The sequence below is a fragment of the Podarcis cretensis genome (assembly GCF_951804945.1).
Source record: "Podarcis cretensis genome assembly, chromosome: 8".
Taxonomy (NCBI): domain Eukaryota; kingdom Metazoa; phylum Chordata; class Lepidosauria; order Squamata; family Lacertidae; genus Podarcis; species Podarcis cretensis.
The window spans coordinates 54188714-54332176 of record NC_137177.1 but is presented as its reverse complement, the minus strand read 5'-3'; the positions used below and the strand labels follow the sequence as shown (position 1 = coordinate 54332176).

The following is a 143463-nucleotide window of genomic DNA, read 5'->3' as shown; positions in this document are numbered from 1 at the left end:
TTTTCCCTCAGCATTTTAGCACTCCTCAATTTTATAATAATTCTTAAGATACATCTTAAATTTCTTCCAATCTTCCTCCACAGTCTCTTTCTCTTGGTCGCGGATTCTGCCAGTCATTTCTGCCAGTCCCATAAAGTCAATCACTTTCGCCTGCCATTCCTCCAGCGTGGGTAGCTCTTGTGTCTTCCAATACTTTGCTAGAAGAATCCTTGCTGCCGCAGTAGCATACAAAAAGAAATTCTTATCCTTCTTCGGCACCAACTGGCCGACCATACCCAAGAGAAATGCCTCTGGTTTCTTGTTAAAGGTGCACTTAAGCACTTTCTTAATTTCATTATAAATCATTTCCCAGAAGGCCTTAATCTTTGGGCAGGTCCACCAAAGGTGGAAAAAGGTACCTTCAGTCTCTTTACATTTCCAACATTTGTTATTGGGCAGATGATAAATCTTCGCAAGCTTGACTGGGGTCATGTACCACCTGTAAATCATTTTCATAATGTTTTCTCGTAGGGCATTACATGCCGTAAATTTAATACCTGTGGTCCATAACTGCTCCCAGTCAGCAAACATAATGTCATGACCTATGTCCTGTGCCCATTTAACCATAGCAGACTTCACTGTCTCATCTAATGTATTCCACTTCAACAGCAAGTTATACATTCTTGATAGATTCTTAGTATTGGGTTCTAACAGTTCTGTTTCTAGTTTCGATTTCTCCACCTGGAAACCAATTTTCCTGTCTTGTTTATAGGCCTCCATTATTTGAAAATAATGGAGCCAATCTCGTACCTTGGACTTTATTTTCTCATAACTTTGTAATTTAAGTTCACCACCTTCTTGTTCTAAGATTTCAGAATATTTCGGCCAATTAGTTCTCGTATTAAGTTTCTTTATCTCCTTGGCCTCCATAGGTGAAAGCCACCTGGGAGTTTTATTTTCCAATAAATCTTTGTACCGTATCCAAACATTATATAGTGCTTTCCTGACAATGTGATTTTTAAAACCCTTATACACTTTAACCTTGTCATACCAGATATATGCATGCCAACCAAAATTATTGTCAAATCCTTCCAAATCTAAAATGTCTGCGTTTTCAAGAAGTAGCCAATCTTTTAACCAGCAGAAAGCTGCCGATTCATAGTAGAGTCTTAAGTCCGGCAGGGCAACCCCCCCTCTTTCTTTAGAATCGGTAAGTATCTTAAACTTAATTCTGGGCTTTTTGCCCTGCCAGACAAATTTAGATATATCTTTCTGCCACTTCTTGAAACAGTCCAGTTTGTCAACAATTTGTAATGTCTGAAACAAAAATAACATTCTAGGCAATACATTCATTTTGATTACTGCGATTCGACCTAACAAGGAAAGCTTCAGGTTTGACCATGTTTCTAAATCTTTCTTTATCTCAGTCCAGCACTTATCATAGTTATCCTTAAATAAATTTACATTCTTAGATGTCATGTTAATCCCCAGGTATTTTACACTCTTTGCCACCACTAACCCAGTATCCTCTTGGAATCTATCTCTTTCAACATTTGTTAAGTTTTTTTTCCAGTACCTTGGTTTTTTGTTTGTTCAACTTAAATCCTGCGACCTGGCCGAATGCTTGAATTAGTTCTAAAGCTCTTTTGGTACTAGTGTCTGGCTCTTGCAAGGTCAATACTAAGTCATCTGCAAAGGCCTTTAATTTGTAGTGTCTGGCTCCGACCTGAATCCCTTTTACCAGCTGGTCCCCCCTAATCATATTTAACAGAACCTCCAGGACCGATATAAAAAGTAATGGGGATATTGGGCACCCCTGACGTGTCCCTTTTTCTATAGGTAATTCATCCATAACCACGTTATTTACAATTAGCTTTGCCTTTTGCTCAGAATAAATTGCACTTATACCATTTTCAAACCTTTTGCCTACCCCCATCCCGTGGAGATTCTTTTTCATAAATTTCCAAGATATATTGTCAAAGGCTTTCTCCGCGTCCACAAAAATTAAAACGGCCTTCGTATTAATGTTCACTGTCAACATTTCTATAATGTCAATTATATTCCTTACATTGGTAGATATATGCCTACCCGGGAGAAAGCCTGCCTGATCTTTATGGATCTCCTCCACCAGCACCTTCTTTAATCTTTTTGCCAAAATGTCTGCAAAAATTTTATAATCCACATTAAGTAGTGATATAGGGCGGTAGTTCTTAATCTGTTTTTTATCAACTTCAGTCTTTGGTATAAGTGTGATGAAGGCTTCTTTCCACGTCTCTGGTGCCCTTTTCCCCTCTAATATCTCGTTACAAACCTCCTTAAGCGGCTGAATTATCCAGTCTTTCAAAGCTTTGTAGTATCTGGAGGTTAATCCATCTGGCCCTGGAGATTTTCCCAATTGCATATTTTGAATGGCACCCTCAATTTCTTGTTCAGTTATTTTCTCATTTAAAAACAACATACTTTGTTGCGAAATTTTTTGTAATCCATGTTTCTTAAGAAATTCTTCCATTTCTCTTTCGTTTTCTGGCCCTTGTGCGTACAGTCTTCTGAAATAACTCTGAAAGCAGTTACTGATCTCATTTGGTTTAGAAATGTTCTTTCCGTCTACCTCCAAACTTGTGACTGTGTTCAATTTCTGTCTCTTCTTCAATTGCCATGATAGGAGTTTTCCACATTTATCTGCCCATTCAAATGTCTTTTGTCTCATTCGTTTAATTTTCCATTCAATCTCCTGATTCGTCAATTCCATATATTGCTTCTGATACAGTTTAATTTCTCTCAAGATCTCATGTGACTTTGGGTTGGATCTCAATTTCTTTTCACTGTCTTTTATCTTTTCCAAAATTTTATCTTTCTTCTCCTGCTGCTTCCTCCTTTTCAAGGAATTCTGCTGTATCAAGAAACCCCTCATCACGGCCTTGCTTGCGTCCCAGATCACTCGTTTCTCCACTTCTGTCCTCAGATTTATCTCAAAGTAGTCCTTCAAAGTCTTTTGGGCCTTTTGGTACACCTCTGGATCTTTAAATAGGGTGTCATTCATTCTCCATCTGAAGGAGCCAGCTGTTGTTATTTTCAATTCCATCTTTACCGCATTATGGTCGGAGCATGTCTTTGGGCAGATTTCCACTTTCTTTATCTTTGGAGCCATTCCACTAGTAATCCATATTTGATCTATTCTTGTCCAGGTCATCTGTGATTCTGAAAAGAATGTTCCCTCCCTCTCGAGAGGATTTCTTGTTCTCCAAATGTCGATCAGGTCCAAGTTGTCAGTCATTTCAAACAAAGTCTTAGGTAGTCTCCCGTCCTTGGAGATCACCTGTCTTTGTGCTTTGTCCATATTTGTAGAGACGACACCATTCATATCGCCTAAAAGGATCACCTTATAATCCAGATAGTCCATTAATGTCTCGTGTAATTTCTTGTAAAATTCTGCCTTCCCTTCATTCGGTGCATAAATTCCAAATATCAGAATTTTTTCTCCTTGAATCTGTATCTCAATTGCCAAAATTCTACCCTGTTCATCTTTAAAAATCTGTCTTGGAGCCAATTTCTCTTTTGCATAAATCACCACTCCTCTTTTCTTAACTTTATCTGATGAGATAAATTCTTGTCCCAATCTTTTATTTATAAGTAGTCTTCTCTGTGCCCTTGTCACGTGGGTTTCTTGTAAGCAAATCAGATCCAATTGTTCTCTTTTCAAAATGTGAAAAACCTCACGCCTTTTTCTGGGAAGGTTCAGTCCATTACAATTCCAAGTTAAAAATCTCAGAGACATTGTTGGTTAGTTACCTCCAACTGCACCCTGCAGCTGTTCTTCGTCCGTTGGTGATTTGAGTCCAAATGTCAAGTTCCCCAAATCTGTATCTGCGGTTGAGTTCAAGACCCCTTTCACCAGGTCCTCTCCGTATTTGTGTAGAAATTGTTCTTTATCATGCACTGTTTTTATCTTGACTTTCTTTCCTCTGAAGTTAAAAGACAAACCCTGTGGAAATTCCCACCTGAAAGGTATGTTGTTATTCTTCAGCAGGTCCACCAAAGTCTTGAACTGAGTTCTCACCTCCAAAATATATTTTGGGATATCCCTGTAGATTTGCACAGAGACATTTTGGATCTGAAGTGTTTTCTGGTAATGCAAACTTAATATCTTGTCTCTTTCCTCTTTGGATCTCAGTGTTATCAGGCAGTCCCTTGGAATCTTCCTGCCTTGCCTTCTGCCCAATCTGAAGGCGGTTATTATCTCAAATTCTGTTCCCTCTAGGTTTTCCTGCCAAAAATCTGAAATTTCTTTTGTGAGAAAGTCCACTAGGTTGTCCCCTTCACTCTCTGGAACCAACCTGAGTCTTAAATTCTTCTCCTTCCGCTGCATGTCCCATAAAGACAGGGTCGCCTCATGTTGGTCAAGCCTCCTGCAAACAGGAACTAAATTTTCCTGTGTAGATTCCGCGGTGGATTTAGCTTCTTCTGCAATTTTCCTCATTGTGGCGTTCTCCTCGACCAATCTGTGTATAATCTGTGTATTAGACGTTACGCTCTTGGTATTTAAATCCAGCTTTGCCGTTAAATCTGCCAATTGCTTAGTATTTTCTGTACTCTGTTTGTTCAATTTTTCTAAAGATTCATTTATCTTCAATAATGCCTGCGTCACTGACTCCATGAATGCACTTATTCCCTTTTCCTGTCCACCTGGGCCTGTTGGCAATAGTCCTGATAAAGAGCCCCTTTTCTTTTGTGCTGCCTTAGACTTGGATCTTGTTGCTATCTCATCTACAGGGCCGCTCATGTCCCAAGGTCGTTCTCACAGGAACAGGTTTGAATGGAAAAATCCAGTGACTTTGTTGTTAGCAGTCGTGTTGCAACTGTTGCTTTCAGCCCTCTAGAGGGAGCTAATATATTCAATATAGCAGAGAGACAATGAATCCAAAGACCCTCAGAGGGAAAAGTTACTAAAAACTTCTCTCAGTTTTTTTTAGTTGCAACCGTATAATTTTTACAAAGTCTCAATAGGTTGTATCAAATAAAGTCCCCACTTTGCAACACATCTGACAGCTCCCTGTCAAAGTGCTTCACCCAGGCAGTCCGTTCCCAGAGTCAGAGTCTGCGGTAAATTGTCCCTTTAAAAGTTTCCCTGCAGGTTTCCTTTCTTTTTCACCCCCCCCCCCCCGTTCCTGCTCCCTAGGGGGGGGGGACTTGTGTCAATGCTAGGGTTAGTCCTTTTTTAAAAAAATTTATCCTTAAAGAATATCAATTGCGGCTTGCCAAATCCGTTGCTTTAGCAGTCATGCAATCTGGGGAAGGCAGACTTCCTTTGTTTACCGTCCCCACTTTCGGCCAAATTTTTAGAAATTTAATTTAAAGTCCCGAAAAGGTTGCCAATCCTACTCACGGGAGTCTCTTTCAGTCCGAATTTCAGGAAGAAGTCGGCGCTCTCCGCCAATGGCGATGCGGCTTCACTCCACGAGCTGGGTAACGACTCTCAGCTCTGCACACCCCCGATGCTACTCCGGAGCCTTTAAAAAGGCTCTTTTGCAGTAAAAGGGGGCGCAAACGATGCCCACCGAGTCTCCTTGTTCACAGGCTTCCGCGCCTGTGATTTTAGGGGTCCCCGCTTCGCCGTAGCGGTCAGACCCAAACTCGCGGAGCAGCTCCCTCTCCGGAGAACGGAGAGCGAGCCGCCATTAGCGCTGGCGCCAACCGGAAGTCCCCTGTGGAGACAACATTCTAATGCTTATTTGGGGGATATTGAGGGGCTGCTCTTGCAAAGAAAGCTAAGTCACTTAATTGCTGGTGTTAAATCATCAAAGAAAGGAATGTATCTTTTTCTGTATCTTCTCTACTGAATAGATTGGACATGCTGGAGATTGATGGGAATACAACAGCATCTGAAGGGCAACATTTTCCATATCCCTGCATTTATAAAACTATTCATGACTTTAAAAATATTATTACATGTATAGTGCATCTTTCCTTCAAGGAAATCACATTGGCTTGCATTTCCACCCCCCTCATTTCATCTTCACCATAACCCTGTGGAGTAGGTTAGGCTGAGAGATGGGGACTGGCCCAAAGTCATCTAGTGGGCTTCCTGACTGAGCGGAGATATGAACCCTGGTCTCCCAGACTCCAATTTGACACTCTAACCACCACATAGCAGGGGATAAGCTCATCTACAGTTAATTCATACTGTCAAGGTAACTGTCCACAGCTGTCACACCCTTTTTAAAAAAAGAATACTCATATTGTCACACATCATTTGCACTCATAACTGATACAGGAAGAGAGTTTTGCTTGTCTTTAGTTTTGATGGTGTGGAAGCTGAGTTTTCCACACTTTGTTTCCAGCTAGTGTATCATTAGGGAGACACAGAATAACTAATTGGCCAGTGTTGCTCAACAAACCTGCTTTCCCCAAAGACCAGATTTTTTTGAGATAAGGAAAGTGATGGGGAAATGCACAGGTCAGTGTGGGATAGCACTTGCTTTGACCCAACATCATCTAACTTCCCCACAAACAAAGCAGAACGTGTTCTCGTTAAATACCCAATGTCGTCTAATCTCCCTGAAAACAAATCAGCATGAAGGCTCAATAAATGAGCCACAGAATCATAAAATTGTAGAGTTGGAAGGGACCCTGAGGGTCATCTAGTCCAACCTCCTGCAATGCAAGAATCTCAACTAAAGGATCCATGACAGATGGCCTTCTAACCTCTGCTTTAAAATCTCCAATGAAGGACAGACCACCACCATCCGAGCGAGTCCGTTGCACCGTCAAACAGCTTTTACCGTCAGAAAGTTTTCCTGATGTTTAGTCAGAATCTCCTTCTGGAAGTGCCCTTATTTGACTCTATTGGCCACTCAAAATTGGGTGCCAAGATGTATATGTGACTATGTAAAATAAGTTTTATATGAAACCTCATGGGTTCAAATGAGTACATGAGACAATTCTTCTCAAGCAACACTGAATGCTGTTGCAATGGAATATATGTATATGTGTGTGTATATATATATATATATATATATATGCGCAAAGGGGAAAGGGATATTGCCTAAATAAGAAAAATAGCTTTCAACAAATAGAATAGTCAGCTTCTTAAAGTCTCAGTATTTTTATGATATGCTGTATTTAGATTTCATAATCAGTTCATCATGCATGACCTCACTCTAAACTGCCCAGAAGAATTAAGTCAGCCCAAGTCAACTGGTTTCAAACAATCTCCCAAAGTGAATCATTTGTCTTCCCTTAATGAGCAAGTCAGAGCTGATGAGGAGTTTGGGGAATCTTAAGTTTCTTAAAAGCACACAAAACGTTCCTCCTCAATTTGCTCTGCTGAGAGAAGTTTTATCGTGTGTTCGTTCCAGGCTGCTAATTCGAAAACTACTCATGTAATTTCCTTTCTGATTCCCTTTGCTAGACATCCAAGCGCTAATAAGGGGTCACGTAACATTCTTCAGGAAATATTCATAATTGCCTATACTGGCTGTAATTTGAATGCTAGAGAGATTTTTTTCATATATATTTTTTTTCCTTTTAATCATGCCACCATGAATAGTAAGTACTACATCAAGTCCCCCTTCATTCATTGTTGAGTAGAAGGCACTGCCCACTTTGTATACTATGACATCATAACAGTGACTAGGTGGAGCTTGGTAAGAAGTTGGTGCCTAGCAACCATGCATATGAAGCCCTAAACGACTCTGGGTCAAGTTACCCAAAAGACTTGCCTTCCCCTCCATTGCCTGGTAAGATCAACAAATGGAATCAAGTCACTTGCCATGGCCTGATTATCATTGGTTTGTGGTAATGCAGAGTTGGACTTTTTCATTGGTGGCACCAGTGCTGTGGGATGCTCTCCCTGCTGAAATATGAGAGGTCCCATCAGTATTGGCATACCGCCTGCTCTTGAAGACACACCTGTTTATAGACAAGTATTCCTCTGATCTCCTGACTTGAACCTCATGCTTACACACACACACCATATTTTTTTGTGTATAACACACACACCTCCGTGTATAAGACTCCCCTTATTTTGGGTACTCAAAATTAAGAAAATGGGGGGAGATTTCCACCGTGTATAAGACTACCCCCCTTTTAACATTATTCTTTAGTAAAAAAAAAAATAACCTAGTCTTATACACAGAAAAGTATGGTGTGGGTGGGTCTTTCTTTTTATTACTGTTCTGTTTCAATGGACTTGTTTTGTTGTACATTTTAATTGTGGGTGTCTAATGTTTTGATAAAATTGGTTTATGATGTATTTTAATTATAATTATGCATGTCTACATTGGTTTGTTGTTGAATTTTTGCCTGTAAACCATTTAGATGCCATTTTGGCCACTAAGAGGTATGTAAGTAAATAAATAATAAAAGAGAGATTAAAAAATAACAATGCAGTGTTGTGGCTAATGATTTGGGGAGGGGTCAGACTTGGCTCAGAATATGAATTAGGAATGAACTGAATGGAGCAGTTACACTGACCTAAGATGTCCTGCAATTGCAAAATGGTTTATTCATCATTTGGAATTCAGCTGTATGTGGATGTGATGGAGCTTCATTTGTGACTTGGGCTTTTCATGAAATCTCACAAGTTTGAAGCCACAGTTTCTTTTATGGTCCCTCTCCTTTTTGATATTTACTGAACAATTTATATAAATAAAAGGGGGGAACTGAATTGTTTACATCTTAAAAACCCATCTTTCATTAGCTGTTCTGTTTTCCCACAAGGGAAACACTTTCCAGACTCCATCCACTAAACTCCCATCTAGAAACCATTCTGCAAGTATCTGAAACTGCAAAAATGGGACAAAATCAAATTGACATGGGTTGTGTTACTATACCTGATATGACCTCTTTGACTCATAATGCTCACTTAAATACCAGGAGAAGATTGCATCCTGCAAGTACTTCAGCCAGCTTTGATTTTCATTCAAGCTGGAGAAAAACATAACTCCTTCTTCCCACCAACCCACAAACTTTGTCCCTTATACTTGCTTAACTGGTTGTTCCCCTGTCAGTGGCATGAGAGAGGAAGGGAGGTCTGAGTCCCCATTTTCCCCTCCAGCTCCTGCTGCTATGGCAGTGACCCGGGAGCACTGGGAACTGTACTTTTCCCAGGGCTACAGATGCTCTGTGTGTGTCCTATGTGACGTTCTCTTGTTATGATGATTTGAGCTTGCTAGTCCAACACAGCTCACGCCCATTCTATGGCAAGCAGATCTAACATCAGACAAGCAAGGATTACTGGAGAAGTGGACAGCGCACATAAAGATAATCAACTTTGGGGTTAGGATCAGGTGCATTTGTCGCAGATTAGGAGAAATGCATGTTCCTTCTAAAAGACTTTCTAAATCACTGCAGCAAATTAATCCAGTTAGAGTTTCTCCTTTGTTGTGGTGAAGAAAGTATTTTCCATAAGAAGGCATATTTTGTTATCTTGATTTTCCTAGTATGTAAAACTTATTGGTTGGGGCGCCAGCTGCAGTCCTTCATGGATCTGGCCACAGACAGTCATCCATGCCGTGATAAAATGCAGATTAGATTACTGCAACAGGATTTGTGTGGGACAGCCTTTGAAGACTGTCCAAAACCTTCAGTTACTTCAGATATAGCATCTGGGGGACACTTAGCATATTTCTTTACTTATTTATCAACAGAACTTTCCCGTGTTTCTTTTTAAGGGGATCTAGGTGGCATATATTGCCCTTTTTCTCTCTCCCTGCACTCACCCATGTTTATTTTCATAACAGCCCTGTGAAATATTTGAGATTTATTTATTAGTTTGTTTGTATTCTGATATTTTATTACCTGTCTCTCAGGAAATAAACCCCTTCAAGGCAGTTTGAAACATTTCTTTAAAAACCATAGAATTCATTCAGGGCATCAGTTGATGTCCTATTGTTGTAAACCACTTTGATTTTTTTTATGAAAGGTGGTATAGAATATTTTTATATGAATGAATAAGCTACAAATCATAAAAATACGCACTATAAAACACTATAAAACATTTTGAAAGTATATTATACTATAATTTCAGGATGCACAGTTATAGTTAATTGGGAGATCTTGCGCCACAAACCCAATTCCCCCAAAGCCTTGCCTTTTTGCAATAAGGATTGTGAGGGGGGAAATGCACTGAAAAATAAGTGTGAAATAGCACTTGCTTTCACTCAGCATCAGCCTGCAGACAAATCAGGATGAATGCTCCATAAACAGGTTGTCTGTGAGCTCCCAGAATCACAGATCCTCCTGCTCTTATCAATAACTTATCAAAGACCTTACCTAGATGGAACAGAGCTTAGCTCAATGGAACAATTATCTGACTTTTCACGGTAACAAAAAAAAACAAACTGTGGGATAACATGTGACTGACACAACCCCATTCAACCTCCCAACAAACAAATTGGGATGAAGGATCAATAAATGGTTCATGAAGAAGCTCCCAAAGTCTTTATGCGCAGCCAGACCCTTGGTTGCAGAGGGATGGACAAAAGGGCCAGGGTGGGGCACAAAGTGTCTAGTGACCTAATCCTCTGTGAAATGATCCAACCCCACTTTTAAAGCCATGTGAGCTAATGGCAAACACCATTTGTTTGTTTGTTTGTTTGTTTGTTTGTTTGTTTGTTTAATATATACAGCTTATTTTCTTTTTAATTTTTTATGCTGTATAAAAGATTCATTTAAAAGAATGGCACAGGCTTTAAAGACAGCAGACAATGAAATGGTCAAAACACCGGGGGGGGTGGGAATCAAGTGTTTTAACAAATAAATATACAGTGGTACCTCGGGTTACATATGCTTCAAGTTACATACGCTTCAGGTTACAGACCCTAACCCAGAAATAGTACTTCGGGTTAAGAACTTTGCTTCAGGATAAGAACAGAAATTGTGCTCCGGCAGCGCGGTGGCAGCAGGAGGCCCCATTAGCTAAAGTGGTGCTTCAGGTTAAGAACAGTTTCAGGTTAAGTACGGACCTCCGGAACAAATTAAGTACTTAACCCTAGGTACCACTGTATGTCACAAAGTTCATTTTGACACTAGGTTAAGGAGGCATCTTTGAGGACTAGCTTGCCTTACAGGGCTGTTGTGAGGATCGCTGAAGGAATGTTCACACTTCAGACTTTTGAAATTGAGCCCTGTTGTAAGTGCTGCTGGGTTTTACTTTAAAGACAAGACAGCTGTTTTCCGTGCAGCCAGGCTTATCAACTGCTTCTTAAGCCTCCTTTGCAAACAAGCTGACAGTGATGAGGAAGCCAACTCCTTTTGCTACAGCGCTTTGGCAGTCCTTTTGAGCTGGGAAAATGGGCATCCACACCCACTGCCCTTGTCAGAGTAATGGAGCAGCATCTGTCTTAAAGTTGTTTTGGGTGCCTGCCCTTGTTCTGGGAAGGGTGTTTGGATGTCTAATGCTTCTAAGCCCCAAGAACTCCATGCCTGTCTTCAGAAAGGCACACCCAAGCGATGACTCCTCATCCACAGGATGAGCCCAGTGACGTCTGTCACAAGGATGATTCAAATTTGCTCTGCCTCGTGGTTTGTTCCCCCTGCCATGCACAATTAAAAGGCTGCAGGCTTTGTTGGATATGCATGCGTGGGAAGGGAATTGCCCAATTCCAAACGATGCTTAGGTTTGTTATGGGGCCAGATTGTCTCCTGACTCTAGAGGTGCTGACAAAGCAGTGGGGATTAAGTTGGAGATGCAGCTCTGTTTGCTGGCAGCTGGACTGATCCTTTAGCAGCCTTTTCACTGGACTACTTGGACCTGTTGCATTTGCTGCACAGACTCACCATGAAGCCACGACAATGCTTCTGCAGATCTGGGGACCCTCCAGACTGGTGCTCTCTTTCCTGTGGGGGTGCATCCTGCAATACAATATTACTGATACAATAACTGCATTAGTGGTGGATTTATACCGGATTCATACGGGACCATTCACACATCATTCTGCTTGATTGGTGGTTCTGCAATGCTTTCCCAGGGCTACTGCATTACTGCCCTCTGAAGAGGGGCACTCTTGGGCTACAACAACTCAGAAGCAGGGCATTTGTGGAAATGTGCAGAACTGAATATAAGCCTGCAGAAATATAAACTGAGAGCAACCGAAATTGACACCTCCCATCCCTACCTGACCCTGTCTAATGGTAGGGCCAGAATTCTTCCTTCTTTGATCCTCAGCAATTAACCTGAAAGTGCAAACTTACCCGTAGAAAAGTGTCTGTGGAATTGTCATCCGCAACTGCTAAGATGTCCTGAGCTTTCCGTTGCACGAGGATGGGATTGTTCAGGTCTTTTTTTTTTTTTTTTCCAGATGACACAGCCTAACATACGTTTGCCAAATGGAGGATTGTATATAAACATAGAATGAAAAATATAAAATGAATGAAAAGTTAAGTGAAGAGGGCAACATGCTTTCCTTCAGTGTAGGATTTCCTCCACTGAGACATCATCAGAGCCTGTCAGAAGCCTGGCATGTCTCCAAAGGTTAGAGAAAGTAGGCCAAAAAAATGCATAATTTCTGTTTAACAGAGGACCATTTCTGCCTCTGCAATTTTAAACAGTGTCTCGCTGCAGCTGTGAAACAGACGTTTTCATCTTGTGGCTGGTCCTAGAGATTGAAGTGGCAACAAACACTGTCACTTTTTTCCTCTCCCCCCCCCTTTTTTTTTTGTAAGCCTGCTATATGTTTTTAAGGCACCCAAAAGGAAAACAGTGCTCAACCTATTGATAACAGAATAAGCGGTGCAAGGAGGGAGCTGCAGCCCAAGATAGGAAAAGAGCTGGTAAGGGAATACCTAGCTGTTTTAAATGAATTCAGCTCTCTAGGGCCTGATGAGCTGCACTCAAGGGTACTAAAGGAGCTTGTGGGTGTAATCTCAGAGCCTCTGTCTATAATTTTTGAGAATTATTGGAGAATGGGTGAGGTCCCTCTGAGCTGGAGGTGAGCAAATGTTGCCCCCGCCTTCAAAAGGGGGGGGGAGATCCAGTTAACTATGGACTGCACAGCTAGATGTTGGTACCAGGGAAGGTCCTAGAACAAATAATTACGGTAACTTAGAAAACACTTAGAAAAGGATGCTGTGATTACTAAGACCCAGCATGAATTTCTCAAAAACAAGCCATGCCAAATGAATCTTGTTTCTTTCTTTCTTTTTGATAAAGTTACAAGCTTGGTGGATTAGGGGAATGCTGTGGATGTAGCGTATCTTGATTTCAGTAAGACTTTTGACAAAGTCCCCCATGATATTCTTGAGGAGAAGCTGGTAACATCTTCACTGGATGAGGTAATTGTTAAGTGAATTTGTAGCTGGTTGACTGACCGAAACCAAAAAGTGCTTACTTGTGGTTCCTCATCATCCTGGGAAAAGGTGATGAATGGGGTGCTGCAGGGGTCTGTCCTGGGCCCATTGTTCTTAAGCATCTTGATAAACAAATGAAAGTATTGAGGGGATGCTCATCAAATTTGCAGATGACACCAAACTGCGAAGGGAAGTCATATCTCAGAATACAGACTCAAGATTCAAGATGGCCTTAACGGATTGGAGAACTGGGCCCAAACAAACAAAATGAATTTCAATAAGGACAAATGTAAGGTTCTACACTTTGGTGGGAAGAACCAACTGCACAAATATAAGATGGGGAACAGCTCGGTTGGCAGTAGTACGTGTGAAAAGGATCGAGGGGTCTTAACAGATGACAAGCTTAACATGAGTCAACAGTGTAATGCAGCAGCAACGAAAACTAATGCTATTCAACAGAAGTATAGTGTCCTGATCAAGGGAAGTAATAATGCTGCTCTATTCTGCCTTTGTCAGAGCACACCTGGAATACTGTGTCCAATTCTAGGCACCACAATTTAAGAAGGATATTGACAAGCTGAAAGGTGTGCAAAGGAAGGTGAGCAAGATGATCAAGGGTCTGGAAACCAAGCCATATGAGGGAAGGTTGAGTGAGTTGGGTCTGTTTAGCCTGGTCAAGAGGAGACTGAGAGAAGATATGATAGCCATCTCCAAACATCTAAAGGGATACCACGTGGAAAATGGAGCAAGTTTGTTTTTGCTTGGTTCCGGAGGCTAGGATATGAACCAACAGCTTCAAGTTACAAGTAAGGAGATTCTGACTATACATCTGGAAGAACTTTCTGACAGTAAGAGTTGTTCAACAGTGGAAGAGACTCCTTAGGGAGGTGGTGGATTCATTCACTGGAGGTTTTTAAGCAGAGGTTGGATTGCCATCTGTCAGGTATGCTTTAACTGAGATTCCTGCCTTGCAGGGGGTTGGGCTAGATGGCATTCGGGTTCCCTTCCAGCTCTACTATGATTCCATAAGGCAGGAAGCTTTGCCTGGGAAGTTTCTGCCTGTCCCACAGCTGTGGAAGGCACAGAAGCACATTTTTGCAAACCCATATTTGAGTACAGTGCTGGATTTCTGCCAGTGTAAATGTTAAAAAGATCGGTCTACTTTAGCAAATCAGTTAAGAACATGGTCCTCGAGCCAAACAGAGGTCCAGCATTTTTGGTATACATTTCCATACTTTTGGGCCTCAAACCTTCAAGTGACCTCCTGTATTTTTTCAGCTTTGCCCGGAGAATGTTTAGCTTGTGGTTTGATCGCCGGCAGAAAACAGCAGGTCCATTATGAAAATTTCATCTTAACCAGAGCTTATAGTAAAAAGACCCTGTCTTCTTTTCTTTTCTTTTCTTTTTCACATTTCAAAAGGTCAAGAATGTGACCAGTATTTTAGCTGGTTAGGCAAAAACTGGCTGAAAACAGTGAGTGACTTAGATGGTACCAGTCCTTGCAGCTGGAAACCTATGTCAGGGCTATACCACATTTCATAGAATCATCAACTTGTATTGTGCCATAGAGGTCGTCTAATCCATGCCTTGTTCAATGCAGAGAGTTCCAAGCTAGATCATCCCCAATAGATGTCTGCCCAGCTTCTGCTTGAAAACTTGCAGTGAGGCAAAACCCACCCACTGGGATAAAGGAGAACCTCAGGTCCAGGAGCTCAGTGTGGTCCTTCAATCCTCTATCTGGCCCTCAGAACTCTCTCTAGGCCACACATCTTCTCCCCAGGCCACACCACTTACTAACCCTGCTTCACAACCTCCTTGAATGTTTTTGCCCTGATGGACTGCGTCCTTGAGTGATCCAGAGGGGCATGTGTTGAAACTAGCCTACCTAAAAAAATTAGTACTATGTTCATTGCTCTGACATGTGTTGCCTCTGGCCTCACTCCCCAGGGGCATGTGGCCCTCTCCAGAAGGGAATGTAGCCCTCAAGTTTCCCTACTCCTGCTCTTGGTTTCACCATTGAGTTGCTCTTTGCAATCAAGAAGTGTTTCCTAATGTTTAACTAAAATATACCCTTCTTTAATTTAAGCCCATTAGATCGAATCCTGCCTTCTTGGGACAGCAGAAAACCATCTGGTATATCAAGGGGAAGTTAGTCAAAACCTTTCTCTTGATATCCAGGGAATTGTTTGTATGAAGGAGGAGGCAATCTAGAGAGCAACTACCTGCTAAAGCAACAACAGACAGGCTTTCTTCAGTTTTTTATCTACCTTGTTCTCAGTGAAGTGTCAGTCATCACTTCTTTATGCTTTTTTTCTTTTGAAAATTGCAAATTGCTGTGTTATTGATAGGGATGGGAGACAGGGGCACATTTGAATCACTTCACATTTAAAGATGAAGCTACCTAACTTTCACTTTCTGAAATGGTATGTGAACTAGAACACAGCCATCCTTTGAAATTTGTATTTCTTTGAATTTTGCAATGCAATTCTCCTATCAAATAATGTATACAAATATGCATGTGCTAGGCTAAAGTATTTGTAAAAATGCCTCTATTGGTGAAAATGACATATCGAAATGAATTGTATTAAGAAGGATTCCTTTGCAAGACTATGTACATTAGGCAACCATACATACATTAGCAGAAAACTACACTAAAATGCTGGTGCATTTTTATAAAGACTTAAGAAAAAAGTGATAATCACACACTGGTGTGGAAACGTGGAGAACTGGATGGACTGAAAAAAAGGAGAAACTAAAATTAACAGTATCACCCATGTCAGCAACTTCAAGTAGCCTCCCATCAAACTTTTCCCTATTGTAATATACAATTACTGACTCACACTTGTGTGCACGAAAGGGTTAAGAGGCTCCCAGTAACCTTTGCTCCCCTCAATTTTCTTGAGCCATGTGGAATGGCTCCCAGCCGAAGAAAAACCAAGTGAGCTGAATTTCCAAAAAGAAGATTTTACAGCCTATGACTTTACTAATGCAAAGACTGCATGATTATTTTGTAATGAAACAAACTTATTTCTTTTTAAGTCATTTGGAACCTTTTCTTCTTCCTTATTTTACTGCCAATGGATAGAGACTTGTTTGCTGTAACTCCTGAAATCCTGTGAGTAAAACCTTCACTTATTCAGAAAGCTAAGTGTATGTGATTTATTCTAGCCTAAGTATTTTTGTGGGGAACATTTACCGTATTTAAGGTGGATGAAGGCAAATGTAAAGCTAACCAAGTTTTAATGTGCTTGGAGTGATGGCCTTGAGCTAACTCTGTTACGAGAGAGTAAGAATCTCTCTGCAGTACCTCTCTGTCCAACATTCCTTTTGCTTTGATGTCCTTTCTTCCCACCTTTGGGAACTGCTTTTTCCAAGAATGACCAAGCAGACATGAGAAATGTGTGCAAGCATTTTTTATAAAAAAAACTCACCTAGAATGACATCAAATCACTAATCACAGGATCACTGAGAAGAGGATATGGAAACCTGGTGTATATGCTTCTAGTCATCATAATGGTAAATGATGGCTTTGGAATTGAAGTGTCATCTTCTTCAAAGACTTGGAAAGTGAGTCCCACTGATCTTAGTGAGAGCTTAACCCTGTGGAAGTGTGCATAGGATCGCAGCCCAAATTTCATGAAACAGCCAATTACCATACAGGTGTGCAGTAGGGAGAGGAAAATGCTTTGCATTATCTTTTAGTGGGGGGGGGGGGTTGATTTGAATTGCATTCATTTTTCATTGACCTGATTTTAGTGTTACATTATGCTGTTGTTTTCCTATATTTGTGAATCTCTTCCTCCAAGGAGCTTAGGGTGGTGTACCAGGTGATGAGTGGGTGGGGAATTGAGCATTATATGCACAGCTACCGTGTGAGCTGGGCTGGGCAGCAGAGAGAGCAGCACAGGAACATAGGAAGCTAAGTGTATGTGATTTATTCTAGCCTAAGTATTTTTGTGGGGAACATTTATTTATACCTTTTATCTAGTTAGATCATTGGTCCCATCTAGCTCAGTATTTTCTATACTGTCTGGTAGCAGCTCTCCAAGGTTTATGGGGTCTCTCTGCCAGCCCTACCTGGAGACACTGGGGATTGAACCTGGGACCTTCTGCATGTAAGGTGGATGCTCTACTGCTCTGCCACTGAGCTATGGACAGACTCAAGGCCCAGGGTTCACTTCTGAAAATGGCTGTATCTAGAAACATAGGAAAGCTGCCTTATACTGAGCCAGTCCATCTAGTCCAGTATTGCCTGCACTGATTGGCGGAGGTGTTCTCCAGGATTTTAGACCTACCTGGAGATCCTAGGGATTCATCCTTCTGGTTGCAAGGCAGATGCTCTGCCACTGAGCTACATATTAGCATATACACAACTGCAACTTAAAAGCAGCCTGCAGCAACAGACCTCATAGGACTGTGCCAAAGATGGGGGGATTTTTTTAATGTATCTCTTAGATCCCCAACTCCATTGCATCCATGAAATCCCAAGGAGGAATCTGAATCAACTTGAGGCCAGGCCAGTATAAATATAAACGGTTTAACGGTTTACTTTAACCCTCCAATGGGAATGGAGTTGCTTAACTCGATTCATATTGCCAACAATCTCCCACCACCCCCAGCACCATCCCGCCACCCCCATTTCTTTCTGGAAATCAGGATTTTCCTTAACAAAACGTCTTGTGGTCTCTTTCTAGCTTTTGTTCCTTCATGAGCTCGTCTCGATGTTAGTTTACTTTGGCTACCCCACAGAAGGCTAAGTGATTTCCTTTTGAAGTTTTTATTGATGAATGATCTCCTATAAATAACTCTCCAGAGTAGCGGCCTGATCTCCCCTCGTGTTCTGAAGCAATCGTAGTGACATGATTAAAACGGGGGGAGTGGGTTGAAATTTATGACCTCCTGATGTGGAATATTTCAGTGGGCTTCATACTCTTTTTAACTTAATCTCTGCAGATGTAAAAGTTGGAATGCTGGATCGCCAACAACTCTGATTACCCACGTCCCTGATGGGATGGAAGTAGTAACAAAGCACGCTGTCAAAGCTATGCTGCTAAGACTTTAATGTTGTGGATAAAATTCACGCCTTGGGATAGCAGAAAGAGTCAGGTGGAAGTCAGCCACTCTCCAATTCTGGGGTGGATGTAAACCAGCTGACCACATTCCACGCATGTGGACACCTGTATTCACCCAGTAGCAGGTAGAACATCCAGAATTTTATGTCAGAATTTGGTGCCTTGAAAAATCTCAGCATCCATATTTTTAAAAATGCAAGGCACATCTTCTCATTGAGGCAAAAATTATGCTTGCAAGTGTGAAGATTTCCTAGAGTGGGGCTCAATCTGAGCCAGAGACTTAGCCACCAGAATCTGATCTCGATGTCACTGAAAATATGGAATGTAGTTACAGTATTTGGTGGTATGATGCACTTAGCACATGCTCAGAGGGCACTATTCCCGGGCTGAACCCATACATTCTTTTGCCCCTTCAGGGAAGGATGAGAGGCCTTGTTTGAAGCTCCCTGATTCTTGGAAGTAAAATGAGCTGTGATACAGGGTGAGGACTTGTTTATCGTGGCAGAAATTCTTTCACTTAGTGCAAGAACTTCTTTCACTTAGTGCAATGCTGAATTATTGTGGCAGAAATTCTTTCGCTTAGTGAAATGCTGAATTCCACCCTATAGTCATTGCTCCACCCAGTTTTCCCTCTGGCCCCGCCTAATGCTGGTACGTGGCTCCCCAAAGGGCTGCCTGCAAGGGAGGGCTGGAAAATGTTTCCCATCCCTTGTGTACAGGTATATCATGCAGGCCTGAGATCAGCACCAGGCATCCCTGGTGATCCAGTAGGGCCACTTCTGATGCTTGTCCTGGGGCCCCATTTGTTTGTTTTTCCTGGCTTGGTGCTCCAACTGAACAGATGCAATTTTAATTTTCTGTCATGCAATCGGATGAAGTGTTTCCCTGGTGCATCATGGAGGATCAAAATGATCCTGATAAGCTGCCCACAGTTCTCTATCACCGTTACAAAAGCCCTCCAGGCCCCTAGTGATGGAGGAGGGGCCCCACGCAGGAGGGCAGTTTGTCCCTTAAACCTGTAACCAGCCCTGAGCTCATAGCAACATGTTACAAGGTTAATCGTGGCATCCTCCAGTTCTGGAACCGACACATGTTCCATTTAGCCTGAAATAGGAATCATGCTCTGTGTTTGCCGTGTGTTTTCCGGTGTACCAAAAAAAAAAAAAAGCAGCTCTCTTGTGCAAGAAACGGCAGGCATTTTTTCTTCTTCTTTGACCTGGTTTCCAGAAATGTGGGAAAGTTTATTTATTTCTCCATGCATTCCTGATTTGCAATGTGCTCTCTAAAAATGTCGCTCAGATTTAGGCTGAGTGAGCTCATGCTAAATTTAGCAATGATCTTTTAAACAAACATTCTTTATGCTTTGCTGAATGGGCACTGAAGCTGGATTAAAAGGCAATTGCGTTTGCATGGATGTTATTCACAATGTTTCATTCTTCTCTGAGCTCTTGTCTAAATTGCTTGTAATCTGATGGAGCGGAGGGGTGTGTGTCTAAAAACCTGTATGATTTCAATCTGACTGTGGAGTGTGGGAAAGAACCTCCAAATCAGAACCTGCTGTGAAGCTCAAAGGATCTTGGCTTTATTTTATTTCTCTCTTTGAAACACCAAGAACAAGGTTCTAAGCCTTAATGTTTGTAGGCAGTTTCTGTGCGCGCTCAGTGGTGGTTGGTGGCCATTGGGTTTGGTAGGGCAGAAGGCAGGGAGGCCAACAGTAGGTGGAGCCAGAGCCAATGACAGGCAGAGCCTACTAATTCTACTTTATTCCTCATCTTCCTCCCTTCTGAATTCTACAAGGACAATAGGAAGAACATAAGATGAGCCTGATGGATCAGGCCAATGGCCCATCTAGTCCAGCATCCTGTTCTCACAGCCAACCACATGCCTGTGGCAAACCCATAAGCTGGAACACAGCACAAGAGCACTCTCCCCTCCTGTGGTTTTGAGCCACTGGTATTCAGAAGCATTACTGCCTCCAGCATGGCTAGTATCTCTCAATCCATGGATTTGTCTAATCCTCTTTTAAAGCCATCCAACTTGGTGGTCATCACTGCCTCCTATGGAAGTGAGTTCCATAGTTTAACTCTGTGCTGAATGAATAAGTAATTATCAGTCCTTAACTTTCCAATATGCAGCTTCATTGGATGTCCCTGAGTTCTAGTGTTATGAGAAAGGGAGAAAAACTTCTTCATAGGGGAGAAGCTTAAAGGAGAAGGAAGCTGACAGCCAGTGTTGGAAGATGGCAGGCAGATGTAGGCTGGTTGAGATTGGTGGGGTGGTACCTCCTTAAACTTAATGGTTTAGTCTCTGCTACACACACACAAACCTAAATATCATAACCCATTGAACTGGGCTTCTTTCCCTATCCAATTATCTGTCTTCACCTTCCCATGGTGACTAGTGGCCGTGTGTCCAGCTTTACAGAGGAACGTTCTCTATTTGAAGAGCTAGCTGGTCCAAACCCAATGGAAACATAAGGAACACTAAGAAAGGAGATGGGCATTAAAGTCTCCCCATAACACTTAGCACCTGGTCAGCAGATGGAGGGCCCCTCCATGTGTCTTTTTGTGAGTGTATTCTGCAACATGTCATTGGCCACATTCACACCATACATTTAAAGCACTGTTGTTTCCCCCAAAGAGTCTTGGGAACTGTAGTTTGTTAAGGACACTGAGAGGAGACCCACTATTCCTCTCCCAGAGCTACATTTCCCAGAGCAGTTTAGACCTTCGGTATTTATTGCCTTTTTATCCTACCTTCCTTCCAAGAAGTTGAAGGTTGGCATGCATAGCTCCCCTCCCTCCCCATTTTGTCATGACAAATCCTGTGAGGTCATTTCTGTTGAGAGTTGAGGAGTGGCTCAACAAGATCAACAAGTGGCTAGCCATCTATCAGGAAGTCTGTAGTTCAGGCTCTGCAGATGTTACTGAACTACAACTCCCATCATCCTTAGCCATTGACCATTCTTGCTGGAGCTGACATACAGAGGGCCAGAAGTTCCCCACAGCTACTGTACCTGAACCCTGTGCTGAGTGGGAGTTGACCTCCAAGCTTTCTTCTAGTTCTAAACTCCTGTGATTCTATATCCATCCAGTGATGTAGTGCTTCTACTAGATACTTAAAACACCCATTTTGCAGTCCCAAGAAGGCAGCAGAAACAGCAGGTTTATAAAGACTCTTGTCAGCCACCACTGACTAGTTGTTGAGCTGCATTTGACTTGGTAGATCAAAGATTGTGCAGGTTTGAAACAGGCACTGGAATCCTGTGCTGAATATTAAAATGGGGCCCAGCCCTAATGTTGCAGACACATCTCATCTCCTATAACATCTCAAAGAATCATTGGTTGTGGACCTCTTTGAACACTGCAGCTTCTGCATTAATTTTGGGTGTTAGTCCCTATGGAAGGGCTGCACAACCAACTTCATGGTCTGTGAAGTCCGCAAACCAACCTTGGAAATATCCCTGACACTTCCATGCTCGGGCTATTGCTATTCCTATTTGAATATATATTCAATGAACTGTATTTGGTCTCCTGACTCATGTTCGCTATTTTTTACTAGCTCATGAGCCTAATTCCAAAAGCTCTTTTTCCTCCTACTGAACTTGCGCTGGAGACCATGAGAGGTCACTGTTTGAAGGATCTGGCCCGTTATAAAGCACTTAATGATATGTCTGGATGAAGCATTAAAAGAATCCTACAGGGAACAATTCAGGCTATGGCCAGACAGATGAATAACAGACCTTAATGGGCCTTTTCCCATCTGCAACATTTCTTACTCAGTGGCTCTCTCTTCTTGCTCCTTAGGCTGAAATCAAAAGGACTGCCTGTGTAACATCAAGTACTTTCTGTGGGTGGGGGGGGGGTATTGGGGGATGGAATTATGGTTTGCTTTTTGGTACTTGCAAAGATCTGGTAGTCTGGTGAAGTATTTCATGATAAAAACCCAGAGACTGATGTGGGCGGGCAGAAAATGCAACCTCAGAAGGAAAAAGGAAAGTCTACCCTTTCCACTGAAAAAGCATCATCTCATCACTAAGAGGCCACCTAGTCTGGCATCTTGTTCTTATAGTATTCAGTCAAATGCCCCACTGGGAAGCCCACAAGCAGACCCTGAGTGCAACAGCACTCACTCTCCCCACTTGTGATTCCCTGCAACTAGTATTCAGAAGAAGACAGACATCAACCTAGAGGGGGAACATAGTCATCATGGCTAGCAGCCACTGATACCCTGGCACTTGCCACTAGCTTAAAAGGAGTGTGCCAAGCTTGCCTCTGGTTGTTCAACAAAATATGTGTCGCAGAATTTTGCCATTTCAGAGAAGGGAAAGGATAGCTTTTGTGTTCTGATTTTTTTTCTCGCTGGAGTTAAAAAACTGTTGTGTGACTTTCTAGATCCTCAAAGGACTGGGGAGGCACACGCTGATAATGACACCTGTTTGAAGGTGCTAACTTTCAGAGGGAAAGGTGTCCTGTAAGGAAGGATAGCTTTCCAACTGAAATCTTGTCAGTTTTGATTTCTCATTTTTCCAGTCCTGTCAATCCAATTTCTGTCAGGTTTTCATTTTTCTGCACATTTCCACATGTTGTTGTTGTTAAAAAGTCCACATGAAAATTCACCAGGGAATTTATTCTAATGTACACATTTATGTATATGATTTGGCCAGCTGTACCCTCCTTTGCAAAACAATTTCCCCTAATATAATGCATTTTAATGTTATTCTAATATTCTGGTCACGAGCATGTGCCTTTTTATACACACTTGACCAAAATCTATGCATATTTGTACTCATTATTTCTCTAGAGAGCTTCATTGCAAAATGTGGAGATGTGAAAATTTTGAAGTTTGGCTGCTTTTCAGTTCATGCATTATTTTGAAAACAATTAGGTAGGTGTGCCTTTAAACGTGAACTGATTTGAACTTTTCCCTTCCACCATCTACAGTGTAAGCAAAGTTTTCTTTAAAGTTTGAGAAAAGGAAGGAAGGAGTCAAAAAATCTGGTGCCTGGTACAAAATAACACCAAGGAAACAAGGTGGCCAGCCTGTCTGTTAACTGTACCACTTTAGAATAAAGATGGACACTCAGCTGGTGGAATGTTCCTCTATGCCCTCGCCCACCAAAACAGCAACAAAAAAAACAAACAACCTGCATATAGAAAATTAGTATGTCAGGCAAAAGGAGTTCTAGCCTAGCCTTATCCCTGAGATGGTAGTTTTTTATGTGAAGCTAGGAGTTTATGGGGGAGGAGTTGTTATGGGGAATCATTCCACTGTGTAGGTCCTCGCCTACAGTCTGAAGGGGAAGAGCTCCACAGAGGTTTACTGCCCCATCTACTATGGGTGAAAACTCTGTGAATGTGAACATAGCAAAAACATCATATCTGGGGCAATGTTAAGCCATAAATATGCCAATGGAATTTTGTTTAATAAAATTCAACCATTCAGATATTCCCAGAAATACAATATTTCAACTCACCTGCAAAGTGGGGGTATGTGGTGAACACATTTGTGGGAGCTGGTTCTGACTGAGGATGGCAGAGGGCAAGAGAGGATGAGAGACAAATGTGTGTTAGTTATAGCTGCAGGAGCACTACAACACAAATTGCTGTGGTATGGAGATATGCCCATTGCATTGCACTGCATTCCATTGTACTGCATTGTTGAACATGGTGTGTGGGCACGACTTAGGCTTGAAATCTGACCAATTTACTTCTGTTTAAAATCCTCAGAGTGGAGATGTTGAATCTGATTGGCTGACTCCATGCAGGCATCTCAAGCAGCAAATGTGGAGACCTGTTAAAGGCTAACCAACACGCAATTATTTAATTGTACAACTGAGTCTGAGAACTGTTCGTCTGTTCTCATATATGTGCTTTCATCCTCATCCCATAATCCTATGCAAATGCAGCTGAAATCATAGCAAAGTCTCCCCCTGCTTAAACCAGCTCCATTTTCCTCTTTTCTTTTCTGTTGTGCAGCTGGTATCAAATGTTAGATTGTAAGCTTTTTAGAGCAGAGACCTATTCCCTTGTGCATTGTAAATAAAGGAGAAGAAGCAGGAAAAGAAAAGGGGGGAGGAGATTGAAGGAGGAGGATTTAAAAATGAGTTTTGAGTGTATTGGGGTGATAAAGACAGGGTATGCTATAAAACAATAATCTGCTTCATCATAGCCACCCTGACATGTGGATGTGTGTGTACCACTTGTGTATTTTTGAAGGGGAGGGGATCAAATGCAGACTATCGTATGAGAAAGGAACACTGTTTGGATTTTCTACCTCAAGTACCAAAGCATCTTTGGATGATGCTGCCCCAGATCAAGGGGGGGGGTAATATTTCCTACTTTACAGAGAGCAATCCTCTATTAGAAGACACCCTCTGTTCAAAGGGATGACCAGTCCAAATTCAGTTTTTAAGACTGTAGGGAAGCTAGTGTCACATCCCTCTACCTGGTCACACACAGATGCTCCAGAGCAGGTATGACAGGAAGTCCTCCCTGTCTGGAGCAACATTCCCCATCACCAGTGAGCACCCAAATAGCACGCTGAGCAGGAGCACAGCTCCCCTGGTCACCATCATCCCCAGTATGTTGACAATAGTGTATAAAATACCGAGTTGGATGGGCCAATGGTCTCACTCAGTATAAGGCAGTTTCCTATTTTCCTATGCTGGAATTAGGCTTAAAAGCCAATAGAAATCTGGAAAGCTTATAGCCAATAGAATAAGTTGCTATGGGAGCTAATATGCAACATGTGTGTGGTGTTCACAATGGTTTCCCCATTTTTTTGCCCAAGGGCCCAATAAGGTTAGGAACCCCATGGTTTATGTGGCAAGACTCAGACTTCTGGATTTTTCACTTCCTTTCCATTTTCCCCACCCCCTTCCTTTTTTTACAGATCCTTTCCTCCATATTATTCCCAGCCTTCCTGCACAAGCCTATAGTTGTGGTTTGGAACAAACAGCAGTTTCCTGTTACGTCCTAAAACTGTGGTTTGTTCAAACCATTGTTAGTTAACATGTTGAAAAGAATAGCATGCTACAGCTCTCCTGGGACCACACCACTTCAGAATGCAAGTAGGGGTGCCAAGTTCAAATTATTTAAAAAAAAAAAACATTTGAAGGTGAATGAAAACCTTGCAGTTAGTACTGTAGTGTATAAGAGAGAGTGTTAGGCTAGAACCCACTTTTATAGCAAGCAAGTTTTCCACATGCAAGGAGGGTTGTTGTTGTTTTAAGGTGGGGCATTATTCAAACAGGCAGTCCTGGATTCTGAAGTGGTACAGGTCCAACAGAGACCATGTGCTTTCCCTGCATGTGCAGATAAGCTCTGTCAGTCCCTGCAGCAACACTCTAGCCAGGAAAATTTGCGGAAGGAAGGAAGACTCCTTACTTGGAAGAGCTGTGTGTGTGTTTGGCTGACAGTCTCTGCCCTCTGAGCCAAAAGTCACCAACGTTGGATCAAGGAGAGGTTAATAAATCCATGATGTTGGGTTTCTCCAACATTTTGAGGAGATGCATTAGGACAGTCCTAAAGTTTAGGGTCTGGGCTGTGAGCCATGGAACTGTGGTGGATCAGGAGTTCTCAAGAGCCAACAGAAAAAAAGGCTGGAAGCCAAGTTGTGGGCAAAGCTGAGTGTGTATGTGTGTGTTTTGTTTAGCCAGGGATATCGAAATGGGGTGGGAGAGATTTATTTTTGTGTGTGCGGCTCTGACCCTGCACACAAAACCAAGCATTTCCCATTTGGGTAGGAATTTACAGGAACTTGGCAGCTGGAGAGTGAAGTGGTGTGGTTATGAAGAACCAGGATGTTGCAGTGGTATGTCAGGAGGGGAGGGGTGCAAGCCTGAACTTTGTAATAAGGACTTTCTTTCCTCCTTGAAGAGTGAAACAGGCCTGGGGAGAAAATGGGCACCCCATTCCATCTTGCCTCTGGAATACTAAGGTTCCTTCCATAAACTAGTATATTTTGCTGTATATTCCAGCTGCAACACTGAGATCATTTCCAGGAGTGTTGTTAGTCTTTCCCTGAGTTGGTGAGGACCGTTTGACAACAGCAAGAAACTTGTGGGTTTTGACTAACATGGTGTGTAAGAAGAAACACCAACAAGGAGGTTCTTATGAATTCTTCACTCCTGCAAAGACCCTGATAGGTAGCCAGCCAGCCTCTGTTAAGAAACCTCAAGAGAATCCACCATCCTCTGAGGAGTAGGATATTTCATGTAACCTTTAGACATTATTATTTTTATATTTTTGCCTGTTGGTTCAGGACCTACTTTCAGAAGCAATAGAAATTTGTTTCACCATCTATGTGGAAGCACTTCAGCTGTTTGATGATGGCTAGTCTAGTGCCTCTTCTTTACTCTAAACCTGCCCTTCTCCTTCAACCACTCCTCTGAGGGCTTGGTGTCCTGGCCTGCCGCCATATTGGTCACCCTCGTCTGGACAGCATCCTCAAAAGGTGTAGGAGATTTTTTTCCCCTTCAAATGGCTGGGGACAGTGGTCAGATGACTGATATTGTCATCATCTTCATCTGCGAATTTCTCCAGTTGTTTTTAAAGCCATCCAAGATACACACACAGAGAGAGAGCAATAAAACCCCATGTGTATATAGTGCTGGCAGATTACAAACATCAACAGTAAATATTACTATAACTACAGTGGCACTTTGGGTTACAAACACCTCGGGTTACAGACTCCGCTAACCCAGAAATAGTATCTCAGGTTAAGAACTTTACCTCAGGATGAGAACAGAAATTGTGCACCGGCGGCACGGCAGCACTGGGAAGCCCCATTAGCTAAAGTGCTACCTCAGGTTAAGAATAGTTTCAGGTTAAGAACAGACCTCCAGAATGAATTAGGTTCATAACCAGAGGTACCACTGTATAAACATTTGTTAATGCCATTAATAAACATCAATATATAATTATCAATCACAAATTATTTCATTAATATAGCCTATTATTCTACATCCAAGCACATTGTGGGCATGACTCCAACTTCCAATAGCTATTTTGTGGAGAAAAGAAGGAGAATTGCATTTCCCCAGCAATTATTCTATTTTAAGGTTGGTTTGTTGGGGAGATGTGTGATTGCCCTAACAGAACTCTTTTCTTTAGAAAACCAGAGGTGGGGTGCATCAGTTACACTGTGAAGTGGATGGGGGACCTGTGGCCCTCCCAAATGATTGTTGGGGTTCAATAACTGTCATCAGCCCCAGCTGGTATGGCTAATGGTCAGGGACAATGGAGCTTATAGCCATGCAAGGGATACAGGTTCATCTAACTTTGGTTTTCCTTCAGAAAGGTTCTTCTCCAGCAAGGCTGCCATTTATAGGCTCCAGAAGGGCATGAGAGAGGAACACAGGAAGCCACCTGACACTGAGTCAGACCAATTGGCCCATCGACTTCAGCATTGTCAACAATGACAGGCAGCAGCTTTCAAGCGTTTCAGACAGTCTTGCCTAGAGGTGTCAGGGACTGAGCCCAAAAGCTTCTGCCTGTGAAGCATAATTCAAAGCCAGACTTCCAGGCCAACTCTTGAATCTCTTTTTAATATGAAGCTTCTAACCTTGTACACATTTACTTGCTGTGACTAAGCCCATTGAACTTCATGTGGCTTACTCTTGAGTAAACATGCATAAGATTGTGCTATTGTGTTTTACTATAATTTCTTGAATTTACTTTTACCTCGTAATGAATAAAGATGCGTTCTCCTCAGAGCCGTCTTTACCCGGGGGTGCAAGGGGTGCGGTGCACCCGGACACCAAATTCTGGGGGGCACCAAATGTATTCCTACTGTATACCAGTCCCTCTCGATCGGCGGCAGTGAGAAGCAATGGAGTAGAAGTCCCCACCCACCCCCTCCTCCGTCGCTCTGTTAGAGGTGAGCAATTCCCCCCAAAAAACAACTTTGAGTCCCCCCCAAAAAAGGTCAACAACTTTGGCTTTCCCCCTTGGGGGCAGCTAAACTTAATTTGGGGGCGCATAAAACCTGTTGTTTGTGGTGGGCAGGATTCCCCACTTGGGTAGCATTGGGCAGTCTAGCTCAGTAATGTCTACACTGACTGGCAGAATCTCTCAAAGTTTCAGGCAGGAGACACTCTCAGCCCTACTTGGAGATGCCAGGGATTGAACCTGGGACCTTCTGCATGCAAAGCAGATGCTCTGCCACTGAGCTATGGTCCTCCCCAAAGCCTCTGCACATTTATTTGGGAATGAATCCTACTGAAAACAATGTGATACATTTACTTGTCAGCTGACATGCATAGGTTCTTGGCCTCCTGAGCATGTTGTCGTAATCAAATACACACACATCCCACCCTGCATAGGAGCCTGCATAGGCAGTAATGGTCAAAAACGACAAAATGAATAATTAAGCCTTGTTTTGACAAAATATTTTATTGAATATAGGTTTTTGTTTCATAATGAAAATTCAAAAAAATAGGCTTTTATGCAAAAAAATCATAAAGATATTTTATGACTAATATACAAAAGAGAGCCTTGTTTATTTATAGCAAGAATAAAATATTGTCTATGATGTAACCAGATTTTTTTTAAAAAAAAAATATTATTATTAAAAGCTAGGAGAAAGTGTTTATTCATATTTCTGGAGGGTTTCCCTAGCTTTCCTTTAAGCAGGGCTTCAGGTGGGGGTTCTTTAGAGTGGTCAGTTGTTTTGTTAGTGACTCTAACGAGGTCCAGTTTGAGATGCAGACAGCTCACCCCCCGCCCCCCAAAAAGCACCATGTGCGATGTTTTCTGTATAAACAGAGACACGCAATTGAAAAGCAAACCGTCTGAAATGACCCCCCACCTAGAGCTGCGCGCCTGTGTGCGTGTGTAGGGGGGAAAGTCAATTCAGCATGGATTATTATTGTTATTATTATTATTTAGAAAACAGCTGTATTCGTATTCATTCAGAATTCTACGGCACTTTCTTTCCCATTTTAGAAAACGTCGACGGTCACTTTGAACGAAACGATTAGGTGCCATTTTTTCGGACCCAGAGGCTATCAAATCAGACATGCAAAAACGACTGGAATCAAAGAATGAGAGAGGCTCAGAACCGGGGAGGGAAAGAGATGAAGAGAAAACTGAAATCCCGCTGCCCAGAACGTGCTTTGCATGTTCTGTTTACTCAGAAGTAAATCCCACGCAGCGTTTTCGTGAGATGGACTGCTGAGCCCAGTTTGCTTAAGGTCTCAGCCTCGCAACGCAATCCTAGGCACGCTTTAATCGAAAGGAAAGTTTCCCCAGGAAAGTGGGCACCGGGTCGTACCACCTAGCAAGTTATTGCGATGCTCGAGGGTTCATACATTATCAAGCAAGCAAGTGGGTGGGTGGGGGACTCCCCAAGTCCCTTTGGAGGCGCGATCCGCAAAGCAGTTAAGCAAGCCGCGGCGCTTCCCGAAGATCGTCTTCGAGCTCGAAAGTGAAAATGACTCGAAGTGAAAGCAATCAGCTGAGCTGACTTCGAAGTAAAGGAGTACCGTAACAGGCGTTTACATTCCAGAGATCAAGACAGACGATTTCCGCTGTTTTTTGGAGGGTGGGGAGGAAGACTTGAGAGGGCTGACCCGGGTTAGACACTGCATGTGAGAATCCAATCCCAGTCTCCCTCGGCAGGCATACTGAACCACCCACCTGTCCGACGTCTCCTTGGTTTCGTAGCGTCTTCGGAACCGACTCAGAAGCGAGCGGCCGTCGAGGGCGGGTTTACTGGAAGTGAAACACCGTCTCAGGGAAGCGGAGAGGCACGTAAGACAGGAAAGGGATTCCCAGCTGGTAAAATCTCCCTTGAATCTGGGAATCTAGCACCAGCGAAGCGTTGAAAGCCGTGCGCGTCTCGGCGCCGGCGAGGAGGCAATCGCCTGCGAGGCCGTCCAGTTTGGAGATGCCTTTGGCCGGCCTGTGAAGGGCTTTCTTGGAGAGGATGCTGTCTATGCTGAAGCTCTGAGGCTTAGCGGAACTCCTCGGCGCGTCGGGGTCCGCCGGGTTGGCTGCGGGTGCCCCTGAAGGTGCCGATTCCTGGGGGAGCCTCGCCCCAGCATGCCCCAAGGCGCCCTCTCCCTCGACGAGCGCGTGATCCTTCAGGGAAGACTCGGGGCGCGCCGAGTGGCTTCTAATAGTTGCGCATCCGGACGGGGTCACCTGGAGGTGATGGCAGAGTCCGCTTGGGCCTGATCCAGGGCCGTTCCCTCCTCCTTTCTCTCCTCCCTTCGCGAGGTCCAGCCTGACCCTGGAGTCTTCATCCTTGCCCAAAGTTGGCGCTAGGTCTTCCTCGACGGCGGAGCTAGTGGTGAGGAGATGGTGGTGGTGATGATGGTAATGGCGGTGGCTCTCCCGAGGCCTCTTGCCTTGCTCCTCAGGCGCCTCTGCACCACCACCAGAAGAGGCTTCTCCGTCCCTCTCCATCCCCTCGGCATCCTCTCCACCGACGGCGCTCCCCGCTGCTTTGGGCTTCCTCTTCCTCCGCCGGTAGTTCCCGTGCTCGAACATGTCGAGGCACCGGGGGTCCAGCGTCCAGTAGCTCCCTTTGCCCGGCCGCCCCTTCTCCCTGGGGACCTTGACGAAGCAGTCGTTGAGCGAGAGGTTGTGCCGGATGGAGTTCTGCCAGCCCTGCTTGTTGTCGTGGTAGAACGGGAATCTCTCCATGATGAACTGGTAGATCCCGTTGAGCGTCACCTTCTGCTCCGGCGCTTCCTTGATCGCCATGGCGATCAGCGCGATGTAGCTGTATGGAGGCTTCTGCGGAGGCTCCTGCCGCGACAGCACCCCCGCCGAGGCGAAGCCCAGAGCCCCGGGGAGCCCTCCCCGCTCTGTCCCGTACAGGTATACCATGGGGGAGCTGCCCAGGGCAGCGGGGAGGGAGCCTCTGTACAGCTGGCTCATGGCAGATCCGAAGTGAGTCGGGCTTGCCAGGGCTAAGGGAAAGTGGGGCTCCCTCTAGGACTCCCCCAGATCTGCCTGCGCTGCGAGGATCGTGGTGGCGCCCGTCCCTGCTCGCCTCGCTTTGGGCTCTTCCCCTCCTGTCGCTGCTTCATAGCGCTTTTTTTCCCCCAAGGGGGGTGGATGGGGGAGAGAGAGAAAGGAGAAGGAGAAGAAGAAGGGGGGGGCGGGAGGAAATGTGAAATAATTGTTGTAAGTTTGCGATTATATGTTGACTTAGCGCTGGAAAATAAATTGTCTCCGATAAACAGCCGTTTGTGCGCCCTCGGCCCACCCACATTAATTAGAACTCTGCGCGGCGACTGCAGCCGTTCCACGTGGCTCGGCCGTACCAGCCAATGGGTCTCCCTCGCGCTCCCTTCATTTGTTTATAGCATTAGTCTGTTGATAAGTCTGCCCACCCAAGACGAATCAAGCTGTGTTTATTTGGAAAAATTTCCGGGCACCCAATATATAAACGCACTGATCTGATGTTTGAAATCTCACGTCCACCCACCCCCCACCCCACCCCGCTCCTTCCTCCCACCCACCCCAACCCCTGGAAGCACACACAAAAGCAAGAGATCTTATTCGCTGCTGCAGCTTAGAAGGGAAAAGACGGGGAGCCAGCGGGGAGCTCGTTAGCCTGGCTTTCTGGCTCTCTTTCCATTCCGGGGATGGGGAAGGGCCGTGGCTCAGTGGCAGAGCATGTGCTCTGTATGCAGACGGTCCCTGGTTCAATCTGCGGCATCCCCAGGTAGGGCTGGGATATCCCCTGCCAGAATTGCTGGAGAACCGCTGCCAGTCAGTGTAGACAACACTGGGCTAGATGGACCAACAATTTGACTCTGTATATGGTAGCTTCCTATACCTTCTTGCTATATTTCAGTGGGAGAGCATCTGGTCTGCATGCAGAAGGTCCCAGGTTCAGGCCCCAGCATCTTCAGGGAGCTCAGTGTAGACAATACTGGACTCGGTGGACCAATGGACTGACTCAGTAGAAGGTCGCTTTCTCTATCCCTATACTAAACTCCTATCTGTGGCCCTTCAAATGTTGTTGGAACTCCAACTCCCATCAGCTCCAGCCAGCATGGCCAACAGTTAGAGATAATGGGAATTGTAATCAGCAGCATCTGGAGGGCCACAGATTCCCCATCCCTACCCTACTGCAAGGACAGGGCTATATGTGCTGTGGTCCTCCAGATGTTGGAAGATTTTAGGAAAGAAATAGTTGTGGAATTGGAGACTCCAAGGTAATGGTGGGAAGCTCCAGGGTGCTTTAAAAGAGAGAAAAATGCATGGGAGAAGCTATCAATGGCTACTAGTCATGGTGGCTGCATGTTGCATCTCGTGTACCTCTGAGCATCAGGTTCTGCAGATCAGGAGCAGAAGAAACCCATTGTGCTTGTCTACCACATCTGGGCTTTCCAGAGACATCTGCTATCACTGTTGGAGCAGCTTGCTGGACTGGATGGGCCTGGCAACTGATTCAGCAGGGCTCTTACTATCTTCTTATCTCACTGGACTCCCAGTGCCTTTTATTTTCAGCCAGCATGGTCAAAGATTGTAGGAACTGGCATCCATCAGTATCTGGAGAACCACAGGTTGCCCACCCCAGCCCATCTGGATCAGGCCAGAACAGCTTTCTGTTTCAGCAGTGGGTTGCCAGATGCGTTTTTGAGAAGAAACTCACAAGCAAGGTGTAAAGGCAACCCCCTCCCCCCACGCCAATTTATTATGAGTCATTGGAATATGGATTTCTTCCAATCCAATAATTGGTCTAATGAGATGTCCCATTGAAGAATCTATGCTGGTAGCCAGCAGCAGCACATCTTCTGAATGAATTCCATAGCTTAATTCTTCCTGGTTTGTGAAGATGGACTTTCTTTTGTCCTGTAGCCAGTGGCACTGAACAACCCCAGTTCTGGAGTTACTCTTTTTGTAAACTGCTTTGAGGTTTTACTACAATCAAGCAGTATATAAATCTTGTGAAATAAGAAAGGGAGAAAAACAATTCTATGGCCCTCTTTCCACACACCATGAATAATTATTTAAATGTTGTTTCATGTGCCTCCCTCCCTCTCTAAAACCCAACACTACACATATTTATTGGGGGGGGGGGGGTTCCACTGAATTCAGAGGGGCTTACTCCCAAATAACTGCATTGTATTGCAGCCTCGGGGCTCATTTACGCTTGCCCTGTATATCAATCAGATTGTATACCAATTAATTCTCCCAGGTCTGAGAGTGCTTGGAAAAACTTCCCAAAATTTATTTGGGAAGAAGAGAATGAGTATGTACACAAAGGACCAAAGCCTCTATCATGCCATATTCTTTCCCCTGCTATAAGTGACCCCAAGAAAGATGCTTGACAATGGATGCTGGTTCATTAGGGCACATGGGGCACTGCCCCACCAATCTTCGTCTGCCCTTAGCTACAACCTCACTTCCTGCTTCTTTACAACCAGTCTAGGCTGTCAGCTTCCTACTTACTCTCAGTGTTGTCCCTTATGGAGATCAGCAGCGATGATGGCAAAACTAAAATTAGTTGGCTCCACCTGTGATTGGCTCTGGCTCCACCTTCTGCTGGTCTCTTTGCCTTCTGCCCCACCAGTTGCAACAGACACCAGCCATCACTGATGTCTAAGCCCCTCTCCCACAACTTATCCTATGTGCAACTGCAGTTAATACAAGAGATGACATGTGATGGCATTGAACATTTTGGTGCCTGTGGCAGAAACCCAGCATGGGGACTGGAGAAAGTAAAGAACTTGACCATTTGCTGTCCTTTCATGATCCCCCCCCCCCCCAGACCAGCTGCCTCTTGGCAGGTCCATCCACCCCTGGAGAGAACTCAGCAGAACAATCTCATGTGTGTGTTGCATCTCAGCCAATAGGTTACATTGACATCCGGAGCTGATTTAAAACTAAGCCAATTGAAGCCTTGTAAAAAAGAAAAAAAGAAAGAAAAACCAGGCTGCCTCTTGTGTCTGCTTTTCCTTAAATCAGCCTGTCAGTACCAATGTAAAACCTGTATGGTGTACGGGTGCTTGTGAGTGTGCAAATTCTCTCCCATGTTCAACCTTGCACTGGCAGCATTCACACGTGTTGAAAAGAACACAAGAGAGAAAGGCACCACAACACTTCTCCCTTTTTTCTAGGGTTTCTTCTTCTTCTTTTACTTCCTAGTGTGAAAACAGGCTGGCATCTGGATTGTGTCAGCTGTAAACATTGCAAATGTAGGAAATAAAAGCATGAAAATAAACTTGTTTTAAACAAAATGTTCATTCTGGTAGCTCACAGATGGGGAACCTGCGGCCCTCCAGATGTTGCTGGACTCCTATCCTCCATGGCTCCCATCATAAAATATTGTGGGGGGGAGGTAAGCCCCCCCCCCTTAATGGATCACATGACGCAATGCGCACACACCATTTGAATGGGAATGTGCATCAACTTTGTGGGGGCTTGCCCTCTCAAATATTTTATTGTGGGGGTCAAAGCCCCCATGGCCCCTAGGAGTTGGCTCCTATGGCTCCCATCCTCCATTCGCCTTGCTGTCTGAGTCCAACAACACCTGGAAGGCCACAGTTCTGGGTGTTGGTTCTGCAACACTCCCTGTTGTCCATGTGGTCTGGTGACCAACCACCACAAACTGACAATAGAGAAACAAAATTTTTTTTAAAATCCTTCCAGTAGCACCTTAGAGACCAACTAAGTTTGTTATTGGTATGAGCTTTCGTGTGCATGCACACTTCTTCAGATAGTTTCTCCTGATTTGTCTTGAGATGTGAGCCTGCAATGCATTTGAACCCTCACATGAAGCAGCATGGGGAGGTGGCTCAAAAATCATGAGAAGAACAGGATTTTATGCATGTGGCATGGCTGGCTTGGGTAAGCATTGACAGCCTGCTAATGAAACCCCCACTCCAATAGAGTGGGGAGGGCACTGTCAATTCCCAGAGCTGCCTACTGTTTGCTGTTGCTAACCTATCCTTTCCTGGTGTGTGAGTAGTGACAGGAGCATGGAACAGCAGTCTTCAGCAGCCTTGCCCTCTCCCTCTGAGATAGTGATGTGCATTGGACCCAGAGACAGAGGCAGTGGAGAATGGACTGTTACAGTCAATGGGACACCGCTCCACCAACTTCCACCAGGTGTCACCTGTCTGCCTTCAAGCAACCAGCACTGGCTGTCAGCTTCTTCCTCAGTCTCTGCATTGCCCATGCAGAACTCAGCAGAGAGAAGAAGATGGTGGGGGGGACTAGAAAGAATTAGCTTCCCCTCTCATTGGCTCTGACTCTGCCTACTATGGACCTCCCCACCCTCTGCCCTATCAGTCCCAACGTCCAGCACCAACCACCACTGGACAGTGGGCAAGCAAGTTCAAGCCAAAGTGATTAGGAGGAGTTGGGGCCATTTGGGGTGGAACCCTTGCCACATCCAAGCCCCTGCCACACCCCACCACCACAAAAGCAAACCTAGAAAGAACCAGTACCATTTTGTTTGTGGGCAAAGAACATCAGTGCTGGAGCAATTCCATAAACATGGATTTCTGTTTGAATGCACAATTATAAATCTTTCAGCACAATTTGTTAAAACACACACCATCTCAAGAGTATCTTTTCAATATCCTTTATTTGCTCTGAAGAAGGAAAGCAGGCCAGTTTACATGGGTGCTCTGGAAAAGAACAATATAACCAATCAGAACATGTACAAGCTCAGGAACACAACCTTCCAATGTGCTAGTGTGCTTCAGGTTCTATAAAGAAAAGGATGTGTTAGGAAGCCATACTCTGGAGTTGACTAGCCCCCAATTTGAGAACCTGATCTCCCACCACCATCACCAATCAATTTTGTATTTCCCTACCCCCAAGACCCCACTGGGTTTGGCTTAGGTTATTATATTATGATTATGATTTTATGACCTCTGTTTTGAGGTCACACTGAAATGGCAATCCCCAAAACGTCATGAACAGGGGAATACTTGGCAAAGTCCCAGGGGAGCCTCAGTCTCCGTGTGCTCAGGCCTGTTGCTTTATATTATGTACTTTCCTGTTTATAACAAAGAAAGGGATTTATAACAACTTTAGAAGTGCACACAGCTGCTTGGTGCTTACATTAGGCATTTGGGATGCTTGGGTTTTGTGTAAACGTTCAGTGGGCTTGATATTTATCTCTATTTTTATTTACTGGCGTCATGGGTTGCATCGAAGGTGGTTGCAATTCAGAAAAAAAGGTATGTGTGGGGGCAGAGTAAGTACAGCAAAATAAAGGATCCCCCACACGCACGCACACACACACAAACTTTGCTTCCTTATGCCCTCCCCTTTTCTGTCCCACAAGCTCCACCCCCCCCTTTCCTGCAACTCAGATAAGGGCAAATTTTAGCACCCTGTGAACCTTCTGTTTCCATTTTCCAAAAAAAATCAAGTTACTAGTTCCTATCACTTAGGAAATCGGCTTGATTGAGAGTGCACATGCAAAATCACACAGCTAAATCACACAATCTGAGCTGTGTGAGAGGAGACTGGCTGAAGATATTTTCAGAGATGAGGGGCAGCACTTCAGTGTTGGGCAGAGGTCTTCACTCTTCGCCTTGAATCAAGACATGTTCATATGTTCTTATACATAAATCACTGCAAGTGGGGTTAAGCAAATCTAGGTGGTGGGGGGGATGTATCAGTGGCTTAGCCATGATATCAAAATGGAACCTCCATATAGAAGAGCAGCATGTGGCAACTATGAAAAGGCAAGTACCATGCTAGGGATTTATTACTGAAAATGAATCTCCCAGAAGTGTACTGCATTTTATATCAGGGTGGATGTGGGGGTATTTTTCAGCCTGTTCTGTGTGGGGTGGGGTGAGGGTGGGAAGCTATAGCTGAGGTGAATAGTGTGGAGAAAATGAATGCGGAAAGATTTTGTTTTTCCTTCTCAGTGCTAGAAATCAGGGTTATAGAATCATGGATGTCTACTTCCAGTGTGGGAGGCAGTGTGCTTCTGAATACCAGTTGCTAGAGAGTACTCTTGCACTCAGATCCTGTTTGTGGGCATCCCATAAACATTTGCTTGGCCTCTGTAAGAACAGGATGCTGGACTAGATGGGCCACTTGCCTGCTCCAACAAAGTTGGACTTCTTATGAGTTGGAGGGTTCCTTGTAGACTATTAATCTACTGGTCCAACGAAATTCTGGAACTGGTTGCTCCACAATGTGTGGATGGTCACTACCTTAGATGGCTTTCAACTGGAAGCGGATAAATTTGGAGAAGAGAGCTCTATCAATGACTGCTAGCTATGATGTAGATGGAGTGTTGGCCTAGGTCAGACCAGGGTTCAAATCCACACTCAGCCAAGGAGCTCACAGGGTGACATAACATTGATCCATCACTGTGCCTCTCAGCCTAACCTGCTGCACAGAGTTGTTTTGGGGACTGGTTGAGAAGGGGGAGGACCATGTATGCCACCTTGAGCTCCTTGGAAAAAAGGTGTGATATAAATGCAGTAAGTAAATTCAATGTGTGTGTGTAAAAAATATCAAAGTGCAGAACTTTATATGCCCAAATGGCACCATCCATAGAAAGGAAGTATCAGAAAGCTTGGAAGAACTCCAGCATTTGCAGAAATATTTACGGGGGCAAACCAAATAGGGGAGGGCAAAGGTAGAGGAAAGAAAAGGTCACAGATGAGAGCTGGGAGGGCCTGTCGTTTTCTTTGGAGGCCAGGATTAAGAGTTAGCTTTGGATAGGGAGGAGACTCTGTATCAGTTCACAGTTTTTGCATTTTAGATACTCTGCTGCTGATTTTTCCCTCTTTTATTTTTTATGCTACTGCTGCTGTTACAAGAATCTGCATTTTATTATACATTCCACATTATTATAATTGTATCTACATAACTGTTTTGATTTTTATCTTGTCTAGATGTTATGTTATGTTACGTTACGTTATGTTTCGCTTCTCTGTGTTATGTTATGTTATGTTTTATGTTACGTAATGTATTGACATTTGTATTCTATTTGTAAATCACCCTGTAGTTTTTTGACAAAGTATATAAAGTATTTAGTTTTCCTATCATTCGAGAAACAGAAAATGTGTGTTCATGAGATACACAAACACACACACACACGAGACTGTGTGTGCAGGCACTTAATGATATGTTTATCAGCCCAGTCCTATGCACATTTACTTAGAAGAAAACCCATTAATTTCAATGTGTTTTACTCCCCAGCTGATGTGCTATCAATGGGATTTACTCCCAAAGATCTGTGCATAGGATTGCAACTTGTATGTATGTGTTTACAGAGAGAGAGAGAGCAGCAGCACATTTAATATTTGAGTATTCATTATGGTTTAGGTATGATGCAAACTCTTATATTTGCTATTCCATTTACTTGCATCATTACTGAAATAGTTTTAAGGTTGAGAGGGCTGCTTTGAAAGCAGGGCCAAAGCTGTGAACATCAAAAGCTGAGTGCACGTCAAAACCCCTTGTGCTTTATTAAATATTTGAAGGATAAATAAAAACAGAATGCCTACTAGATGGGTATGAAATAAATAATACCTATTAAGAACACAGGTAAACATACATCCATAATGTAATGTGCCCATTGCAGAGGGGAAACACGTGGTTTTAAAATCCAAATTCATGGAAGAAAAAGGGAGAAGAAAAACATTCCATCCGCAGTGCCAAGCACACTTACCCGGAAATAAATTCTGTTAAAATAAATGGGATTACTTTTTGAGGAAAGAATGCCAAAATTAAAAACCAGGAGGGAAAGAGTGGATCGAATGGGTGCGGCTGCCTCCTCTTCAGTCTTCCTGAAGCCACCAGATCCCTACTCCTGAACATATTAAGCAATTAAGTCCACTTAATGATTTCGGTGGGGTTTCCATGACTGAGGACCGGAGAGCATCTGCTGTGTAAGGGCACTGGGTAGCCAGGGCGCGGGGCGAGGTTGATGAAAATAGAATCTTGACTCAGGAGCCAGTCGTTCGAAGTATCCCCGCCCGCTCCCCACTGAACATCAATTCGGATCATAAAAGTGAATGCGGATCAAAGTTCCGGGTGGTTCTGGCTCCGGAGCTCAGATCGCGGGGAAACCGAAGTGAAGTCCCATCTCTCCGTTTTTTCTCTGCCTAACCCTTTCGTGGGAAAGACGGCTGGAATATCGGCACTCTCTCCGCTACAAAAGGGTGGTGGGAGGATTCAAAAAGGACCATGATATATAATACTCCTTTAGAGCGCAGGGTAGTCGGATTTAGGAGCAGGTTTGCACGCGACTCCAGAGAGAAATGACGCTAGCCACGTTTGTAAGGGTGGGGTGGATGGGACACTTAAAAAGGAAAAAAAAATGCGGCAGTTCCCTAGAATGAGGAGAAATACGGTAACACACTAGAGACACTCAGGCCACCAATCAAAGGCCCCCGAGCTTGTGATTGGCTAATTTAATGTCTCTTCTCCATTGCCGAAAATGAATGAAATTGACTAGAACGTCTCGTGGCTGCAGAGAGAGGGAACTTACATTAAAAAAAAATAAGAAGAAAGGCGTGGATAAATGGTTTCTGAGCATATGCAAAGAGCTTTCCCTCTGAGCATCAGTAGCAGCCACCGCACTTAGGAGTACAGAGAGTTTCCAAAGCTTCCACTGAAGCCGGCTTCATTCCTTGGAAATGATCAGCGGCCAGAGAAATAGGAAAAGGTCGTCGCTCGACGGTCAGTCACTTGCTTTGCACGCAAAAGTTCCGCGGTTAAATCCCTGGTATAGCCAGTTAAGAAAGGATCAGGTAGACGCAGGGGCGTAGCCAGCCAAAGTTGTGAGCTTTTCTTGGGAAATCAGAGGTAATAGCCCATAAATGGGAGGGCTTCTGCTGATGTGGGGCAGAACCTGGGATAATTGAGTACTTTCAATGCTTTACAATAATATTTGTGGATCTAGGGGGCGGTTGTCCCCCCTTGGCTACACCCATGGGTAGACGACATATGGGAAATAGCTACGGGGGTGGGGGCTAGCCGGGTTTTTTGCTGCGGGCCTCCGGGGGGTCCCAATGCTTGTCATGGAGGCTCCCAGTCTGTGTGGGTATGCCCGCAGATGTGAGTGGAGGGATGCCAAGCTGAATCTTTGACCCGGGTGAAATAAAGCCTAGTTTTTCCCCTGCCCTCTGGCTGATACCTGGGAGAGGAGGGATTGTGAGTTGGATGGAGTTGGACATAAATATTTTTACTGAGTCAAAGCACTGGTCTATCTAGCTCACTTGCCTATACAGAGAGCCGCACTATTTGGATTCAAGCAGCGGGAGATTGAACCCCAAAACTAATACAATGCAAAGCAGATGCGCTACCACTGAACTACTGCCCTTCCACTTCACTTAATGAATAGAAATGTTTTGGAGAGCCCCATAGCAGCCAAGTCGCTGAGGGGTCTTCACCCCCCCTCCCCATAAAATATTTGAGAAAATCGGTCACCCCCTAAGTTGATGGGCATTGCCATTCAAATTGTGTTTGTACCATGTTATGTGGGGCGGGGCTTACCTGGGCCCCCCAATATTTCATTCAAGTTGCCATCCCTGGAGAGCCCAAAGAAACTTCCCCTAGACCAGCCTGCTGTCCTCTGCCAGGAATACAGCCTTACCACTTTCCATTCAGTTTCCATATCCTCCCAGAGAGGAGGATAATTCTATAGTGGGGGTGCACAGACAGGTAGTCTTAATTACAAAGAAGTGTATAATGAATTTCATTGCTCCAATACCTTTTATTTCCAGCTAGCAAGAGTTCGAGAAACACTGTGCTTCTCATGAACTGAATTAATTGAATTATTATTGCTGTTTAATTGAATTATTATTGCTGTTTAATATATTTTTTGATAGATTTTCCAATATCGTTCCAATAGCAGCCTCATTAATGACAATACCAATTGTGTCCAATTAATACAATTATTAATGCCAGTTATTCAAATGTCAAATCATACGATTTATTTAAACTGGCCCCCTTGCATGCTCGAGGGGGCCAGTTTAATCTAACTGAATTAATATTAGTACTAGTTTGGCACCACCCACACTTTGGAACTCTCTGCCTATTGACATCATGCAGATGCCTTCACTGTACTCTTTTCAGTCCCTAAAATATTTGAGGGGGCCATGCCCCCCAAAGTTGCTGGGCATTGCCATTCAAATGGTGTGACTGGACTGCATCATGTGATGGATTGTGTGGGGTGGGGCAAAGAAGAGGAGGAGGAGGAGGATTATTTTGGATTTGATATCCCGCTTTATCACTACCCGAAGGAGTCTCAAAGCGGCTAACATTCTCCTTTCCCTTCCTCCCCCACAACAAACACTCTGTGAGGTGAGTGGGGCTGAGAGACTTCAGAGAAGTGTGACTAACCCAAGGTCGCCCAGCAGCTGCATGTGGAGGAGTGGGGAATCGAACCCAGTTCACCAGATTATGAGTCCACCGCTCTTAAGTTGGCACTTCTGATACTGCCGGGGCCTGATAGCAATTGGAATCCAGCAAAATCTGGAGGACTACTAGCCCACACACACACACCTCACCCCCAGTATATTGCAGTCTTGACTTTACAGTCGTACCTTGGTTCTCAAACAGAATCCATTCTGGAAGTCCGTTTGACTTCTGAAAACTTTTGGAAACCAAGGTGCTGCTTCGGATTGGCTGCAGGAGCTTCCTGCACTCAATCAGAAGCTACGGAAGCCACGTCGGACATTTGGCTGCCCAATAAAGTTCGCAAACCGGAACACTTATTTCTGGGTTTGCGGCGTTCGGGAGCCAAAATTTTTGAGTCACAAGGCGTTTGAGAACCAAGGTACGATGGGACTTACATTTAGTGTTGAATAATGTATTTTCAAAGATGATGTATAGATTGTGTTTTGATGTCATTTCATCGCTCTGAACTCCCATGAGAGAAAGTGGAGGGTATAAAAATGAAACAAATAGATAACAATAGTAAGAACCTGGAGTGTATGAGCAGAATAAAATAGTATGGCATTTTGAGCCTTCCAAAAAATGCTCTAGAAATTATCTTGCCCATCATCTTTTTAATGCAGCTTTTAATAATCATCATAAAATTAACATGAAATTAGCACATATGTATTTGGCAGCTTTCCCTTCAAGGAACTCGAGGCAGCTGACATTTTTCTCCTCACATCAACCCTGTGAGGTAGGTGAAAGAAAAAGAGGGAGGGAGAGAGAAGAGGAAGTAACTGGTCCAATGTTGCCCAGTGGCTTTCATGGCTAAGTGAGGAGCTCAGCTGAACCTCCCTCAATGGGCATCCTTAACTGCTACACCACACTGCTTCTGTGAGAGAGCTGATATAGCTCGGTGGCTCAGAAACCTGAGCTATAAAATCCCTGGTTTAAAGGCTGCCTTAGCCACAAACTTACTAGGCAAACCACCTTCTCACAGCCTCAGTCCTCTCCCACATCTTCAATATGGGGGTGAATAGTAACATAGGACTTGCCAATCAGAAGGTCGGCGGTTCAAATCCCCGTGACGGGGTGAGCTCCCATTGCTCCTGCCAACCTAACAGTTTGAAAGCACACCAAAAAGTGCAAGTAGAGAAATAGGTACCGCTCCGGTGGGAAGGTAAACAGCATTTCCGTTCACTGCTCTGGTTCGCCAGAAGCGGCTTAGTCATGCTGGCCACATGACCCAGAAGCCAGTAAAGCAAGATGAGCGCCGCAACCCCAGAGTCAGCCACGACTGGACCTAATGGTCAGGGGTCCCTTTACCTTTACCTTTACATGCATGTGAAGAACTTTAGAGCAGAGGGTGGGCAGACATCAAGTTTATCTTATATGCTTTGGGGCTGGTTTGTTACTTAAAATCCAATATCTGCACACAGGAACCATGTGCAAAAGACATACCGGTATATTTAGATTTATTTTTTTTAAGGGAGGGTCCTTCTGAGCACATTCTGAACCCCAAGAATTTGTTTATCAGGACTGAGTTGAGTGCATGGCCTTTCACACACAAAATTACTGCTTTCTTCATTTCAGCAACCTTATTTAGGTAGGAAACATCCTCTCAGTGCTGCTATCCCTAGACAATTAAGAAACAGAAACGCTTGGTGATCTATTGCAAATTATTGGGATCGACCAGAAAATCCTTTCTGCTCAGCCTTGCTTTGAAATATTCTGAACTACTCTATAAATGTTTCTGTGGTTGTAACAACCGAAGAAGTTGCCATTAAATAATTGTTGCAGCTGTGGTAACAAGCACTGGATTTGCAGGACCTGGGTGCAAATCTCATAAACTGAGGCAAGGCATATGCCCCCAGCCTCGGTTTTCTACAGTTCGTAAAAATGCAAGCACTAGTGAAGCTTCTCACATGGTGGTTGTGAAGGAAAACTGTCAAAAGGCATTTTTTTCTGGCTACAATGCTGTGTAAATAGTCATGTTTATTATCAGTAGTAATAACAACAGTAATTGTGTTAATCGATTGCTGAATAAAGTACTGAATAAGAATAGCACCAACTACCCTAACTGGAGCTACAACCTGGTTAAAGCAATGTTAAATCTTATGATTTTTAGTCCGTTTATCTATTGATTAAATGTGCATTCAGTCTATACCCATCCAAGGAGCTTCCTTGCCAGAAAGAAGATTCTGCTCCAAATGTCACTCGCAAAAGCAAGGAAGAGAGAACACTGTACTCGCATCTATCAGCCAAAGGACCACTGATTGCTATTCAGGAAGAACACCAGCAAGGAAAGATCAGCCTGGCCTGAACTGCTTTTAGCATTCAAAGCCTTAAAGAACTTGGGATCTGGTTACCTAAAAGACTGCACTCCACAGATGGGTCTGACAGCACTGCATGTCCCGGAGGTGCACTTGGTTTGTACTAGAAACTGGGCTTTTAGTGCTACAGCTACAGCCCTCTGGAATAGGGTACCAGCTGAAATTAGACAAGTGTCCAGAGTCTTGTTATTTAGGCAGCTACTGAAGATGCTTTTAAGAAGTTAGTTAACAGACAGGATGTATGTTTATTTTGTTGCCTTTTTATGATGGGTGTTTTTTGTTCAGCAATGTCAGCACTGGATCTAAGGGAACTTCACATTTCCATGTTTTTGTTATTCTTCTAATTATTATTTTCCAGTACTTTTGTGCATAACAACATGTCCACCACATATGGTCATATGCTTCATTCTGCATTTTGTACTCCCAGAATATTTTTAAATAATTATAATCTGATCCTTTTTAACCAGAGATGCTGGGAACTGAAGCTGGGACATTCTGCACGACAAGCAAGTTTTCTGTCTCTGAGTTCCAGTCCGCCATAGGCTCAGTTTTTCAGCCAGGCAATTATGCTGAGGTGCAGAGTTCAAAAGTTCCCTGGTTCAATTCCCAGCATCTCAATATACGACTGAGAGAGATTCACTGTCGGAAACCCTGGAGAGCTGCTACCAGTCTGTGTAGCCAGTACTGATCAGGCTAGAGTCCAAGTATCTGACTCTAAGACAGCTTCTTATGCTCTTAAACTGGCTTGCAAAAAGGACCCAGCAATGCCCTGTAGCAGGTGACCTGTATGTTTCCCAAAGTGAGCAATCAAGGAACCCCCATTAGCTGTATCCCTTCCTTTAATTCACAGCAGGTGAATTTCTAAAATAATCAGTTAAAACCCTCTTCTGTCATGTAACAGGGAGGAAGCGCTGTTGTTTGTTGCTTTGGCTGACAGCACTGGAAAGAGACACATGATACAAAAAAGCTCCCATTGTTTGTCAGGACATACTTTGCCAGATTAAATTGGGATGGGGTGGCGCGGGGGGGGGGAGAGATAGACACTTCTTACGCCCCCTGCTCCTCGTGTCTAAAGTTCTAAGTGAGTTTGGCATTTGGATTTCTTGATATTCCCTTGCACAGGCTCTGCGAGGCCAAAATAAACTCAAAGTCCATGCAGGAGGCAGAGAGGCAGAGTCTTATAGACCCCGGAGTAACAAACAAGCCATTGTTCTTCAAGGAAGGCTTCGTCTCCCTACAGCCATTCCGCCAGTGTAAGGAGGGCAGGACCCACATCCTGTCATCTTAAGTAGGCAGACCCTGGTCAGGTTTTGAAAAAACTGCTTGGTCTGCAGAGATGTCAGGTAGCATCATAGGAGAATTAGAAGAGCCCTGTTGGATCAGCTCAAAGGTGCATCCATCCCAGCATCCTGCTCTCACAGTGGCCAACCTGGTGCTTATTGGAAGCTCTTGAGGAGGACCTGGGCAAGTGCAAGAGCACTTTCCCCACTTGCAATTCCCAGTGGTATATACTGCCTCTGACACTGGAGACAGAACATAACCATCAGGTACAGCCTTCTCCTCCACGAATCTGTCTAACCTCTTTTTAAAACCATCCAGCCCTGCATCTTGCTATAGCAAATTCCATAGTCTTAACTATGTTCTGTATGAAGAAACACCACGTTTTGCCTGTCCTGAATATTCAGATTTACTGCATGGCCCCACGTTCTAGTATTATATTGGGGGGAGAGAGTAGGGGAAGATCTCTTAATCCAAACCATGCATAAATTTATTCATCACTAGCAGGTCTCCTTACTTGCCTTTTGTCTAAACAAAAAAAGCTCCAGATGTTGTAAACTTTCCTTTGTTAGCAGTCAGAGCCTAACTGAAAGCAGGAGCTTGACCATCTGTGAAATGGACACAGCTTTGTACAAGAATCAGCTTCGTCCTATTATTGTACTCCCCCTACCCCCTGGGGCTACTTCCTGCACACTCACAATTCCAGCTATTTATCTAGAGGATGACTATGGGGTAGGTAGAGTGGAGTGGAAGGGCCTATTCTTTTACAATCTGAATTCTGCTGGATCTAACCCCAGGTCCCATCTAGTTAAAGCAGAAGTCTTCAGCTTTTTCACACTGTTGCTTAATTCTTTCCTATATATTTCTATTGTGGTTATATTGCTGTTGCAACCCATCTTACATCAGGCCACAACCTGGCAGTGGGTCTGGACTCCCAACCCATCCGTTGAAGGCTAAGGAGTTAATGCAATTTGTTTCCACCAGCAGCCAGTTCAACATCCCACTGATTGTGCACAGAATCTGATATTCAAATGTATGTTTCTTCTGCAAGCGGAGGTTTCATTTAGCTATCATAGTAGCAACTGTGCCTCTTCTCTAATTAAAAAAAAAAATTGTAGGAAGGGAGGTTATTGGTTTGTTTTTGTTTTATGTATTTGTGTTCTTATGTTGTATTTTTATGTTGTGAGTTGCCCTGTGATCTTAGGATGAAAGGCGGTATACAAATTTAAACAACAATAATGAACACCATCATTAATAACTACTGAACTATCTACGATATATGCATACTGTTGATAGAGCAGTTTGGGTGGTTTTATTATCTTTGTCTGCTCACCCCCAAGTTTCCCAGGATTTATTTTCTTTCTGAACAAAAATACAACCCAAATGCAGCTACAGCAATCAGCTTGGTCCAATAATACTACAGCTAGTGACTCACTTTTAAGCAGAAATTAAGGTTGACACGGAACATATCCAACATTTCCTCAGGCGTGGGGACCGTGTTTCCTTTTAAAACTTGGTTTTAGATTTTAAAACTTGGGGTTTACATTTAAAATTATTATTTGGCTTTCCTGTCACTGAAATCTAAATTTAGATTTAGTTGTCTCCTTCAAGGAGAAAAAAATAATAATAACTGGAAGTAAATGGTGAAAGCTTTTGTCACTCAGAGGCAGGGAGAGAAGAACTGGAGGACTGTTTTAAAAAAAGGAGGAAGGAAAAAGACTTCAGCAGTTTAGGCTTATATGGATGAAATCTCTTGTAGGCAGGGATAAAAGGAGGCTGTAATCTTAAGCATCCATCATGGGAAGCATATTGCATTGAAATCACTGGGATTTACCTCCAAGCAACAGAGTAATTAAGACTGAACTGAAACACCAAACCATTGCATTTTAAGTTGAATTGATTCTAGTTAAAACTTAAATCTAGGTATCAGCAACGGTAAAACAAAAGTAGGCCTTCTTTCATTAGAAATGAATTTGAATGTCCACTGGGAGTGTGTGTGTCCCCCCCCCCCAAAAAAAAAAATATCCTGAACTTTTTATACTTTTAGAAACCTGGTGCAGGAACACATCCAGTGCCACTGCCTCAAATAAGATTTCGGCAATAACAGTTCTGCATTTTTCAAAGAAACAAAGATGGTGTTGGGAAGAGGATAACAGTATGTTTAAGGGGAAAGAAAGGTAATTTGAAAAGGTATATAAGGTGGTAAAATATATTACAGTCGTCAGCACAAAAAGCCAGCCATTACAAGCATCAAATTGCATATAATTGAGCCAGCGTCACCGATCACATATAACAGATCAAACGTTCATGTCACCTCCAATATCACCTTTCTGAACAGAGTCTGTTCACACATGCAAATGTGAATCACCAAGGATTGAAAAATCAAGTGATTTTGACTCAGTTGCATGTGCAACATAGTATGTCCCATGATTACCCGAATTGTTGTACTGCTGAATGCCCCATTTGTGAGAAAGCTATAAAATCCTCCTTTGCTAGGAGTAGGAAAAAAATCCAGTCAAGTCCAGGGATCACCAGGTCACCCCTTGGATGCTCTATTGTAAAATCAACCATTATCAGGTCCTTCCTTTGGCAGGGGAAAATCAGCCCTAATGGATTCAACAGTTCCTCTAGAAAGAATTGTCTGACTTCAAGCAATATTCCAGGGCTATTTATTTCCTTTCTAATTGACTCACACTGTAATTTTCACATCTCATTGGCATTCAACTCCCACCTGACAATTCTATCCTTTATATATCCACCAACTAAGATGCATCTGACAAAGAGGGTTTGTGTACACAAACACACTTATTTTAAATTTCAGTCTTCAAGGTACAAGACTTTTGGGAGTGATGGATTGTGGAGCTTGCCTTAAATTCATGGAGTTGTCTCAGAGAATTTCCTCTGAATGACAGCTATCTAATACTCGAGGGAAGCAGTCTGCACATGCTTAGAGGTACCATGGGCTTTATTTCACCTCCTGCAGAGCGGGGGCCGCAAGCAGCATAACAGACAAGGATGGGGGGGATGGGCTGGAACTGTCCTACCACACACCAAGGATGGGGAATCTGTGGCTTCCTGTTTCTTGGCTGCAGTTCCCTCATCCCTAACCATTGAGTATGCTATCTGGGGCTGATGGGAGTTGTAGTCCATCAACATCTGGAGTGCCACAGGTTTTCCCATCCCTGACTGAAGCTAGGTCTGCTCAGTGGTTAATAATCATCGTAACTAATCATCTCACTTTTTTAAATTTAAATTGAAGGGTGGGCCTCCTTCCTCCACCACCATTGCCACTGGCCCACATCAAGCATGGGAAATCAGCCAAAGTTTCCAGCTGAACAACAAGAGCAAAATTCCTAGGCTAATGTTGGCTTTAAACCCAGAACCTCCATAACCCAATGTTTAAAACATGAAATTGAGCAGGGCAGAAGTAAACACATAGAAGAGGGTAGGATGAAAAGCAAGAAGTTGATTCCCATTGCTGCTGCAGTCAGTGGGACTTTGCAATCCAAGAACTATTCATTCTTTAATTGTAGCAGTTATTTGAGGCAGGGATAGTTGTATAACAGTATTTTTAAATATAAAAAAGTTCTGCTTTTTCAGGAGTTCCTGAAGAGAAGACTGAGAGGGGGACCCTCAAGAGAAAGCTGTGAGCAGCCTATTGCAATTATTACAATTCTTTATAATTTTGGGGTGTGACTTGCACCCAAAGTCCTGGTATCAGGAATATCAGTAGGTAGCTAATAGAGTATTCTCTCCTTCTTTTGCTATGATCCTAAAGGGCTCCATGAGAAATAAATGTGCTAATTATCCCCAAAATAGGAGCTACAACTAGATTGCTGTATTAGATAGTAAACATTTTGGATCCTATAATAAAGCAGGGAATTGTAATTGACTGGTTCCAAGTTCTTCAATTTAAACAAATGGGCATATAGACAAAACCTCTCTAAAATATTTTGAAAATAAGACAACAATTTAATAAACTGAAACATTCATGTTTATTAAAAGAAAAGGCCATGCTTGATTTTTTTACAATTCTCTAATTACAATACCTAGGCCAAAATAAATACCCTGAAAATATTAACAAATGTGTCCTAAATGTACATCTTTGATTATTATAAATTCCCTCCTCCCTAACAAACTGAGCTCCTCTCTGAACCAATTTAAGTTTACCGTCTCGATAAAATTGTGAGACCCACTATTCTGTGGCCATTTACTTGAGAGAAATTCTCCTTCAGTAAAAGTACGTCTGGGTATACACGCTTAGGCAGGTAGTAAATCGTGGATGGATAGGCAAATGAATAGACTAGATACAGGGATTTTAAGAACTTGGCAATTATATAGCACTTTCCCTTAAATGCTCCCCATGTATCAGGGACAGTCTACATTTAATCTTGAGGGGTCTGGATTTGTTATTTAAAAGAAACTCCAGGATCCACTACTGTGTTTTGTATTTTCAAAGTAAGAGTGACTATTCAGTACTCTCTTTGCTTGAACAGGATGTGTCACAGAACTGGGGAAAGCACAGAAGAAAGCAACCAAATGGGTTTCGGGCTTTCCCTAGAAGGAAAGGCAAAATGGTTTGGGGTTTGAGAGGAATTGACAACTAAACGAGGACATGGAACATGGTTATAAACATGGCAGAAGTAAACAGAGCACAGTTTTTATCTCTTATAATGCACAAATCTGGGGTCATCTAATTATGTCGATGTGGGATGCATAAAAGAAAATGCTCTTTTACAGACTGTGCTATGGAATTCACTACCACAAGATGTGGTGGCAGCTTTAAAAGCAGCATTGGCCAACTTCATGGAAGAGGAGAGTCTGCCAATAGCTTTCCTTCATGATAGCTAAATGGAGCCGTCACATATAAAGGAAGTATCCCTCTGTATAATACAAGTTGCAAACCACAGGGAAGGTCTGTTCCTTTCAGGTCCTGCTTGTGGGCTTTCCAGAGGCATCTGGGCAGCCACTGTGAAAACCATGCACTAGATCAAGAGTGTTGGACTCCAGCTCCCATCAGCCCTAGCTAGTGTGGCCAATGGTCAGGGATGATAGGAGTTGCAGTCCATAAATAACTGAGTCACTAAAGGCTCCTCAACACCTCACCAGAGGAACCTATGAAGCTCCTTTTATGCTTGAAACTCTAAAAAGGCACAACTAATCCATACTCTTATGATCCTAAACATACACTCTTGGTTAAGAGTATAACAGACACCTAGCTTGGCTGAGACAAGATTCTTCGCAAGAATTCTCGCAATCTGCAGGCACTGGGCTGCCCATCAAAAATCAGCTAGTGCCTTCCCCTACGCCTAGTTCTGCCATGCATTTCTTTCAGCCGTCCTCAACCCAGCCCTGCAAGGTAGACCAGTAGATTGTCCCCATTATTACAGGTAGAAGCAGAGAGGTTGCCATATCCCACCAAAAGAGGCTTTATAACTAGAGATGGAGAAACTGGCCCTTCAGAAGGTGTTTTTTGTTTGCTTGCTTGCTTGCTTGCTTGCTTGCTTGCTTGTTTTTTACTACAGTTCCCATCTTCCCTTTTTAGTCCGCTGGCTGGGGCTGATGGGAGTTGGAGTTCAACAACATCTAGAGGGCCACACATTCCTAAACCTGGGGTACACCCTGCCCCTCCCTCCCATACAGTACTTTTATTCTTTAGATGTATTTCTTTGCTATAGCTCTTCCCCACCTGCCCCAAACTGTCCACCTTTATTCTCTTCCACGGAAGTCTTGAAATCAATTAAAATCCATCCAAATATTGGATTTTGCGTGGAAAGGGGGTTACTAATAACTAGGGGAAACAGTTTTTAAAAAACAGATTTTTTTTATTTAAAAAAAAGGAAAGAGAAGAGAAAACAAGAGATTCCAGTATCTAGCACCCCACCCTAAACATCTTTTTAAACCCAACCCCCCCCCCCCCCCCTGATTTGAAATGTGGCCGGAGCGAGCGGCTGTACTTGATTCTTAATCCTGCAGGTTAAGAAATAACAATTTACCTTCTAAGCGGAGACCCACCGCAACTCAAATGTATGTTGCCTTTCTTCACTACCAGCCTATCCTTCACAAACACAGACACTTCGCCATTGTTGCAAAATGCTTGCAGGCTAGCGGAAAAGAGTAGCGCTTTATCCATGCTCAGAAACACATTATGTATGTATGTATTATCATCATGGGCGTAGCCAAGGAGGGGCACGGAGGGGCAGCTGCGTCCCCAATCAATGAAAATCAATAAAAATACATAGCTGAGGTTCTGCCCCCCCTAAAAATAGGCCTGCCCCGCCCGACAAAAGGCTTGCTTCCCTCCCCCCAACAAAAATCCTGGCTACGCCTATTATTATTATTATTATTATTATTATTATTAAACAGCAGTGGTGCTCAAGGCGGTATAAGGGAATGGGGATTCCAGGGCGAAGCTTACCGATCTAACCTCCTTTAAGATGTTCCTATTGAGCTGACAGAGATTTTGGTTAAGGACGCAATTCCTTGGACGCGGTAGGAAAGTCCTATGGAACTTCGTGGGATTCTCCCTTCGAGGCGGAAGCTACGGAGCTGCAGAGGGATTCGCTTGCACGACTGCAGTCCTTGATCCCATTTTTTGGGAAGCAGATCCCATTTAGTTTAGTGAGACTTGCTTCCCAGTAAGCGGTCTAGGGGATCCTATTCGAACAGCCTTTCCTTGGAAATCAGACCCAGGTATTAAATCCGTAGAGCTGTTTGCCAGCTGATAAATCGTATCGCAATCGGGACACTACTTCGAATCTATTAATTCGAATCGGGATGTTAATTCGAAACGTGTTGTAGCGCAGCTTTTTGGGGGGAGGCGGGATGTGGAAAACAAAACCCAGGTGACCTCCCTTGGGCATTCTCCTGTGTGTGACACATTTAAAACACAAGCAATGACAATGCTCGTTTATCTAAACACCGGGATTTAAAAGCTATTATTATTATTATTATTATTATTATTATTACTACTACATATAGACATCAAGATTTCGGAACCAACTTAGGAAACCAGCCTCTTTTCTTCTTTTTTTGTCTTCCAGCCCAAGCCGGAATAAAGGCGGGGGGGGGGATGAATAGAAAATAATCTACCCGAAAATAAAGTGGGGAAGGGGGACAAAGAGAATGAAAAAGGGTGTAGGACAGCATAATTAAACTGCTTCATTTAAAAAATAAGCGTTATATTGCCTGCTTTAAAAAAAAAAATCTATATTATTTTGCCTGGAAGCCGGTGGATTTAAGAATCGGGGTAAGTGAATGTTTTCATTCCTCTCTTTGGGGAATGGGTTTCACTCCGATTTACTACATCTGTGGCGGGAACTCCCCCCCCCCCCAGTGATTGCTAGGGGCTTTTTGTTCACTATTATTATTATTATTATTATTATTATTATTATTATTATTATTATATTGTTATTATTCCTCCTTATTAGGAGCTACAAAGCTTATTAGCTTATTAGGAGCTATTAAAGCTCTCCAACGGCGCGATCTTAACTACTCAAAAGGAAGTCCCATAAAATTCATTGGGGCTTACTCCCAGGTAAAGAGCGTTAGGATTGCTCCTAAGAGCGACAGCGATTTTCGTTCCGACCGCTTAGCAATTATTCACAAGTGACCCTAGCGCAACTCTGGACCGCGAGAGTCAAGGCATCCGTTGGGGATACTTTCCATGAAACATATTCAGAATTGCAGCTTTAAACCGGGTTTTGAACTTCCTTGTAGTTCTCAGGCTAACCCTACATTGCCTGGGGCCGTTCTTGTCCTGATCCCGTGTCAAGACCATTCACAAGTGACGCGCCTCTCAGAGACCTCCCTGGTCTCGATTTTTTTCCCCATCTCCTCAGCTGCCTTGCAGGCCTGCACTTCGTTTTTCTTATCATATTTTCGAAGGGTGGAGAGTGGAAGGGGAGGAGGGCTGTAAGCAGGAAAACTGCAGAAATTCACACAAACATGCGGCAGACTTTTTGAGGAGAAATAAACAGCACGGATTTATTTATTTTTTTCCAAGAATGAGTACAACAATTAAGACCACATAAGACAAAACAAACGTGACAGAGAATTCAAAGAGAATGTGTTTTTTCCCTAAATGCATTTTGTCGGTTTTTAAAGGATCAGTTCAGAGTGGGAAATCTATTTTACAATTTTTTTAAAAAATCACACACATGTTTTCTATCTCTCTGTTTTTCTACTGAAAGTATCAGATACTTTACTCTTTAAAAAAATGTGTGTGTTTTCCAATACTTCCCATCCACAACAGTTCATCAAGGGGAAACAACAATAAATTATTCATTTTTTGTAATTCACTTTTAAAAGGGAAAAGGGACTTTTGATGCGTATTTGTTTACAAAACCCGAAGAAAACAGGAGGACGTGTACTGATCATTAATTTGACAGTTGGAAAAAGATGGGCAACATGGGAAATTTTAAAAGGAATAATCCAGTGAACTCAACTTTAAATATTATATTAATAATGGCTCTCCACTTAAGCCTGATTTCCACACATATTTACAACGCAATAAACAGAAACTCCCCTCCAAAAAAACAAAATCCCCCCCAAAACCCCCAACACCAAAACGTATACTTTTATATAGCTGTATCTATAATTATTTCTTTCCCTTTCAAAAAAATCCTATAAATGGTCGTGGTGGAAATGGTGATTCTCTATAAGTTAACATTGTCCGAGATCACCGTCCTTTTTTTCTTTTCACAAAATAAGTTTTGCCACTGTCCTTTACTAATATATTTAACTTTCGTTAAAAAGATGCCTCCTCAACTCCCCCAAGTATAATTAACTTGAATTGAAAGAAGGCACTGAAAAACACCCCCCCCCCCGCGCACGTACGCACCCACGCGCGCACACCCCAAACAGGGATTTTTGGGTTCGTAAAGTTCTATTTTGTGGGGCGGGTCACTTTTTCGCCCCAGTCTTTCGTTTGAATAAGAGGTCGTTTAAAAACAAAGCACAGCGCTAATTTCCTTCTATGTAATCTGAAGGGTTGGCTTAAACCCCCTCCCTTGTTTGTTTGTTTGTTTGTTTGTTTGTTTGTTTGTTTGTGTTTCCCAGGAGTCGCTCAATCAATACTTAGTGCAGTCATAGGAATAAGGGGTGGTGGTGTGGCGGTATATGGAGGGCGCAGCTCTATAGGGGATCTGACAGGTGGAGTTGGTGCTCACCTGTTGCTCGCTCAGCGCTGTCGAGGTCTCTAGCCCCAGCCGGTGAGTGTTGAACATTTCCCGCACGTTGGAGAAGTTCTGCTGTTGCGCCCCGAAGGCGTGGCTGGGCAGGTGGTGGTTGATCTCCGACGTGTGGTTCAGGTACCAGGAGGCGGCGGCGGCCGTGGCTTGGCCGCCGGCTTGGTGGTGAGGGAGAGCGTGGTGGTGATGATGGTGATGGTGGTGGTGGTGGCTGGGGGTGAGGGTCCCCTCCTGCTGCTGCCCCCCGCCCGAGGCCAGATTCATGGAGGTGAGGGGCGAAGAGGCGCCGTTGCTTTGCTGCTGCTCCGAGATGGAGGCGGCGGCTTCCTCCAAGGTGGTGGGCACACACAGGTGAGCGTTCCTCTCGCCCGTGTAGAGGCTCATGGCGCGCATGCTGCATTGGTAGCTGCCCCCGGCCTCCCCCAAGCCCCCCTGGCTACAGGCCTGGCTGTAGATGGACGGGGCTTGCGCCTGGGCGTACCCGAGGGGCAAGGAGGACACCATCCCGGCCGTCCTGCTGACGGGGCTGAGCTCGCCCGGCGGCGAAGTCCGTAGAGTCATGATGTTCTCCACGCTGAACCCTGACAGCCCGTTGGTGCCGGCGCCCGGATGGTGGGGATCACCCGGCAGCGAGCTCTCTGTGGACACCGACGGCGTGGACGCCACGCTCCGCGGGCTGTCCTGCAGGGCGCTGCCGCTCTCCGGGCTGAGGGTCTCTACCTTGGTGATGATGGGCAGGTCCGGCGAGGAAGCCTCGCTCTTGATGACGATCTTCTTCTCAGACGGGGCGGCCGAGGAAGAAGGCGGCGGCGGGGCAGAGGCGGACAAGGAGGCGTTGCCGCCGGCGTTGTTGGACTGCGGCGTGTCCTTGGAGACGTCGGCGGCCTTCAGGGGCTCCTTGAGGTGCCTTTCCCGGAGCGTGTCGTCCTTCTCCTTGGAGACGTCTTTCTTCTTGAAGCGCCGGCGGCGTCGGAGGAAGCTGCCGTTCTCGAACATATTGTAAGAATCTGGATCGAGGGTCCAGTAGCTCCCTTTGCCCGGCTTCTTGTCGTCGCGAGGCACCTTCACGAAGCACTCGTTGAGCGAGAGGTTGTGCCGAATGGAGTTTTGCCAGCCCTGCTTGTTTTCCCGGTAGAAAGGGAAGCGGTCCATGATGAACTGGTAGATGCCGTTCAAGGTGATCTTCTTATCCGGCGCGTTCTGGATCGCCATGGTGATCAGGGCGATGTAGCTGTAGGGCGGCTTCACCAAGTCTTTGGGCGCCGTGGGCTGGTGAGGGTGGTAAGGCCCGTACGAGCGCCCCATACCGGCCGCGTACTGGTCGGGGTGACCCGGGTAGACCCCCATGGAGCCCGCCATGCTGCCGTAAGTCCCAGCCGTCCGGTAATAGTTCTGCTCGCTCAGATAAGGGACCACTCCCAAGGCGTTGGGGTCCGAGACGGAGTAGCGGGCCTGCATGGCGTCGGTTTTTTCAAAAAAAATCCCCTCCCTCCAAAAACGACAACAAAGTCAGATCTAGTAGAGGGAGGGCGAAGAAGGAAGGGGAAAATGTGTCCCCCTATGGCCTAGTCGCGTTGTTCTCGGGAGGCCAAATCGCTGCCCCCCCCCGCCCGCCCCCTCCAATCTCCTCCGCTGAGCGAGGCCTCCTCCTCCTCCTCCTCCTCCTCCTCCTCAGAGCCAAAACATTCTCCGAAGCTGCTTTGCAAAATGGTCGAAACTCTCAAGCTCTTGCGCGGCGATCTGTCGCTGGGATCTCCTCCCGCATGGTTGAAAAGCGACGACGATGCTCTGGGAAGGAGGAGCAGCGCAATCAATGCACCGGCGTAACAAGTTTTTTTTTTTTCTTTCTTTCTGAAAAGCAAAAGCAAAAAAAGCAAAAACAAAAAAGCGCGACGACAGGCCAAGCGGACGGATGGAGAGGCAGATTTTCGCAAAGGAGGGAGGGGAATGACAGCAAGAATCTTGCAAGAAGAAAGGGATGGAGGGAAGCTATCGCTCAGGGCTCTCGCTTGCTCCGCTGTCTCTGCCCGCAAAGGCTCGCGACCCGCCGGCTCCGTTTGTCCCGGGTGAAAGCGGAGCGCGTGTAAACAAAAACAAGCCGTCGGAATCCAAATAAACGGTTCCTGCGCCGGCGACGCGCGCGCCACTCTGGAGCACAGCGCGAGGGGAGCCTCCGGGAAGCCCCGCGCCAGGCGAACTCCCCATCGAGGGCTGGAGAAAAGTTTCCAAAACTTCCCTTGCGGAAGGCCCGTTTTTACTCCTCGCTGGCCACGCCTCCGCCCTGCGCTCTCCGCCAATGGCGGCCCGGCTCGGGCTCGGGAGGGCCAATGGGAGAGTCGGAGGAGAGCGCCGTCAGGACGCGGCGGGGCTCCGGGAAGCGCGGCGAAGTTCGGGGTGGCTTCTGGCGTCCGCCTTCGCGGGTGGAACAGGGGCGATTCTGGAGCGCGAGGAGTAGGGTGGGTGCCGGGTGGGAGAGGTGGGATCGGGGGGATCCGAGGTCGGATTCGGTTTAAAGCCGAATCCGAAGCCGTTGCGCAAAGGCATCCGCGTTCTTAATTTAATTCCATCTATTTAAAAGATTGGAGCCACCATCTCCGAAAAGGCTACTGTTCTAAAATATTTCCCCGCACTGGCAAATCTCCTATATGAAGCGAATTTTCCTTTTCAGGGTCGTTCGACTTTTTTTAAAAAAATGAAATCTCTCCTCATCCGACACCAACGATAACAATGCCTGAGCGCCAGTCTAGGCTCCTTTCTTAAATTTTAAAGGGCGCTTAAGACAGCGCAGGGGATTTGTTCGCTCCCCTGCACCCGATGCGCCAAATCGATTTGCACTGCAAAGGAAAAAGCAAAGTTGTTTTTTAAAAATAGAATTACTTGACACCTTCGTCCTAAACTCATTTAACACCTCGGTCCTAAATACCTGAGATTAAGTTCCAAGGAAAGTGCTTCCCCCGCTCTTTTCTTTTTCTTTTTCTTTTTCTTTTTCTTTTTACCACCGAGGCTCTTGCTTCGAATGAAATTGTGTAGATTTTAGTTGAGATTTCTCGCGCGTCGAGAGTGCCTAACGACTTCACAGCTAATGTGCTTCAATTTAGATATTCAGTTTCTTTAAAAAGATGGCTTGAAAGGGATTTTGTTAGACTGACGACGCCCCCCAATTCGACCCTCTAATTATTCCATTAGAGGCAATTAGGTTTGGTTAATTAGGGACGCGAGCCGGCAACCTAGGTGTGACCCCCCCCCCCCATTTCCCGGGTCGGGACGCTCCGCTGTGCAAAACAACTGCAAACGGGGTGGAGAGGAGAGGATAACAATTATATTTTATTCCTTCACTTCCAATTCCATTATTATTATTATTATTATTATTAAAAATATGACAGTCAATTTCGATGCTTAAACCATATCCAAACTCATTCAGGCTTGCTTCCTTCCTCCCCACCCCGGTTTAAATGTGCTTTTTCCACAAAGTTTCTGCTGCGATTTTTAAAATGAATGATATGACTCCGGGGACGGGTGAAGTGCTCACCGGAATGTTTTACGGTGCAATTCCTAGGCGGGTATTTTTTTAATCCCACTACGGTGGAGGGGGGCTTTATTCCTAGGTAAGTGTGAGGCTAGAAAGTGAGGCAGAACATTTCCAAACTGATAAAAGACCTGTAAGTGTCGACGGCTCCTTTTGCCGCCCCAAGCTTCTATTTGACTTGATGTGACTGATTTCAGTCCATTGATTTTCTGTGCTTCTAAAATAATAATGATGGCAAGCCTCTAGGATCTTGGGAGAAAGATTCCAAGGTATTGATAGCTAGTACAGGATCCTTTGCAAACTAGAAAGATCTGAGGCAGAGGAGGATTTTACTGTTAGGAGGCCCATTTGGGAATTTATTTATTTGAAAAGGAGAGAGGCTCAAAATACCGACCATGGTACTCTATCTTAAACAAAACAAAACAAAAAATACAAGAAAAAATCCATATCCTTTGAAGTATTTCTAGAAGTTCTGAATCTGTATTCTTTTTTTAGAGGGAGGGAGATATAAATACTCTCTTTTTTTGGAACACAGTAGTCTTGTAGCCAGCTGTTTTGTGAAAGGATGGATAAATGACTTGAGGTGGGGGGAATAGTACCATATATCAGTATTTGTTTGTTGTCGTGAGATTTCATGGTCCTGAGATTTCATGGAAGCCCTTCAAATAAGAACACGCAAAATACGCCTGGTAAGAAGAAAAGAAATAAAATTGCTAAGGAAATTTGAAATTAAGACATGATGAGGTTTCAAATATTCTTGAAATGCCCTCTTCCAAATTTTGTTCTGTTTAATCCATCACGCTGTTACAATTAAATCCAGTTTCCCAATTTCCCTAGGAATGTAACTGAATATGTGAAAAGCATGTCACGGATTTGACAGGCAATGCAGACAACTTGGATACACAGTAACGGGAAATCTCAACCTTCTTATTTCTGAAAAACAGACTCGCTAGCCAGTATTTTATAAGAAATTGAAATGAAAAGAGACGGGGAGATTTCCCATCTATTTTTGGAATGATTGGCCTGTTTTCCGTTCTTCTACCCTGTTTCTGAAGTTCCAAGACTATTTAAGTGAGTTACCAAAGAAAAAAAAGAAAAAAGAAAATTATTCATAGGTTCCCACAAGCAAGCAAACAAAAAGAGGGAAAGGGAAATAAATAAATCCCACGCACCTTTAAATAAACTATCCAAACAATGTTTTGTATCTCAGATTTACTCATTCGGAAATTAAGATAATCGCCTTATCGTAAAACAGGAGTGATTGCAACAGGAGGTATAAGCTTTACTGCTCCGATGCGTCTTTAAAATCCTCGAAGCAAGCTTCCCAAATACACAGAACGCTTCTTCGGACTTACTATTATTTATCTAATTTAAATAAATTTAAATAAATTCAACGGATGTTGCATGGGACGGGTAGAGTGCCATTTACCTTTACATAGATAGCTTCCTTCATCCCCTTTTAAACTTTCCCATTGCTGCAGTCTTCGGGGATATGTTTGTCGGAAAAGACAACAGTTATAACGCCTGTTGCTTTGGAGCATCATCTGAAGGCATTCGCGCCAAGCTCACGAGCTGGAGTTTGCTGCCCTCCATAGGTTAAAAGAGTGAATTGAACGTTGCCCTGGAAAAACCTCCCGCCTGTGGAATGGAGACAGCGACACCTTGTGGGTCAATAACAGCAGCGCACACATTGTAGAACGTATCTGCCCGTACAGTAACACCCATTGGACGGTGTAGGACTTACTCATAAGAACCAATTCCTAGGGGCCGAGGTCACTTCGCCCCCTCCGAAAAAAATATTTGAGGAGGCCAGCCTCCCACCCCAATTGATGAGCATTCCCGTTCAAATGGTGTGTGCGCGCCCCCAATATTTTATTCAAGTTAGCACCCCTGGACCTACTTCTGAGTAAGCATATATATGATTGCGCTATGCATCTTTTCTTTCACCTATCACTCGCTCTCTGTTCCTAGAAAATGTAACTTGAAAAAAGCGGCATTGCACATACTTTTGTTAAGAAAGAAAGAAAGAAATCATAGAGAGCAACATCTGAACTTTAAAGGCTGGAAGCGAGCATCATTCATCCTTGGCAAATGTATTTCCAAGTAAACGTGCGCGAACGAGATCAAGCTATAAATTCAAAGTAAACAAATAATTACCCTAAAGTACCCAGTTTATTTTTCCCAGTAGTGATGTATGGAAGTGAGAGCTGGACCATAAAGAAGGCTGATCGCCGAAGAATTGGTGCTTTTGAATTATGGTGTTGGAGGAGACTCTTGAGAGTCCCATGGACTGCAAGAAGATCAAACGCATTCATTCTTAAGGAAATCAGCCCTGAGTGCTCACTGGAAGGACAGATCCTGAAGCTGAGGCTCCAATACTTTGACCACCTCATGAGAAGAGAAGACTCCCTGGAAAAGACCCTGATGTTGGGAAAGATGGAGGGCACAAGGAGAAGGGGACGACAGAGGACGAGATGGTTGGAGAGTGTTCTCGAAGCTACCAGCATGAGTTTGACCAAACTGCGGGAGGCAGTGGAAGACAGGAGTGCCTGGCGTGCTCTGGTCCATGGGGTCACGAAGAGTCGGACACAACTAAACGACTAAACAACAACAACAACAACAACCCAGTTTATTGAAAATTCTTATAGGAGTAACCGTATTTAGTCTGTTGGAAAGAACATTAGTGAGTAACATAGGAAGGGGGGTTGTTTGTTTGCTTGCTTCAGGAGCATTGTGTTCACCTCTATGCACTTTTTAATCGACTAAAATCTATTTAACTGCAAATTTCTCATCCTTTATTGACTGCAGTACTTAGATGCCATTGCTGGACCTTTTAAAGTTTCTTTCATTTTCTCCCGGCGGTAGTGAGTGAAACATCCAGACTCTGCCGCTTGCAACGCACCCTTTGCGCTTGCCGAACTGCGCGCGGGTAAGCATGCAGCGGTCGCCGGAGGAGCTGCGCACTCCAGTTCCTTCTTCGGCGCTCAGTGCTGTCCCTCCTGGGCTGCCGTAGTCCGTGTCGGCACGTGGAGCGAACGGCAGCTGCAGGAGGAGCGACAATGTAACTGGCTGGGCTGACTCGGCCAGCTCCGGGGCAGGCATGGAGGTGGCGCAGCAAACGGGCAGCCCCGGTAATGAAGGGGAGGCTGGGGCAAGGACCTTCCTGGCAAAGCGCATGCTTTGCACGCAGAATGCCAATCCCTGGCACCTCCGATGTGCGAAAGGTGGCCGATTTGGGCATCAGCTGCTGAGGCAGCCCCGAAACAGAACCCGAGTGGTGCCGGTTAAGGAGCATTCTGATCCCTATGTGGCAAGTGGGGTACCTGGGACAGGACTGGAGCTCCAGGAGTTGGTTCTGCCAGGACCGACCCACCTATGAGGCCAAGGGAGCATAGCTGTCAACGTTTCCCTTTTTTAAAGGGAAATTCCCTTATTCCGAATAGGATTCCTCGCAAGAAAAGGGAAAAGTTGACAGCTATGCAAGGGAGGCAACTGCCTCAGGTGGCAGGATCCACAGGGGTGGCAAATCCCAGTGTCGATCTTTCTCCCCCCCCCCCCCACACACACACACCGTTCTTGATAATAGCTCTTCATTCACTCCTTCTTCCCTGGCGGGGGGTGGGGCACCAGTTTGCCATCCACCTTGGGTGCCAGCCCTGAGTTCTGCTATGAAGGGAGGTGAGCCAGGAAACTAGGCCCTGAGGTTCAGGGGTGCATTCAGTCCCTCCACCCCAATATCTGACTGTCCAACATGCTGCCTTATTCTGTAAACACCTGGCTCATTAGCTAACTAGCTGCTGCTTTGTTTGCCTCCTTCTTGGGAAACTAAGCCAGGAAGAAGGCTTACTCTTACCTCTGCTCTAGGTGCAGGTGGTCTACTCCTGCTAAACTGGGGGTTGGGGCACTTGTGTGCCTTTTCAATTGCAAATAAATCAACCACAGAGGTGCTGAGGGAAGGGAGGAAGCTGTGTGCAGGTTTCTGTGCAATCTGCATAGGAACATATCAAACTGCCTTATCAGACCATTGGCCCATCTAGCTCTGTACTGTCTACACTGACTGGCAGCAGCTCTCCAGGGAACATTCCCAACCCTACCTGGAGATTGAACCTGGGGCCTTCTGCATGTAAAGCAGATGCTCTTCCCACTGAGCCCATTCCACACCATCTAGACTGATCTAGATTCTGAAGGGGCGTTGGAAACTGTTAAAAAAATATAATACTTCTAATTTATTAAATATATAAAGAATAAGTAAATACTTGATTAAGGCTGCAGTCCAAACCCCACTTTCTCGGAACTGAGCCCCAGGGAATTCAAGAGGACTTGCTTCTAAGTAGAAATGGTTGTGCTTGCACTATAAGGTATACCTAGAGTAAAGGTAAAGGGACCCCTGACCATTAGGTCCAGTCATGACTGACTCTGGGGTTGCGGCGCTCATCTCACTTTATTGGCCGAGGGAGCCGGTGTACAGCTTCCAGGTCATGTGGCCAGCATGACTAAGACGCTTCTGGCGAACCAGAGCAGTGCACGGAAATGCCATTTACCTTCCCGCTGGAGTAGTACCTATTTATCTACTTGCACTTTGTGCTTTTGAACTGCTAGGTTGGCAGGAGCAGGGACTGAGCAACAGGAGCTCACCTCGTCGCGGGGATTCGAACCGCCAACCTGCTGATCGGCAAGTCCTAGGCTCTGTGGTTTAACCCACAGCGCCACCTGCGTCCCTCATACCTAGAGTAGACCTGTTGAAACCAGTGGACTTCTCAAGGGTCTGCTCTGAATATGTCTAGCATTTGGATTTTGTCCAGGCGTATGTGGAAAATGCCAGTGTGAATCCATCCCGACTCTTACGTTCTCTTCTTTATTGCAAGGAATTTCCAAGTGGGACATCCGCCATAAAATTTGGGACTACATGGAAGCAAATAACTTGGCTGATTTCCCAAGACCTGTCCATCACCGGATTCCCAATTTCAAGGTATGATAGCATGGCCTCCAGGTGAAAATTAAAACACACAACATCTATTGGAACACATTCCTGCTTATTCCTGCAGAGGAAGGCTGTCAATGCTTGGGACAGGTTTTCACGAAATACTGACAGTGAGTTTATTGAGTAACATGGCATCCGGTATCACCTGCAAATTTCATTTGGCTTCTGAGGCCTTTTGGGGTGGCCCTCTGCAACATTTGATGCCCCTCCCACAGCCCTTGTGATGCCTTCGCAAAGCCAGGTAAGTGAGGGCTCTGACAGAGTCCTAGAGTCCTCCCTCCTCCCCACCAAAGCCTATTTAGTGCTTTTTCCAGCTTTGGGAAGAAGGTGGAAAGTCTCCAGGACCCTGCCAGAGCCATGCATCTCCTTCCCAAAGCCTAGACCAGGGGTCAGCAACCTTTTTCAGCTGTGGGCTGGTCCACCATCCCTCAGACCTTGTGGTGGGCTGGACTATATTTTGGAAAAAAGTATGAATGAATTCCTATGCCCCACAAATAACCCAGAGATGCATTTTAAGTAAAAGGACACATTCTACTCATGTAAAAACAAGCTGATTCCCGGACCATCTGCAGGCCGGATTGAGAAGGCGATTGGGCCGCATCCGGCTCCCGGACCTTAGGTTGCCTACCCCTGGCCTAGAGCCTTTCTTATTCAGCTTTGGGAAGGCAGCGTGAGGATTGTGGGGTCATCAAATTTTGGCCTTGCTCCCCCCACCCTACTGTGTGACAAGGCAGTGTGCAGCCCGCGGGTTCTGTGTCAAAGTAATCTCGCGGTCCACTTGGGATGAGAAGTTGGACCGCCCTGTTCTAAGGGCTATAGCTCAGTGATCAGAACATCTACTTTGCATGCAGGAAGTCTCAGGTTCAGTCCCCAATATGCAGGGCTGAAACCCTGGAGAGCCACTGTAGACCAGTCTTTTTCAACCTTGAGCCCACAGGTGTTGCACTACAACTCCCATCATCCCTGACCACTGGTCCAGCTAGCTAGGCAAGATGGGAGTTGTAGTCCGACAACATCTGGGGACCCAAGGTTGCAAAAGGCTGCTGTCGACAATACGGATCTAGATCGACTGACTTGGTAGAAAGCAGCTTCTCATGATCCTAAAAGCTAAGCCTCTTCCACATGTCATTTCTTACGAGAGATATCTTACCAAAACAGGATGCACCACGTGCTTCCGCAAGGCTTCCTGATTTGCAGGAGTTCCAAAGTGCCAGGACTGTTAAAGTCAACCCTGATGCCCCCCAGAAGAATGCCCGCTTTTTAGCTCTGGAAGTGAGTATGCTGCTTTCCCCACTTTCTCCCTGGCGCAGGGATCTTTCGAGATGAGCAGCTCCGTCCAAGCATGGGATGTCTTTGATAAAGCCAGGGAGGTCAAGGTGGATCCTGACAAACCTCTGGAGGGAATCCGGCTGGCTGCGCTGCAGGTAACCAGACCTTCGCTCTGAGGGGCAATTTCGTAGGCTTATTTTTGTGTGAACACCCTCCTGTCTCCTCTTCCCCCAGGCCAGGAAAGCTCTCTTGGTGCCAACCCCACGCCTGCGGACGGGGCTGTTCAACAGGATCATCCCTCCCCCTGGAGCAACCAAAGAGATGCTAAGAAAATGTGCCACCTCTCAAGTAAGAACGGCAGGGAGGAGGAAGCAAAAACAGGGTTTTTTTGGTTAATTGATTTCTACTGTGCTTCAAAAAGACTGATGAGCATCAATGGGACTAGCTTAAAGGCGGCTGAAAAGTGATTAAGTTTGCTAGATGTTTCTATTTCCTCGCTTTCTTGATTTTTTTGTATTGGTATGTCCAGACTGCAAAGCATTTCTACCATTCCAGGCCAAATCAACAGCATCCCCTATAAGGAATGGCTTGTTGCTGTCTTGTAGGTTACAACGTGGGGTTTTGGCGCCCTCCAGCGTTGGAATGCCAAAAGCACGCGGGCGTTATGGGATATATTTTCCAGAGGAGCGCCTGTGTTAATCTGTTGCAGAAAAACAAACAAACACAGGATCTTGTTGCAATGCCTTTTAAAGAGCCACAGATTTATCCCATGGCATAAGCTTTCGTGGGCTAAAATCCACTTTGTCAGGTGCATGAAGTGTGTTTAACCACACGGGACTAGGACCTGGGAGACCAGGATTCAGTTCCCCAACCGGCCATGAAGCTCACTGGGTGGCCTTGAGGCAGTCACTGTCTCTCAGCCTTAGCTACCTCACAGGGTTGTTGTGAGGATAAGATAGGGAGGGACAGAACCACATACACCACCTTGTGCTCCTTGGAGTAAAAGGTGGGATATAAATATAGTCAAAATATTATTAATAACTAAAGCGTTACTTAGTTAAAGGTAAAGGGACCTCTGACCATTAGGTCCAGTTGTGACGACTCTGGGGTTGCGGTGCTCATCTCGCTTTATTGGCCGAGGGAGCCAGTGTACAGCTTCCGGGTCATGTGGCCAGCATGACTAAGCCGCTTCTGGTGAACCAGAGCAGCACACGGAAACGCTGTTTACCTTCCTGCCGGAGTGGTACCTATTTATCTACGTGCACTTTGACGGGCTCTCGAACTGCTAGGTTGGCAGGAGCAGGGACCGAGCAACAGGTCACCCCATCATGGGGATTCGAACCGCCGACCTTCTGATCTGCAAGTCCTAGGCTCTGTGCTTTAACCCACAGCGCCACCCGCATTACTTAGTAAGTAGTTAGTTAATAGATTCACATATGTGTACATATATACACGTATACATATTGCTGTATATTCATATAGGCAGTGCTGTCAAATGGAATTAAATGTAAAAAATGCAGTCTCTGATTATGGTCACATTCACACTATACATTTTAACAGTCTTGGAGAATCCTGGGAACTGTAGCTTGTTGAGGGTGTGGGAACTATAGCTCTGTGAGGTCACCACTCTGTGAGGCCAGCACAAACGATAGTTCCCAAGGTTCCCCGTGACTGTTAAAATGGCAGGATAGTGCTTTAAACATACAATGCAGATGTGAACAATTCCACTTTAAGTTTAAATGTAAGCAAGATGACCATCCACCGTGGCAGAAACTGATAGTAACACAACTCCAGTGGAACAGGAATCCATGATCGCAATGGAAGCTGCAGGTGACAGAACTGAACTGCCTGATTAAGTTGTCCTTCGGCAGGCAGCCTTGTGCCGGAGACCTCCTTTGAAGCTCCTTTGTTCGAGAATGAGCACATTCAGGTCAGCAGCAGAACGGAAAACCTGGCATTTCTGAAATTGGGTTTAGGATGGGATTTCCTCCAAGCTGACATTCCCAATTGCTTGAGAATCCCAGAAGAACAACTTGGCTGGCTTCCAAGAAGAGAGCAGGACCGGCTGTGCTGGATAGAGAAGGCTTGTGTTCTCTCTCAATAGACTGTTGTTTGTGGTTGGGGGGGGGGGAAGGTTTGCAAGGGGGAGGGAGAAGGGAGCAATTCAGGCTGACGGTGAGCAACCACTCTTCTCTTCCTCCTCTCTTTCTTTTCTTTTTCAGGGTGTTCGGGATTACAGCGTACCTGTCGGACTAGACGCAAAGGTCCACATGGACCTGGTTGTGGTAGGATCTGTGGCTGTTTCTGAGAAAGGTACTTGGCAGAAAACCATGTGGCTGGGAACTTCAGCCAGAGGGAAGCTGCTGAAACAAATTCCAGATAGCTAAGCCCAGGCAGATTATCTAAATGGAATAGAACCTCCATGTTTAGTGGCAGTATACGCTCCACTGAGTATCAGTTGGCTGGTGGGAAAATAGTGAGGGAGGGCTGTTACCTTCCTGCCCTGCTTATGAGCTTCCTGGAAGTGTCCAGTTGGGAAGATGGACAAGGTGGGCCACACCTTTGATATGATCCAGCAAGGCTCTTCATATGTTCATATTAGTCATTATACTTGAGATCAGAGCCCCATATATGAAGGCAGTATACCCCCAAGTTGGATAGCAACATAGGAAGCAGCTTATATCAAGACAGGCCGTTGGTCCATCTAACTCAGTCTTGTCTACACGGACTGGCAGCAGCTCTGCAGGGTTACAGACAAAGGAGATTCCCAGACCTTCCTGGTGATGCCGGGGATTGAACATGTGGGGTCTTTTGCATGCAAAGGTGGGTCACGGGTCTGAAAAGACCACAGTGTAAGATCATGGTCTTGGAGCAGTTGTGACTGGTGCCCATTGGGAGCTGTAGAGCTGAAGGCAGGGAGGTTGACAGTAGGTGGTGCCAGAGCCAATAGCAGGAAGAGCCCACTAATTCTAGTTTTGTCCCATCCTCCTCCTGCCTTCTGGGTTCTACAAGGGCAATACTGAGACTTAACAAACAGGGAAGCTGACAGGCTGCAGCACTCCCAGAAAGGTTGTAAGAAGGCAGGCAGGTAGGGACTGGCTGAGGGCAGGCCAAGGCTGTTAGAACAGTGCCCCATTCACCCTAACAAGACCAGCCTGCACTGTCTTTTAGTCGTGGCTTGCAACAAGGAATGTCTACCAATCACAAAAGGAGGAGTGAGATATGTGGTGGTCATATTTGGGAGCTAGTGGAGCATCAGTATCTTGGCTAGATGAAAGCCTACTTTTGTGTAGTGTCAAAGTTTTAATTCTGAATGAAAGTCAGCAGCTGAATTTTTACTATAATGTAAGGACGCTAGAAGAGCTCCCAGGTCAGTAGCCCATCTAATCCATCGTCCTGGTTCTCACAATGGCCAATCAGGTGCCTCAGTTGGAAAGCCTGCAAGCAGGGCCCAAGCACAAGAGCACTCTGCCTTCCTGCATTTTCCAGGAACTGGTGTTTGGAAGCATTGCGGCCTCTCGCTATAGAGGGCAGAGCGTAACCATCCTGGCTAGCAGCCATTGATCATGTATCCTGCATGAATTTGTTCAGTCCTCTTTTATAGCCATCCTAGCTGGCTCCTGTGAGAGTTAGTTGAACTATACAGACCTCATTATAAATAAAAAGGGCAATTAGTTTTCCAGGTTGGGCCCACATTGTGCAGTGGTTCTGTTCAGGCTATTCAATTCCAATTCCCTCACCCTTCCTCCCAATTTTCCATTCCCCCTGCAATAGTCCATGCCCACTGAATATGCTTGGTTCTCATTGGGCTCCAATGGCGAAATTTTGCCCTCTCAGGGTCTCCCCCAACACACACTAGCTGTTTTCTTGCACTTTTCCAAACCTAGTTATCTCCAGCTTGCTGAGACTTTCCTCCTGAGGGTTAGTCATGCTGTTTTGGTTAGGCAAGCTGCAGTCAAAAGGGAAATGGGATACTGCCCAACCAACCTCAGTCTCCCCTCAGTCAGCCCCCAGTCCAGGGGGTGGCTTCCTCCTCCTCCTTCTCAGTGTAGCCATTGTAGAACTCAGAAGAGAGGAGGATGGGGACAAAACTGGAATTAGTTGAGTCCACCTCTCATTGGCTCTGGGCCTGCCTATCATTGGTTCTGGCTCCACCTACTATTGCTCTGCCCTACCAATCCGGGTGGCATCAGTCACCACATTTGTACAGCTAAGTTTATGACTAGAGGAGAGAGTGTGTAATGATTTTCCAGGACTATAGGTGGCAGACTTCCTCTTAGAAAAGTTACTTCTCTCTCTGACTCTAGCAAAGATAAATCCTGCAGAGGTGGTTTTAGAGGTGGCCACACTGGGTTTTGTGCTGCAGGGGGTGCCATAACAATGCTGTAGAGCGGTGCAGGAGAGTCGGGCAGTGCTGAATTTTAGCATCGCATGGGACACCGCTGAAATTTGAGAGCCCAAGGTCTGCCACGGAATCCCTCTTCTAACACTGGCTGCATCATCTAGAAACAAAGCAAGTGTGTTGGCTTTTCTTCAGAAGAATCCTTGTAGATTTAGCTGAAGGGTGAATGAAATAATAAACAAAAGCTCCTATGATGAGCCAACCTAACAGATTTAGTTAGTCCGGTAACTATGGAACTCGCTGCCACAGGAGACAGTGATGGCCACCAACTTGGACAGATTTAAAAGAGGATTGGATAAATTCAGAGGAGAAGGCTACCAATAGCTACTAGCCAAAATGGCTATGTTCTGCCTCCTTGGGCATAGGCTTCTGAACACCAGTTGCTGGAAACCACAGGATGGGAGAGTTCTCAGGTCCTTCTTGTAGGCTTCCCAATAGAGGCATCTGGTAAGTCTCTATTGGCCTAATCCAGCAGGCAATTCCTGCTTATATACAGGTATATAAACAATGCATCCGTGTGGTTGTTTCTTCTTGTGGTCTCTCACTTTCTCACTACAGGCTTCCGAATCGGGAAAGGGGAAGGCTTTGCAGACCTGGAGTATGCAATGATGGTCTCCATGGGAGCTGTAAGAGAGGACACAGTAGTTGTCACAGCCGTTCATGACTGCCAGGTAACAACAGCTGCATGGAACTGGGGTGACTCGCTACCTGGCAGGGTGAGGCTTCCTGGGCACTGGGCAAGATCTGAGCTAGGAAACAAATTTGGCGATTTCTGTGTGATATGCAAAGTAAGCACTTTGCAGAATTAAACTCTGCCCCTTCAGATCGTGGTCAGGGGAAACGAGACAAGCAAAACACCAAATATTGCCCTCCCCAGAAGCCTGCTGATTTCCCAAATTCAATAATTTCTTTGTAAAGGAAAAATATTTGGACGCAAGATCAACTAAGCAAAAACTAGAGGAGATCATGAGCCTCTGTGATGAGGCAGGCAATGGATTTAAATTTCAGCTGAGCTATTTGCTCTGACTGCAGTATTTCTTCTATTCTCTGGATAGAACTCACTCCTTCAGGAGGCAATGATGATCACCAACTAGAATGGCTTTGAAAGAGGATTAGACAAAATTCATGGTGGATAAGCAATTAATGGCTGCTAGAGCTGTGATGAGTATGCTTTGCCTCCACAGTCAGAGGCTTCTGAATACCAGTTGCTGGAAAATGGCAGGAGGGGAAAGTGCTCTTGTGCTAGTCCTGTTTGAGAGTTTCCTGTAGGCATCTGGTTGGCCACTGTGAGAGCAGGATGCTGAACTAGATGGGCCATTGGCCTGATCCAGCAGGCTCTCCTTGCCTTCTTTATGGTGCTAAAGGGCTCTGCATTTGAAAGCCACCTATGGACTGATGATATTTTTCCTCCTGCTTAATAAAGGTGGTTGACATGCCAGAAGATCTGCTGGGCAACCATGACCTAACTGTGGATTACATCCTTACCCCAACGAGAATAATCAAGACAGGGTGTAACCACCCCAAGCCACAAGGGATCCTCTGGCACAAGGTACGTGGCCTGTTCTGCAATCAGCAGTTCGCTGGGGTGCTAGAGAGGCATTTCAAGTGTCTTGCAGAATTTGCATTAGATGTGGTATAAATGAATAGGTTGTTGGTGACAACAACTAACTATTAGCATCACAGTCTGAGGAGTAGGGCTAGTGGGTTAGATGCTATGGTCATCCTATGCAGATTAGACCCATTCAAATGAATGGGCCTAAATTAGTCACGTCTTCTGATTTCAGTGGTTCTGCTCTGAAAAGGAAAAACACTGGGTACGGTCTATTATTTAATTCAATTTGGTAGCAGAAGGCTGGACTAGAGGAAGCAAAAATAGCCCTATGGGGGGGTGGGCAGGGGGGAGTGTGACTTTCCATATTTAAGATGGGCTGTTATTTTTACCACCCACCAAGAATAAAGCTAGTATGTGGACAGACATATGGGTTTGTTGTTGTTTTATAAAGTATATCAATGTGTGGTTTTTTAAAATTGATTTGATGTTTGCATTCATACAAAATTTGAGAAGAAAAATAAATAGGAGGAAGAAGCACGATATTAGAAGACCAATAACAGAACAACAAATAATTCAACCAGAGACAGTGAGCAGTTTATTGATTCATACAATCATACGAATAAACAAAAAATTGCATCACAATAATTATTATCCTGATATAAATATATTACTTATAAATTCGTTAATGTAGGTGGGGAAGTTGCCTGAGTAATTCTGTTAAAATTTTAAGTTATTACTATTTATTTATACTAGTTGTTTATAATTTGAAGTATGGGAAGAATCATTATCATACCATCTCATAACCGAAAAAGCGTTGCAGCTAATCCTCCATCTCCCCCCCGCCCTGTTTGCCATTCCAGAGTTTTTTAAACATTGTACATTCTTGTCTGAATCTGTTTGTTTTCATTGTTAAATACTGCCAGGATGTCTAGGAATAGAGAGCAGCTCAGGAATATTAGAGGCAGAGTGGGGTGGGGACAAGAAACATCTCAATTTGAATCTTCAGGCTGATTGGCTCAGGTGTGTTGCTGTGGTGCCCATTGGCTCTGGTGGGGTGGAAGGCAGGGAAACCAACAGTAGGTGGAGCCAATGACGGGCACTACTGCCCCCTGATTGGTGGTAAGTAAGAAGGCAGTCTTGAAGCTGGTGGGTCAGAGCCCCATTCAGCCCTATGAACCAGCCTCCACTGTTGTGTTCATTGCTTCATAACAAAAGCACTGAGGGATGGGGAGGGGAGCCTGCAGATTTCTTTTTATTTCCTTGTTTGTTTAAAAGTATTTCAGCCTGCCTTTACCACTGCATAGCCCTGCAAGTGGTTTGTTGCAGAACCAAAAATGGTTGCAGCAAAAGTAGCACGTCAGAAAGTAATCAGACCAAAGGTCTAGCCCAGCATCCTGTTCTCACGGTAGTAAACCAAATGCCTGTGAGAAACCCACAAGCAGGATTCAAGCACAAGAGCTGTCTCCCCAGTTTTGTACCCCAGTACATGGCCTCTGACAGTGGACACAAAACATAGCCATTGCGACTAGCAGCCGTTGAAAGCCTTCTGCTGAACAAATTTGTCCAGTCCTCTTTGAAGGTCACCCAGATTGGTGGCCATCACTGCTTCCTGTGGGAGTGAGTTCCATAGTTTAACTATGCACTACATGAAGATGTATTTAAAATTATTTCCCTTGAATCTTCCAACATTCGGCCGAATCGTCCAATCCAAGTGCAAGAGCAGCCTCCGCTCCTGAGGTTTCCATCAACTGCACCCAGAAGCTTTATTGAGAGAGGGATGAAAACTTCTCTCTTAGCCCCATTAGCCACAAAACGTAAAATTTTATACACCTGTATTTCTCCTTTTGTTTGCAGTGGGGATTTTTGTGGGGTGGGTGGGGAATATCTATTCGTTCTCCTTATGTCTTTGCTCTCCCATGGCGGCTGTTGTGGTGTTCCCCCCCCCCCCGCCGCCGCCACAACAACTCCAAAATTAGTTGGCCAGAAATGCAGCAATTGCTGAGCTGAAGAGGAAAATTACAACCCAAATCTGCCTTTGCGAACAGATGGCAGGACGAAAGGAAGCACAACCTTTGTCCCAAGGTAGATCACAGGCTTTAATCTCTCTCTCTCTCTCTCTCTCCCCCCCCCCCCCAGATAACAGAGTTTTTGATATACAGTCTTCCCTGCAGACCAATCCTGTCTTCTGGAGTGTGAAAAGCAACACAAGAGATGAAAGAGTTCCTGGGTGGTGGGAGGGAGGGCGGCCTTTGCCAGAGCTAGGCAGATCTTGCTTGCGATTAGAAGTGGGAGAGCCAGAGATGGCTGAGGAAGTTATTTATGGAGGTTGCATCCTGACACTAGATATGGGAGCCATCAAAGCAACAGGGAGAACTCCTAACACTAGAACTCCTGGACATCAAATGAAGCCGGTCACTGGAAGATTCAGGACAGATAAAAGGACTTCTCATTTTTAAAGTTTGTTGGAAGCCGCCCAGAGTGGCTGGGGAAACCCAGCCAGATGGGCGGGGTACAAATAAATTATTATTATTATTATTATTATTATTATTATTATTGATGCAGCGTATAGCTGAACTTTTGAACTTATTCCCACAGGAAGCAGTAGTGGCCACCAACCTGGCTGGCTTTAAAAGAGGACTGGACAAATTCATGGAGGATCAGGCTAGCGTTGGCTACTAGCCATGATGTCAATACTCTGCTTCCACAGTCAGAGGCAGCAGTGCCTTCGAATACCAGATGCTGGAAACCACAGAAGGGGAGAGTGCTCTTGCGCTCGGGTCCTGCTTGCTGGTTTCCCACAGGCATGTGGTTGGCCACTGTGAGAACAGGATGCTGGACTAGATGATGGGCTATTGGCTTGATCCAACAGACTCTTCTTATGAAAATTAGAATTATTCTGCTCTCTTTGTATATATTTTGCTTGGTTTTTCATCATTGCTTCTGCTAATGCTGGGAATGGTTGAAGGTATGGCTGCTAGTGGCAGGCAGAGGACACTCCCCCCCCCCCAACCCTGCCTGAAGTTAGGAGTTGTCTTCAAGAAAGAGCAGGGAGGCAAATGATTCCCATGTCTTGAACAAGGATCCCACCCTCCTCTTTTGCTGTTATGACTTAGCTAAATAAAGACTCCAAATACATAGAGAGAGGAGTTGGATTTGACTCAAGAGGCATTTATTTGCATTGGGTCCAGGAGTGATCAGTGATGTGAAAGTGGGTCTGGAGTGAGAACAACTCTCTTTGGACCATTTAGCAGCGTGTTTGTGCATTCCGCGAGGAAATTTGACGAAAACCAACAGGAGGTTCTAAATCGGGGCTCCAGGAGAAACAGAGCAAATAAAAAACACTGTTCCAAGCCAGTTTGGTGTGCTTTGCATATGACGTCACCAAATACTCTCCAAAGGGCAGTTTGCACAGCTGAAAATGCTTTCTCTGGAATCGGCAGAGATGCTATTCAAGCAGTGACATTGTCCAGCAATTGGCTGGAAGCTCCTTTTTTTTCATGCCGCTAATAATTTGCCTGGGAGCGCTGCTTTTATTAGTCAAAAGCCAGTGTTGTATAGTGGTTAGAGCAGGGGAAGCCAACGTGATACTCCCCCAAAGTTGCTGGACTCAAATCACCCATCAGCTCCCAGGCAGCAGATCCAACAGTGAGGGAATGATGGGAGCTGTAGTTCAACAACGTCTGGAGGGCCACAGGTTTGGGAAGGTGGTGTGTCAGGCTAGAAGTTAAATGCCCTGGGTTCAAGTTCCCACTCAACCATGAAATTCACTGGGTGACCTTGGGGCAGTTGCTGCTTCTCAACCTAACCATACCTCATAGGATTGTTGTGAGGATTTTTTTAAGGGTGTTGTGTATCCACCACCTTGAGTTTCTTTGGAGAAAAGGCCAGGTATGAATGGTGTTTTTGTACTGTTTACATTTTAAACTGCACATTTATCTCTTGCTATTTTAATCAGAGTTTCTCAAGCAAAAGGGGGTGGGGAGATGGGTTCTTCTCTCTGAAAGAGCTTACAATCTAAATCATAACTAAAGTGAAGGGTGAAGAGAAACTGTATAATTTTTTGCAAGTAATGGAGTTGTAAGTGCTATTGTGCAGACTAGATCAAAGCCAGAATGAAAGGTCTCTAAGCGTACCAAAGGAAAAACAGGTTATAAGTGTTATTAACATGAATAGTGCTCTCCTCCTGCCCCCCATCACAGCTCTAGCCACCTAGAATGGGGGAGCCAATGGGGAAAGTTAAGGAGGAAGGATCCAGCACAGCACTGGATCATGCCTGGCAAGTCTGTCAGGACAATGTGCTGTAATATACGGTAAATAGCCAACATTGGTGAAATGGGTAGTATTTCTCTGCAGCAGCTTAGTCTTCACAGATGCTAGGTGTGCTTTGTGTATCTCTTACGTCATCTGATGCTACTGGCAGAACTGTGTGATTGCCTGGTCTTGCGTTTTGAAGTTTGGGTTCGATTTAAGGAGCAGGGGAACTAACTCTTCTCCATGCTTTAGATCAGTCACGAAATGCTGAGGAAGATCCCGGTCCTCAAGAACCTTCGCCACAGAGAGAAACAAGAAGGCAAGGATGTTTCCCTCAAGGATGAACAGCGAGATGTTCCCGCTCCTGGCAAGCCAGTGAGAGTTGCCAAGAAGAGCAGACCTGAAAGTAGCAGTTTCCAGGATCAGGCCAGCCTGTCCCAAGCAAGTCCAGAAGGGGGGGCATCACCAGACAGCTCTCCCCTCCCTGATTCACCTGTTGCTGTGTATGTGGGCAGCATTCCTCAAGGGACCAGAGTGGGCGAGTTAAAGGATGCCCTGAGACAGTGCCACGCAACCCCTGCAAGACTGACATGGCAAGGAGCACAACACCGGGCGTTTCTCAGTTACAGTGATAAAGCCACAGCTGATGCTGCTGTTGTGGCTCTACAGGGCTTAAGCCTCCATGGTAGTCCACTGAGAGTAGAACTTGCCAGGAGCCAGCTGAGCAAAACAAGAAGCAGGCCCAGGTGAAGCTGAATGGACAAGAAGGTGCAGATCTGGGTACAACAATGGAGTACAGCGTGCTTGAAAGGTTTTCAGGGTTGGGTGATCTTATCAATCTTGGAGGCTACCTCTTTGGAGAGGGACCCTGAGTCTTCACAAAAATAACTGGTATTTTAATGAATGCCGAGGCTTTAGAACAGATTTTTTTAGCTACTCCAGATGTTGGACTCCAACTCCCATCAGTCCTAGTTAGCATAGCCAGCACTCAAGGATGATAGGAGCTGTAGTCTAGCAAATCTGGAGGGCCATGGATTCCCCCCAAGCTACTCAAAGTTACATTACCCAGAATCCTCAGCAAGGGGCAATGTCAGGGCTTGGTCTACATGGCAGAACCTATGAGTCTGCCGTCTCTGCATGTTCCCTTAAGTAGAGAACTAGCACATCAAGAATAGTTCTTACCCAGCCCATTCCCTGTTTGCTAGCTTTATGCTGACAGGGAGGTGTTTTCTCTCAGTTTTTAAAGATGGTGGAGCATGCAAAGATGTGATACACCCCATCACCACAGTCGGAGATGGAAAAGTCCCTTCTAGCATATCACTTCTCTTGACACCTTGTACTTCTGCTGGTATAAATCAGTTTAAACCACTTTGAATTAACCATGTAAACATACATTCTATGGAGAAACCATTTAAACCACTTTGTGCAAATCCTATCTGGCCATGGTATTGCTTGATGAATCAAAATTATGCGCACCTGCCCAGCTCTCTGCTGTTGCTCCCTTTATATCCATTTACTTTTTCGCTGCATTCAGATATGAATTCTAATACTTGATATTTGAATACAACTAGGGGTGGCTTGCTACTGCATTAGAGCTCCCATCATCCCTGACTATTAGGCCATGCTGGCTGGGGCTGATGGAAGTGAGAGTCCCACAATATTTGGAGGGCTGCAGGTTCCCCATTCCCTTATGAAAGAGGAGAATGCCTCTTCTGAATAGAGGCATTCTTCTGTCTCTTCCAGGCAGTAGAGAATGCTGCTTTCAAAATGAGGAATAGGGGACCTTGTGTTGCTGGACTACAAGTCCCATCATCCCTGACCATCAGCCATGCTAGCTGGGGCTGATGGGAAACATAGTCAAACCTGGCGAGCACGAAGTTAAGAAAGGATGCTCTGTGGGGAAGAGTTGATGTGAAGAGTACATTTAGAATGCATGTGCACAAATGCCTTTTACAGAATAAAACTAATCTCTTGGATTTCCCCTCCCTCTCTAATTGTATGTTTCTTTGTTTCCTGAAAAACTGGTGGGATTGTGGCTGAACCTTTCTTTCTAAACAGAAGCTCTTTTGCAGCCAATCTTAGGCAAAAAGTCAAAATAAGCATTGCAATGTTCTCTTTCTTTGAAAAAGAAAATACAAGAGTTGGAAATATTTTTCATAGCTCCAGGATGTACTCTTAAGTATATTTTAAGCCCATTATGATGCCCCAAGAGAGGCAGACCTTTCAGAAAGCATTAAAGAAAACCTTTTCAAGGTTGTAGAGTTGCTTTCTGGGCAAAATCCCACAGCCTGTTCTGCCTTCTCTTTTTTGCAACCCCCCCTTTTCTGCCTTAGGAAAACAAAAGCTAAAAGCAATTATATTGATGCCCTGCAACAGTTTGAAAGAAACCAACACAATGGGAAAATGCCTCTTCACTTCCCTTCCCTTCTTTTTTTCCCAAAAGCTTGAGCACTAGGAATGTAGGAAGCTGCCTTATACAGACTCAGACCATTGGTCCATCTACCTCAATGTTATCAACACTGACTGGCAGCAGCTCTCTGGGATTTCAGGAAGTTCCTTTTCCAGTCCCGCTTAGAGCTGCCTAGACTCAAACCTGGGTCCTTCTGAGTGTAAAGCAGTTGCTGTGTCTCTGAGCCACTGCTGTTCGTCATATTACACTACTGGAGCTTATGGCTTGCATCCGGGGTTCTCATCCTATACAGAGGAGACCCATTCAAAATAACGAGTGTAGCTAACTCTTAAGCTGTAATTAAACTAAGTTGTATTCAGAGTGAGCCACCTACTCCTAGGATAGGGAACATGTGACCCTCCAGATGTTGTTGGGACTCCAATTCCCATCAGCCCCAACCTGTATAGCTAATGGGCAGGGATGGTGGGAGTTGTAGTTGAACAATCTCTGAAGAGCCACCCCTCCCTGGAATAATCCCAAGAACTGTCCTGTGTGAGCTCCATGCATCGAAAGCGGCTTCTAACCTGCACTTCTTAAATAGTAACACCATCTTTCCATGCCACCCTGCAGATATCACATTGCAAGCTCCTTTGGAAATTCTGCAAAATTTCAAATGCAATTTCTGATGCAGTGGGAGATGTTTAGAAGATGGGAACCAACATTTTTCTTCAGCGTGGTAAACACATACCACCTCCACCCACTTTAAGTAATTCTTTGGGTTGGGGACCAAGGTTTCCAAAAAACATGGTGATTTTCAAGTCAGATGATCCAAAGGATGATCCCTTTCCTGTTCTATGCACTGGGGTTTTAATCTATGGAAACCTCTGTGGGGAATAAAAATATAGCTAATCAGCCAGAAAAATAGAAAATAAAATTGAAACATTGTTTAAGCAAATGATTAGACCAATTAATAGCCTGTGGGTTGAGTAAAATTGGAGTCCCTGGTGGAGAGCAGGCGTGTGTTTTTGCTTTCTTTTTAATTTTATTTCCCTATAAATAGAATAAACAAAATGGTGAAATAACTTGCATACAGTGGTACCTCTGGTTACGAACTTAATTCATTCCAGATGTCCGTTCTTAACCTCAAACCGTTCTTAACCTGAGGTACCACTTGAGCTAATGGGGCCTCCCGTTGCCACCACGCCACCGGCGCTCAATTTCTGTTCTCATCCTGAGGTAAAGTTCTTAACCCAAGGTACTACTTCCAGGTTAGCAGAGTCTGTAACCCGAGGTGTTTGTAACTTGAGGTACCACTGTATACGAGAGCACATGGATAACGCATTATCCAAAATATTGACTTAGGACATTGAGATACAAAGTTTTGGTAGAATACAAAACATAAAATAAAAACATCCATGTAGCTATGATATAGTAGCCTTTCCAGTATCTGAGTTTTCCCAGAAAGTTGTGGTAGTGGTTTTTCCCTATTGTGAAATGGTATCAGCATTGACAACTGCGTTTCTTACTGCATTGCAGGTAAGAAGGCTATAATATGTGAGAGGAGTTGAGATATTGTTAAAAAGAGATTGCAGCTAAGTTAACCAGATGGCAGTAGGCGGGGGTTGTTCATTTTCTGGGACACTGGCATAGCATACATTATGAAATCAAACCAGACAGAAGTAAAATTGTTTTTCTTATTTTGTCCCTGGCACGTCCTTAATCTGTTTGTCAGTCTTTCTAAGAGAACTGTTTCCCACACTAATTTGTACCAGTTAGTTATCATGTGGTGCTTAAAGCTTGCCACTGACCCTGCCTTATAAACAGCATGTAGAAAGGTATTCCAGAGGGTGGGTGCAGTTTTGACCATTGCCCATGTTGACTGGGGCAGATGAGAGCTCACCAATAACTGGAGTGCCACAGTCTTGCAAAAGAGAAAAGAAAAATACCTTCCTCTTGTTTTGGTAAGAATTTTAACAGTTTCTATATTAAGAGCTGGTTGCCTTCGTAGATGATTTCTATGACTTTGGACTGTTTCATTTACAGAAAGCAAAGTTTTCATCTCCGAAAGGAAACAATCACTCAAGTTGTTGATATATGGGAGTCATTCTTTGCTGCTGCGTGTAAACAGGCGCAGCAATTCCTATTGTACATAAACTCCTGGTTCCTTGCAAATCCCCAGGGAAGCATTATTATATCCTGCATCTTCCAGGTGTGGCTTTGCTTGCTGACCATTAGATTTGGAGAGCTTTTCACAGAAAGGAGTATATACCAATACCTTGGGGCTATTTTTGGCATTTCAAGATTAATTTCCATTCCAAACAGCAAGGGGACTCAAAATATGAAGTACCAGGAAATAGAGGGAAAACTCCAGAAATACTTTTTTTTTTTAAAGAAACCTAAATGAATTGTCATAGTATGATTTAGGAGCAAATATCTGCCTGGCTAAAATTCACCAAGATGTCCCCATTTTGAGGAACGTCCTTGTAAATGCATTTACGAAAGTGTCAGCATCATAAAGGTACACAGGTCCTTACCTTTAAAAAAATAAATCTTTTTTTAACACTTTATGGCTAGAACTCTATGCATGCTTGCTCACTTTCGAATAAACTTGCATAGGATCAGCTGGTAAGTTACAGAGTTTTCCAGTCACTCACTTCTTAGCAGTCATAAATTCCATGAGTGGCCAGCAGGCAGCGCAATTGGCGCATCAAACATCCATTAAAATCTTAGGCCCTGCCTCTCCGCATGGTTTTTAAGCATCTATCTTTCCTTCTCCTACATTCCCCAGTTTGTTTGGTTTTATGTTTACGGTTTTTATATTTTATGGTCTGTTTTACTGGTAACCACCGTCAGTACTCTTTGGGGTGGAAAGGTAAGTTAGATGTTATTTAAGTAACCAAATAAAACTGATCATAAAAAGTCATACTAATTGAGAGGTTTGGTATGTAGGCATGGCGGAGGGAGAGCAGGGAACAGGGAGTTATGGTCTGAGTAATGTTCCAAGGAAACATCGGAAAGGGGGGTCCAAAAATGTGATACAGTACTAAAATTGTGCCAGATTTTGAATTCAGTAAGAATTAAATATCTGCACCTCTTGATTAGTGTGTCTCACTGCTGACATAAACATTTCTACTTGATTCCTCCCTCTGAATTTTAACAAGGACTGATGCAGGCTGTGGTGTATACCTTGTAGAGCTGTGGTATTCTGAATCAACACATCAGGGCCTCATGCAGGCCCTGCCCCAAGCTATATTTACCTTTTACCTTGAATGTTTATCTTGCGAACCGCCATGAGATCTTACAATGGAGATACATGTCTAATTAATAAAATAAATAAATAAAATGTTTGGGTTTTATTCTTTATTAATTACATTTAGCCCCTGATTTTTCTCCAAGGAATTCCAGGTGGCATATGATATTCTCTTCATTTTTTTTTAATCCTTATAACATCCCTGTGAGGCAGGTTACACTGAGTGAAAGTGACTGCCCCTAGGTCTCCCAATGTGCTTCATGACTGAGTTGTGGGTCTATACCCAGGGTCTCCCCAGTCCTAGCCCAACACTCTTAATGCATTGGCCCAAAAATTAATTGCAAGCGTAGAGGTTTATATCCAACTAAATTACATTCAATGGGGTTGCATCCATGCTATCCATTTAAAGTTCTCTTTAAACAGCTTCTTCTCAAGAATCCTGGAGACTAGTTTGTTAAGAGTGCTGAGAGCTGTTAACCCTCAGGGCACTATAGCTCCCAGAACAAGGCACAATTCCCAGGATTCTTTGGGGGAAGCCATGCCTATGAAGGTGGAATGGGCCAGGACCGAAAAAGTGCTATATAGTGTGACCTGGATCTCCTCTGAGTAGAATTTAGTGTGCCCCAAGAGGAACGCTTTCATGTTACGATGCCTTCCATCTTCACTTTGGTGTGATGGGGACTAAAACCAAGTGTGCAGGAGGAGTCTATGAAAAGCTGCCCTCCTCCAGGGAAATGAATGGAGGCTCCCTCATGAACGCTAGAGAACATCCAGTGCTTCGTGATGTGGTATGTAATGGCAGCTACCAGGCCCCCTGAAATGCGTTCACAAGCCAGTAAAAATGTTCATGACTGTCAGACAGCTTGGGGTGGAGGGAATCCAGTTGGCAAATCCTTGTGCAAAATAAATATTCCCCCTCCCCTATTACCCCTGCCGTGGTCTTTGCAAAAGAACAGGGTGACTGCTGTCATGTGTGGCTTAAACGGACCATAACCAGACACACTCAGTGTCTGATTCCCAGCAGAGATGTGGATTCTTGCTGCGATAAGAATAGACCTGGTGGGACAAGACTGCATTGGAGTCTGTAAAGTTTTTGGAAGCTGGCTGGGTGGCCCATTCCTTTGTCGTCAACATTGGTCTTCATGACAGCTTCATGGGTGCCCTTGGATTCAATGCAATGGTGTATAAAACACCATTGGTGGCTGCACAGCAACAGCTGAGAGCCCATGATGATGATGATGATCTATTTTTTGTACCCTGCCCATTTGACTGGGTTGCCCCAGATACTCTGGGCAGCTTTCAACAGAATATAAAAGAACACAACAAAACTTCAAGCATTGAAAGCTTCCCCAAACATGGCTGCATTCAGAAAATCATATAATTGTTTATCTATTTGATATCTGATGGGAGGGCATTCCACAGGGTGGGTGCCACTACTAAGAAGGCCCTCTGCCTAGCTCCCTACAACTTCACTTCTTGCAGTGAGGGAACCACCAGAAGGCCCTCAGAACTGGACCTCAGTGTCCAGGCTCAATGATGGGGATGCTCCTTCAAGTATACAGGGCTGAGGCCGTTTGGGGCTTTAAATGTTCCATGTTCAGGGGCAGCCTACCACTGGAAGCCAGTTACTGGGGACAGGCTCAAGAGCGGAGAAGGCTGTTGCCTACTTGCGGTCTACCTGTTGCAGAGTCTGTTCAATACACATGGAAGCCCAGATCAAAAAGCAGGGGGAAGGCTCTGTCTTTGCAGGGGCAGAGGCCTGGTAGGGTGAATGTGCACTCATCCACTATAGAAACCATGGGGCCTTATCTTCACTTCCCTGTCAAAAGGTGCATTGCATGAAAAGGGGACCTGCCTGTTTAGTCTGAGCTCAATGGCCTGTGGAATAGTTGGCATCCAAGGCATCTTCTGGTTTGGCTGGTTCACTCAACACTGAGCCATCTGTAACCATGCAAAATCTCACCTGGAGCCTGCAGACCAAGCCCCTTGGCAGGCATGCCCACAATTCAAGATGTGTCATCGTTCCTCCTTCCTTGTACAGGAGATCAGGCTTGACACTTTATTGTCTGACATAAGTAAAGGCCAAACCTAAATGCTTCTTCATCATAATCATGACCCTTTTTCTAAGTGGCCTAAGATAAGAACGTCCCTGTCTGCCTGCTTACAAGGATACATGAGGAAAAAGGGATGGGGAGGAGAGAAGAACGAAAGTGCTGGAGCACCTGCTCTTTCTCTAGCCAACAGAAGGGAGCAAGCTGGACTGCCCTTTGCCTTGATGTTCATCCTGGGAAGCTAGTGGCAGAGGCCAGCATTTGCCTCGCTTCGCATTCCCCTCCCAGTTAACTGGCCTTTGGAGCAGAGTGTTCTTTCAGGGAAGGAAGAGAGGAAGCAAGTTTCTGGGACCAACAGATCTAGATGATAATCAGGAGAATAAACCTGCAGTTTTCATTGGGGGATTTGAACTCCACCACTCTGCAAACATGTACACTTCCTAGAAGGGATGGTTGCTTCAATGTCAAGTTTCTCTGGAATCTGATTGAGAGGTATTATTTAGGAAGGAGGGGAAGGTGAACAAACATATTGCTTCTTGAAAAATTTCTCCAGTATGCATTGACATTTCCTCCTCCCCGCTCCCCCTGGACTTCTTGCTATTACTATTTCAGTTAGGGCTTGAGATGGGGTATTTTCCTTTCCTTCTCTTTCCGCTTGATGAATGTTGCTTTACTAAAAAAAGAAAAATCCACACACAATCCCAACCTGCAGAAATGGCCAGCTACATGCCAAGCCTGATCCACACAGCGAGGCATTTGTGCCATTAATTGCCTCTGCCAAAGTTATTGATAATTTCGGTGTAAGCTGAGCCGAGAGAAATCCCCCTTGGGCTCAGAATAATCAGGTCTGAGAAGAAACAGCTTCGTGAAAGGTAGATCTCCAGAGAGGCTGGGAACTGTGGTGGGTCCAGAGAGGAGAAGAGGGAGGTGTGTTCAGGGGGAAGGGAGAGGAAGTCTTTAACTAGGATTTCATGCTAGTTAATTTCAGCTCAGAGAGAGCTAAAATTGAAAGGCAAAATGATAACAGCCAGAATCCATTGAGAAGTTCCCCAGTAAGGATCCCATTGAAAGAAATAGGAGGGGGGAGAAGACTGGGGAAGTGTTGACCACTAGATCCAGAGATTCTACTGCTGGAATATTATTACTGTCAGCAGCATCAACATTGAATTTATTACCCACCACCAGCAAGTCCCAGGATGGGTTATAACAACATTAAAAACAGTTAAAACAAATTGCATTCACAGGAATAGGGTGGGTCTTGGATAGAAAAATTATGTAGTAATAGTAATCGTAGTAGCAATTAATAATTATAACCTGCTCTTTACCCTAAGGTCCCTGGACAGGTAACAGCATTAAAGCACAATATTAAAAACAGTTTAGAACAACTATGAAAAGAAAGCTTTCTTCTTGTTTTTGTAGGCCATTGGCAGCTGATGGTTGTTGTTTTTAATTGTACCATTTTTAAAATCATCTGCAAGTAATTTCAAATTGCAACTTTTGGGAAGTATCTCCAGTATATCAATAATTATTGTTAATCGTAATAATACTCCAGGATATAACAGTCTGTGAAGTAAGGTTTAGGGTCAGAGAAGGAGCAAACACGATACGTGAAATTGGAAGATTAGAGGACTGAAATCTTGTACCCACATACCTGGTGATGAGACCTGCTAAACTCAGTGGGCTTATTTCTGAGTAGGCTGGCAAGGGGTTAGCACTGTTAATCTTACAGAAAATTATGAAAAGTTTTTTTAAAAATCAGTATCCACTATGTAAGTACATGGTGAGAACACTCCAGTTTAAGAATTGGATGCTTGAGGATTTTGTTCAGCTTGCATTTTAAAGTGGAACAGTTTGCACATCCCAGACAAATAAGTGAATTGGAATACAGTTGTCCTTTGGCTTTTGCACTTATCCAGACTTTTGGGATATATTTCCCACCTCAAAGCATACCAGAATGCATTATAGGTGCATTTTCGCAAAATTACTGTGCATTTTAAATGAAAGAGTCGCAAATGGGATCGGATGGGATTGGACAAATTTATGAATGAAGACATGCAAAAGTGAATCATCTATCCCTACCTCTGTGTTCACACACAGGTCCCATTTATGAAATGAAGTTTGTGTTGGAGATCTTCCCAGTGGATGCCCCTTTAAAAAAGGCTACCTTTCCCTTATTATTTTCCACAGGGCTGTTATATATTCCTTTAAAATGAATTGCCGTTGAAGTTGCTGAAGAGGAGTGAATCTCTGGCATTATAAAATCCTGAATCTTGGAGGAAGACGGGAATAATTGCCCAAAATGCTCAATTAGTATGAACTTTGTGCAGATTAAATCCCTTTTGAAACTACTTCTTTAAAACAGAGAGGGGGGAGTATCTGTGATAATTATATTCGTTTTTACATGTATCACTTCAAGTTATTTAATCAATTTGAACACGTTTTGTAGATAAAAAAACAGAAAGAATATAATTTTGGCTGGATTTGGACTGTTTCACAGATGGAGGGGGAAATGTTGGCATTTGGAGTTAAAATGCTCATCAGACGTTGAACTTAATGTGGATTCCCTACTGGAGGAGCACACTTCCATATTTTCCATCTTCAAAGTATCACTGTGTATACATCCAGGGTAAAGTGTCCTCCACCAAGCAGGGCATTTAGTGCACACTTCAAGGTTCTGCTGATGCATTATAGTTCCTGCCCTGAGCAGCAGACTGGACTAGATGTTCCCTTTCTTCTCTGTCAATTTTATGTGGAGCTCTTTGGAATGAGACCAATGGCTCAACATCCTGCTTCTAGCAGTAGCCAGCTAGATGGTGGCATTAGCACTTGACACTGAATCTCTGTTGGAGGAGCAAACTTTACCCTGAATATAAACACACTGAGGCTCTGAATTTAGGAAAAGAAGAAAGCTACACTTATTATAGGAAATGCATGCTTGATAGGAAAGAGCCCTCATTTTATCCAAAGTAGGTAGATGTGCCTTGAGCCATGCTTGCTGTTGCATCTCAGCAGGAGAGAAACAAACTGTTTCTCCTCTCCCCAGGTGAGAAGCAGGAAACAGGAAATGAGCTAAGCACCTGAAGGAAGGTCAGAACAAGTCAGAGAGGACAGTCTAGAACAGGCTTCCTCAACCTCCGCCCTCCAGATGTTTTGAGACTACAATTCCCATCATCCCTGACCACTGGTCCTGCTAGCTAGGGATCATGGGAGTTGTAGGCCAAAAACATCTGAAGGGCCGAGGTTGAGGAAGCCTGGTCTAGGAAACATGGAGGTTCCTCTCTCTAGCTACTCCTTCTAGTGCAGACGCATCAGCCCCTGGTGCAAGCTAAGTTGCGTCCCAACCCTTCCAACAAAAAAGCAACAGCTGTCGCATAGATATTTGGAAGTGAGAAGTTAGGCTTATTTTTTGCATTGTATATTTAGGATAATTTGTCTGCAGCATGGAGACTTGGGCTGCACTGGTTGCACTGTGGTCTAAACCACTGAGCCTCTCGGGCTTGCTGATTGTAAGGTCAGCAGTTCGAATGTGCGTGACAGGGTGAGTTCTTTTTGCTTTGTCCCAGCTCCTGCCAACCTAGCAGTTTGAAAGCACACCAGTGCAAGTAGATAAATAGGTACCACTGCGGTGGGAAGGTAAATGGCATTTCTGTGCACTCTGGCTTCCATCACGGTGTCCCGTTGTGCCGGAAGTGGTTCAGTCATGCTGGCCACATGACCCGGAAAAACTGTCTGCAGACACATGCCGGCTCCTTCAGCCTGAAAGCGGAGATAAATGCTGTACCTCAAAGCCGACTGGACTTAACTGTCCAGGGGTCCTTTACCTACTCAGAGCAGACCCACTGAAGTTAATAATTGACTAAATTGGGTTCATTCATTTCAGTAGGTTTACTCTGAGTAAGGTTTAACGGGTGGCAATGATTTTGTAGTGGCCTAGGTTCTTGTACTGAAAACGTTCCAAAACAAGTGTTGGGAGTTTACAGTGAAGCAGTACTAGGCAGCCAGTGCAGACCTTCAAGTGACAAGAACCAGTGATTCAGTCATCCAGGGCACAAATGAGTGGCTAGACTCTTCTAACTTACTTCTGCTGCTCTTCTGCTCTAGACAGGGAAGGGTATAACAGAGCTGCCCAACATTCATTCAACAATAATACAAATAGCAGAGAGCTTAGCCTGGAAACCTGGAAGCAAATATAACATGACAAGAAGCAAACCAGTTTGATTTGTAAGTTAGCACAGGAATAGATTCAGCATTAGCAAGGTTGAAGCATCGTGGCACCATATTCCAAGGTGCAAATCTGTTTTCTCAGATAGAACTACAAAAAATGAGTAAAAGTATGGTCTTAATGAGTGATTCTTAGCAACTGGTAGTCAGAAGCCCACTGTCTTTGGTCGTGGAGGTAGAACATACCCATCATGGGTAGTAGCCTTTTTTAAAGCCTTCCAAATTGGTGGCCATTACTTTCACATGTGGGAGCAAGTTCCATAGTTTAACTACATACCGCATAAAGGAGTATTTCATTTGGTCTATCCTGAATTTTCCAACATTCAGTTTCATTGGATGTCCATGAGTTCTAGTGTTAGGAGAGGGAGGAAAACTTTCCGCCATCCACTATCTCCATGTCACGCATGGTTCCATAAACTTCTTACCTACCTCGGGTGTGTGTTCTCAAATATTATAAAGAACATAAGCAGCGGCAGACTTTGGGCGTTCACATTTCAGCGGCACCCTGTATGATGCCCAAAATTGGTCTTCGTCCCCATCCCCCTGCCTCTCTCCTTCCATTCAAAGTCATTGTTACAGCACCCTCTCAGCTTGGTGTGTATATTGCACTTAATACTGCAATCCTATACACATATATCTGGGAGTAGGTCTCAGTAAACACAGCGGAGCTTGCTTCTAAGCAAACACGCCTAGGTCTGCATTGTCAGTAAAGTTGAAAACAATGAGTCAAATCAGTCATGCCTTAAGTCCCATCAAGTTCAACAGGAACTAAGTTCAGATCACTTGGTCTGCATCCAACCCATTTTTTTTAAAAAAAAATCAATTATTTGTTTATTTTTTAATTAAAGATTTTCTTGATTTACAAAAGTGTGTGCAATGTCTCTCTCTCGCATTTTTTCCCCATGTAACATTTTTACAAATCAGTTTCATTCATTGAGACATTAGGAAGAAAAGGAGGAAATTATTTGTAAAGTGTATTGTTTAAACTTTAGAGGATTATTTTTTAAAGGATACTTTTCAAGCATCATGAGGCCTGTGAAAACCCTGAACAGAACACTGGAAAAAAGAGCCATGCTTAACACCTCTAACTGCACAACTGGGTAAAATATTATTTGCAACTTTTTTTCTTTCTTTCTAGCTCCAATAAACACCTAAGGTTGCATCTGACTAAGTCATATACAGAGGAGACCCACTGAAAGTGATTGTGTTAAGTCCATTGGGTTAAATGTATTTGTTTGAGTGTAACTAACTTGGATGCAGCCCTTAGAGACTGACTTTTCAAAAGCAGAAGCTTCAAGGAACGACCTGAAATTTCTGTAAGAAGTGCAGGAGCCCTCACCTGAAGCGATTGGCTCTTTTATTTCCATGGTACACAGAGGGAAAGAAGACATGCTATAAAAGTAACACTTTATAGCCGAATGAGGATTTAAACCCATGTCTCCCTAGTCCTGGTCTGACACTCGAACCACTACACCAAACTTCATTTTAAATCTCTGTAACCCACCTTGAGATCTTGTGGTGAAGCGTGTGTAAGAAATCAAAATAAATAATAAAAATATATTTTTATTGCCCTTACTGTTTAGAATTGATTTTTTTGGTTTATTATTTGCTCACTAAGTGGCTTATATCTAACTATTAATAAATTAGCTAGATGCAGGGATCTTTTTTAATACCTCAAAATCTGTCACACTCTGCACATGCTTTCTTGATCTGAAACAATCCAGTCCAGAATTCTCCCATTTGTATGTACCCTGAAAGCAAACTCCCCACGCTGGAGCCTGGCACAATAATTCTGAGAATAGAAAGGTAAAAGGGTAATTTTTTTCTCGCTGTCCTCCCTACACACAGAGATCCAAATGTACAGCTGGGATCATTTGGTGCCCCTCAACGACAAGAAACACCCTAAGATGGGGACCTAATCTTCTCTGAGTTTTATTCTCAGTATGCCACTACACAGATGTCTATGCCACACGATGATTTATTTACGGGTTATACAATTTGTGAAGGCTGTGTATGAATACCATACATTTTTTTTTATTTGCATTCCATTTTTTTTTAAAGGATAAACGTACACAAAAGCAGGGGGTCTAAAACCCCTTCCACTGTCATTACACTTTTATACAGTGCAGAATGAAACTTAAAATAGGTGTGCCACCGAACTGTACAGTCAGGCAAAAGGGGGTAGGGGGAGGAAATGACAAAAGCGTCCTTCATATTTATATTTTTATATATATAATATATAATTATATATAAAACATAGAGAAAATTGCTTTGCCATGCTGCTGCTTTTGACATTTACGATGGTTATTTCACACAGTCCCTACGGCAAATATTGCCAACACATTAACCACTTTAATACTGATTGACCAAGGCTGCTGTTGTGTTTTATTAAAATGTTGAATAAATAAAAGTGTGAGCCTTGTTTATCGTTTCCATTTTTAACCTTTATTTCTCAAAGTGCTTTTTCTTTGTAATTTGGTACTTTACTATTTAAAATAGGGTTGGGTACGGTCAAAAAGAAGTGGGGTGATTTCTACAGGATCGTGTGATTGAGCACCCAGCCAACATCCTCAGTTCTACTGTTGCATTTTCTGTGTGTTTGTGTGTGTGTCTGATCCTGCTTTTCAAATCCCCACCAACACCTGAAGGTAGAGAAGGCTTTGGAAACTCAACGCACAATTACGATCTAGGAAAGAAGATATGGGAAGAGCACCATCTCAACACTCACTCAGATTTCTGGAGAGTCTGCCATTGCCCTGAATCAGAGGTCAAATATACAATGAGCCATATGTATATTTCATGCTCAGTCCCTAAAATATAAGAAGAGAGGTTACAACTGGAAGCCAATTCTGGTTGCTGAATGAAGGACCCAGTGATGGACACCACATGAAAATGACTGTCGTTCACCATCGCGGTCTGCATTATTTGTGCTGCTTTCCTTTGTACAGCAGATCCCTGACCCTCAAATTTTAGAATCCATTTCCATTAATGATCATTTAAAATTGTGGAGAAATTGGGGGTAGGATATGTTTTTAAAAAGCAGAGTTCATTTCAATCCTATTCCTTTTTTTAAGCGGGAGTGGGGAGGAAACCACACAGACTGAAAAGTGGAATTTGGAATTTTTACCAGATCACTGTTCTGAATGTACTGAGACCCAAGAATTTAGTACTTAGTGTTTTGGCATTGTGCTTCACCTTCCCCTACAAAAAAAAAAAAAGCGCACACAACGCATCTTTGCTCCTCTTCAAGGCTTCCTTGAGAACAGCGTGTTCCTCTCTGTAGATGTTTTGAATATTCATATACCTCATGAGCAACTATCAGTCTAGCTTCTGGGGAGGTTCTTTGGCTCCTAAAGGGGCTTGTAGAAGGAAGTTCCACAGTTCTATACAGTTTTCACTTGGATCTTTGGGGATTGGCTGCCCCTCCAAGAAAGCTCACTCCCCAGCCCTACTGTCACATCACGCAAGGTTTGATGTCTTGGTATGTAACTTGCTGATGGTAGTAAGAGCCGCTACCTCCTGAATGCATGGAAGATGACGCCATGGCGTTGATGGAGAACACAAATTCTTTCCGGTCACACATGCTTGGAGATTGAGAATGGTACCGGATTCCTGAAAGAAAAGCAGAGAGCAGATTTAAGTGCCTAGGAAGAAGACACAACACAGAGAGGAGGGGAAAAATATGTCACCCTGGAGATATGAAACTGAAGAATTAGAACCTAAATTATACTTTGCTTCAGCATGAATAGAAACTGTGGTCTGTCTCCAGACCTACTCAGAGGAAACCCACTGGAATTCATTAAGAGGATAGGTCCATTCATGTCAAAGGCTCTACTCTGAGTAGAACTTAGTTGGTGACATCCCGGTGGTGTTGCGTTCCACTACAGATGTCAGTCAACAAAGCTTGAGTGACTATGTTGATAGCAAGTTCATTCCTTTAGGGTTATTCTGCATGCATGTTAAGCTTTAAGGGTTACCCCTGTTGGTCGATTACAGCATTGGCTTTTACAGTAGGAACAGAAGTTACCCAAGCCATTTTACTGCCTGTGGCAAAGGACAAGACCATGGGTAGGCAAACTAAGGGCCAGGGGCCAGATCCAGCCCAATCACCTTCTAAATCTGGCCTGCGGACAGTCTGGGAATCAGCATGTTTTCACATGAGTAGAATGTGTCCTTTTATTTAAAATGCATCTCTGGGTTATTTATTGGTGGGGCCTGTCTGGTGTTTTTACATGAGTAGAATGTGTGCTTTTATTTAACATGCATCTCTGGATTATTTATGGGGCATAGGAATTCGTTCATCCCCCCCCCCAAAAAAAAAAATAGTCCGGCCCCCTCAAGGTCTGAGGGACAGACCCTGCTGAAAAAGTTTGCTGACCCCTGGACAAGACTGTGCATTCGCCATGCTGTGTACAAAATCTGACTAGGCTGGTGGTTGAATCCTACCTCAGCACTGGTGATGGAGCAGAATCCTCCTCTGCACCCTAGCGCTGTACGTTAGCTTAGGGGCTCCAGGGCAGACCACGTGGCACACATATCCTAACCACTTTCCACCCCCCAGAATTTGCTGCTGAGACTTTTTCTTTTTAGTCAAGAGAGCAGAGGCAGCTGCTTACCGGTAATTCTGCCTCATTGAAGGAATACATAAGGAACACAGGAAGCCTTCTTCTACTGAGTCAGACCATTGGTTCATCTTGCTCAGTACTGTCAACACTATCTGGCAGTGGCAGTGGTTTTGGGCAGGAGACTCTCAGCCCTACCTGGAAATGCTGGACACTGAAGCTGGGAGCATCTGTATGTGAGGCCGATCATCCATCACTGAGATGTGTGTGGCCCTTTCCCTGATGTAAGATGCCCAAAGAAGTCCAGCTCTGAGGCAGAGTAGCTGCCTCACATAGATCATGTCTGAGGTTCAGTTTTTTACATTTCCAACACAAAAGGGACATCATGTAAGAAAAATGGGATAGAATTTTCTTTTCTTTCTTTCTTTCTTTCTTTCTTTCTTTCTTTCTCTGTCTTTCCTCTTTTTCTTTTCTTTTTCTGCTTTCCTCCCTCTTTCCTTTTTCCTTTTTCCCTTCTTTCCTCCCTTTTTCCTTTTCAGAACGGATTTTAGAAGCATTTCTTTTACTCCAGTGTACTATAAAAGGATACTTTGTATTGGGTATGAACTTTTGTATACCTTTGGGCAAGGATCTATATTAACAGGAGACTGGAGAGCCACTACCAGGTATGATCAAGGATAATAAATGGGTAACAGAAGCTGTGCAACTTGCTATCCTCCACAGACTGGGACTTACCAGGTACTTCACAGCCTCTATGTTGTGTTTTAGTTGCAAGCAGGGAGCAAAACCTGAAGATTTACTGAGTTTTCATTAGGCTGAAATTAGCTTGGGGGGGAGAGAGAGAAGCAGAGTGGGGAGAGGATGACGACTTCAGCAGGCCTGAGCTACGTAAGCCAGTGGTCTGACTCAGTAGAAGGGCAGATTCCAATGTGGCTGAGTTCCACTTCTGGCATGCGCGGGTGAAATTTTTGAACACATCTCCCCTTCATCCCTTGAACAGTAGAACCTCAAGACATATCACAAACTGCTTCTGAAACTCTGTAGTAGTAGTTACGGCAACCTGCAACGGCAACCTGCCATACAGAAGCCAAGGGTGCTTCTCTTGGAGAAACACAATTCCACAGACTTGCTGCTTGTCTACAGCTGGTTACACAATTCAAGTCTGGAGCCTCACCTTCTTCCACCTCAGTTTATGGTGACAATAGTCACCAGTCCACAAGATCTCCCCCTGGGAGGGGCTTCATCAACCCCTTGGAATCTGTTAGACCCAGCTAGGTGATGTTATGGACTCTGAACTCTGCTGTTCTTAATCAGAGGAAATTCCCACTTGATTGGAATGGGAATTTTGCCCATTCGCAAATAGCAGGATGGGATGGGACAGTCTGTTTCCTGGCTGGCCAAGGAAGGAGGACTGAGGGTTGGCCTTTTTTTTTTTTTTTTTTTTTTTTGGTGCTTGTGTGTATAGATTTGGCTTTCTTGATAAAGCTGGAGGACTTGCTTTCATTCAAGCCAGAGGAAAAACAAGCCCTGGCTTTTAATTATTTCTAGGGTTAAATTACTACTGTACTCCAATGAAGACTTGCAATGAACATAAACAAAACCTATCAGGTTTTGGACCACAATCAGACATTTTATTAAAAGCAGATATTAACCTTGCTCCTTCTTCTGAAAAGGAACATACCTTTCTTCTACCCACCCATTCCTTTGCATGGCTGGTGATACAGGATCAGGGCAGGCCTTTGCAGTAACTTGTGGGGGAAATTATCTGTGGATCCACATCTGCTGATAGTATTTAAATATACTTATTTCATTGTAAAATCTAATCAGTCTGGAACATTGGTTCCTAATTAACAAATTTCATAGAACACTTCCTCACACAGTAACTGGATTACTCATATTTAGCGGTTAACAACTTGCAATGGATAGAATTAGCATTCCTCCCCCTTTCAGAATTGTAAACCCTTTCCGTTTTTAAAATAACAGCCCTATCTCTACCCATCTATAGAGCAGTTACACCATATACGGACTGCACAATGGACTTATTTAAGTGATTTTTTTTAAAAAAAAACACTTTTGCACCTATATGACAATAGAATAATTTCTTAATTAATTGGTTGTCCTTTTCATGGTGATTTAACCAAGTAAAGAACTGACAAAAATTATTATTAGTAGTAGTAGTAGTAGTAGTCATTTGCCTTTTTAAAATGTTGTTTTTTGCATGCCTTCTGTGGCCATCCCCTCCCCCTCCCCCCCCCATTTAAAAAGGGATTATTTGGTTTCCAAACTCATGTAGCAGAAGTCAGAATGATATCCAGGATTTATAACTCCCTCATTTGTCCAGAATGTATTTTTTTAAAAATAAAATGCTCCTTCCCCTTTATGTTGCTAAAAAAACCAAGCAGGTTAAAGAAACAGTAGGAGACGTCAGTTTTTATATTTCGAAGGTGAGGTGATTGCTATAGTTATTTTTTTAAAAAAGTAAACCCCCACCCTTAGGCTGTAAAAAATAAGCTTGAATTTCCTCCCAACTTTCCATAATTTTCCTCTGTTCATCTCCATTATTTCCCACGCGCCTTTTTGCTCCACTCAATTGCTACTAGTTGTCCTTAACTCTAAATGATGCCCCGGACCAAACAGAGGTGAGAAGACGTGTCGGGTCAGTAGACCGCTCCATTTGAAGCTAGGAGGAGCGGCTGGAGTCAGAGTCAGAACCAGAACCAGGGAGTCAGAAGACGGTGGCTCGCCGTGATAACGCCTCCCTATCTGATTGCCCAGCTGCTAAAACTAGAGGGGAGCTATTAAAATACAAAGGATCCTACCCCCAACAGTAAAAAAAAATATCCTCTCTTCTAACAGAAGCAACACCACAGGACCCCACCCGCAAAAAGGCCACAGGGAGGAAGAATTCTTTAAAAGTCTTTGGACTCTGTGCTTTCGCTAGCCGCGGCCTTTCGGCGCATCAGGCTAATTCTTTTTCCGAGCACAACCCTTCCACGTTTGTTTCGGCTATTTTATTTTTTAGGTCTCTGAATGCTTGCAAGCTTTTCTTTACTCCCCCCCCCCCAAAAAAAAAAACCCACAACTTTTGTCTGCTGAAAAGACATTTTCCCTCTTCTTCCCCTACGAACTGGAAAAAGAAAATCAAACTAACGCTTGTCTTCTCGCCTCTTAACACCCCTTATCTTTCCTCTCCAGTGACCAACAGAGACCTTGTCAATTTCCCCTTGCTGGGCTGGTCAGTTTCAAACCACTATTCCCTCCTCTTAGTATGATCCCTCATCATCCCAATGCTATTAAGACTTATTGGGTGAGTGGGGGGTGGGTCTCCCCATCCCAATCACCATTTTCATGTTTTTTGCAAAATCGAAACTAATCACGCAGGTCCCTTTTTCTCTTACGGCCTCCGCTGCAAAGATGTCTCGCCCTCCTGGAACGCGAAAGAATCCGGCCAAGGTAAGCAATGTCGAGAATGCAGAGGGGCTGTTCGGAGCAGGGAGCGGGGGTAATTTGGAGAGCAGACAGCGGGGTGGGGGAATAAAATAATAATAAACAAAACCGCCCTAACAAAGCTGGTTGAGGCAAAGAAAGATGTTTTGTCTACAAAGGAGAGTTCAAAAGGGCAACTGAAATTAGGCAGTCAGTAAAATACTGACACAGGATTGACTCCTTTGCAGAGATCAGCTCTGGGAAAGAACGTTTGGGGAGCAATTTTAAGTAGAAGATTGTATAAAGAGAATCAAGAGGTGGAATATATTGGATGGTGATGATGGTTGTTGTTGTTGTTGTTGTTGTTGTTGTTGTTATCATCATCATTTTTGAAAATCTGTTTCGTTTCATTGGGAGAAATTGACAGCGCAGTCCTATGTGCATCTTTCCAGGTAAGTGCGTGTAGGAATGCAGCTTTAAGTTCACACTTTGATCACTGGGATATTTTTAAGGGCTTGGTTTAGGCTTGAGCTAGACTAAAATTACTCCTTGTCACCACTGCTGTCGTTAATTGCTGCAGTGGCACTCTGCTCGGTTTTGAATTGATGAGACCGGTCAGTATTAGAAGTGCTAATTAAATAGGATTACTATTAATAATTACTAAAGTCGTTGTTGCCTCAAAAGGAGGTGGTGCTAAACCGGGTTAAACAATTGTTGGGGAGAAAAAACAAAACAAGTAGTAACAAGAGTTCTATAGCGTCTTAAAGGTTAACCAATTTTGTCCACCATAAGCTTTCTGGGCTGCATCCCACGTCGCCAGATAGCTGCCACAATAAATAGTAATATTTTAGGTGCCACAGGACTCAGTATCGTTCCTGGTGTTAATAATAATAATAATAATAATAATAATAATAATAATAACGGGGACAAGGAAATTAATTATACCATCATTTTTTTTACTTCAGGACAATATTTTCGTATATACGTTTAAGGCAATTGGCATTAAGATATATTGACACAACTTACTTACTGATGTTAATGCAACTATGAACAGGTTTTCTTTCTGCCACGTTTGAGGTAGGGACTATACTGGGATTAATTCTCTGATGCCCCAGAAAATAAAACCGAACTTCAACCATATTTCACAAATCACGCTGTTTCTTGTTTTGAAATATGCTCCTTTCTATGAAGTAAAACCGGGTCGTGTTTATTAGGGAACCGCAGCGAGGAAATAAAAGTGACGCAATGACAAATCTGTGACGCCCGGTACAATTCCAGGGTTTGCGCACATATATTAACCGAAGCGTAGGTAGGTATTGCTGCAACTGTATTTAGACTACACTCCTACTAAAATCTATGGGAATTTGCCTATTTATTCCATAACTGGATCCCTAAAACGCGTTACATCTGTATGGCACTATATAATAGCATTTTTTTAACTCAATCTGCAATGTGTCTTTAATGGATTTCACTGGCATCAAACCATCAATATATAATAGTTTCTAAGCTTCTACACATACAATCATTGATAAGGCCCATGGAATATTATCCGTAATGTTATTCGGAATAGTATCAATAGGGCCGAAGCAGATTTAATTATTCCTAACGCACCTACTTAATGGGTAGCCTTAGATTTCCCTTAGAGAACGGGGCGCGCGCGAAGGTGGAGTGGGTAGCAAGGAAACCTCATCAATCCCACAAACTTCAACTACTCTGACTAAACGGAGGCAAAAAATATAAAAAGGCTCCCACAATATTTATGTACATTGCTTCAAAATACATCATCTTCTCGCATTCTTGAGAACACCGGATCTGTATTTATGGGTGCGATTTTCAGAGGGCTAAAAAACTTTTGGAGCTGCCCTCTCCACAATTGAATTTATTCCTTTTCTCTATGAGCAAAACAACTGGAGGAGGATTGGCGGCTGAAACTGGGTAGTGGTGGGGAATATCCCCCATTTTCTGCCCACGATCCCTATTTTCCTAGCTATACATCCACAATCTTGCTTACTCCCCACATCCAACCCTTTGACCCCTGTTAATCGGCCCTCCCTCGCTCCAGTACCCTCTGATCTCACATAAATCTCACGCGCACCCTTACTTCACTTTGGAACAACCTCTACAGCTCCTAAAGCGTATCTTTCCCCTCACAGCAGAGGGACTGACTTCTGATGTCCCTGATCCGCTTGGGTTCATCCCGTCACCTGGATAACTTATCACCTAACCATACAGTCAGGATTTCCCCACATTTTCAAAGCGTACCAGCATTCGTTTAATAGGAAATGGGGTCGAATTGTTTCCAGGCTTATTCCGGGGGGGTATTTTTGGTCAGGTGTCACATATTTTAGCCTACATAAAAGTGAACACGGAACTTGTTTGTTACGGATCCTTAAGAAACCTATTGTTCCGTTGCTTGTAACTGGGTGCTCAGAGGTCTGTTCGCAGGCACCCATTATACATTTGAGATTTCCTCTGGGTTTGCAGCGCTGGCCGCCTGCCCTTCTCCCTTTAGCTTTACAGCTCCTGGCTTCGGCTGTTCGCATAACCCCGAACAAAACCTTTAGCCTCTCGTTCTACGCTAAGCGCTCCCCAAATTCTGGGCATGTTTCCTTCCCTGTTCCAGTTTACGCGCGGCCTGATCGCCGCTCTCTCTCGCGATCTCCAGCCCCCCCCCCCCCGGCGCTCAGGGACGCCCATCCCCACACCAGCCCGGCCTTACCTTGTAGTTCTGCCGTGTTGTGACTGTTTTGGTGCAAGTAAGGTTGCTCCAGGGAGTGCGTGGACAAGCCCGACGAGAGCGGGTTCCCTGCCGGATTGCAAGGCGACAGAGGCTGCTGTTTGATGTAGGAAGCTCCGCTGTTCAAACCCGGCGCTGCGGAGGGCGCCCAAGAGGACGGCGCCGTGCTGGAATAGACGGAGTGGGGCTCCATCACGCCACCTCCGGGGAGCAGGGGCGAGGCGGGCACCGAGCCGTCGTGGTGACCGTAGTCCCCTCCGGCGGAGCCTCCTCCACCTCCACCTCCACAGCTCCCCATATAGGAATGGTGCGCTCCGTTGGAGGACAAGTGGGGTACGGAGTGGCCGGCCAGTCCCATGCCGTCGACGTTCATCATGCCCAGGGCGCCGCCGTCTAGGGGGAGGCTGTTGGGCGGGCAAGACGGCCCCTGGAAGCCGTAGCTGTCCGGGAGGTGGTTGAAATTCAAGTTCATCATGCTGTACATGGGCTTGAGGGCCTGGCATTTCCGCCTGAAGCCGCGGGGCCTCCGTCGGAAGGAGCCTTCTTCGAACATGAACTCGCTGGCCGGGTCGATGGTCCAGTAGTGGCCCTTGCCCGGCCGGCCCAGCCCTTTGGGCAGCTTGATGAAGCATTCGTTGAGCGAGAGGTTGTGGCGCACCGAGTTCTTCCAGCCCTGGTACGAGCCGCGGAAGAACGGGAAGCGGCTCTGCAGGAACTGGTAGATCTCGCTCAGCGTCAGGCGCTTGGACGGCGAGCTCTGGATGGCCATGACAATCAAGGCGATGTAGGAGTAAGGCGGCTTCTCCGGCCGTCGGATGCCCGCGTTGGACTTCTTCGCTTTGGTGCCGCCGCTGCCTCCTCCTCCGCTGCCGCCTCCGCCGCTGCTGCTACTGCTGGGGGTCGAGGAGGTGGTGGACGACGCCGATTCCATGACTGCTCCCAGCTGCTGCTGCTGCGCCTTGTCGGAGGCTGTAGACATCGGAAAAGCCTCGGCCTCGGCAGGAGGAGGAGGAGGGGGTCGAGAGGAAGGAGCGCGCAGCAGTCCTGCGGTCATCGACGGCTCCCGTTCGCCGCCCCCTCCCTAAAGGACTGGCTCCTGGGCGGAACAGGGAGGGGGGTCTGAGCTCCCGCGTCCCGCTCCCAGGTCTTTCTCTCTCCTGCGCCCTTGCTTTTCCTCCAGAGAGTTGCGTAAAAGCGCTGCGAGCCGGAATGCAGAAGAAACGGAGCCAATCCCAGTCGCCTTCTCTTTCAGTCCAAGCTAAGCTGCGGGCTCCTGTCCCTGACTAACAGGGAGTGGAGGTGGGGAGACAGAGCCAAGGCCGTGGGAGAGGGGAGACGAGGGGACAGCTGTCCGCTGGACCCCCGGACGCGAAGCAAAGCCTCCTCTACCTGGAAAAGGCGCGTCTCCAAACCCGCCGCCACCCGCCCCTCTTCCGCACCATCCAAGACAGCAGAGAGGCTGTGTCCGAGCCTTCTGCTCCTAATCCGGCGTTCCAAGCAGGAAAAGACTTCCTCCTCCTCCTTCTCTTTTCCCTCCTCCTCTTCGCCCTTCCCCCTTCCCCCCTTTCTCAGGCTTCGCGGGAGGCGCGGGCTTTCTCCCCCCACCCTCCCCACCCCCTGCCTGACCAGCGTTTCCTCCCAGCTCTCCCCCACCCGCTACCCCACCCGGCCTCCCAGGCTTCTGCCAGCGAGGAGTTGCTGCTGCTGCTACTGCTGCTGCTGCTTCTCAGCCCGGTGAGTCGCGGGTTCTGCCCCCAACCGGAGCGGTTGCCTTTAACTTTTATCTCAAGTCAGCGGGCGCCTGGCGGCTCTTGACAGCACGACGTAAGAGGCAGGAGGAGTCCCCGCCTCCCCTTCCCTCCCCGGCCCGCCAGGCAAGTTGCTCCCCCTCCCTCCCTCCTCCTCCCCTCCTTCTTCCTAGTCTCTTTTCGCGTCTTAGCTCAACATTGGTGGGCGCTGTAAGGGGCTTCGCTCCAACCAAACGGAGGGATTCAATGCTGCCACCATCACCCCTCTGCCGATCCCACCTTGTCCTGATGCAGAAGAAGGATCTCTCCCCCACCCCAATTTCTAGGCTCCACCCGAACCCGTATAATTCCTTCACACCCACACACGTATTCACCACCTCCGCACTGGAGGACAGGGGGTTTTAATTGACCCTATGGGTTCACCCCTTCCTCATCACCCCAAACCCTAAATCTATGGTGTGAATATATTCGGAGTAATCTGTTGTGGGCATGCCGGTGTGGGTATTTAGGAGGGGATCCTAAATCCATTTACTTTACTTCGTTGGTGTGTGTGTATTTTAGGCCGGGATCCTTAGGCCGTCCCTTCTTTAGGAACGATCCGCGGGACTTGCTCCCGAGGTGTAAACCAGACTCGGGTCCGTCCACCTAAGTAGTCCTGAGCGCACGGAATGAATGGAGCGCGTTGTGTTTAAATCGACGGGTACTACTTGGGTTTGAAGACTATCTGGGCGTTCCGTACATGATTCTGGATTAACTAGCTGCTAAATCGCTTCCCAAACTCTATTTCTCTGACACCCACATATAAACATCCCAACGATCCTCCGCTCTTTTTGGTTTCAACTGCTCTTACTTCTTCGTCCAAAGAAAATCTTTCTCTGTGTCCAGAGACTACTTTCTGCTTGTCCATTTCCAAACATGTTGAAAGGCCACTTAGATCCTAACCTTCCGCTATTTTCACACACCCTCCCCTGCCTCATTTCTTTGCTACGCAAAACCAGTTGGTAATACTCGCGAGGAAGCGATTTCCCTGTGGCCTTGTTTTGCGGAGAAAAAAAAGAGTAAGAAATTAAGAAGTCTGTGCGCGCGCGCAGAGGAATAAACACAAACAGCGAGACGTTTGCTAGAAATTGACCAGTTAATTGAACGCATTAAAAAAAAGGACCAGCAGTTTTGTTTATACACAAATGAGACACACCAAAAATTAAAGTGATTCCCGGATCTCCCCTGCCACCAAGGGGATCTCTCTTGAAAGGCGGTAAGTTTGGAACTCACCCACTTTTAAAAATCAAGTTTCTGATTTCTTTGCGAGATAGACGCAGACAAGGGGCAGGATGTTTATATAGCGCAACGTAAACAAGTTCCCGGGCCTTTTTTAATAAAATGAAAACGTCCGGAGTTTCTTCCAGTGGCCCACAGCTTATATTGCTGATTGTTTAGGGCTTTTCTTCCACCCACCCCATACATTCCCATCCCAAATATTTTCTTCTGTAAAAAAACAAACAAAAACCGTACTGGACGCGTTGGTTATTACTTGATTCGACAGATTCTCAAAGACACTCGCACAAAACGTGCTTCCTAAAAGCGTCCCCAAAAAACATTCCCAACCCACATTTAGAGAAGGGTGGGTGTCCACCGTCCCCTCCCTATCATTTTTTTTTAATCTTTTTTAAACTCTCCGGAGAATCTTTTCATCCGCTTCCCAGCCTGCCACTCACTCATCAAGGTAAGTCACTTCCAGATTTTGTCACCCTCTTTTCCAGGCGCGCGTGGTAAATTTAGCGCAATTAAGCTGTTAAAGGGGTCTAAGTGTGGGTGAGATTGGAGGTGAGGGGGGCAGTTTAGATTTCGCACTTAATCGCTGGAGTGGGGTGATGTGTGGAGAGAGGGAGGGGGAACAGATCTGCTGTGTCTTTATTGAAAAGATGGTGAGGGCCTAGAGAAGCATTTGTTGTTTCAAAGCATTATTTAAAATACACTTATAATGCTCCTTATGGAGAGAGAATTCCTGGCTGGTGGTGGGGCACGTACCCCATTCACTTCCCTCTGTTACCCCGTTTCCTTTTAAAATGCTTTTTTAAAAAAAATATTGTTGTCCCTTTTTCAAAAGAAAACTTGAGATCCCAATCTAAGATCCTTCTGGGAAGGGTGAAATGCAAGCAGACGTTAGCAGCCTATGGGGCGCCTCACACATCTGTGAGACCCAAGGAGAGCAATTTCACTTCAGAAACAGTTTCTATCCTGTTTTCACTCCCTGATAAAAGAAGACGTAGGGTGGCAAGCTTTGTGTGGTGTGTGAAGGAGAAGCCAAGAAAAAAATCCAGTCTTCGCAATTGCAACAGAAATGACTCCTGCCTGGAACACACAAGCACGGATATCTCCAGATACAACGTGGGGGGTGGAAGGAAGAGGGAATGGTACATTTATGTCCCACCCAAGTCTCTTTGCAACTAGAAGACAGAACGTGATCACCAAAGTTCACCAGCAAATTTTCCTTTCGTAAACCTTAATGAAATGAATTGAGATGGTGGTGAAGGACAGCCAGTCTCATCAAAAGGGTGTGCTGGTTTAATGCTGCAATCCTAAAGGCACTGACAACAGCTAGTGCGTCCCATCGAATTCCAGAGGTCTCTCGATAAAATGCTTTGGGGGTTTTAGGATAGGGTTTAGGATAGGATGTGTTATAAAGAGGTGGATTATCGAGGGAGCCGATTTGCTAGGAAAGGGGTCGATGAAAAAACGGTGCCCATGCTTGCCTGTCGACCGCATTATCTCAGAAACCAACGCAATGTGCAATACAATAAAATAGATTTTTAAAAAAAAGAAAACCACACTGTAGAGATAAACTCAAAGGAGAAACACTGACTTCTTCTTGTCTGCGATGAGATCACGCTGGCTCGGAGCCCAGCAGCTTCTCCTCAGCTGCTTTGAGGATCCCCATGGCTAGGAGTGCGGTGCGCTTTTGCGCATTTATAGGGGGAAATGTTCGCACAGCGGTGAAAGGGGAAACGATCGTGATTCAAATCAGGACGTTTATACAAAGCTGTCAAAACAGACATTTCCCCAGTTATCTTTAAAAACCCACAGACTGAACCTTGTTTGTTTGTTTGTTTGTTTGTTTGTTCGTTTGTTTAACCAGAGAAAGCCAAACTGCCGAGCAATCCTATGCAAGTTTACCTGGGAATAAATCCCGTTGAATACCGAGGTAAGCAGGCACAGGTCTGCGGTGTTGGCACTGTACGCTTCTAGGGCCTGAGGCCTGCCGGCGTCTTTGCCTTATATTACATAAACGGAGGGCATGGAATTCACAGCAAAGCCAAACAGGACAATCATAATAAATAATTACTGTTTTAAAAACAGCATGGAATCCACCATGTGAAAACAACCTACATTGAACGTAGGGCCACGTTGAAAATCTATTTGGAAAGTTGGTCGTGACTAAGAAAAGCCCCCCTGATTTCTGTGGGAACTGACCTAAGTCCGGATTCAAATCTATGTGTTTTCCCCTGTCAGAAAACAGCACATATATTCACAAACCCTTCCTTTTTGTAGCCTAGAGTTCCTTTCGCTCTTGCCCAGCAGACAAATCTCTGCTTTTATTCGCTTGGGCTATAATTAAAATTTCCTCTTCCATTCTTCCACCGGCTCAGCAACCGGCTGTGTTCCCTGTAATATCGCATTCCTAAATGCAGTCACTCGGTAGGGGGATCGGGACCTTGACTTCACCCGAACAATGAAGGCTTCTCTACCCTTTTACCCTGAAGGCAGTCCCCCTCCCACGGCTTTTTCCGGGGTCAATGTGTTTAAAGGGCACAAGGAACTGAGCCGAAATAGTGCACATATGTGTGTGTGTGTGTGTAGTGCATATATATAGTATATATATAATAGTGCATATAAAGAGAGATCTGTAGATATATATGCTTCCTCGTACCCGCAAGATGTCATTGTAAGAAGGAACTCCGCTTTCAGGTTGTCAGAGTGGAAATAATGGAGGGGACCCCAAATCTAGGCATATTTATTTGGCAGGGGCAACCCCCCCCATAGAAAATCAACGGGGCTTACTCCGAAATTTAAAACAACAATGTTTATGGCCCAGTTTTAGGCCGCCTGCGATGCCATCTTTAATGCGCTTCATTTAAAGGAAAAACACCCGCCTCGCCCACAAAAAAACACCTCATCCTTTTTTTCCAAACACGAGTGAGCACGATCCGACCATAGCTGAGCAACGGGAGAGTTCAAATGCGTTTTTACAACTCTCTCCTCACTGAAACCATTGCAACGTCGACGTACTCCTCTGGTGCTGGGCCCTGTGTTGTTCTGAATGGAGAGGGAAATCTCTAGTCTTCTGGGACAGCAACCCCACCACCACCCTCCGCCAAACACACACACACACACCCTGTCCTTTATTTAGAAGTGGGTCCTGTTGATCTAAGTGGAATATACTTCCAAGGAAGTATCCTTGGAATAATCACTCAAAGCCCCTTAAACTCCATCATCCAAGTTGGAAGTTGGCACCCTTGGTTTCAGTGCAATTTACTTCCAGGGAAGCGTGTTTAGAATAACCATCCAGGACTTCAACACTTCAGGAGACACGAAGCCTCTCTCCAGGTGGCTGCAGGCTGCAAAGAGATAGCTCAATCCGTCACCCCAGAGAAGCTGCAACACTTGACTCTAAACTCTTTTTTTGTAGTCCTTGTTTATTTCGATGGTACGAAAACCAGGCCGATTCTTAACCACACCGAGTTGGAACTAAAATGCAGTTGCTTTAAGTGGATCTTGTAAAATCTAACTTGGCCGAGAAGGGCAGGAGAACTTAAGATACCTTTTGGATTGGAAACTCAGCGGGGCAGGCGCCCAACTCTTGTTTTTTTATATCCTGTTTTTCACACAGTCTAGGCAGCAATCCTAAGCACACTTCCTAAAAAAGCATTCAGACAGACTTGCTTCTGAGTAGACAGCACGATGAAAAGAGTGTGTGTGTGTGTGTGTGTGTGTGTGTATACAACCTCTTCCAAGGTAGAATGGATTAACCCTGTTAGAAAAGTGTTGAGAAAAGGTGCTGGTATTTTATGGACTAGATTTTCCATGCATTATTTTAAATCCTATTTGAGAACATCACTTTCCTGCCTCAAGAGTTGTCCCCAAATGCGCTCTTAAATTCAAGGGCCTTGCTTTTCCTCACAGTGATACAGAAGACGGTACCGTGTGTACCATTCGCCGCGGGCGCCCGGCGCTGTTTACAGAACAAAACCGGCTGAAACCCAAATACTCCGGCTTCACTCCTAGAGGTTCGAATCCGGAGCGGCGCGCTTTTCCTCCTGAGCTAGACCAACGGCCACCCTCCTCATTTATTACAGCTTGCTGTCCTAAGGGCGCTCCTTGAAGAGGAAGCCCCATGGAAATCAATGGGACCTGCTTCTTAGCAAGTGGGCCTGTTTCAGACCGTCTCCTGGAGCCTAGGGAGGGTCACGAATGTAGGTGAAAACGCATAGATGTACACTTTCCTTTATTTTTCCAGATGTAGGGGAAGTAACCAGCTGGAGCAATTTTATTTTTGTATATTTATCCGTCGGCGCGGGATGTCTGCAAGATCTGCAGTGGCGCTTTTTCAAAAGAGATCTTCTAGCTCGTTGGAATGGATTTGCAAAAAGATCGATCCGAGGAGGGAGGAGAAAGCGGCAAAGATTTCTATATATTTATACACACAGAGAAATATACGTTTATCTGCAGATAAACGTGTGGCCCAAGTGTTTGCAAGCGCTCTTCCTCGCTCCGCGATATTTTTTTGTCCTAAAAAGAATCGAAGAATTATTTCCCCACCCCGCCTCCTCCTTTTCCCCCTGCAGGTATTTTCACTAGCTAATTGCTTAAGTGAAGGAGTCTTTGCTAGAAAGAAGACGTTGGGAGCGGGGAGGCGGAGGGTGGGGAGTGTAATCCGAGGCTGGAAATGTATCTGGCTAGTATTGTCAAAAGCAGATTTTGCAGGCAAAGGAAGGACGCGAGGGGGGTTGCTTCTTTGGAAAGGGGCCCGCATGTTTATCAAAGGTCAGACCACCCACGGGGAGGACGGAGTCAGACGCGCGTCCGCACTCGCTCCGGCCTCTCTGCCCTGGTTTTCATTAACACCAGGGAGCTGGTCCCGAACGAAAAAGACGCCTCCTCCCCCCCAACCCACCCCCTCAGTCTCCTCCTGGGTCCCTCTACTTACTCGTCCCCCCCCCCAACCCTCGCAAAGCGATCCCATAACCGTTTACACAAGGCCAAGGGAGGTGAGTGGCACGATCCGGCTTGACCAGTTTGCTTCATCTGGAGATTACGCGAGAGACAGATATAAAATCATATATATGGTAACATGTTCCAACTTCAAGGTGTTGACAAGGAATTGCAGTCGAGCGAGGGGAGGTGGAAGGGAGCTGGATAGATTTTTGGCAGAGCTCTCCAGAAACGCAGCATCAAGCTTTCCAACGTGGGCAGAGGAGGAGGAGGGACCTTCTCACCACCTTCCTCGGTTGTTATGATCATCCACTCTCTGTGGTTTTACCCCGGCTTCATGAACAACTGCCTGGAAGAGTGAGAACTGTCTGCATGTTCTAAATCCATCCTTGCAGGTTCTCCCTCTTGCAATCCACTTTAGGTAATCCGGAGTAACCACCGCTGCTTGTTGCCACACTTTTTATTTATTTTTATTTCATTTAGATATCACCTTTGCCTGCAAGGAGCTCAAGGCGGTGTACGTTGTTTTCCCTTCCCCTTTTTATCCTCACAGCACCCCTGTGTGGTAGGTTAGACTGGCCCAGAGCTTCATGGCTGAGTGAGGATTTCAGCCATGGTCTTCAAGGTCCTATTCCAACACTCTTAACTTTCACACCGGTAGATGAATATTATGTAAGCCTGCTGGACCTGTGCACACGTTGAAACCACTTTCAGACCTACTCAACTATCATTCAGCTGTGAGGAGCATGGAAAGCTACTTCATACCGAGTCAGACCATTGGTATGTCTGAACTCTGTACTGCCTACAGTGACCAGAAGCAGCTCTGCAGGATTTCAAACATGGGTCTCCTTCAGCCCTGCCTGGGGATTGAACCTGGGACCTTCTGCATGCAAAGCAGTTGCTCTACCACTGAGCCAAGTCCCTCCCCTCCCTCCAAGAGAGGGCAGCTGTTCCAGGATTATTTAGATGCAGCTCTCACTGATTTCAATGGGACCTGCTTCTGGGTAAATGTGCCTAGTTTAACGATAAGGTCTGGGACAGATCCAACTACTCTGAAAGAAACTAAGGCAAAGGATGTCCGCTTTACTGTGCATTCATGATTATTGGTGCCTGTGATGGTATCAGGGCTGTTATACATGATCCCCAGATGCTTTGGGATGGGCACACTGCTTTATTTCCATACATCTCCCATAACTCTCTGCTGAATTCCTGGAACTCTTCATACCACAATTTTTCACAGTGTATTTTTTCTCCCTCATGCTTATTTTGCACTATTGTGCAGCAGTGCCCCTCTACGGTGCAATAATGCTGCAACACTGGGGACACATTGCAGCACAACTCACAACGCAGAATGATGTAAGGGTCATCTTGTTCCTGGGGGTCATCTAGTCCGACCTCTTGCAATGCAGGCATCTCAGCATGTTGCAGAATGCACCCACGAAAGGACACCAGTCTAGAGGGGCCTTATGTCCCACCTCCAAAACACAGCATTTTGTTAGCAGCAATGCGGAAATTATTCTATCAGTGACTTTAAGCCAGGTTCAGAGGCAGTGTACCTCTGAATACCAGCTGCTGTGGAGCAGTAAGAAAAGTCTATTACAGTGGTACCTCGGGTTACGAACTTAATTCATTCCGAAGGTCTGTTTCTTAACCTGAAACCGTTCTTAACCTGAAGCACCACTTTAGCTAATGGGGCCTCCTGCTGTAGCCACGCCGCTGCTGCGCAATTTCTTTTCTCATCCTGAAGCAAAGTTCTTAACCCGAGGTACTATTTCTGGGTTAGCAGAGTCTGTAACCTGAAGCGTCTGTAATCTGAAGCGTATGTAACCCGAGGTACCACTGTACTTGTGGGCTTTTCTGAGGAATTTACTGTCGGATGTGTTGGGCTGATGTGTCTGCTTGGGAAGGAGTAGAGAGAAAAACCTCCAAGTTTCCAAAACTGTCCTTTAACTTGTGCTGATTTTCCCTTAAGTGCTAGACTGATACTCAGAAGAATTGCTGACCTCATTTCCTACTTCTATCTTCATCCTCACCTTGTGGGAGGAGACATCTTTGTACGTCTCTCCTGCTGACACAAGCATGTTTCAAGGCACCTCCACCTGACTTAGACAGAACCAATATATTTCTTACTAAGGATGTATTTCCTGCAATAAACATAGCTTTCTTGTTTTCCTAAACTCAGATCCTCTGTGTGTTTATATACAGGGTAGCGTGTGGTCCCAACCAAGGAAGGATTTCAGTACATACTTCAAGGTTCTGCTGATACAACTCCAAATGACATCAACTAGCTTGGGGTTTCCTAAACTTATTTCCTAAACTTGGGTCGCCAGCTGTTTTGGGACTACAACTCCTATCATCCCTAGCTTGCAGGACCAGTGGTCAGGGATGGTAGGACTTGTAGTTCAAAAACAGCTGGAGACCCAAGTTTGGGAAACCCTGAACTAGCTGGCCTCTGCTGGAAGCAGGGTGCTGGCCCACTGGTCTCATACCAAAGAGCTCCACATGAAATGGTAGAGAGGAAAGGGACCTAGTCCGACCCTCTGCTCACTGCAGGACCTACAGTGCAGGATATGATGGCACATCAGTGTGCACTGAAATCCCTCCTCGTAGGAGGACACTTTACCCCAGATGTAATCTCACTGAGATTTAAATATGGAAAAAAGAAGCCTAATTTTGTTATTGGAAGTACATGTCGGACAGGGAAGATCCTACTTCCAGCAAAGTAAAAAATCCATACCTGCATCTTCATTTCTGCAAGAGAGAGATAAAGGGGGTCATCTCCCCAAGTGGGATGAAGGAAGAGGAGGAGGAAGAAGTGAGGTCAGCAACCCTGAGAGTTTCAGACTAACACTTGGAGAAAGGTCAGTGCAGGTTAGGTCAGAAGGACAGTCTAGGAAGCTTGGATGCTCCTCTCTCTATAAACTTTCTCCCCATGCAAACCCACCAGCCTTAATAGAAGCTGAGTTGTATGCATCCCAAAACTTCATCCAACAGATGGCCCTGGCCCACCGTGTTTCACAGTAGGCCATAGCTCAGTTGGCAGAGCATCTACTGTACATGCAGAAGGTGCCAGGTTCAATCCCTGGTAGGACTGGCAGACCAGCCTACCTGAAACCCAGGAGAAGCCACTGTCAGTCCGTGTAGGCAATACTGAGCCAGACTGACCAGTGACTCTGGGGGGGAAAGGCAGCTCCCAATATTCCTATTCACGGCTCTCTCTGTTCCCACAACAGTCCCTGTGGTGAAAGTTATTACCCTGTAATTTTCCCAAAGCCGTCTTATTTGTTATGGAATCTCCCATATGCAACTCAGACCTTCCTTGAGTCTGTATCTCTTTGTAGACCACAATAGAGAGTGCATTTTGTTGTGGTTTTTTCTCTGATGAATGTGGAAGAAACTTCAATATCAGCACAGATCAATATAGGCAGCAAAATTTGATGATGAAAAATTGTCATTACTTTTGCAGGACCTTTTGTTGTTGTATATTCGTACTCTGCCCATTAATTTCATCTATATCTAATACCTGTATTACATGTTTTATCCCGTTAGCCCCTGCAGAATGAGTGAACTGTTTGTGAGAGCTTAAGCTTTGTCTGAGTAGGTTAATAAAAAGCACGAAGTCTTGTGGCACCCTAAAGATTAATAAATTTATTATGATATGTCTAGTGCCTAGTATTGCCTCTAACCCTAACATAGGTGAGGAAGCAGGGTGGGTAGCATGTTAACAGTGAAATTAAGCCACCATGAAATGCAGTAATTACAATACATTACTATTCGATTATTTAATTGCTTCAGTACATTATTTAAAACAACATTTCTGAATTACTTTTCATCATATGAGATTCCAGGGTTGTGTGCAGCATAGAAGGACAATTCAACAGGATACAAAACAAGTGAAATAAAGATAACACATCAGAGCTTAAATGTAGGCAAAATAAGCACAACAGCCATGATTGATTTATAAGGGGCAACATCTTAGCACTGGCAGGGCAGGAACCTCTTGTCTCTATTCATGCCCAAACAGACAAAACCAAATGTGTGTTTCTGCATGCACATCACTGGAAAGGGGAGAGGGGAGCGTCTTCCTTACGAAATCACCCATCCCCCCCCAAAAAAATCACCTCCCTTCTGCCCCTCTTACATCCAATTTATTCTCCTTTCTTTCTCATCTCTCTTTACCGCCCCCGCCCCCCCCCCCCCGGTATTTATATCCCTGATTATGAGGTTATCATAACTGGAATGCTTTGCAGAGTTGCTGGCGGCGTCCCAAATCTCTGTTCCATTCAAAGGCAAAAGACAAGAGACGAGGAGAGGGGGAGGGAGGGAGGAATTGCGACAGAAGTGGAGAATTGGAAGGGGCTGGGGAGAAGTTCCTCTGAAACACTTCTCCAAAAAGTGTCCCCCCACCCACCCACGCAATCTGCGTGTGTGGTCCACGCTGCTTTATCTCGTTCCAGCTCCCGAGGCTTAGCCTGGAATCCTGCTTTGAGGAGGGGCGAGGGTCGTCCTGCCAGCAGCCCTTTCCAGAGCGTGTAAAACGGATCCACCGCCAACGTGGATCTTGGAAGATCTCTCTCAGTTGGTGGTGGAGGGAGGTGGGGGGGTCAGATTTCTAGATTTCTAGATTTCTAGAAATTTCTAGATTTCTCAGTTGGTGGTGGAGGGAGGTGGGGGGGTCAGATTTCTCACTGGACGGGATGGAAACACGCGACCCACCAGCCCCATCAAAGCTGCAATCCTTGGGGGTGGGGAGGGAACCACTCAGTTTCCTGGGAGGAAGCCCATTGAACTTGTTGAAGGACGCAGGAGCGTATGAAACTGCCTTAGTTAGTCCATCTAACTCCGTATTGTCGACACTGACTGGCAGCGAGTCTTTCCAGAGCTTCAGACAGAATACATTCCCAGCCCGGCTGGAGATGCTGGGGACTGAACCCGGAGCTTTCCCCGTGCAAAACACGTACTGTTCCACAGACGGAGTTACCTCCCTTACTTACGAATAGACACCGCTAGGATCGCGCTGTAAGCCGATCAAGTTCAGGGCCGCTAAGAATATGGAAATAAAGTTAGCACACGCTTATTGGGGAGTACTCCTTGAGTTCAAGGGAGCTTACTTCTGAGTAAACCTGCATAAAATAGGGGTTTGCCTGTCAATCGGCTTAGCTCCTGCTCCCCTCCCCGCCTCTCCTCCCTCCCCGCCCAAATCCTTGGACAGAGCTGGAAATAAGACCCAACAGATTACTTAAGTGATGGTTCGTGTGTCAGGCGCTGTACAGACAAAAATAAACAAGAGAGGCTGTCGCGGGTCTAACAGTCACTAAACGGCCTCCTGCAGCCAGCACAAATCTCTCTCCGGGAAGTGACAGCCCATGAAAAGTTTTGAGCGGGGTTTGAGCGAGATTTTGTGTATGCAATGACCGATTAATCCGTCCGTAGTTTAGCAGCGCGTTAGAGGATGAGATCTTACATTAGATGCCACCAGTTTGAGTCTTGCTGAGGGAAGAGATCGGTTCTTTTCCGACCAGCATAGAAGAACACGAGTTTCATTGCGGGAAAATCAATCTAGGCAAACAGTGGCAGGGTCAGTGGAAATAGAACCGCACACGCATTGCCAAAGACTCAGCTCTTACGGATATCGATTTATTTTAAAAGAATGCAGTGCAGCGAATGGACTCACCTTACCGATTCTATGCTTTATATGCGTGGCAGGCCAACTCTGAGAAGAGAGCTTCGTAGAAAAAGGAATCTGTTTATGTATTGAGCCTCTGGGATTTTCTGAATTGTATTTCACTTGCTGTGACGCCTCTTTGAATGGGGCTCGTGGGCGGAAAAGGGAAGGATATGAATTACTTACTGAAGCTGCAATCCTATAGACCTGGGATCGAGTCTCAGTGACCTAAGCGGGGCTTTGTTCTGAGTAGACCTGCATAGGATTGCGCTGTTGCAGGAAGAGTGTATAGAACGGCAGCACAATGCTATTCAGAAGGAAACCTGCCTGTTTGATTCTAACCGGCTTGCGCCCACGCAAGTGCGCATAGGATTGTAGCTTCACTTTTCATCCATTAGGCTATTCCTCTCAGGGCGCAGGCTTCCTTTCTTCAGTGTGTTCTGTTTCAGAGCAAGTCATCAGTGGATTCCCTTCTGAGTAGGAATGCACTGGGTCGCATTTTGCAATATTCTTGTATGTATATAGGATCGCAGCAGCCTTATTTATTGGCTTAACGTTCATAAAACAAATCCTATCAAGGCTTTATTCTCCATGGTGTTTGATGATCTATTTATACATTTTCCAGTTCCTATTATGTTTCCTTCTTCACTCTCGGTTCTTCCTAGATTTTCCCCCGCATCTTAGAATAAGGCCCCCCCCATTATTTTTTTGTATTCTGCACTCGAACCCATAGAATTCCTTCACACAAACAAACACGTGTTCACCTCCTTCCACCAATCAATAGAGGACAAGGGATTTCAACTGATGCTCTGGATTCACCCCCTCGTCCTTATCACCACAAACCCTAAATCTATGATGTGAAGATATTTGGAGCAATCTGTTGTGTGTCTGTGTCTGTGTGGGGTTTTGTGAAGCGTGCGGGGGGGGATCCTAAACCAATTTACTTTATTTTATACGTGCGTGGGGTATCAGCGAACACGTTTAAGATTGGAGGAATATTCATTAGTGTGAAACACACGTATTTTGTATGAAATAGATTGTGGATTGGGCTGGTAGTTTAGTTTAAGCATAAATAAATGAAAAGACATTAAGAGACAGGATTATCTCTATCTATCTATCATCTATCTATCTAACTATCGTCTATCATCTGTCTATTCTGCACACCCCGAAAAAAGCCCGTGTGCGTGAGTACACGTGAATGATTCATTACATTCGTGTGTATGTAGATTGAACTCCGAAATCCCCCAAAGTAAGCATACGTACTTAGAAAAGATATTTGCGTGAGGTCAACCGGCGCGTGCCTTGAGGTTTCAGCTGGAGGCAGCGGTGGGCAGTAGGTCTTCTCGCTAGAACCCTGTAAGAGGGGGAGAGGAAGGGAAATCAGAAATCTGCTTCACTTTACCTCATGAGAAAGGGACAGAAACACACTCAGAAGTGTGGCCTGCAACTTGGAAGCAAACCTTTACGTCCCAACCCTCCTTTGATTGTCTAAGAGGAAACCGTCGGCTTCTTTCTTGTGTGTTGGAAATGATTTCAACAAGGATTTATATTTTTTATTTTATCTTCCGCGGTGTGCGCGTCTGAAGGCTTGGTCTAGGCGAGTTTAAAGAAGGATAGCAAGGCGCCGGCTAAACGGACGTCCATTCAGGCAAAATAAGGGCCGGCATTTATTTATTTATTTATTTTAAAGTAAAGTTTGCAAATAAAACTGCACCTTCTCGTTCCGGAGTTATTTTGGAGGGATCGGATGGTTTGTTTTCTGCCTAGTGTCAGGTCATATCGGTCTCTTCTAATGAGAGAGTTGAAATGTATTTGCCTCAAGAGGTCGATTTTCAGCTGGTGTTGAAGAGAACAAAGGGAACCATTTCTTGTTCTGTCTGACAGCTAAATAAACTCCATCCTCCTCTCTCACACACCCCAGTCCTTTTCACTTTATAAAGCGTAACCCACCTTCCTTGCTTGGTTTCTGAACTGGGGCGGGAAATCTGATTGCACGCCATGAATCTGACAAAGTGGTCTGATTGCCACTGCTTACAACAAACACCTCGATCCTCGCCTCGCGCGTTTCTTCTCTGCATCTGTAGATTGTAAGGGCATCCGGGTTTCTCCGCCCTCGAATCTCTGTTTGATGGGGGGAAAATATCACTAATATACTTCAAACGCTGATACGATTATTTAAATAATATAGACCTTCAGGAAAAATACGTAAGGTTTCTAGGGCATACTTTGTCCAGCAGCAGTTTCCTTTTTGTCGTTCCTGAAAATGCTGGGATTTAAGTGTATATCGACAGGGGGTTATGTAATTCTCCTTCTCCATCAGCACCGTTAGGTATCCAGAGAATAAATTAAGCATAGTTTTACAGCAATGGCAGCATGGTAAGCTGTATGCGTGCGTAAAAAAAGTATGCAACATATACTAACTATATTGAGGATAGTAGAAGAAAATGGTTGGAAGAAGCTTGCAAAAGATCCTTATAGAATATGGCTTGTTTGTAGACGCTCTGCTGTTTCACCAAGTCAGTTGTGCCAAATCTGTGAAGGCACCTGCTCTGGAAAAACAACCTGCGCCGTTTTGGTGAAGAATACAGTTTTATTTTTATTTATGCTTTGAAAACTACAACAAGGGGGGGGGGCGTTGGATGAATAAAATAGAGGGGCGAGAAATATTTTTATGTACATATTTTTATGTACTTTCTGTTTAAACCATATTTTGGATCTCTGTTTTGGATCTTTGGAGCTTTGAAACCTCCGGGTGTAACCTTCTGCATTATTTTAAAAGTCCCTCGCAATCTTTGAGAATTATTCCCAGAGAAATTCACCCAAATCCAGGTGTTAAATGCATTTAAGGGGGTGGGGTGAGTTAGACGGTGCATACCCAAATATGGAGATTTATTTCCTTGAAGGAACGAAGTAACACCCTGTAATGTATAAAACGACCTGTGTTCGGGTATAATGATGTTCAGATCTTGCTCCTCCTTAGCTGACACCTAACGGTCTATCGAAACATTCTAAAGAAGTCTAAACATTCTATAAATATCTCCCGTGATATTGGTGGGCTGGCTACTAAAATTAAAAAAGAATCGATTTCCAGATTTTTAAGTAGCAATACCACTTTCCAATGCTCAAAGTAATAATAAATTAATCCTTACAAAGTATCAGTTAATTCGCCAAATCACATATTAAATTGGATTTCATCGGGGCAACTCTTGTGGGTCAGTGTCCGCCGCTGATAACACATTTTTTACTCGGTCATTAAAAAAAATAATCTATTTAATCGGGTTCGTATTTTTCGTTAAAAGCTCCTCAAAAACGTCCTGAGTGCTGGGGCACTCTTAATTGTTAATAGGTTGCTCGTATTAGAGAGCAGCCATTAAACTGAGATTCTTCTCTCAACAAAAGTTAAGTGGAAACAAATTGGTAACAAATCAGCTGGACTTAACCTTCCACGTAAATATCTCTCGGGCTGAGAGGTCGAATCCCTTTCTTGCTGGTTCTTGGGGGGGGCAGGAGGGTACGGAAATTGTTTAGATTGCAAGCACGACTCCGTTAAGTCTATTTATTTCAATGGGCCTACTCTGAGCAAATCTTACTGGACTGCCGCCCACCCTTCTCGGGAATGAAAGCGAGAGGGCTCGATGGCTTAGCCAACTCTGACACAAGCAAGTGCAAATTCACGAATCCAAAAATAATAATGATTCGGAGTCCATTAAGACTCGAGATTCCGCCCCCCACTTCCTCGTCCTCCTTTCCTCCCCCGTTTTTCTTGCCACACGCAACTACAGAAAGGGCAAATCTGAAAATATTCGAGCCATGGAAGGTGTTAATAAAACGTGTCACTTCGCTCTCCAAGTCTGTGTGTGGTGGTGGAGATTGGGGTGCGTGCGTGTGTTTAAGAAAACAAAGCTCTTTGCTTATCTTGAGAGAGAGAAAGAAGAACTTTGCACACTCAGCTTTCTTTTAAAAAACGATATAATACTGCGTTGCACAGGGAGATATGTGAACCTTCCTGATGTGAACCAAAACATCAGACAAACTCTTACGGAACGTAGTAGTCCGGTAAAGAAGCGTTGATATATTCATGATGTTGCAGGTTGTGTTCATAACGGAACCGGTTGTGAACCTGCAACACAAAGGATTAATTCCAGGGTTGAGGGAAGTACCATGGGCCAAGCTAGAGAGTTTCCAATTCCTGAGCTCACCTTGACCAATTCAACTCCACATCCATATATTGGGTAGAAGAGGGCTACCTGGTCGGCTCCTAATGCGTGCAGGAGACATCCTTTTCGTACTCTCAAGGCATATTGAAATGGGAACTGATCATTAGTGTTAAAAGAATCTGAGTCTTCAAACCAGCAGAGGTTAAACTCTTTCCCTAGTTTAGTGTATTCAGAAAGCTGCGCATCCAGGCTGCAATACAACATTTGCTTGGGAATAAGTCCCACTGAGTATAGCAGGGCTTACTTCCAAGGGTCAGTGGCAAAGCATCTGTTTTGCATGCAGAAAGTCCCAGATTCAATCCCTGGCATCTCCATGTAGGGATGGAAGAGACCCTTGTCTGAAACCCTGAAGAGTCGCTGCCAGTCAGTGTACACAATACTGAGCTAGATGGACCAATGGTCTGGCTCATTGCAAGGCAGCTCCCAAGTTCCTAAGCATGTGCAGTATTGCCCTCTGCTTTTCAGCTTCCTCTGGATCTTGGCAGGATGCAGTTACAACAATATGTTTATTGCAGAGACAAACAAACTAGAGATTTTTTAATTCTTATCTCAAAGCGTTTCTCCAGTTGCTCTGATCAAATTGATGCTGTTTCCAAAGTGGCAGTTAAAGAGCTTTGAGGCTGCAGCTCATCGATGCTGGTACTGCCCTCCAGGTTGAGCCCATGTTAATGTGCCCAGAGTGTACAACCAGAAGCTCTCCCTTTTTGCTAACTTTGTTGGACCTGTTGGCATATCTACAGCAATTACTGTTCCATAATTAGTTACTCTTTTATACACACACAAACGCTGCACGCACACATTTACCATTTATACTAGCTGATAATAGATAGATAGATAGATAGATAGATAGATAGATAGACAGATAGATAGATAGATAGATCATAGATAGATAGATAGAGATAGATAGAGATAGATAGAGATAGAGATAGATAGAGATAGAGATAGATAGATTAGATAGAGATAGATAGATGATAGATAGATAGATAGATAGATGATAGATAGATAGATAGATGATGATAGATAGATAGATAGATAGATATAGAGATAGATAGATAGATAGATAGATAGATAGATAGATAGATAGAGATAGATAGATAGATAGATAGAGATAGATAGATAGATAGATGATAGATAGATAGATAGATAGATAGATAGATAGATAGATAGATATAGATAGATAGATGATAGATAGATAGATAGATAGATAGATGATAGATAGATAGATAGATAGATAGAGAGAGATAGATACCTGCTTCCTCTTTCTATTATGTTATTAGTAACCAGGGAAATACATTTGTCCTAGGTGAGTCTAACTGTTTACAAATTTTGTCTCTTTCTCTTCACCTTTGGTATCTTCTCTTCTTTAGCGAGTCTTCCCCTCACAGATAATGCGGGCCAGCTACCTTCCTTTCTTCCTTGAACAAATAACCAACAAAGGCATTTTTGTTCTATAAAAACCTCGACGTGAAAAAACCTGGACCATTAACCTGATGTCCTCCCCAATTCAAATCATTCCACAGGTCTGGGTACAAACCTGTTCCCAGGTTTGGGGAAAGCAAAAGGCACGCAATTTATTTCGCGTTGAAGTTATTTAAAACATGACAGTCAGGAGCCAAAGCGAAGCCCCTTTGCATCCCATTGTTTTCAATGGGGACTCGAACACCTGCGCCGCTCACTTCCTATTGAAGCCAATGGGGCTGAAAGCTGCGATCCTATATTCACCTCCTAGGGAGATTCAAATCCCTTTTAACACACTGATATTTACTTCTGAGGAGACATGGTTAGGATCGCGCTGTAAAACATGTGGAACGTGGTCTAGACCGTGCCTGCGAGTGTGGGGTGTGTGTGCGCGTGCTTGCGTGTGTGTGTGAAGTAACGGGACGAAGAAAACCACACCGTTTAGGAGCAAAATATTGACAAATCTCTCATTTTAGAAACTGCAGTTATATTAATGACTGGAGAGTTTAGTTCTTTTCAAGGGGAAAGGGAAGTTACTCTCTCGGTTTTCAGTCAAATGACAGGATTCTTCCATGTTTACCTTTATCCTGAAGTGGGGCGAGGTGGGGGCGAGGTAGAGAGACAAGCAAACCATATTAATAACCCAGGATATGAAATAAAATAAAGTGATATGAAACTGCTTCCCATAATCTCCCTCTTTCTCCTTGAATATTTTCTCGTTGTTTTTTTTCTTCCAAAAAGCTAAATTTATAATTTTATAGTTTTGGGTTGTTGTTGTTGTTGTTGTTAGCAACCTCAAAGGCAAATTCTACCAGCCTTCTAGTTTATCTGAGCAGGGCTTAATTTGGGCCAAACCTCTCCAAAGTTGATATGCAGAAGGCTCGGGGCAATTCATCCAGAAACATGGGGTGAAATAATAGCAATCAAGAAAGGGATCTCTGGCATGATAAAAGTCTGTAATTTTATCAGGACAAGTTACTTGTTGTTTACTGCTGTAACAATTGCTTTCTCAAAATTTATCTTCTGTACCATGAAAAATAGATAAGTATTTATTTTTTTAAAGAAAGCGGTCTCTGAGTCTTGTGCAGAGTGTCTTCATAGAAAAACAGAAAGTTGCCTTCACCTAGCTCAGTAGTGTCTACACACTGGCTGGCAGGGGCTCTCTAGAGTCTTTTCCAGCGCTACCTGGAGACGCCAAGGATTGAACCCAGGGACCTTCTGCATGCAAAGCAGATGCACCGCAACTGAACTTCGGCTTCTTCGCCCCACCAGGTTGACTTTATCCTGTCTCTAAGATGAAGGAGGCAGACTTCTCAGACCATCTGAATGGCTTCCAAGTGGACACCTCTCTTAGAAATGAGTAGGGTTGCAACTGAACTAAAGGCATTTTTGACAGTGAATCATATAACTTTTAGTCGATTAATCGATAAAGTGAATGGCTAAGGCAATATTTCCGAAGCATCCTTCTCTTTTTAGGTGATGCACATATCTGGCGTATCTGGCATATTCTCAAAAGAGGCATTGCCTCTTAGGTGAGAGGAAGGTGGGAATGTCTCCATTTAGACAGGGCTTGCCACCTTTAGTTCAGTATTTTTATTTTTATTTAAAACAATATTTTTCTTTAAACGAACAAAAAAGTAATGCTGCAGTAACTGAGAACACGTTTTTAGTGGATTCTGCTTGGGATAACATTAGAGAACATACTATCTACTGCTGAAATGTTTAATCGATTAAACTAGCTGATTAATCGATTAAATATTGCAGCTACAGTATGGACGTTAAGGACTCATGTTATTTGCTGTTGTCTTAAGAAGAAAGAGAAATTGGGAAATACACGTGGGGGAGACAAGGAGAGAGACCGAGAAAGAACCTAGGTACAGGTATATTATCCAGTTCTGGGAATCCTGAATGAAACAGACAAGAAACGTTTTCCAGCTGAAGCTTATTTTTCTTGCATTCTGGATATTCTTACGCAAAGGGAAAAATACCTCTACATGTTAGAGGTGAAATATTATCTGACAGATGGGGGTGCTGAGCCTTCTGAAAACTAATATCTCCGGTCTGGAGAGTCCCTCGCTGGCGGGGAGGAATTTAAACAGCTCCCACCCACAACCTAGTTAAGCCCAAACATGTGAATTCACACAACCCTATTGCACTGACGCGTCGTTAAATCTATGAGACTTCACATTCGGGTGCTACACGCATTCTGCTTACAACACGCAGCAGTGGTTTCATTTACTCCAGAACCATCTTTTGCCACATACACAAAATCAGGCTTCCCCTTGAATTTGTAGTCACTCAACTATCACCCTTGGTTCTACAGTCACAATCATCACAAAGGCGGATTAGAGCTTTCTTCATAAACACCAAGGGAAGCTAAGAGGCAGACAGGCTGTCAAAAGACAACTTCCAAAGGTGGCAGATCCTGGTTAAACTACTTGCGTGTTCGCTTGGTTTAAGCTCAGCGGGGCTGTTCTGGAGAAAAGGGAGTAAGGACTCTCTGGTTAGGGGCACTTGCACGTTCCGGACAAAGCCTAGTACACGCTGGAACCAAAATAAATATGGATGAGGAGGAGGGCGGCAGTATGTTGCGCTCAGGATTAAGTAGCGCGGGCAAAGAGGCGCGCTGGAGACGACAGACTTGGTGAAAAGCCCATTAAGATCTGCACCGATTAAGCGGTGAACGCTTGCAGATCCATTTCTGAATTTCCCCCCAGAAACAGAATCCGAAATGACAGGAAAGGCAAAACTAGCTTTTAAGAAAAGGGGGGAAATCCACTTCTGTTTCCCATTTCTCCCACCCCACCTCAGTTCCTCCCTCTTCCCCCCTAAAGCAAACGAGAAGAGCTTTGTCAGTGCTTAAAGGAGCCATTCCAAAACCAATTAGAACCCCTTCGTCTCGTTTGTATGTATTGTTAAGGCATCTGGGGAGAGCGCGCGTCAGATCTGCCGCCCAACCATTGAGAACGCTGAAAAGGAGACTCGGACGAGGTTGGAAAACAAATACACGCGGCCAGTTATGAAGCCCAAGCCGGAGAGCCTGGCGGCGGCGGCAGAAATAGTAGAAGTTGGGGCGGGTGGGGGAAGTGTCGGAAGGCGGATTTCAGACAGCGGAACCGCGGGATTCCTGTCCTGAAACCCATCCCGGGGAATAATAGGCAAAATGCTAATTTCATTGATGCTTCTTCTGTGAAGAACGCCAGCAGTTACGCATAGAGCCTCTGCTGGCTTATTTACTTACGCGCAGCGCAGTTCTGTACAGGGCTACTCTGGAGTAAGCCCCCATGGATTACTTGATTCCCAAGTAAGTATGAGTAAGGGTCTTGCCTACTTTCTATCTTAAGAAAATAATGATAATATCCTGGCTTTCGTTACAATATCCGGAAGATTTAAATGTATAATCCACAAATGTATAATCCCCTTTCGGGAAACGAGTTGAGAACTGAGGAAACGGCCTTCTTTCGAGCTGAATGACGGATCGTCTGTCTAGCACAGAGCACTGACTGGCAGCAGAGATTCAAAAGGGTGGGAGAGTTGAACCTGGGAATTTCTGAATAGAAAGCGTGTATTTTACCTCTGAGCTGTCTCTCCCACAGCTCTGTGGTAGGAAAACGAGACATAATGGATAGAAAGCGCCCAGTTTCATCGTCTGCAGAATTAGGGAACAGCCACAAACACCGTTGCGCTTCTCAGGGGTCGTACAACAACGCACAGATCTCTCCTGCGTGGAGTTGCTTTCTTTCTGGTTGGTCTGCTGTTGTTTGCGGAGTTCAGCATAGCCTCAAAGCCTGCGCTTATTTCCATCCTCATAGACAGAAGACCCATACGACACATTTAATGCACCTCCAAAGCTCATTTAAAACACATTGCTCCCCCCCCCGGGCAATTCATGGGAACTATAGTTTGATAGTTTGATTGGGACTGTAGCTCTGGGAGGGGAAAACTATAGTTTCCAGGATTACTTTGGGGAAGTAATGTGCTTTAAATGTTCGTTGGGTGTATGGTAAGGATATTCCAAAGAGATAAATTCAAGCTTACGCGTTTAGGGCTCTGGAAGAGAGTATACTCAAGATTAATTAGTGCACGTTAGTTATTAAGAAAAAGAAGATTATTCCCGTGCTCATGGTGGTTAAATTGTATATTTCCCTGTCTTTTATTCAGTGGGTGCCTATGGGTGAAGCGTGGTGTAGTGGCTAGAGTGTCGGACTAGGACCTGGGAGACCAGGGTTCAAATCCCCACTCAGCCATGAAGTTACTGCGTGATTTTGGGCCATTCATTCACTCTCAGTCTAACCTACCTCACAGCAAAGGAGCCAACTCCTAGGGGCCATGGGGTTAGGGGTCCCCCACAAAGTTGATAGGCATTCCCATTCAAATATTGTGTGTCATGTGAACGATTATGCGGGGCGGGGCTTACCTGGGCCCCCCACAATTTTTTATTCAAGTTGGCAACCCTGCCTCACAGGGTTGTTGGGAGGATAAAATGAGGAGGAGGAGGAGGAGGAGGAGGAGGAGAACTAGCCTCTCTCTCTCTCTCTCTCTCTCTCTCTCTCTCTCTTTAAGCACTGGCTCATGTTAGGAAACGAGGGAGTAGCAATTATTCCACAGCGATGACCTCGCGGAATGTAGAGACTTCATTCACAGATGCTCCAGAATCGCCCTGGTTGAAGCCTGCGTGGCTTCTCCAGAGCAAGTGGATTCAAAACCGTCCAGCTTCACATTTAACACTCTTTGACTAAACAGCCCAGCAAAGCCCAAGGGGGGAGAGAGAGGTCGCCTATTCAAGAGCTGTCAGCAAGAGATTAAAAGCCCCAGGATGGCGTTGAACCCGAGGCTTGAGTCAAGTGGTGGAAGGAGGGGCGTGCGGGGAGGGGGAGACTCTCAGCAATTCTGGCGGGGTTGGGAGGAGACTCAAGAGAAAGGGAGACTGAAAGGAGATCTTTACATCGGCCTGTCAGTATCCCTTGAGTCTAACTCCAAAGTGCAGATCCACATCGCACACATCGCACATTTAAAGCGCATCCAACGCACCTCGAAACAACATTACTTCACCCTAGGGAATTATGGGAGCCATAGAAAATTGTAGCTCTGTGAGGGGGTAACTAAAGTTCAGGTGCTTTAAAGGTGCGCTGGGTGTGCTTTAAAGGTATGGTGTGGAGACCTTCCTGTTCAAACAGGTCTTTGAAAACAAAGGTGCAGACGATGCTGATCCCTGGGCTGCTGTCAGGGCAAACAGTTTTTAAACTTCCGGCTCTAAATGTGTCCTGGTGTATTTTAATCATTGTTTTTAATTATTTTGTTTTGATTAGTTTGTCTTGTATACTGTTGCTTTGGAATGTTGTAAGCCGCCTTGAATCCCAGCTTGGGAGAAAGGCAGGCTATAATACATTAAATAAAAATAAATAAATGTTTCTTGATACACACTCCATGGTCACAGCAACACACATTACATATATCATGTATATGCAGATTCATATGTGTCTATATCATCATAGCTCCACCCACCCCCAATAAAATAACACAGAAAGAGAGTTTGTATACATACTGTATTAAATACACATAATTTAGTTGTGGAACTGTTCTCATGTGCACACACATACCATGAGGACAGACAAAAGACAATGCTTCTGTACACAGTGCACGGTTAGTTTATGGAACTTCCTGCCGCAAGATGTGGCGATGTCCCATTTTTCCGTCGTCTTGAAAGCGGGATTAGACAGTGCAATGCCGAGGTAGGTGGGCCTCTGACCTGAAACAGCCGGTTGTGTTCTTGCACGTCACACGTCCTATTCTAGATGCATACAGGTCTTGTTTTTCCAGCCATCCAGTGATTAATAGATGACCAGAGGCCTTCTTGCCCTCTCTCCTAAAACATGAAGCTGGAAGGGTGGTGATGGCTGCCCAGTGAGACGCTTCTCTGCTCATGATCAGAGGACGTCTCGTCTCCATCATGTGAGCAAAACCCGGACATTAAAAGAGATTCCGGGGAGAAGCTCTTTGGGCCAAATGTAGTCTTGCTCAGTTCCATTGACTGAGTACTCTCACCTGTCCTCCCCGCCTCCACTCCATCCTAAATATATGCACTAAGTATCTCACACTTTACATGTGAATTCTTGGGGAGCCCAGATTTTTTATGGAAAGGGGGAAACTCTGCCAAAAGCCACTACGAGACCTAGAATTGTAGTGCAAACGTTGAGTGGCGATCCACAGTTCGGTTCCCTTCCTCTTTATAATCCCAAGCCTCCTTCCTTCCCAATTTGCCAATTTATATGCTGTTCGATTCCCAACTTCCTCTGTCCATCCATCGCTCCCTCCATCTATCTCTGTACTCCGCGCAATCACGAAGCCAAGCGGCGAAATGGTCTCTTTCTCTCTCTCTTCACTTGACTAGCTTGGTAGGTGGCCCTGTATATTTGGGTTAATGTCGTGTTTATGTTAATGAAAAAGGGGGGGATAAGATTACAAACAGACCACGGCATGCCCTGATTTCTGTCGCTGCTGGGTTCGTCTAAACTGTATATTTCCAGACTAATCAGTTTCGGAGAGCGAAAATGACTGTTGCCTCGAAGACCTCTCTCGCCGCCGCCCCGCACCCCCCCCCCATCAAAACCGACATTTTCAATTAAAAAAACAACCAAGCGAATATTGATTGTGTTTCCTCTGGAGATAGTGTATATCTAATCTGTTGCTATAAAGAGGAAGAGACGCACAGGGATTTTTGGACTGTTTGATTTGTTGCTTTTTTCCTCTTTCAGAAGAGAGAGAAGGCAGAAGCGGCTTGAGGATCGCAGTAAGAATGCCTGGATGAGACCATTGAGCTGAATCACACACCCTTTTGCCCTTTACACTACAATTCGATGCACACTTTTGTAGGAGTAGGTCCGGATTGTGCTATTAAAGACACACTCATGTCACTTGAGAAATTAAGCACGTGTCTGTCTCCCACTAAAAACAGTGAGACCTCGATGTGTTTAACTTCGTCTATAGTTGGAAATGGCTCCTGATAGTTCTGTTAGACATTATTATCATTATCATTATCATTATCATTATTATTATTATTAACCACCATGATATTACACCCACTAAAATTAATGTACCTAAGTTGGCCATGTCCATTAAACCCAATGGGTCTACTCTGAGTAGGACCAGGATCTGCTACCACTTATTACTATTATGATTACAATTTCATCTCCAAGACTCCTCTCTATTCAAATTTTATATTGATCACGTTTCCCGCCCGCCCCCATCCTTTCCACGCTGGCCCTTCAAATAAGTCGAAGCTGTCGATCATTTCAAGGCTTTCTTTTATCACTTAAAGAAAGTAGTGGCAACGTTTCCCTGAGGGGCGGGCGGGCTGTGGAGGACATTTATTGAAACTGCAGGAACCGGGGAAACTCTTGGGGCACAAGCAATGGGGATTTCCCCTGCCCCCCCCCCCACGCTAAGATGCGACTGGTTTTGGTGTGATCACTGGTGAGAACGCAAACATCTGAAACAATCCCGCGTCCGTATAGGGTACCGCTTCCAAATACAGTTGTATCCGTTTTCCCTAAGCCTCTTTAGATGTGCATCTTTAGGTACCAAAAAAAGCACTGCGTTCTGTATTGTACAGCTTGGATTCTTGAACGAGTGAGAGGTGTATCAGTGTCTTTTGGGTGATTAAGGGGGGAAATGGGCAGGACCTCCCCCCGCACATTGTAAATCCCCATTTACAAAGCCAAGACAACCACAAACGTTATTAAGGCAATTAAAAGATTTATGTCTGTGAATGAGAGAACATATGTAAAATCCAATGCTTTCTGCGCAGAGTAGACCCATAGAAAATAATGGGCAAGCCTAACTTAGGTCCACTCATTTCAACGGCTCTGCTCTGAATAGATATTTGTTGAATACAACAGTTAGAGCGTTCTAAGGAAACATAGAAATATAATATTGGTTGATTCGTTTTCAGTGGGTTTTTATACACTTTAAAAAAGTATTTCAAAGAGAAAGACCCTTTTAGGACAGAGAGGGGAGGGTATGACTATTTTTAATAAAGGATCAGTACTGGCATAGAAACAAAGCAATTAGTATTTACCAGAAAGCCACCTATACATCCCTGTTCCTTTTTTCTTTCTTTTTTCTTGTTAAAAATGTTGACTTTAAAATATATTCCCCTGGAAAAGTCTTACCCATTTCATTTCAAACTAATTTTATAAACAGCAAACGAATTGTTATTGCGTAACAATATATTCATTTTCAATCCATTATGATGTATAAACAATCATTTGGTATGAGTCACAGATCAGGCATGGGAAGAAACTCAGTAATAGGCGCGGGGGGGGGGGCGGGGAGCCACATACATGATCTCAGTCTTCCTTACAACCACCCTGTAAGGTAGGTCAGTATTATTATGTCCATGTTGAAGAGGGAGCGCTGAGAGCGTGGCTGAGGCTGCAATCCTATGCTCTCTTTTCTAAGAATAATCTCCACTGAATTCAAGCAAACAAGCATGGGACTGGGTTATTAGTGAGGTATGAGGTGAGGCTAGATTTGCCCAAGAAGCAGAAATACTCCCGAATTCCTTCCCAAACAAGACACGGAGCTCTTATTTGGTGTATTCAATGGGGCTCACTTTCTAAAACACCTGCAATCCTATACTTATTTACCTGAGAGTAGATTTTACTTCTGAGCAGACATGTACAGGATTGCAACTGTTCACTGTATTTAGGATTACAGCGTTACAGAGTAATTCTGCTAATGCCTAAACAGAAGTAAGTCCCATTCAGTTAAATAGGATTTGCTCCCCGGTAAGTGGGTAAAAGGGTTACTGTTTTTCACAGTAAATTGGATTTCAACAAAAACGGTGGGCTTCTGAATTTTTTTTTTTTAAAAAAACTATTTTAAATAAAAACATTTTATAACCTACACTCTTCCGCATTCCAGATGTAGGGATATCAATTTAAATAAATAAGCAATTCTAATCCTGGAGAAGAATGAAAAGTATTTTGTTTCGCTTTAACATAAGTGAAACGTATTGGTGGAGAGAGATATGGATAATAAAAAAAGGATGAGCGGACTTCAAGCTTGCGGGTTCTACTTTGGGTCGGAGCCAATATTAGTTTACTAGGAGTAGACCCCTTGAGATTAATAGACTAATTTAGGTCCATTCATTGGATTTGGAATTAAGTGCCAAATAGTGGTTTAGAAAGAAGGGCGGGCATATAGTTAGAACGAGAGAATCGGGGCACCTCTGAGTCAGCGAAGAGACTTGTGGGATTTTAAAGATTCCACATTTTATTATGGCTTAGGTAGACTGAAGTCCATTTCAACAGAGGCAAGACCACCTCTGAATACATCTTAGCTCAGGAATTTGTGTCCAGGACCAGACTCAAGCCCACAGACCTTTCCCTCCGAAATCCATTCCTCGTTCCTCATCTCCAGCTTTCTTCGTTTCAGCAGATACATTAGGGGGTGGGGAGTTGCTGTGGTTAAACAACTGGAGTCCAAAATCTTTGGTGACCTCCTGCAAATAGCACAGATACCTACAAGTAGATCCCGCTGTATCACCTTCTGCTCCTGCCCTTGTTCGTATTGAAGAAGTAGATCCCACTGTATCACCTTCTGCTCCTGCCCTTGTTCGTATTGAAGAAGACTAACGCAATATCCTCCTGCGGGGATTGCGCGGGTTGGGCTGCGTTCTTCAATGGAAATTGCGCAGGAGAACGACCCGCTGGATTGTGCCTTCAACGCTCTTCCTCGAAGCAGTCTTTTACATCCCCCGATTGCAGAACCGGGATGGTATTTCTCCTTAGAGAGGGGCGGCTTTGGAAGTCCCATTGCAGTGAATCGGTAAATTGCTGCGCCAGAACGCAGCTCCATAGCAGAAGCTACCGCCGGGATCGTGCCGGTACTAGAGTCTCCCAGATCACTTTGCATTTGCATCCCTTAATTCTCGATAACAGGAGTTTTATTTAGAGCGCAACACCGTTTTTTGGGTGCTTCCAAGGTGTCCCTAGTGCCCAGTGAAATTATTTTAATTTCTAGAAAGGGATGGCGAGATGTTGAGTCAACATTCGGGATTTTGAGGCAAACCAGTCAAGTTCTCGCTTTGTCCCATCTAGAATCATCACCATCATCACCATCATCATCTTGCCTGCCCTGCACCATGAGGTCCCCTGGCAGGTTACAACGATGTAAAATACAGAATTGAAATCAGTTAAAACAAATTACAGTCGAGAGATTAGGATGGGTCCTAAATAGATGTTTCAGTAAAACAAACAAACAAACAAATTAGCTAGTGTAGCTAGTGAAAAGAAAAACCCTGGCACTCCTCAATTATGTGCCCCCTGGTTAATTTAGAGCTCTCTATGGGGTGGGGTGTGTGTGTGTGTGTGTGTGTGTGTGTGTGTAGCATCCATCAGTACAGAACATCTGGTAAGAAATATGTTCAGGAAAGATAGGTGCAATTCACACACACACACACACACACCAATAAAATTCATTACACGACATCCCAATCTCTGAACAGTAAAAGATTCCAGAGGTGCCAAGAGTGTTGCCTAGAGGTTTGGTTTCCTGACAATGAAGGTAGGAGGAGACTGTGGTGTCTTTAGGGTGTATGGTTTTATTTGCACAGGATGGAGGGACTCACAGCATCAACACCCCAATAGATCTTTCTTCTCCACTAGTCGCATCTTTGGATCCAGCACAGAGCAAATATATGTCTCTCTGATGTGCAAATGGTGAGTGTGTTTTGGGGGTGGGGCATGGGCGTAGCCAGGATTGATGTTTGGAGGGGGGGCAGAATCAATGTTAGGGAGGGCAGAACTGAGCTATCTGCAATGCGATTGGTCAGTTAGTTAAGTATATTTAGTTAAGTATATTTAGTTAAGTATATTAAGTATATTTATTTATTTACTTGATGGGGGGCAGCTGCCCATGCCCCTCCCTCGCTACGCCCATGGGGTGGGGCTTCTTTCTACCTTTAAGAAATGGCATGCTCTTGTTACGAAAGAGGATTATACAGAATGGAGGAGCAGAGGTCTTCTAATGCCTAGTCAGCCATGCTAATCAAAGATGTCCCATTTACTTGAAGGTGCTGGAGGAGGAGGTGGAGCAGTGGGAAAGACCCACTGAGAACATGACCTGCAACTAATGGCAAAAGCAGAATTAGTTGGCTCTGCCTGTCATTGTCTCTAGCTCCACTTTCTGCTGGTCTCCCTGTCTTCTGCCATCGCAGTCCTAAGGGGCACCAGCCACCATTAATGGCACACACACATGTCTTCACCCCCTAAAAACTCAAAGGATGCTCTGGTCTCCAGAGATGAAAGCGACATGGCACGACCCATCAGCTGACAACCGTGGCCCACACAGCCTTGCTGCGGCTGATTCATCTCACCATTTGTCTGTCAGCACTTGGCTAATCCTTAAATAGCCTTCAGCAGGTGCTTCATGCTTCCGCCACCTCCTCCTGCCTCTCTCCTCTCCCCCACTTCTTTGCTCCCTTCTGCTTTTATCTGCTCTTTTAGATGGTGGTGACATTTTCTCCAGTTCGTCCAATTCCTGCCTGTTTTCCCTGGGGTGGTGGGTGAGGGTGGAGGGGCAGCCAAGATATTGTTTAATCCAGATTGAGCTGAGTTCATAAAACCAGAGCCAGAAGGGACCTTCCAAGGTCATCTAATACAACCTGCTGCTTTAGTTTAGTCTTACATGGTCTACATTTCTTGGTTTTGTCTCACTACAGAAGAGAGGCTGCTTCTGGGAATCTCAACGGGCATGTATTTCCACCTGCCTTCCCCACCCCATTGTCTGAGATCCTTATAAGGAGGAGAGCTGTATTTGGGACAATGAAATGATTGCTACAGGGGAAAGACTGCTGGAACCATCAAGGGCAGGCTGTAGAATGGCAGAAGAGGTGGGATGGTGGAGTTTGCAGTCAATACACTGCTTATCTTTGGAGCAGCAATGATTCATGCACAGGAAAGGGACCCCTTCCAATCTACTCAGATTGGGTATTGAATTGTGAGGTTATGTGGGGCTTGAAGGACAGCCAATCTTTACCTCCCCAGGTGAGGGATGGGGAAGGGATTGAGGAAGGAGACCCGGGTGAGAGCTGGGCTCCCATACAGCAAGTTAATTTGGTGGGCATATGTGGAATGTCCTTTGGGAACAGTGACTCCACCAATTTTGGATGCTACCACTTTATTTCCTTTGTGGATATTATTCTCGCAATTAGAATCATAGAATTGTAGAGCTGGAAGGGACCAAAGGAGTCATCTAGTCCAACCCCTTGCAATGCAGGAATCATTTGAACCCATGACCCTGAAATTAGGAGCCTCATGCTCTGTTTAGCTTTATGTTAGCTTATTTATATTGCTCTTGTATGGATTTATATTCAATATTTATTTACATTATGATTATTTCTAATTGTTTTTACTTTTTTAAACTTGTTATATTTATTTGTTTTTGTTTATCTGGTATGTTGTGAACCACTTTGAGCACTATTGTAGCAGCATACAAATAAATAAATGGATAATGATTATGATGACTTTTTAAAAGCAAAATGTGAATAATCACAGCCCCAGGATGTGTGCTGAACCTACAAAGGTAAGGGTAAAATGCTCGAGGTGCCTGAACAGTTACAACTAATCTGTGTTAGGCAACCTTGAGTTTGCACTCTTGCTTAGCAACATAAGGAAGGAATGTCTTTGGTGGATCAGGCTGAGTTTGGAATAGATCAGCATCCTTCAGTGGATTCACAGAAACCAGCAAGCCCACAGGAAGATCAGTGATAGCCCTTCTATCCACACCTGAATTTGTCTGTCTAGGGCACATGCTAGTGGTGGGCAGGGATGGAAGCAAAAGTGGGAGGAGCAAGAAATGAAAATTTTATCTTTGTGCAGGATTGTTTCTACACGTATCCACACACTGCTCCCAGCTTCCATCCAGACAAGCAAGAGGCACAATCAGAGTTCAAGGATAGATTCCAGCCAGGAAAAAAACACTTGGAGTGCGATGCAGGGTCAGTGAGGGCCTGGGGAGAGTTCTGAGGGCCAGCTAGAGAGGTCTGGAGGGCCACACACATATCTCTATCTAGGGAAGGAAGAGGCATTCTTACTGTTCAGTGACACATTCCAGACAGGCAGAAACACTCAAGGAGGGTGCAGAGCAGGGCTGGTGAAGGGTGTGGCCTTGGAAGAAGGGTGTGTGGCCTGATCAGATAGTCAGGGGGCAAATAGAGAGGTCTGGGAGTCATATTTAGCCCCTGGTCTGTGCCCCTCAGCTGTGTACTAGAGAGCAATGTGAATTTATACTTTGAAACAAGTAAGGACTGATCTTCTCAGATACCTTTCAGGAACAGTAAAGTAGCCCTTTCTCATCAGAGCTCATAATGTTACCCTTTATGCTTTCCAAGAATATTTGATATATAAGCAGAGAGATAATTGATATTTATTTGTACTTAGACTGCGATGCACACTTTCCTGGACATAAATCCCATTGAACTTAATCACACTTATTTCTGAGAAGACATGCATTGGGCTGCAATATTTGCATTGCAATCTTAAAACAATTACACAAACATGAAAACCAAACTCATAAAATGCAAGTTTCCTTTACTCATATAAATATCACATACCTCTCTTTTACAAACATCAATAAACATGTCACAGTTTTGATCAAAGATATCTCTGCTTTCTCCCTTTCCTCCTTTGTAGTTCATTATTTTTGGACCATTATTGTATATTCCCAAAATGAATTTGGCCATTCATTAATTGGTCATATTTTATTGTCTTTCCAATATCTGGAGCTTTGTTATTTTTGCCTAGGAAACCACTTTTATTAATATTTAATTTTTATTTGGGGTAGTGTGTGTGTGTGTATGTGTGTGTGTGTGTGTGTGTGTGTGTGTGTGTGTGTGTGTGGACACCACAACTCAGGCCATGACACATCACAAGAAGTTGACTCACACACATTTAAAATAAATCTAAAATATACTAGAATCTGAGAGAGAAAATTCATTCAGAAATGTGAAAAGTATGATTAAGGTTGACCTTCTGGACAAGTGATTCTGAGGATCCTAGTGGTAGATGCTAACATTCTATATATAATTAATTCCCAAATTCTGTGCCAGGGCAGTCCAGTGTGCATGATAAATGAAATTTAGAAATAATAATCAAAGGCTCCTATGTGCCCAAAGCACTTGACCTCAGAAGAGGTCGTCCATTAGGTCTCTGAATGACTCCTTGCTCTTGACTTGATTCCTTATATCCAGAAGAATGACAAATATAGAAACACAAGGTAGGCGTATTTCAGCAGGTAAGGTGAGGAGGGGAAACCAGTGAGCCACAGGCCAGATCCTCATCCAGCCTGCAACTTCCCCTTCTGCCCTTTCCTCCAACATATCATTAAGTCTAAACAAAAAAACAAAACCCCACCCCACCTTCTGTTACATATTTCAAAACAAAGTCTCTTCAGGTAGATGAGTGACTGCAACCCATATTTTGAGCATTGTACCTTAAAGATGGACTCTCCTCTGAAAGGCATCCACACCACAGTCAAGACCCAACTTTGGAGATCCATGCAACAAAAGCAATAAAGGCTTTTGGCATTGACTGTCTTAGTAAGCCCTGAAACAGAAAAAAGTTCTCTCTACCTAAACATTGAACCCCAGGAACCACACGATAAACCTTAAGCAGTTTCATCCTGCAATTAAAGCCAGGGTCAAATATTTCTCTGGCTACGCTATCAGTGAGTCCTCCATTACAGTTCTTTATTTAGCCATAAAGTACCAGTTGTATTGAGTGGAAGATTAAAATTATTGTGTTGTGAGGACCGATCTTTCAAGCACTGTTATTTCATGCTGTAACGTTTGGCGCAGTTTTTAACAAAATCGGCCAAGCAAGTGTGTTAACTCTTCAGGCTGAATCATCAACTTCGTTTTCTTCTTGCTGTCACAAAGCCTTAAAACCAAAAGCAGCATATTGAAATCACTTTATTGGTCTTCCAAAATTCTAAAAGGAAAAAAGAAGAGATTGTCAAAAGTAACCTTCTGAGTCAGAGAAGAGAATCTACTCTGTGAGTCTACCTGGGCAGGGAATTCCAAAGGTATCAAAGTGGGCTTTTACCACCTCTGTATAATAGAGGGACAGGGAGCAGAATCTTTCCATCAGATCTTAAGACACACAGACAAATATATGGGAAAAGACAGTCATTTGGATTGTAAATTCCTTGATGACAGACCTGTTTCTGTTATGTTACTTTGTGCAGACCAATATATAATATTTTATAGATACTATACTATATTATATTATCATCACCATCATCTACAGCATTTTAGATTAGAATTTTCAGGGACTAGAACAAAGAGTAAAGCTGGGTTTGCAATTGTTCATTTTTGTGTCAGAATGGTCTCTGGTCAAGCAGATTTTTCAGATTATAAAAATGCAGCCAAACATTGAAAAACTCTCATAACAGTAGAATCCAATGGGATCATCCAGTGAAGGTTCAGATTCAGGACAGACAAAAGGAAGTTGTTCAAACACTGCATAGGCAACCTATGGAGTTTACTCCCACAAGAAGCAGGGATGACCACCAACTTGGATGTCTAAGAGGGTAAGACAAATTCTTGGAGGATAAAGCCATCAGTGGCTAGTAGTCACTATGGTTATGTTCTCCTTCCACTGTCAGAGGCAGTATGCCTCTGGATAATGCTAGTTACTAGGAATTATGCACATTTTACCCTAGAATATGCATTTTTAAAAGACACGTCTTAGATGAAGAGCTGCATTGCAAACTTCAGAGAAGAACAAGTTTGAAATGATGGGTGTGTTTCAGGAAGTGGAAATTAGGTAGGTTCACTTTTCAATGTGAACTTTAAAATTTCTCCCACATGTTTGTTTTTGGCAACTGCTGGTTATGATTTCAGAGTCAAAGCAAAATAAAATTAATGCATTGTTGCAAGGAAAATTGCAGGAACAAACACCCTCCCATTCTACTGCAACTCAGTTAACTGGACACCCCTATTTAGCAAGAGGAGACTAAATAATGCGCATAAATACATTCTCTACATTGTGGATCACTGTCGTTTAATTGAGCAAATTCAGTTTCATGGTTCATTAGTGATTTGAAGACTGACTGCATGCAGGATGTCATGTTGCTCTCAAGTATTGTCTCAACGTCATCATTAGAGGAATTGTCAATATTTATGATTACACATATTGTTAGTTGTAACAATTCTGCAAAAAGTTGGTAAGTTTTTCAATGGTGCAACTTTTTTTAGGGCATCAGTATTTCCCCTCCAAAGTTTAACAACAAACAACAACAGAATGAAAAGGTGTATCACTTTAAAGAGAACAAATATTTAGTTTTGAAAAGCAAATGTATTGTGTGCAAGCCACCTTAGATGGCCTTGCTAGTGGGCATCTCCACATCTTGTGGCAATGAATCCCTTACAGCAATGATACATTGTGTGCAACTGTGTTGGCTTTTCTATGTCCTGAATTTGCTGCCAAGTGGTTTTGTGGGATGATTACAAGAGGAGCAGAACTGGTTCCCTCATTCCAGCTCCTTTGCACTATGCAAAATGTTAGAAATCCCCTAACATTTTCTCCTGAACATTCTGGTTGCCCTTTTCAGTATTATATATACTACACTGCGTAGCATCAAATGACAGCTTACAATTTGGATTGTTATAATCACACTATACACCTCATCTTCCTTCCTATTCCAGAATAATGGCAGCTTTAGTACTTTATATGACACATGTTTCTGGTCCTCATGTTGAAGATAGACAGGTGGCCATTTCTTCTACATTCACAAAATTCAGAGTGGATCTTGATTAGATTTCTAGTGTACAGAGGCCACAAGAAGTTTTCATTTCCCACAGCCTCAGCATCTTCCTAACAGATCTAGATTCCATCCCTATGTCTGTGTCTGAATGTCCTCCCAAATGATCTATGCACTCCAATATTCTGTTCCTTCCATCCCACTCTCTGGGTAATGCCAAATACTGTAAAGTGAGGGGGGGGGACTCTACCACTATTCACTGTATACAGCAAATAAATGGAAACAAAGCCCATATACATTGCACAATTTATTCTAGTCAAATAACTGCTGTTGTTTGATTACAGAATCTGTTGTGGGACCTTTAGTGCAGAATTCTGCATGCATGCATGCTTATATTAGCTATGTATTCATTGCCAATTTATAATAACATCTAAGCACTTGTTCTTTTAACAATCCCGAAAGCCCAAATTTTCATAAGCTAGGGCTCACCAACCTGGCACCCATGGGTGCAGTGTCCCTCTTGAGATCTTCTCTTGGTGCCCATAAAAGCCTCCTGATTACCACCTTTCTCATGAAGTGGTGAGAGTCATTGCCATCCTTTTTCTTGGAAAGTACATAGAGCTGAAGGAAGAAGTTGGAAGAGCGAGGTTTATTCCCATTTCCTCTTCCAGCTCTATGTGCTTTTCAAGGGTCAGATTAATTCTGTTGGATCCAACTTAGAGCACTTGGCAAAGAAAAATATGTGTTCTCTCTCCCCCCCCCCTCTCAGTGGGGGCAGATCTGGGGGAGGGGAAAAATTGACCAGAGGGGATGGCATTCACATAACTTCCACAAAAATCCAAATATGCCCACTGGCCTAAAAAGGTTGGCACTCTCTGCATAAGCCATTGGTCAGTCCCAGATTCTGACTCTACAGGCCTGACAATGTTCTCACTTCCCCTGTGTACACTTATCCAGCAGAGGTCAATCTGGTTTGAATTTGGTCTAAGCTGTCCATGTTACCAAGAAAATTCATATAATATAGTCTGTGGCCAGCTTGCTCTTTGATAATTTCTTCTTTCTCCTTTGTTTATCTCAAGTAACCAAGCTTTGTTCTAAGTAGGCCTCAAACCAAAAGGGAAAAGGAGGGGGAGGGGGAGAGAGAGAGAGAGAAGGAAAGAACAAGAAAAAGAAAAAGAAAAAGCTTTCTGCTCTGATCTCTTCCTGACTTGTTGCAGATGTAATGAAATAAATCTTCTGGGAGAACAAACCTTCCCTTCCTCTCTCCCTGTTGCAAACCCGAGGAAAGAAAAATAAATTAAAGTCTCAGCTCACCAAGCCCTGGATGATCAATCCCATGTCCTCTTCTACAATCTTCCATTCACATGAAATGGCGTCAATGATCCCTTTAGAAAGATGAGGCACAAACAGGGCTGGTCCTACCATTAGCAGCTTGGGGAAGCTGCCTCAGGTGGTAAATGTTCAGTGTGTGTTTTAAGTGCTGTGTATGTCCCTTGGCCCATTAAGCTTGCATGCTGCCCTCAGATGTGGTAGAGAATGCTGTCCCACAGCTAAGATCTCACAGCTTAGTTGAACTAAGATCTAACTACCAGTCTAGGTGACTTCAGTAGACACAGAAGGAAGGGTTTCATCTTGTTCTGTGCCTCAGTCCAGGGCTGGCCCTGGGCACAAGCCCACCTGGAACTCCTCTTGCAATATCAACCCTATCTAGTTCCACAACAGCAGGCGTGGGGAACCTTTGGATGTCCAGATGTTTCTGAACTACAATTCCCATCAGCCCCAGCAAGCATGGCCAATGGCCAGGGATGATGGAAGTTGTAGTTCAGCAACATCTGGAGGACCAAAGGCCCCCCACATCTGCACAAGAGGAGCAGAATAATTGCTCTCCCATACACAGCACCATTTCCCTTTCAATGAGAATCATGCAGAAGTTGTCAGAAGTAGAAGATGGTGGGGTGGGGTGGAATGCCATGGCTCACCTGACCTCTGGCCAATTGCACTGCTGCTTACTCAGAAAGGCAGCAGGGAGTGGAAGGCAAGGTGAGCACATTGCAGATGCATCACTGCGGAAACCTCCCTGCTCCAACATTTACCCCTCCCACTTTTACTCCAGGTAAACAACAATAACAACCAGTGGTGCTGTCCACTGTTGTTTCTCAGTGGTGTAGTGGAGGGGAACATAGCAAAGTCTGGAACTTTTTTCATAGCAAGAGCAATGATGTTATATTCCAGAGCACCAGGGTGATTGACACAAGCTCCTTGCTCTGGCAGGTGAGTGAGGTGATAATGGAGCTTTCAAGTTGTTCTGTGACAGTCTAGCACAGAAGATGCAAGAGTGCCATGATTTAGCATAACCAAAGAAGTCTGTGCCATAGAACTAATGGCAGCCCCTCACCCAGCTGCTATGCAGGAGAACAATAGCCAGAGTTGTTGTGTTAAGTTGAGCTGGAAGCTGGAGACACAGAGAGGTGTTTGCTCTGTGCTGGACTTTGGGGATTCCCTGTAAACCTAATGGGGAAGCAAGAACTGTTGTGGTGTTATTGCTGTGAGCTGCTTCGTCCTATGCTCCTGTTGTATACATACAAATAAATAAGATATCCTAAAGATGGCACAGTCTCCGCTGACCTGCATTCAAAGGAAACCAAACCCTGTGTAAAGCACAGGTACCTCTGGAGTCTCTCACTGCTTGGAGATTGGAGTGGTGTGTATCAATATATAGACACACTGTGTGTCATGCCATTAAACCCTGCTTTTAATTCTGAAAGACTGGGGTGGGGGAACTCCCCTTTTAAATAAAAATGTCTTTCAAAAATCCAAAGATGTTTTATTCAAAGTAGGAGCCATCTTTTTTTTTGAGGGGGGTGGAGTGGGAATCAGATATTTAACAATGCAATCCTACGCATATCTAATAGGAAGTGAAGTTTTTGAGGAATCAGTGAAACGATTCTGCAAAACACACTTGGAACTTTAGGAATAAATAAAAAATAAAAAATTGTCCAGTAGCACCTTAGAGACCAACTAAGTTTGTTCTGGGTATAAGCTTTCGTGTGCATGCACACTTCTTCAGATACCTTTTTGTGCATGAATATGAAAGCTTATACCCAGAACAAACTTGGTTGGTCTCTAAGGTGCTACTGGACACTTTTTTATTTTATTTTTTTATTTATTTCATCTGTTTCAGACCAATAAGGCTACCTACCTGAATCTTGAAACTTTAGGGTGAGTTAGTTTGCAGAACTGAATGAATGAGTCAGTTTCATGATTAAAAAAAGAAAAAATCAAATAATTTTTTCTCACTGTTGGGAGGCTGAGAGTTGCTCTTTACCTAATCCCTACTGTCCTATGATTTACCACAGCAAGGTGGAAGAAATTCTGCAAGTTAAGGAAACCTAGGAAAAGTTGCTTTGTTTGCACAATATATACCGGCCACACATTTCAGCTTTTTCTCAGTGCTGCAAGATCACCTTGCATCGCATTGCAGACACAAAATCTGCAGCTTCGCCTGAATGGGAAGGATGTAGGTGGGTAAAAACCAATGTGGCAGGTTTCTTGCTACGGAAACTAAAATGAACAAGAGGTCTTTCTTGAAAGATTATAACCCAGGATCTGTCCATTGGTTGGCTATGGAATCAGCCTGAGGTCCTGCATTTCTTCAGAGCTGTGAAGGGGGAGAGGCGGAATGGCTGGGAAGAAGCTGGTCTGAAGCGCAAGGTCTGAGTTGCATGATCGCTTCAAATATGCCAAAGAAACCACTAAGAAATTGCTGTCTTCCTTCTCGAGTAGCACCAGGGCGGCTTGTTGACTCCCTAGTAAGTGATAGCTTGGCGAACTGAGAAGGGGACCATTGTAATCCCTGCCTCCTTACCACAAAGGAGCCCATTCATATGGGCTAATTTTGAAGGCAGGGCAAGTGTGGATCGGGATCAGGACTTCAACCGCAGTTTAGGAGACTAGCAGGCACTTTCCACCAGGGGAAAGACCTTCTGTGGGCTGGGGAGTATCCCCCCCCCACTGCATCTCAAATGAAATTGCCTAGTTGATTCTGAACAGGGGTATCTTTTCTGGAAACAGGACACTTAAGAATGCAGTGGAAATAGACTGGGGAAAGGAAGGCATCTTTTTGGGGGGGAGGCAAAGTCGTCATAGCAAATGGCCAAGTCATAGAGAGTCTCCTACCACGTGAAGACCTGAGTTCATCAGCTCTCTTCTATGAACATGGCAAAACTGGCGTACACAACAGGATCTAAACACTGAGTCCATTTAGCCTGGTCCTCAGAGGTCTTTTCTTCCCTCCCAGCCCTGGAATGACACAGAACCTGGGAATTTCTACATGCAAACATATGCTCTCCCCTTTTAGTTTGGTCTAGTGGGGAAAAGCAAGTAAAGGAGAACGTGGTCAAAGTGTATAACACCATGCATGGACTGGAGTGGAGAAAGTGGATAGAGAGATGGTTTTCTCCCTCTTATAATACTAGAATCTGGAGTCATCCAATGAAGCTAAAGCGGTAGAGGCTAAGGACAAACAAAATAAGAACTTCTTTAAACAGTGTATAGCTGTGGAATTTGCTGCCTCAAGATGTGAAGATGGTCACCAACTTTGATGGGATTAGACAAATCTATGAAAGATAAGGTTCTCAATACCAAATGCCTCTGAATACCAGTTGCTAGGGGGCATGAGCAGGATAGGGTTACTTCACTCATGTTCTGCTTGTGGGCTTCCCGAAAAGTGTCTGGATGGCCACTGTAGGAACCAGGATACTGAACTAGCTAGTCCTTTGGTCTGAGCCAGCAGAGCTCTTCTTACGTTCTGTGTTTTCTTTTATCTATCCTAGATCGACAGGAAATGAATTCCTTTGGATGAGCCTGAGCTGTCATATTCTTGTTCCATTGCAAGCAGGACTCGCTGTGGCTGATAGGCATTGACAGTGAGCCCTGCTTGCAGAACAACCAGGAGTTCATTTTATGGCATCAGGTGAAGGGCAGTGGGTTGGGGGGGGAAAGCCTCATGGGCCAAATTGGGACTCACACCTGGTCTAGAATGACTTAGCTGCACCACTGGAGGAAGGCATTCCACCCTCTTGATCTCTTAGCTTGCCCTTTTCTCTTCTGATCCTTCCTGAAACTCCCTTTCAAAATGGCACCATCCTGTCTTCTCAAAATCCAGATTCTTTCTTTCTTTCTTTCTTTCTTTCTTTCTTTCTTTCTTTCTTTCTTTTTAATTCTCTGATTCATTCGGTCTTTGTGAAGCACCAGTGGGCACAGGCTGTGTGTGGGAAGAACGACTACATAATTGCTTCCCGCAGAATAGGGTTACGCCATGTAATTAAAATAGAAGACACTGCCAGTTTCAAAAATTTTAAGTGATTTCATCTGCCTTAGGGTCATTATGTCCCTCTAAGATGCCTACTCTTAAACGATGCTTCTATTTTCAGCGTGCAAAACGCTTCCCAGGAAAGGACAAAGCGGCCTTCTCATTGTTTTACGATCACCTGCTCCTCTGTTGGAATGCGAGGCCTGTGTTTCTGCAAAACACAGCCTCGGTCTGGGGATTTCTTATGGGTGTGGGCACTTTGACAGGCACATAGAAATCCAGTGGAGGTGTCCCATTTATATCAGTGCAATCCACACAAACAAATGTGTCAGGGGTCAGAAGCTGCCAGGGCCAGCGCCAGGAAGCATCCTTTGTTTCTGTGTGTAGCTGTCCCATGTGGTGGGCTGTCAGAATTGCAGCTTGGAGCATCTTATTGAACAGTGAAGTATTCCCAGATTCTGAAATGGTCATACCCATCCAGACTGGCCATGACTGGGCCCTCTTGGTCAGGAAGAGGATTTAAAGGCTTCTTACTTAGGCTGCAACTTTGCCTCAGCAACCAAGAGTCTTCCTGGCTCACCTCTGCTCTGACCCACTCCTAGCTCAACTTCAACTATTCCCTCAGGCTCAGCTCTGACACCAGGGTGGGACTCCCTCCTTAGGAACCTAAGAAAGCCCCTCTGTTCTCACAGTGGTCAACCTGATGCTTGTGCCACAACAGGAACTGAGTACTTTATTTTGCCCATCCATAATCTTCCAATCTGCAGTTTCATAGGATGGCCCAAAGTTCTAGTACAGGCATAGGCAAACTCCGGCCCTCTAGATGTTTGGGACTACAATTCCCATCCCTAGCAAACAGGACCAGTGGTCAGGGATGATGGAAACTGTAGTCCCAAACATCTGGAGGGCTGGAGTTTGCCTATGTCTGTTCTAGTATTATCGGAGAGGAAGAAAAATGTCTCCTCATCCACTTTTTTTCTGTGCAAAATGGATAAACAGGCATACCTGGTATTATGCAAGTTGACAAAATCACACTAGGTAGTTATTTGGGTTCCAACCTAAGAGCACCATGCTCCCATCAGAGCATATATGGGACTCACTGTGTTTATCCTGCAAATACCTTCTCAATTAGGGGATGAAGAGCTTGTTGAAAATGCATCGTGTCCAGTTTATTTTTCACAGAGGAGTCTTGGAGTTCGAAAGAAAGGAGAAGGCATGTTTAGCAAATGGGGACAGCAGGGAACTAACTTGCAAAAAACCCCAATCCTTTCTAAATTAGAGCGACAATTTCAACATGGTGTTTACACACACCAGTAAAAATAAATGGCCTGAAACTGATTATGCCTTGTCTGTCACTTCTCATTCTGCAGAGGTGTGTGGCTTTGACCATTCAAAATAGAACATGGAGAAAGTTGGGAGACTTCAGATCATTGCAGCTGTTTCAAAGGACGAAGGAAACCACATAAGAAATATAGAATGAAACTTTAATAAAGAGAGAGAATGAGGAAGAGGGGAAAGGGATTGTTCTGCATTCTGTTATTATTTTCCCCTTCTTCTCATCTTCCCAGGAACCCTGTGAGGTGGGTTAGGCTGAGAGCTGTTGATTGGCCCAGAGCTGAGCAGTCTGTCACCAGCAGTAGCTAACTACAATCCCATTGGCACCAACCACTATGGTCAGTAGCTAGAGATTCACACCCAATGTCTGTCTAATCTGGTGTCTGGTCTAACGTCCCTGGAAAACTTGCAAGGTAACAGTGGCTTGACCCCAGTACCTGCTGCTGAGAATTATCCTACATCTGAAGATGAAGGATCTCAAGAAACATGCATTGCTATTTAAAGGCTGTTTATTGAAAAATGGATATCCTGTTTATTGAAAAATGGATATTCTTTGTCTAATGGACTCTTGAAACAGCATATAAAATGTTGGGATGGGCAATTCTGCCAATTTTGATGTTTCTCATTTGCCTGCTTTAAGGTTGGTTTTCCATGCTTCCACATCAGTTTTCCATTAAAAAAAAGAGAATGTCTTCATGAAAATTCACCAGCATTTTTGTGTGAATTTCTCCTCATACCCCCCCCCCATTCAGCTTTGCCTAATGTACACATTTTTTGCAAAGCAGTTTCCCCTTATCTGAAGCATTTTAATGCACACTTTAACCCACTGCTTGTATTTTTGTACACATGATTTGGCTGGAGAACTGAATTGCATAATTCAGAGAAGTGTGAATTGTGAAAGATGGCTGTGTTTCTGTTTGTGTATCATTTCAGAAAGTACTATGTAGCTTTGCCTTTAAATGTGAACTGAATCAAATTTCTACCCCATCCCTAGTTACAAAGTCATCTTATGAGCAGCTGGGATAGAAAAAAATTCCAGGAGAGGAGGCAACAAAAGCTGCTGTCTCTCAACTGTGCCAATGAAGTGGCCCTAGCTCAGTGGTACAGCTTTGCATGCAGAAAGTGTCCCAGGTTCAATCCTGACATCACCAGGTAGTGGTGGGAGAGACTTCTGCCTGAAATTCTGCAGAGCCACTGCCAGTGAGTGTAGACAGTACAGTACTAAGCTAGGCGAACCAAAGATCTGACTTGGTATGAGGCAGTTTCCTATCTCCCTGTTTCGTCCTGTGCTGTGTCCTGAGGACTAGAAGCTTGTTCTGTCATTTTGCATGTAAGCTTTAATTCTTAGCATCCTGGATTTTGCAGGCGCCCTGGCTGCCTGCAAATCCTGTGCATGTCTGGCTTTGGAAAATACGTCCGGAGAGTTCGAGTGGCTTCAGTCATGCCCTGTTTTGATCAAAATGGGCAACGTTACATCATGGCAAGTATGAGAGCATCACTGTCAAAACACTAATGAGTTTCAAATGCTATTTTGATGGTTTCCTTTGAAAGGAATACACAAAGCCCAACCAAATTAATTAAAGATCTCTGAGGCTTTGTAATCAGGGTAGCCACAAACGAGGGCAGAAAAACAACTTTCATGTGGGGGACTGCACCCACAGCTGAAGTGGCATTCCCATAAGGGAGGATTTATTTATTTATTACTTTTTTTGAGAGAGAGCTTACCTCCCCCCACTTGCCAGGAGTTTGAGGCAGACTTCAGAAGGTGTCCCATTCTAGGAAGAAGTAGGTGGTCTGTGCTGGAACATAAATGCTTCCCTTAAAAGAATCATGTCAGTTAATCTCAAAGGTGGACTTCTAAAAATATGGGCAGATCCACACTGCCCATAACTTCCCCAAATGAATCCTGGGAAATGTGGTTTGCCAAGGGTGCTGGCAAATACTATAGTAGCTTTTTGAGGAGAAGCTACAGTCCCCATGATTCTTTAGGGGAAGTCTCGTGCTTCAAATGTGCACCAAATATTATTTAACTATAGAGTGTGGTTCTGTCCTATGCTTCAAAGTTCAGCTGGATTTTCACAAGGAAATATTTCATGAGCTGAGTTTCAGTGTGTCCAAATGTTCCCCAGAAGACAGGCCCCACAGACCTTGCCTTTTGGTCAGTATTGGTCAGCAGGGAGGGTGTGTGTGCTTACTTGACCTCCTGCCACTGTCTTCTCTGTGGCTTATCAGGCAGGAAAGAGGGAGGGGAGAAGTCATTGTGGTGCAAAAACATTGAAGAAGAAGAGGAGGAGGTAAGCACCACCGACCTGCTAACCACAGCTTCGTTTTGCTCTTTCCCCCATTTTGTCCTGCCTGGAAGCTGATTTTGGCACTTACTTACTTACTTACTTACTTACTTACTTACTTACTTTATATCCCATCTTTCCTTCAAGGAGTTCGAGGTCTGGTTCCTGGGAACTTACAGTGCCTTTGTAATCATCTGTTTCCTTATCAATGTATAGACTGAGTGGGTATTGCAAGGCACAGAGCATGTACCTAGGCAGTACTGATTCTCATGTGGCATCGCACCATCAGCTTCCAAATCAGCCCACAGTAAACTCCAAATTGGTTAATTTCATCAGATCTCCCAGAACAAGCTATCCACCTAATAGAACTCTCTACCTAATTAAATCAAGCTGACAACATATTTAATGGGTTTTAGGAGCCAACTTAAGACTTAGTTATTTCACCAAGCTTTCTTATGAAAATGATTTACTGTTTTTAGAACCTTATCAGATGACCTATTCTGTACTTCTGCTTCTTTAATGCATTTTGTTTTGACTTCGTTGTTATCTTGCTTTGGTTTTTTTTTTTAAATGATCTTTATTAAATTTTCAAAAGATTACAAATAACAGAACAGAAAAAGAAAAAAAGAGGTAAGAAAAAAGTAAAAAGTCTCGAGAAAAAAACCAAAAAGCAACAAAAAAGGTTTCCACCTTTTAAGCTCATTTTCCTTAGCTTCTTTTCAAGACTTCCCCACATCTCCCTTTATTGTATTCCATCTTCAATTGTTTAATCAAGCAAGTTTTCCACTTAATATCCTAAAACATAATTTATTTAAAATCACTTAACCCTAGTTTAATTAAGATAATTTTTTATAATAGAATTAAGCTTTAATTCATTAATATACCTTAGCCATTTATTAAAATATATACCTTAGCCCTATATATAGAGAAAAAGAATAATAAAAAAGAGAAAAAATATGTACCCTTCCTAAGGTTGCCACTATTTCCCCTCCACCGATTCCCCATTTTTGTAATAATAAAAAAATTTTATACTCCTGAAGCGGAAAAAAACCAGACCCCCTTCGGACTGTTAGGTCCCACCCTTCCCTCCCCGGTTTCCATCCCTAGCGCAAAAGCCATTTGGTCCATCTTTTTAGCCTGGTAATCTTACGTCCGAGGCACGCAAGTCTCTCTCAGTCCCATTCAGCCGGTTTCTTCGAAAGTCTCTCTTACTTAACACCCAGGGTCGAAGATGTATTTTGTCGGTGCTGACCGTGATTCTTCCAATGAGACCTACTTGTTTACAGGTGGAGCTCCAACACTGTTTCCAAAATCTATATGTCCCAACTAGTCCAACTTTCACCTTGGTCAATTTAAGGTTCTTCTTAGCAG

General features: G+C 44.4%; 4 protein-coding genes and 3 long non-coding RNA genes across 12 annotated transcripts; 3 read left to right on the top strand and 4 right to left on the bottom strand.

Moving 5' to 3' along the window:
* Nucleotides 1–28756: 28756 nt before the first annotated feature.
* On the bottom strand, nucleotides 28757–31228 carry FOXL1 (forkhead box L1; the record flags this gene model as incomplete). Its single annotated transcript, XM_079988178.1, has 1 exon — nucleotides 28757–31228. The coding sequence occupies one exon, from the start codon at nucleotides 31226–31228 to the stop codon at nucleotides 30053–30055; it is 1176 nt and encodes a 391-aa protein (XP_079844304.1). The 3' UTR covers nucleotides 28757–30052.
* Nucleotides 31229–31282: 54 nt separating this feature from the next.
* Nucleotides 31283–56705, bottom strand: FOXC2 (forkhead box C2; the record flags this gene model as incomplete). 2 transcript variants are annotated; one of them, XM_079988176.1, is made up of 2 exons in its annotated part: nucleotides 54456–56705; nucleotides 31283–31384 (listed from the first exon to the last, which is right to left on the bottom strand). In XM_079988176.1, exons 1-2 carry the CDS (start codon nucleotides 55932–55934, stop codon nucleotides 31283–31285), a joined length of 1581 nt encoding a protein of 526 aa, XP_079844302.1. In that variant the 5' UTR covers nucleotides 55935–56705. The 2 variants fall into 2 exon arrangements, with proteins under 2 accessions (XP_079844302.1, XP_079844303.1); XM_079988177.1 differs by lacking the exon at nucleotides 31283–31384 and adding an exon at nucleotides 51324–51389.
* LOC307223275 lies at nucleotides 45915–48924 on the top strand. The gene is made up of 2 exons (XR_013842060.1): nucleotides 45915–46318; nucleotides 48886–48924. It is a non-coding gene; the product is annotated as an uncharacterized lncRNA (long non-coding RNA).
* A 4329-nt stretch (nucleotides 56706–61034) lies between the features above and the next one.
* On the top strand, nucleotides 61035–76438 carry MTHFSD (methenyltetrahydrofolate synthetase domain containing). 5 transcript variants are annotated; one of them, XM_079988882.1, is made up of 8 exons: nucleotides 61035–61133; nucleotides 62868–62971; nucleotides 64294–64407; nucleotides 64487–64600; nucleotides 66475–66565; nucleotides 69213–69325; nucleotides 70078–70203; nucleotides 74710–76438. In XM_079988882.1, exons 1-8 carry the CDS (start codon nucleotides 61103–61105, stop codon nucleotides 75205–75207), a joined length of 1191 nt encoding a protein of 396 aa, XP_079845008.1. In that variant the 5' UTR covers nucleotides 61035–61102; the 3' UTR covers nucleotides 75208–76438. The 5 variants fall into 5 exon arrangements, with proteins under 5 accessions (XP_079845008.1, XP_079845009.1, XP_079845010.1 ...); XM_079988883.1 differs by lacking the exon at nucleotides 64294–64407 and adding an exon at nucleotides 64142–64255; XM_079988881.1 differs by lacking the exon at nucleotides 64294–64407 and adding an exon at nucleotides 64142–64255 and having other exon boundaries at nucleotides 61072–61226.
* Nucleotides 76439–76777: 339 nt separating this feature from the next.
* On the bottom strand, nucleotides 76778–80158 carry LOC307223148. Its single transcript, XR_013841991.1, has 2 exons — nucleotides 78604–80158; nucleotides 76778–78551 (listed from the first exon to the last, which is right to left on the bottom strand). It is a non-coding gene; the product is annotated as an uncharacterized lncRNA (long non-coding RNA).
* An 8207-nt stretch (nucleotides 80159–88365) lies between these two features.
* On the bottom strand, nucleotides 88366–98664 carry FOXF1 (forkhead box F1). Its single transcript, XM_079987939.1, has 2 exons — nucleotides 97076–98664; nucleotides 88366–89980 (listed from the first exon to the last, which is right to left on the bottom strand). Exons 1-2 carry the CDS (start codon nucleotides 98145–98147, stop codon nucleotides 89823–89825), a joined length of 1230 nt encoding a protein of 409 aa, XP_079844065.1. The 5' UTR covers nucleotides 98148–98664; the 3' UTR covers nucleotides 88366–89822.
* Nucleotides 98665–100242: 1578 nt separating this feature from the next.
* LOC307223129 lies at nucleotides 100243–128877 on the top strand. Its single transcript, XR_013841970.1, has 3 exons — nucleotides 100243–100564; nucleotides 123147–123345; nucleotides 128117–128877. It is a non-coding gene; the product is annotated as an uncharacterized lncRNA (long non-coding RNA).
* The last annotated feature ends 14586 nt before the right edge of the window (nucleotides 128878–143463 follow it).

Excerpts from the sequence above, each read along its gene's own strand:
- MTHFSD (XM_079988881.1), top strand. The coding sequence starts at position 61,103 with ATGGAGGTGGCGCAGCAAACGGGCAGCCCCGGTAATGAAGGGGAGGCT. Across the intron at positions 66,566-69,212 it reads TGTGGCTGTTTCTGAGAAAG|GCTTCCGAATCGGGAAAGGG; the intron begins GTACTTGGCAGA and ends TTCTCACTACAG. Across the intron at positions 69,326-70,077 it reads CAGCCGTTCATGACTGCCAG|GTGGTTGACATGCCAGAAGA; the intron begins GTAACAACAGCT and ends TGCTTAATAAAG.
- FOXF1 (XM_079987939.1), bottom strand. The coding sequence starts at position 98,147 with ATGACCGCAGGACTGCTGCGCGCTCCTTCCTCTCGACCCCCTCCTCCT. Across the intron at positions 89,981-97,075 it reads CAACACGGCAGAACTACAAG|GAATCCGGTACCATTCTCAA; the intron begins GTAAGGCCGGGC and ends CTTTTCTTTCAG.